The 141674-nt window shown below is 43.2% G+C and overlaps 7 protein-coding genes and 1 long non-coding RNA gene across 13 annotated transcripts; 6 read left to right on the forward strand and 2 right to left on the reverse strand.

Moving 5' to 3' along the window:
- Nucleotides 1-270: 270 nt before the first annotated feature.
- Nucleotides 271-23778, reverse strand: LOC311103045 (sodium-dependent multivitamin transporter-like). 4 transcript variants are annotated; one of them, XM_084144549.1, is made up of 18 exons: nucleotides 23484-23778; nucleotides 22563-22601; nucleotides 22452-22473; nucleotides 21802-21826; nucleotides 21525-21590; nucleotides 21378-21429; nucleotides 17438-17505; nucleotides 10689-10843; nucleotides 10388-10528; nucleotides 10054-10183; nucleotides 4745-4833; nucleotides 4470-4582; nucleotides 4077-4147; nucleotides 3822-3908; nucleotides 1954-2147; nucleotides 1658-1764; nucleotides 1346-1485; nucleotides 271-716 (listed from the first exon to the last, which is right to left on the reverse strand). In XM_084144549.1, exons 1-18 carry the CDS (start codon nucleotides 23554-23556, stop codon nucleotides 570-572), a joined length of 1719 nt encoding a protein of 572 aa, XP_084000675.1. In that variant the 5' UTR covers nucleotides 23557-23778; the 3' UTR covers nucleotides 271-569. The 4 variants fall into 4 exon arrangements, with proteins under 4 accessions (XP_084000675.1, XP_084000674.1, XP_084000672.1 ...); XM_084144548.1 differs by having other exon boundaries at nucleotides 21802-22254; nucleotides 23419-23566; XM_084144546.1 differs by having other exon boundaries at nucleotides 21802-22254; nucleotides 22452-22601; nucleotides 23419-23566.
- A 4723-nt stretch (nucleotides 23779-28501) lies between these two features.
- Nucleotides 28502-35745, forward strand: LOC311102804 (centromere protein O-like). Its single transcript, XM_084144220.1, has 6 exons — nucleotides 28502-28755; nucleotides 28871-29019; nucleotides 29281-29443; nucleotides 29562-29833; nucleotides 30269-30431; nucleotides 34887-35745. Exons 1-6 carry the CDS (start codon nucleotides 28737-28739, stop codon nucleotides 34994-34996), a joined length of 876 nt encoding a protein of 291 aa, XP_084000346.1. The 5' UTR covers nucleotides 28502-28736; the 3' UTR covers nucleotides 34997-35745.
- Nucleotides 35746-37081: 1336 nt separating this feature from the next.
- tp53i3 (tumor protein p53 inducible protein 3) lies at nucleotides 37082-42490 on the forward strand. 2 transcript variants are annotated; one of them, XM_084143615.1, is made up of 7 exons: nucleotides 37082-37543; nucleotides 37948-37997; nucleotides 38335-38475; nucleotides 38722-38989; nucleotides 40537-40749; nucleotides 40976-41172; nucleotides 41568-42490. In XM_084143615.1, the coding sequence occupies exons 2-7, from the start codon at nucleotides 37965-37967 to the stop codon at nucleotides 41760-41762; spliced, it is 1047 nt and encodes a 348-aa protein (XP_083999741.1). In that variant the 5' UTR covers nucleotides 37082-37543; nucleotides 37948-37964; the 3' UTR covers nucleotides 41763-42490. The 2 variants fall into 2 exon arrangements, with proteins under 2 accessions (XP_083999741.1, XP_083999740.1); XM_084143614.1 differs by having other exon boundaries at nucleotides 37117-37543; nucleotides 38366-38475.
- Nucleotides 42491-42713: 223 nt separating this feature from the next.
- LOC311102316 (dnaJ homolog subfamily C member 5-like) lies at nucleotides 42714-49301 on the forward strand. Its single transcript, XM_084143616.1, has 5 exons — nucleotides 42714-42910; nucleotides 43804-43928; nucleotides 44124-44337; nucleotides 44653-44806; nucleotides 48066-49301. The coding sequence occupies exons 2-5, from the start codon at nucleotides 43813-43815 to the stop codon at nucleotides 48182-48184; spliced, it is 603 nt and encodes a 200-aa protein (XP_083999742.1). The 5' UTR covers nucleotides 42714-42910; nucleotides 43804-43812; the 3' UTR covers nucleotides 48185-49301.
- A 1990-nt stretch (nucleotides 49302-51291) lies between these two features.
- On the forward strand, nucleotides 51292-54729 carry LOC311102363 (proton-coupled zinc antiporter SLC30A2-like). The gene is made up of 8 exons (XM_084143680.1): nucleotides 51292-51499; nucleotides 51888-52108; nucleotides 52303-52449; nucleotides 52958-53111; nucleotides 53351-53555; nucleotides 53791-53896; nucleotides 54110-54244; nucleotides 54443-54729. Exons 1-8 carry the CDS (start codon nucleotides 51435-51437, stop codon nucleotides 54586-54588), a joined length of 1179 nt encoding a protein of 392 aa, XP_083999806.1. The 5' UTR covers nucleotides 51292-51434; the 3' UTR covers nucleotides 54589-54729.
- A 94-nt stretch (nucleotides 54730-54823) lies between these two features.
- Nucleotides 54824-62631, reverse strand: LOC311102364. 2 transcript variants are annotated; one of them, XR_014610002.1, is made up of 4 exons: nucleotides 62507-62631; nucleotides 56811-56908; nucleotides 56335-56412; nucleotides 54824-56062 (listed from the first exon to the last, which is right to left on the reverse strand). It is a non-coding gene; the product is annotated as an uncharacterized lncRNA (long non-coding RNA). The 2 variants fall into 2 exon arrangements; XR_014610003.1 differs by having other exon boundaries at nucleotides 56335-56415.
- A 19615-nt stretch (nucleotides 62632-82246) lies between these two features.
- LOC311102545 (transcription factor HIVEP2-like) lies at nucleotides 82247-89722 on the forward strand (the record flags this gene model as incomplete). Its single annotated transcript, XM_084143917.1, has 8 exons — nucleotides 82247-86242; nucleotides 86458-86639; nucleotides 87121-87296; nucleotides 87494-87592; nucleotides 87740-88003; nucleotides 88127-88749; nucleotides 89042-89359; nucleotides 89534-89722. 8 exons carry the CDS (start codon nucleotides 82247-82249, stop codon nucleotides 89720-89722), a joined length of 5847 nt encoding a protein of 1948 aa, XP_084000043.1.
- Nucleotides 89723-99643: 9921 nt separating this feature from the next.
- On the forward strand, nucleotides 99644-122970 carry LOC311102465 (beta-taxilin-like; the record flags this gene model as incomplete). Its single annotated transcript, XM_084143823.1, has 9 exons — nucleotides 99644-99860; nucleotides 99974-100065; nucleotides 104305-104475; nucleotides 108392-108586; nucleotides 119304-119423; nucleotides 119703-119777; nucleotides 119989-120081; nucleotides 121878-121973; nucleotides 122278-122970. 9 exons carry the CDS (start codon nucleotides 99644-99646, stop codon nucleotides 122968-122970), a joined length of 1752 nt encoding a protein of 583 aa, XP_083999949.1.
- Between the last annotated feature and the right edge of the window lie 18704 nt (nucleotides 122971-141674).

A 141674-nucleotide genomic window follows, 5' to 3' on the forward strand; every position in this document is an offset into this window, starting at 1 on the left:
TACTACTCAGTTCCACAAATGATAGAAAGATATTTTCTCATTGACAGCTGCACAGCAGTATCAGACTAGCAGTACTCAAGTAGTTCTGTGTTTCCTCAGGGGTTCTGCCCCTTGATATGTCTTTATACCTTGCAGCAAAACAAATGGTCCATTCAAATCTGTCTCCGGAAGTATACAACAACATGACCTTGGGTTTATCTTTGATTTCAGAACATGAAATACTCTACGTTTCTTTGGTCTTGTTCAGGCATCATGCACAGTAGACGTGTACAGTATCAGTGCATTTTTTAATCCACAGTCACTTGGATTACAATAATAAAGATGTTTTATAGTCATACACCGGAAAGGTGCAGTGAAATGTGTTGTTTTACAGGGTCAGTCATAGTAGTACAGCAGCCCTGGAGCAAAATAAGAGTCACTCCCAACAACACTTCTCCTCTCAGAGCATCATCTCCTCAGAACAGAACATGTCCTCTGTGAAAAACACTCTTTGACATGATACAGTGTGTGGACCATTTAACTGCCCCGAGGACCATGATATAACGTGGTTATAGAAGTGTCTCTGTCCATCACAGAGTTGTCTCACGTTCCACAACAGGTGTGTGGGAGGTAAGTAGAAAGCTCTGCCTCTCCTCCTCTTCTACTGAGCCCTCCTCTGTGTGGACGGCCTGACCATTGCTCTCGTGTTGCACAGGTGGACATTCCTGGATGGTTGGCTACACATAAAAAATAAAATAAAAAAACTCACCTTGAGATAAGATAATGGACAATGTTTTGTAACCTTGATACAATAGCACATAGCTTTGTTAAAATGACCCTCACACAGACCCAAAACACTGTTGCTAGCCATAACGTGACAAAACAATATTACATATTTTTACTGAAGCCAGAGTTCAATCATTGAAGAAGGTGGGTTTTCCCACAATGCACTTTCAAAAGTGTGTGATTTACAAGCTGCTTTCCACACTTCCTGAAAGTGCAGTGTGGAATTCTTACTATCTGCAATCAATGATTGAATTTGATCCTGTGTATGTGAGCAGGGCCCCCTTTAGTGGTGTGTAATAGGAATGCATCATCGGCACATTTAGGAAGCAAACATTGTGGAATGTTGCCAATAGAAATGTCATGGATGGAACTGATTCCTTATTCTACATTTAAGAGAGATACATGTTTGTTCTACATAACATATTTATATCTGAACATTCCACAATGTTGTGCCCTGCTGAATGCAGCCCTGGAGACTATGGTGTCCAATAATAAATGCTTGTTTTTGTTGCAAAACGTTTTGCTGTGTTTTGCACAAATGAACACAACCCTGAACTGTGAGTGTGCTCTGTTGTCTTACCCTGTGCCCCAGTGGGGTGACGCAGCAAAGCTTCTGTTTGAGTTTATCTGGTACAATGAGTTTATCTGGTACAAAGAACAGCATGTTGCCCAACAGGGGATACAGAGTGCCTGGGGTCACCTCCTCCGCTTTCATTGGTCCTTAAATTAAAGATAAAAGCCAACCAATTAGATTCACTTCACTTGTTTCTGTAGGATCATCTGTGGAAGTTTGAGCGATCTGAGTGCATGTTTTGCTTTAGTTGAATGTATACTGATTGTAAGTTGCTCTGGGTAAGAGTGACTGCTAAATGACTAAAATGTAAATTTCTACCTGTGAGAAAGCTAACGATCAACCCTGTGATCACCACAGTGAAGGAGTTGAGAGCACTGTACCACATGAAGGACAAGGAGTAGAATCTCTGCAGACCCATTAGTCGGCTAAAGAAAAATTGAAAGACACCGTTATTGTAAAAATCACTAAATGTATTCACAAATTTGCATCTATGAGTAAACTAAGTGGAATATGTTCTGATTGGGAATTAAATACAAACAGACCTCAAAAATACAAATTTCAGTTTCGATGGATGAATAGTTACAGTATTGGCTCGGTTGTTCTTTGTTTCTTACCTGGGTGTAGCGGTGGGCATAGCAGTACTGATGAGTGCAGTCCCCATGGCTGTGGTGATGTTCCCTGAGAGTTGTACAACAGTACAGTTGAACTGAGACACAGCAGCAGGACCCCCAGAGGTACGGGTTACGATGCTCCCGATGCCCACCCAGAAGGCCATCACCAGGCCTGACCCCAACCCTACCAGGGCACCCTGGAGAAACGTCCAATCAAATGTATATAAACTCAGCAAAAAAAGAAACGTCTCACTGTCAACTGCGTTTATTTTCAGCAAACTTAACGTGTAAATATTTGTATGAACATAACAAGATTCAACAACTGAGACATAAACTGAACAAGTTCCACAGACATGTGACTAACAGAAATGGAATAATGTGTGCCTGAACAAAGGTGTGTGTGTGTGGGGGGGGGGGGTCAAAATCAAAAGTAACAGTCAGTATCTGGTGTGGCCACCAGCTGCATTAAGTACTGCAGTGCATCTCCTCCTCATGGACTGCACCAGATTTGCCAGTTCTTGCTGTGAGATTTTACCCCACTCTTCCACCAAGACACCTGCAAGTTCCCGGACATGTCTGGGGGGAATGGCCCCAGCCCTCACCCTCCGATCAAACAGGTCCCAGACGTGCTCAATGGGATTGAGATCCGGGCTCTTCGTTGGCCATGGCAGAACACTGACATTCCTGTCTTGCAGGAAATCACACACAGAACGAGCAGTATGGCTGGTGGCATTGTCATGCTGGAGGGTCATGTCAGGATGAGCCTGCAGGAAGGGTACCACATGAGGGAGGAGGATGTCTTCCCTGTAACGCACAGCGTTGAGATTGCCTGCAATGACAACAAGCTCAGTCCGATGACGCTGTGACACACCGCCTCAGACCATGACGGAACCTCCACCTCCAAATCGATCCCGCTCTAGAGTACAGGCCTTGGTGTATCCGACCATCACCCCGGTGAGACAAAACCGCGACTCATCAGTGAAGAGCACTTTTTGCCAGTCCTGTCTGGTCCAGCGACGGTGGGTTTGTGCCCATAGGCGACGTTGTTGCCGGTGATGTCTGGTGAGGACCTGCCTTACAACAGGCCTACAAGCCCTCAGTCCAGCCTCTCTCAGCCTATTGAGGACAGTCTGAGCACTGATGGAGGGATTGTGCGTTCCTGGTGTAACTCGGGCAGTTGTTGTTGCCATCCTGTACCTGTCCCGCAGGTGTGATGTTCAGATGTACCGATCCTGTGCAGGTGTTGTTACACGTGGTCTGCCACTGCGAGGACGATCAGCTTTCCGTCCTGTCTCCCTGTAGCGTTGTCTTAGGCGTCTCACAGTACGGACATTGCAATTTATTGCCCTAGCCACATCTGCAGTCCTCATGCCTCCTTGCAGCATGCCTAAGGCACGTTCACGCAGATGAGCAGGGACCTTGGGCATCTTTCTTTTGTTTTCATAACTGTGACCTTAATTGCCTACCGTCTGTAAGCTGTTAGTGTCTTAACGACCGTTCCACAGGTGCATGTTCATTAATTGTTTATGGTTCATTGAACAAGCATGGGAAACAGTGTTTAAACCCTTTACAATGAAGATCTGTGAAGTTATTTGGATTTTTACGAATTATCTTTGAAAGACAGGGTCCTGAAAAAGGGATGTTTCTTTTTTTGCTGAGTTTATTAAGCCCTTTTCACACCAGAAGTGTTCCCCAAGGGGTTTTACAGTAACCCGGCCTAGCAAGGAAAACAAACGCAGAGGCACAGAAATGCATTCTACTGGGTTCTGTGTGGTTCAGTTGGTAAGAGCGTGACGCTAGGTTTGATTCCCGCAGGAATCACATTCACATACTAAAAATGTATGCACTCCCTGTATACATTGAGTACTTACGGTAGAGTTAGCCCAAGGGAAGAACAACCCGAGACAGAAGACGCCCAGAAGAGGACCACCAACCATTCCAAATATTTTGAAAGCAGCCTTGAATTGAAATAAACACAAACATGTCAGAATCGGACAGAATATTTTAATTTGAACTATTTTAAAATGAACTCCGCAAACGGACGAGGCGGATGCGTCATCAATTATTTCCAAAATAATGTACAGAACGTCGAAGTTTAGCCCTTACATATCCAATTGTGTGCTTACCTGCAAAACGGAATCACTCATCAAGTGGGTTAGATAGGCCATAGCCAGGCACAGCAGTCCATATGAACATGCTAGTTCAGAAACAGAAAAAGTAAATGTTACTCTTTAGAATGATACGAGTGCTGTATTGTCTTAGAAAGCATGCTCTCACAGGTAAAGTGAGGAATGCATGATGTAGAACTTAAAAATAAGTTAAAAGATTCAGTAAACAGTAAGCAGGGCCCGTTCAGAAACAACCCATAGCCCCTACTTCCTAGGGCCTAACCCCTAGACTTGATCTGATCTACACAACCACTAGCCCCTAGCCACTCGATCTGATCTACATGAAGTGGCTAGGGCCCTAAGGGCTAGAGGGTAGGGGCTATGGACAGGGCACAGGATATTTCAACGTACCCAGTCCCTTGGAGAGCAGGGTGGACCTGGCCTCTGTCATGGAGGGGCAGTGTGGTTTGATCAGGTCCTCCATGGTCACTGTGGCCAGAGAGTTAAAGGCTGATGAGATGGTGCTGTGGAGACAGACATAAAACTCAGCCACAACACCAAACCACCCTTCTGATACTGTGATTCTGCTTGTTCTGGAGGGCTAGGCTGGGTTACTGTAAAGCCCTTTGTCACAAGTGTTGGAAAAAGAGTGTTAGAAATATTGATTGATTGACTGATTGACATGCCTGAGAGCTGCACTAAACAGGCAGCAGACAAACAGTCCAGACAGGCCAGGTAGACCCTGCAGCATGTCCATCACAAAGTATAACACCATCTGTGGAGAGAGAGCACATTCTGGTTGGTGTACTGTATGTCAGAGCATGGCAATAGCAACACCAGGGTTGTGGGTTCAATTCCCACTGGGGATCACATACATTTCATGACTTAACAGACGGTCATAAATAGTTTGCAGAAACTCTCCCTCTGGCTCGCTAGTATGGTAAGAAAGAAATATCTTCGTTACAGAGAGACTCTTGCCCCCTAAAAACTCTAACATCAAAAGATTGGACAGTGGAACATTGTTGTTGAGATCCAAATGTTTGGAATGGTCGGTGGGGATCTAAATAATAATTATTTTGTGATGTCATTAAGGATGGCATCAATAAATAACTAACTCGGAAAGTGTACATATTCTATCTATCAAGTTTACATCTAAATGTTGTATAAAATATATGATTAAGTACAAGAGTATTTTGATGAAGGTAGGAATGTGATTTTAGTCTTCTAATGAGAAAATCGTTTTTCATATAAACTATACACAGTGACTAGCCACGCCCCGAGTGACATCAGAGATAGTGTCATCACAATGGAACGCCTCTTTTACCCAGAGGGCATAAAAAGCCTTGAAAAACAAATCAACCTTCAGACCAGGACGCGTGAAGCTGTGGCTCCATGGCTTAAAATGGTTGGCACTCTACAGACCAGGACACGTGAAGCTGTGGCTCCATGGCTTAAAATGGTTGGCACTCTACAGACCAGGACGCGTGAAGCTGTGGCTCCATGGCTTAAAATGGTTGGCACTCCACAGACCAGGACGCGTGAAGCTGTGGCGCCATGTCTTAAAATGGTTGGCACTCTACAGACCAGGACGCGTGAAGCTGTGGCTCCATGGCTTAAAATGGTTGGCACTCTACAGACCAGGACGCGTGAAGCTGTGGCTCCATGGCTTAAAATGGTTGGCACTCTACAGACCAGGACGCGTGAAGCTGTGGCTCCATGGCTTAAAATGGTTGGCACTCTACAGACCAGGACGCGTGAAGCTGTGGCTCCATGGCTTAAAATGGTTGGCACTCTACAGACCAGGACGCGTGAAGCTGTGGCTCCATGGCTTAAAATGGTTGGCACTCTACAGACCAGGACGCGTGAAGCTGTGGCTCCATGGCTTAAAATGGTTGGCACTCTACAGACCAGGACGCGTGAAGCTGTGGCTCCATGGCTTAAAATGGTTGGCACTCCACAGACCAGGACGCGTGACGGTGGTGACTGAACGTTTAGAATGGTTCGAACTTTGAATCTAAGACCAGGAAGCGTGAAGCTATGGCTACAAGCTACAAATGGACAGTACCAAAACAAATGATCTAATGACTCTGTCTCTTCGCAGCAAAATCTGCAGAGCTGGGAAGATTGTACATACAGTGGGGGGAAAAAAGTATTTAGTCAGCCACCAATTGTGCAAGTTCTCCCACTTAAAAAGATGAGAGAGGCCTGTAATTTTCATCATAGGTACAGTGGGGAAAAAAAGTATTTAGTCAGCCACCAATTGTGCAAGTTCTCCCACTTAAAAAGATGAGAGAGGCCTGTAATTTTCATCATAGGTACACGTCAACTATGACAGACAAAATGAGAAAAAAAAATCCAGAAAATCACATTGTAGGATTTTTAATGAATTTATTTGCAAATTATGGTGGAAAATAAGTATTTGGTCAATAACAAAAGTTTCTCAATACTTTTTTATATACCCTTTGTTGGCAATGACACAGGTCAAACGTTTTCTGTAAGTCTTCACAAGGTTTTCACACACTGTTGCTGGTATTTTGGCCCATTCCTCCATGCAGATCTCCTCTAGAGCAGTGATGTTTTGGGGCTGTCGCTGGGCAACACAGACTTTCAACTCCCTCCAAAGATTTTCTATGGGGTTGAGATCTGGAGACTGGCTAGGCCACTCCAGGACCTTGAAATGCTTCTTACGAAGCCACTCCTTCGTTGCCCGGACGGTGTGTTTGGGATCATTGTCATGCTGAAAGACCCAGCCACATTTCATCTTCAATGCCCTTGCTGATGGAAGGAGGTTTTCACTCAAAATCTCACGATACATGGCCCCATTCATTCTTTCCTTTACACGGATCAGTCGTCCTGGTCCCTTTGCAGAAAAACAGCCCCAAAGCATGATGTTTCCACCCCCATGCTTCAGAGTAGGTATGGTGTTCTTTGGATGCAACTCAGCATTCTTTGTCCTCCAAACACGACGAGTTGAGTTTTTACCAAAAAGTTATATTTTGGTTTCATTTGACCATATGACATTCTCCCAATCCTCTTCTGGATCATCCAAATGCACTCTAGCAAACTTCAGACGGGCCTGGACATGTACTGGCTTAAGCAGGGGGACACGTCTGGCACTGCAGGATTTGAGTCCCTGGCGGCGTAGTGTGTTACTGATGGTAGGCTTTGTTACTTTGGTCCCAGCTCTCTGCAGGTCATTCACTAGGTCCCCCCGTGTGGTTCTGGGATTTTTGCTCACCGTTCTTGTGATCATTTTGACCCCACGGGGTGAGATCTTGCGTGGAGCCCCAGATCAAGGGAGATTATCAGTGGTCTTGTATGTCTTCCATTTCCTAATAATTGCTCCCACAGTTGATTTCTTCAAACCAAGCTGCTTACCTATTGCAGATTCAGTCTTCCCAGCCTGGTGCAGGTCTACAATTTTGTTTCTGGTGTCCTTTGGCAGCTCTTTGGTCTTGGCCATAGTGGAGTTTGGAGTGTGACTGTTTGAGGTTGTGGACAGGTGTCTTTTATACTGATAACAAGTTCAAACAGGTGCCATTAATACAGGTAACGAGTGGAGGACAGAGGAGCCTCTTAAAGAAGAAGTTACAGGTCTGTGAGAGCCAGAAATCTTGCTTGTTTGTAGGTGACCAAATACTTATTTTCCACCATAATTTGCAAATAAATTCATTAAAAATCCTACAATGTGATTTTTTGGATAAAAAAATTCTCAATTTGTCTGTCATAGTTGACGTGTACCTATGATGAAAATTACAGGCACCTCTCATCTTTTTAAGTGGGAGAACTTGCACAATTGGTGGCTGACTAAATACTTTTTCCCCCACTGTACATACCCCATATACATAACATTCTATTGGTAGCAAGAATTTTATATAATAATTTAAATTGAAAAATTCAACATTTTGAATCCGGCGTTGTTTTGCGTATCAGTTCATAAACACTATGCCATGGGATCAGTACGTCAAAAATCTCTTCCCAACTATTTTGCAATCTATATGGGACGGCTGTCAATCTTTTGGTCCTTAAATGAAACTGGTATACTTTTTTATTTATCACAGTTTTCTTTAACCAATTATGTTCTTTAATGCAGGGCCGACAGACAAGTTCCTTACTTTTACCCCCTTCCACTTTCCTCTTCCATTTTTGCGGTAATGCTGCAATTATTCGGTTGTAATTTTGGGTAGAGCAGATATTTCCATATGTTTTTGTTAGCTGCATGTGCGACATAACTCCACCAGTCCTACCGATGATATAATTTACAAAGTATATATATATATATAAAGGGTTTTTATTAATTAGTATATTTGGGTTTAACCACAATATTTGTTGCATTATTTGTTCTGTCGTTTCTGGAGGATTACATTGAAATTGCAACCAACTTTCTATGGCTTGTTTTAGAAATACTGATATTTGGGAGATTATTTCCTTTTCAAATAACTGAAAGTGAGAGGTTGTAATCTGAATAAAGGGAAAAAGGCCATTCTTGAACATTGGGTGAGACAATCTTACTAATTTGCTAGAGAACCAGTTCAGATTTAAGTATAACTTTTGTATGACTGAAGCTTTTAGTGATATGTCTAATGCTTTAATATTTAATAATTTCTGTCCTCCAAATTCATATTCATTATATAAATAGGCCCATTTAATTTTGTCTGGCTTGCCGTTCCAAATAAAAGAAATGTCTCATATAATTTAAAAAACTGTTCGCTAGGCGTAGGCAAGACCATAAGCAAATAGGTAAACTGGGATAATACTAAAGAGTTAATCAGGGTGATTTTTCCACAAATTGAAAGGTATTTACCTTTCCATGGTAGCAAGATCTTATCTATTTTTGCTAGCTTTCTATTAAAATGTATTGGAGTGAGATCATTTATTTCATTTGGGATATGTATTCCGAGTATATCCACATCACCATCAGACCATTTTATTGGTAAACTACATGGTAATGTAAAAAATGTATTTCTTAGTCATCGAATACGTAATATAGTACATTTATCATAATTTGGTTGTGATCCAGAGAGGTTAGAAAATGTATCTAGATCCTCTATGAGGCTGTGGAGGGATTCAAGTTGTGTATTTAAAAGAAAACATGAATCATCAGCATACAATGACACCTTTGTTTTTAAGCCCTGGATTTCTAATCCCTTGATATTATTGTTGGATCTGATTTTAATGGCTAACATCTCGATGGCCATAATAAATAGATATGCCGATAGTGGACAACCTTGTTTCACTCCTCTTGACAGTTTAAAACTTTCTGAGAAATAGCCATAATTTACTATTTTACTCCTAGGGTTACTACACATGATTTTAACCCAATTTATAAAAGAGATTCTCCACCAAAGTTAGGGTTCTTGCAGGTTCAAGGATTATGCGACGTTCAGAATGAGACTGATGAGGTAATATAATAATATAATAATAATATAATAATAATATAATATATAATAATAATATAATAATAATATAATATGCCATTTAGCAGACGCTTTTATCCAAAGCGACTTACAGTCATGCGTGCATACATTTTTTTGTGTATGGGTGGTCCCGGGGATCGAACCCACTACCTTGGCGTTACAAGCGCCGTGCTCTACCAGCTGAGCTACAGAGGACCAGGTAATGATTTAATAAGTGACTGTTATCGATATATAACACACATATATATATATATATATATATATATCTCTTCTAAGAGTTTAATTCGGGAGATGGTAACTCGTTAAACAACTTATTCTGTGGTGCCCCAAATTCCTAATGAGTTAATTGTTACATGATTAATTTAATCGAGTGACATTAAATATAGTTAGTTGATTCGATAAATAACAGTCATCACATGAATCCAAGTCACGTCACAACACTGTACTGTCCGCCATTTTGGATAAAAGCATCTGCTGCTGACTGCTAAGTGGCATATTACTTCATCCACAAACTATAATACTTTAATACTGTAATGATGCACTCCAGATGACCAAAACACACACACACACCTACTGACCTCATTTTTTGATAAGACACCTAGATTGTGGAAATTGTCCTCCCCACAGTAGCGTGCGAACATGACCAGCCCCATGACACAGCTCAGAGCTAGAGCTAACTGTAGAAAGGGAAACACCATGTAGCAAGACCTGTAGAAAACACAGAGGAATCACAATCCACCAGAGGAGGAAAATAACACTTCTTCTAATATACATTTTGTTTGAGCAGAGCTGTAAAGTAACTTGCATGCATAAAATAAAGTGCTAATAACATGGTAATAGTATATTAACAAGTTATAAGACATAATACATGGACCTTATCTCTCTCTAATTGATGTATCTCTATGGTCTTACATGACGGCATCCCTCTCGGTCTTGGCGCTGAGGTATCTCTGAACCTGGGCCTGGTTGACCCCGTACAGAGACAACATCAGGAAGACCCCCCCCACCCCCAGGGTCCAGAACGTGTACTCCATCGTAGGGTCAGGGTTCAGGCTGGCGAACAGACATGTCAAGAGGGTGAACATCTAATTGGAATATTAGAACTGGAACACTGGAATTGGAACATGGGATTTAAGATGTCCTTAAAACCCAACTTTAAACTAGATTGCCAGTCATCGCTTGAATACATGAAAATAGTGACCAGTCCACTCACTCTATGCCAGAGATGCGGTTCCCCTCTGAGACCTTCCTCCAGACCTCTGCCACCCCCCCAGTCTGCTGGACCCCCACCACGATGACCGCTAGCTGGCCTGCAAACATCACTAAGGTCTGGAAGACATCTGTCCAGATCACTGCCTTCAGGCCTCCCTGTCAGGACCAGGCACAACACACAGAGACACAATCACAGAGCCTATTATCATATAATCGATAATAGACAGTACTGTGCAGCCGTCTTCATCGACCTGGCCAAGGCTTTCGACTCTGTCAACCACCGCATTCTTATTGGCAGACTAAATAGCCTTGGTTTCTCAAATGACTGCCTCGCCTGGTTCACCAACTACTTCTCAGATAGAGTTCAATGTGTCAAATCGGAGGGCCTGTTGTCTGGACCTATGGCAGTCTCTATGGGGGTGCCACAGGGTTCAATTCTTGGGCCGACTCTTTTCTCCGTGTATATCAATGATGTCGTTTTTGCTGCTGGTGACTCTCAGATCCACCTCTACCCAGACGACACCATTTTGTATACATCTGGCCCTTCATTGGACACTGTGTTAACAAACCTCCAAACGAGCTTCAATGCCATACAACACTCCTTCAGTAGCCTCCAACTGCTCTTAAACACTAGTAAAACTAAATGCATGCTCTTCAATCGAACGCTGCTGGCACCCGCCCACCCGACTAGAATCACTACTCTCGACGGGTCTGACCTAGAGTATGTGGACAACTACAAATACCTAGGTGTCTGGTTAGACTGTAAACTCTCCTTCCAGACTCACATTAAGAATCTCCAATCCAAAGTTAAATCTAGAATCGGCTTCCTATTTCGCAACAAAGCCTCCTTCACTCATGCTGCCAAACATGCCCTCGTAAAACGGACTATCCTACCGATCCTCGACTTCGGCGATGTCATTTACAAAATAGCCTCCAACACTCTACTCAGCAAATTGGATGTAGTCTATCACAGTGCCATCCGTTTAGTCTCCAAAGCCCCATACACTACCGACCACTGTGACCTGTACGCTCTTGTTGGCTGGTCCTCACTACATGTTCGTCTTCAAACCCACTGGCTCCAGGCCATCTATAAATCACTGCTAGGCAAATCCCCGCCTTATCTTAGCTCATTGGTCACCCTAGCAGCACCCACCCGTAGTCTGCGCTCCAGCAGGTATATCTCACTGGTCATCCCCAAAGCCAACACCTCCTTTGGCCGCCATTCCTTCCAGTTCTCTGCTGCCAATGACTGGAACGAATTGCAAAAATCTCTGAAGCTGGAGACTTATCTCCCTCACTAACTTTAAGCATCAGTTGTCAGAGCACCTTACCGATCACTGCACCTGTACACAGCCCATTTGAAATTAGCCCACCCAACTACCTCATCCCTATATTGTTATTTATTTTGCACCCCAGTATCTCTATTTGCACATAATCTCTTGCACATCTAGCATTCCAGTGTTAATACTAATTGTAATTATTTTGCACTATAGCCTATTTATTGCCTTACCTCCATAACTTGCTACATTTGCACACACTGTATATATATTTTCTGTTGTATTTTTGACTTTATGTTTGTTTTACCCCATATGTAACTCTGTGTTGTTGTTTTTAATCGCACTGCTTTGCTTTATCTTGGCCAGGTCGCAGTTGTAAATGAGAACTTGTTCTCAACTGGCTTACCTGGTTAAATAAAGGTGAAATAAATAAAATAAAAAAATATGTGACCGACCGGCTCGATTCGGGATTATGTAGCAAAATTCGAAATTGTGTTTTTTACATTGGATAAAAGTAGAGTGACTCAGAGCTAGAAAATGGTATATCATACACTACAGATGAGGAACATTGAGAAAGTAATTCTGCTTTGAATGTTGATAATCTAGTAACTTCACTTTTGAGAAAATGGCCCTTTAATGTTTTGGTAAACCTACTGGAGACCTCTTCTTTGTCTACACCCGTTCAGCATCGTTCACACCCTCTTAAGCCTTAGCCCCACCCATCTCTTTAAGGATTCACATGTGAGGCAATGTACTAAACAACCAAAGATTTCAAGACTAAAGGCTGGTTTATACTACGGGTGTGTTCATACATTTGATCTGGAGTGCCAGAGTGCGCTCTGGGCGTTCATAAACTCAGTGCGTTCTCAGATTGTCCGTTTGTAAATTCAGAGCATTTTGCTCTCGGAGTGTTGAGCGCGCCCTGGACACTCTGGCCGAGGAGTAGGGTTCTGGAACGTTCTGACCTAACAACAGCAGTCAAGCACCCAAGCTAAATGAATAACGTTGGCTAGCTACTTCTAGACACAAATGAGAGAACAGCTCACTCTGACCATTTTACTCGCCCTAGCAGAGCTGGTTAGGCTGTTTTTATGTTATCTAGAGCATTGGGGACTTACTGTGCTGCTGGCAACAATTTAATTACGCTTTTTTGCCAACGTTTACTGACACCGGCCATATTCAACAGGTGTTGAGCGTTTGTAAATTCGTCAGTTATTCCAAGCGAATTTACCAGCTACATCTATCGACAGTTGTCGCAGTGACACCATGAACATTCTATTGAAATGGTTACTTGCATAGTGGAGTCTTTTGTTTAGACATGTAGCTAGCTAGCTAAACGATTAACCATAATCCGAACTCATAACGTTCCTACCCTGCATGAATCTGCAGGTAACTAACCAACCAAGTTCAATGTTAGCTAGCTAGCTAACATTAGGCTATAACTAGCAATGCAAATGGCCCTGAGATACGAATAATATTACTACACAGTCAGATCATACACGTAACGTTAGCTAGTGAGCCAGCCAGCTAACGTTAGCTAGCTAGTTAACATTATGCTTTAACTTGAAATGAAAACGACTTTGACAAAATTAGAAATGTGTAATATCTGAAAATGTAGCTAGCTAGACTATTTTACCCGTATACATGGATGGACACTTCTCCTTCTCTGTCACGGATACCATGGTTGCACTTAGTTTGAAAATGTAATGTTAATCCGGAGACAGATGTTTTATACAACAGCCTTCTGTGTGTTCTCTTTTCGACTCCCTCTGCATATTTGCAATCAAACAGCAGAATTTTCTCCATCTCTTTAGCTATCATACTCTAATTCCACCGGGCATTCCACTGATTTCAAAACTCGGTCCTCCAGAAAGTGGAGAGCAACACTTTTGCAGTTCTACTATGTGATATCTTTCCAAAAAAGCAGCGTTAGAAAGGATTACCTACACATACTGACCAGCTCATGTTATAGACAGAAGCGTGATACATGGCAGACCAATCCGAACTCATCTCTCGGCATGTGCAGCCCACCCATTATTTGTGCCAATCATGACTAGCGGGAAGGTTCCTGTCTTTCTTCCGTGGCTAAACCAACTAGGCTTGTAATTTAACCATTTTATTCGTATTTACAGATGGCATACAAGTTTGTTATTAAGGCACATGAAAGTTGCCATGTCCCAGAAGGCATTTATGCCCAAAAACCTTTTTTAAAACTGTTACTTTTTTTAAACCCATTTTATCATTCATTTTTATATTTATTTTATTTGTTTCCTTATTTAAACATTTTTTTATTTGTATTTTATTAACAACAAATCAATACAAAAAGTACCTGGGGGAACACAAGTATATATAAAGAATATACAGTGGGGGAAAAAAGTATTTAGTCAGCCACCAATTGTGCAAGTTCTCCCACTTAAAAAGATGAGAGAGGCCTGTAATTTTCATCATAGGTACAGTGGGGGAAAAAAGTATTTAGTCAGCCACCAATTGTGCAAGTTCTCCCACTTAAAAATATGAGAGAGGCCTGTAATTTTCATCATAGGTACACGTCAACTATGACAGACAAAATGAGAAAAAAAATCCAGAAAATCACATTGTAGGATTTTTTATGAATTTATTTGCAAATTATGGTGGAAAATAAGTATTTGGTCAATAACAAAAGTTTCTCAATACTTTGTTATATACCCTTTGTTGGCAATGACACAGGTCAAACGTTTTCTGTAAGTCTTCACAAGGTTTTCACACACTGTTGCTGGTATTTTGGCCCATTCCTCCATGCAGATCTCCTCTAGAGCAGTGATGTTTTGGGGCTGTCGCTGGGCAACACAGACTTTCAACTCCCTCCAAAGATTTTTTGTTGGCAAAGTATATAATTGTCTTAAAATATAGTGAAATTTATTTTTTTAAGGTAAGCAAATGTGGTGTTCTGTTTGTAACTTTACATTTGTGAATATGAAATTTGGCCGAAAGAATAATGAAATTAATTACATAAAATTGTTTCAACTTATTTCTATCGTAAGTAAAGAATCCAAGCAGTACATCTTTCCATAATAGTGTAAAATCTTCATAAATGCGTTCAATTATAAATCTACTGATGTCTTGCCACAGATTCCTTACATGAATACAATGTTTCTGGGTGGTCATTACAAAAGGTACAATTTGAATTTATGTTTTTATTAAACTTCTTCATATAGTGGTTGGCAGGATAATATTTATGAATATTTTTCAAATAAACTTCCTTAAATTGTGTTAATAAGTAGGTCTATGTGTGGCAACATCCAAACTTGTTTCCAACAGATATTATCAATAAAACCATTCCAATAAGGCATGACATAAGGTAGAGAGATACAACATCCTGTTGAAACAAGGCTCGTATTGCTCTATTGTTGTTGAATGGACTAAAAGAAAAACACATCTTTCCTACTGATGAGTCAACAGGGTTAATCGTAGGTGTGTTCTGAGGGTCTTGACACGTTCCTGAATAATAAAGCAACACCTGAGGGAATGGCATCTAAAACAATTGCAAAATCTTTAGGTGTTACAGGGATCTTGTAAAAATGATAATAATTCCTCATAATTAAGTAAAAGACCCTCTGCATTTACAAGTTGTCTCACCAATAGGATATTATTTTGGAAACCAATATTTTAAAAACGAAGTATTTTTGTAAAATATGTCCCGGTTATTCCATATATAATATCTGTGTGGAGAAAAACTATGCTTATAAATTAAGGACCATGAAAAGAAAACCTGCCGATGAAAAGCACAGTTTCACTGGAACTTTGTCAAAATTATAATTGCAAACCAAATTGAAGTTAAGGCCACCAAAAGTAGAGAAAAAAGTTTACATTCAAATGGCTCTCCTGTGAAGTAGTGACGTGTGACATAACGCCTAGTTTCCTAAAACGAGTCGAATGAACTGGCTTGCGAAATTATTCACCACCCTTGGCATTTTTCCTATTTTGCTGCCTTACAACCTGGAATTAAAATGGATTTTTTGGGGGTTTGTATCATTTGATTTAAACAACATGCCTACCACTTTGAAGATGCAAAATATTTTTTATTGTGAAACAAACAAGAAATAAGACAGAAAAACAGAAAACCTGAGCTTGCATAACTATTCATTCCCCCCCTCCCACCTCCGTCCCAGTCTCAAATATCTGGAAGACTGAAACAGGTTTCCCTCAAGAATTTCCCTGTATTTAGCGCCATCCATCATGCTTTTCAATTCTATACCCCCCGTGGGAAACGAACCCACAACCCTGGCGTTGCAAACGCCATGCTCTACGAACTGAGCTACATCCCCTGCCGGCCATTCCCTCCCCTACCCTAGACGACGCTGGGCCAATTTTGTGCTGCCCCATGGGTCTCCCGGTCGCGGCCGGCTGCGACAGAGCCTGGATTCGAACCAGGATCTCTAGTGGCACAGCTAGCACTGCGATGCAGTGCCTTAGACCACTGCGCCACTCGGGATGCTGCCACCACCATGCTTTACTGTGGGGATGGTGTTCTCGGGGTGATGAGAGGTGTTGAGTTTGCGCCAGACATAGCGTTTTCCTTGATGGCCATAAAGCTCAATTTTAGTCTCATCTGACCAGAGTACCTTCTTCCATATGTTTGGGGAGTCTCCCACATGACTTTTGGCGAACACCAAATGTGTTTGCTTATTTCTTTTTTTTAAGCAATGGCTTTTTTCTGGCCACTCTTCCGTAAAGCCCAGCTCTGTGGACTGTACGGCTTAAAGTGGTCCCATGGCCCTTAAATTGGTCCTGTGGAGCTTTGCAGCTCCTTCAGGGTTATCTTTGGTCTCTTTGTTGCCTCTCTGATTAATGCCCTCCTTGCCTGGTCCGTGAGTTTTGGTGTGCGGCCCTCTCTTGGCAGGTTTGTTGTGGTGCCACATTCTTTCCATTTTTTAATAATGGATTTAATAGTGCTCCGTGGGATGTTCAAAGTTTCAGATATTTATTTTATAACCAAATCCTAATCTGTACTTCTCCACAACTTTGTCCCTGACCTGTTTGGAGAGCTCCTTGGTCTTCATGGTGCCGCTTGCTTAGTGGTGCCCCTTGCTTAGTGGTGTTGCAGACTCTGGGGCCTTTGAAACCAGTTATTTTTTTCATTTCACTTCACCAATTTGGACTATTTTGTGTATGTCGATTACATGAAATCCAAATAAAAATCAATTTAAATTACAGGATGTAATGGAACAAAATAGGAAAAACGCCAAAGTGGATTAATACTTTTGCAAGGCACTGTATAGGCTTCAAGCTAATAATGGCTGATGTGATATCGAAAGATTTTAAGAAACATTTTACTTCGGGAATTACATTTCATAATGTCAACATTACACAAAACGTTTTTCATGGGTAAATGTTGTGTAAGTCTTTTAATTATGTAATATTTGCAGTTCTTTTTTTTACCCTTGTGTAGTAACAGCTTCATTTCAAACTCTGAAAATGACTATGAACAACTTACCAGAGTTGTATACAGTGTACACACCAGTCCAGTTGCCAGCACTGCTCCCCATAAATTAAAGCCAGTAACTATGGGGAAGCATGAAACAAAATTAAGCAACCTTTACTCCAACATATTGCACAATTCTAAATAACCTACTCAAGGCACAAAACACAGTACCATTTCTGGAGCTGAAATGGTGTAGTCCCAACACATTATTTCCTAGTTTTTTTGTCAAGAGTGTTAGACCCGTAGGGCCAGTTTCCCAGACACACATTAAGCCTAGTAGTCCTGAGCTGTGTTCAAATACCCATACTAACATACTGTATACTACATACGTAATAAGTATATACTACATACTATTAGTTAATTTTAGTATACTGTAAACGAACGGTATCCTTTCAGTTGTGCGTACTAGCGCTATGTCTGTCTACAGGAAGTTGATGCTCTTGCTAGCTTGTTAGCGTAACACAAAATCGATTTCGGTGTGTTGGTAAATTCAATCTGGAGTGCCAGAGTGCTAAGAATGACGTGAATAATCAAGTCAATAAACGTTGGGTAGTTAGTTAGATAGCATATAGTTAATATACTGGCAAGTTCGATGTATTAGTAGCCAACTAACGTTAGGTAGGTAGCTAGCTAACATACCGGTACATACTGCTGTAATGATATGCTATGCGGTTCGTAAGGATAGCGTAGCTAACAAATTGTCAGCCAACATAGCGTGTAACTTATTTGAAAAGTCATTACTTTATTACATTGCTCAATTTTTCTTAACATTTGTCATAATTAGTTAAAGCAATGAATTTGTATCCCCTCTCGTTGGACTTCGGCTGCATATTTTCCGATATTTTCTTCAAATCTGAAAACGTTGTGAAGCCACACACATTTTCAGAAGAATCGCATTATGGGCCCTAAAAGCACCGAAATAGTGTCCACTGCTTGTATACTTCGTATTTTGGCGAATGTAGTACGACATCCGGGAACGATTGGCATACTAACTATATCCATACTATGACCAATAAGCATACCAGGTATGCCTACCAGGTACAACCCTAAATCCGTAAACATGGGTACCCTCATAGATATCATCCTGACTAACTTACCCTCTAAATACACCTCCGCTGTCTTCAACCAGGATCTCAGCAATCACTGCCTTATTGCCTGCGTCCGTAACGGGTCCGCGGTCAAACGACCACCCCTCATCACTGTCAAACGCTCCCAAAAACACTTCAGCGAGCAGGCCTTCCTAATTGACCTGGCCCAGGTATCCTGGATGGATATAGATCTCATTCCGTCAGTAGAGGATGCCTGGTTGTTCTTTAAAAGTAATTTCCTCTCAATCTTAAATAAACATGCCCCATTCAAAAAATACAGAACTAAGAACAGATATAGCCCCTGGTTCTCCTCAGACTTGACTGCCCTTGACCAGCACAAAAACATCCTGTGGCGTACTGCATTAGCATCAAATAGCCCCCGCGATATGCAACTTTTCAGGGAAGTTAGGAACCAATATACACAAGCAGTTAGGAAAGCAAAGGCTAACTTTTTCAAACAGAAATTTGCATCCTGTAGCACGAACTCCAAAACGTTTTGGGACACTGTAAAGTCCATGGAAAATAAGAGCACTTCCTCCCAGCTGCCCACTGCACTGAGGCTAGGAAACACTATCACCACCGATAAATCTACAATAATCGAGAATTTCAACAAGCATTTTGCTACGGCTGGCCATGCTTTCCACCTGGCTACCACTACCCCGGCCACCAGCTCTGCACCCTCCGCTGCAACTTGCCCATGCCCCCCCCGCTTCTCCTTCACACAAATCCAGACAGCTGATGTTCTGAAAGAGCTGCAAAATCTGGACCCCTACAAATCATCTGGGCTAGACAATCTGGACCCTTTCTTTCTAAAACTAGCCGCCGAAATTGTCGCAACCCCTATTACTAGCCTGTTCAATCTCTCTTTCGTAACGTCTGAGATCCCCAGAGATTGGAAAGCTGCCGCGGTCATCCCCCTCTTCAAAGGGGGTGACACTCTAGATCCAAACTGTTACAGACCCATATCCATCCTGCCCTGCCTTTCAAAAGTTTTTGAAAGCCAAGTCAACAAACAGATCACCGACCATTTCGAATCCCACCGTACCTTCTCCGCTATGCAATCCGGTTTCCGAGCTGGTCATGGGTGCACCTCAGCCACGCTCAAGGTCCTAAACGATATTATAACCGCGATCGATAATAGACAGTACTGTGCAGCCATTTTCATTGACCTGGCCAAGGCTTTCGACTCTGTCAACCACCGCATTCTTATTGGCAGACTAAATAGCCTTGGTTTCTCAAATGACTGCCTCGCCTGGTTCACCAACTACTTCTCAGATAGAGTTCAATGTGTCAAATCGGAGGGCCTGTTGTCTGGACCTATGGCAGTCTCTATGGGGGTGCCACAGGGTTCAATTCTTGGGCCGACTCTTTTCTCTGTGTATATCAATGACGTCGCTCTTGCTGCTGGTGACTCTCAGATCCACCTCTACGCAGACGACACCATTTTGTATACATCTGGCCCTTCATTGGACACTGTGTTAACAAACCTCCAAACGAGCTTCAATGCCATACAACACTCCTTCAGTAGCCTCCAACTGCTCTTAAACACTAGTAAAACTAAATGCATGCTCTTCAACCGAACGCTGCTTGCACCCGCCCACCCGACTAGAATCACTACTCTCGACGGGTCTGACCTAGAGTATGTGGACAACTACAAATATCTAGGTGTCTGGTTAGACTGTAAACTCTCCTTCCAGACTCACATTAAGAATCTCCAATCCAAAGTTAAATCTAGAATCGGTTTCCTATTTCGCAACAAAGTCTCCTTCACTCATGCTGCCAAACATGCCCTCGTAAAGCTGACTATCCTACCGATCCTTGACTTCGGCGATGTCATTTACAAAATAGCCTCCAACACTCTACTCAGCAAATTGGATGTAGTCTATCACAGTGCCATCCGTTTAGTCTCCAAAGCCCCATATACTACCCACCACTGTGACCTGTACGCTCTTGTTGGCTGGTCCTCACTACATATTCGTCGCCAAACCCACTGGCTCCAGGCCATCTATAAATCACTGCTAGGCAAATCCCCGCCTTATCTTAGCTCATTGGTCACCATAGCAACACCCACCCGTAGTCTGCGCTCCAGCAGGTATATCTCACTGGTCATCCCCAAAGCCAACACCTCCTTTGGCCGCCATTCCTTCCAGTTCTCTGCTGCCAATGACTGGAACAAATTGCAAAAATCTCTGAAGCTGGAGACACTTATCTCCCTCACTAACTTTAAGCATCAGTTGTCAGAGCACCTTACCGATCACTGCACCTGTACACAGCCCATTTGAAATTAGCCCGCCCAACTACATCATCCCTATATCGTTATTTATTTTGCTCATTTGTACCCCAGTATCTCTATTTGCACATCATCTCTTGCACATCTATCATTCCAGTGTTAATACTAATTGTAATTATTTTGCACTATAGCCTATTTATTGCCTTACCTCCATAACTTGCTACATTTGCACACACTGTATATATATGTATTTCTGTTGTATTTTTTACTTTGTTTTGTTTTACCCCAAATGTAACTCTGTGTTGTTGTTTTTATCACACTGCTTTGCTTTATCTTGGCCAGGTCGCAGTTGTAAATGAGAACTTGTTCTCAACTGGTTTACCTGGTTAAATAAAGGTAAAATAAATAAAATAAATACAAAATTTACGTCACAAATAGTATGGTTAGTGCGTTTAGTCTGAGTATTCGAACACAGCTCTGGACTAAAAAGCTATTTTAACGGAGAATGTCCATTGAGAATGCTTTTTAGTTCTGTACTTCTTAATCTTTGTCTGGGAAACTGGCCATAAACCGCCCATAAAGTCTTATCACTGTCTGTAAATCCTAAAAGCATAAAAGAGCCTGAGTGACTGACCTGCATTGAGTGCTAGGGCTGGAGTGTACACACAAACAGCCATATAGATGACCTGCAAGAGATAGCAGTAGTCATCAGAGGAAAAACTGATAATCAACAATCTTCTCCTTGTTTTGGTCTTTATATTGCATCTGGTAAGGACCTTACCGTCTGAAAGATGAAGGTAACTGTTCCACAGATACGCACTGGTTTGCTGAACCGCAGTTCCAGATACTGAAAAGAAAAAGACCATCACTAAATGATGTGCACAGCAGTATATTCAGCACTTATTTCTCTGCAAGAAACCAAAACTATGGAAACGACTTAGCAGGGTTTAACAGCTGGGCCTATACATTTCAACTGGTATTACCCTACACATTCTAATTCCAAACATTTCTCTCCATCCGGAGCTAAGCTTGCAGAGAGAATAGCCTAGAGTACGTACCTGGTAAGCGCTGGTAAGATGCAGCCTGTAGAACACAGGAATGAAAATGTGTGCTGGAATGAATAGCCCCAGGATGTAAGCACAGCCTATGAACCAGTACTGAGTGCCATGGGTATAGATCTCTGCTGGCACACCCACTATAGCCACCGCTGATTGAAATGTAGCGATTAGTGACAGGGACACAGGGAGGCAGCTCATGCTCCGGTCCGCCAGCAGGAACTCCTGAGTGGTGCGCTGCCGACCCCCTGACAGGGCGTAGTACAGCCCTATGCCCATGGATGCCGCCAGCAAGAGGGCAAATATGACATAGTCGATAGTCGTGAAGTGCATTTGTGCCAAAGCATCCATCTTGGTGCCAGGGACCAGGATATGGCTACTATGGCTGAATGGGATGGAGGTAGAGGGACTCATCCGTAAGGAAATCCCAAGAGCTTTGCACAGACTTCAGACACACTAGAATTAAAATATGGGGGGGGGACGAAGACATGTTGATTAACTCGTAATGAAGCCTTTATTGGTACCTACCTACCTAACTACTCCCTCAAGAAAACGGAACATGGTTTGAGTATGATTAACTAGGTCTACATTGTTTGCCACAATAGATCTATATGACACAGTACACATAGTCAATGCAAGAAGCTTTCACATACCTCTCCTTCAGGCCCAGACATCCTTCAGGAAAAGAAAATACACTCAATTTGACAAGCAGGCAAAGTTGCCTCCACAAGAGTTCAGAAGTGATTTTCCATTACTGCTATTACCCTTGTCATCTTCATATCTCGGTGCCCATGAGTGAAATTCTGAAACAAAGCGCATGTCATGACTCCCACTGAAAATATGTTTGACCTTCAAGGTTAAAACAAGGGGGCGACAGAGAAAACATTAATCAATGGCCTTTGACAATGTTCTCAAAATGACTTTCAAGTGAACAATGGTGAATCAAAATACAGACAATGCATTCTTCTTCGTAAACCTTTCCTGCAGTCAAATGACCTAGTGGCCTCATTGTCGGAAAAGTATTAATATTTTTCATAATTTCATTATTAATTACCATTTTAAAAAATTAACTGCAGAAAATCGGGTGATTCTATGTCAAACGGTTTTGTTATATTTCAGTCTTCTGTGATGTAAATAAATGTAAATGTAGATGCAAACTCAAAATTCTATACATTTCAACTCTATATCTGAGATGGTACAGGTGTTTTCTTTTTTTAAAGCCCATAATCGTGTGTGAGGTGTATACTTTTGTTTGAAAGTAGATTAGTTTAAGACTACCAAGAAACACTGTGTGGCCCTGATTTAGCCCACTGCAGTAAAAGGATAACCGATAAAGCCTACTGTCGTGAGTCCGATAACATGCTGAGCGCAGAACAACCTCTCTGTCAACTTTACCCTGCATACCAGTTTGGTGAAATCCAAACATATATAGCCCCACAGTCCTTGCCTACGCATACAGTAGAACAACATGCACAATTGTCACTATTCTTACCTAGAAATAAGAAATAGCCACAGTAATGACAAATTCAATACATGTTACTGTCTTTTTGATAAAACAAATTATATTTAAGTTGGTTTTAGTTCAAATTACACATATACCCACTGACTGTACACCCTTACCTGGATAAGGTGTGGTGTAGAGTAGTTCCACTTCCAACCCAACACTTATTTATCTGTGTCTTTACCTGGATAAGGTGTGGTGCAGAGTAGTCCAACTTCCAATCCAACACTTTTATTTGTCTGTCTTGCATCATCCATGGCGACAGTGGTTGCTTCATTTAGTTATGCGTTCAAAACGTGGTTTGCTTTAGACCAGGCATCATCTCTGAATCTGATGATACTTGCCCCATAGGTGATCAGCGAAAATCAAAAGCCTGTCTCAAGCTTCTGATACTCAAGCTTTGTTTATGAAGTTATAGCTAATAAAGACGATTGTCTGAAAGACTACACATGGGGATGACTTCTACTACTTATTCTTCTTCGGAATCCATGACGTTCACACATTTTGTTTGTGCATGCCGCCACCTACTGTGCGGTAGTGTGTGTTAATAATATAATAATAATATGCCATTTATGCCATTTAGCATGACTTACAGTCATGCGTGCATACATTTTTGTGTATGGGTGGTCCCGGGGATCGAACCCACTACCTTGGCGTTACAAGCGCCGTGCTCTACCAGCTGAGCTACAGAAAAATAGAAAGGGGGGGGGGGGGATAAGAAAATTGCATCACCATACATTTTACATTTACATTTTAGTCATTTAGCAGACGCTCTTATCACCAACCAACATTACATCTATATACCACCATTTTAAAGATATACTACATCTCAAAACATCTTATATCTCTTCTGCAGTAAAATCTCGTACAACCAGGTACTTCTTTGCAGCCGCCACCTACACTCATTAAAAAGCCCACTACTCCATTCCACTACTTTGACCCTATTTGCTCCTGCACCATGCCAACGGCCTGGGAGGACGGGAAACCACCACTCAACACACCCTGTAACTCTTCTGACGTCAAATCTCGTATACCCAAATACTTATATCTGCAGCTGCCACCACAACATCTATTTTCGATGATTTACATTCCATTTCTGCGGTACAGTTGATAACCCTTGCTATGAACGCTAAGAAGCCAACGCTAAGAAGCCAACCTTACCGAAGCATAAATCACTCATCGGCCTATCCCTCTGTGCCGGCACAGATCTACTACTCACAGCAAAATGGGCACCCCTACAGTTGACACACACAACTTTATCCACCAAAACGACAGTCTTCTAGCCCATGCCCTCCTGCACACTTCCCACATCTTGGAATCTCCTTCCTACACACTGCTATGACATGACCATAAACGTTGCACCTGAAACAGCGCAGTGGATTCAGCACAAAAGCTCTAACAGGATAACTGATATATCCTAACATGACTTTGTCTGGTAGAGACTGACTCAAAACTCAAAAAGACTGACAGTCCAGTGTTGCCAACTCCTCAGTAAGGAAAGTAGCTATTGGCTGTCCTAAAAAATCAAATCAAATCAAATTTTATTGGTCACATGCGCCGAATACAACAGGTGCAGACATCACAGTGAAATGCTTACTTACAGCCCTTAACCAACAGTGCATTTATTTTTAACAAAAAAGTACAAATAAAACAACAACAAAAAAAGTGTTGAGAAAAAAAAGAGCAGAAGTAAAATAAAATAACAGTAGGGAGGCTATATATACAGGGGGGTACCGGTGCAGAGTCAATGTGCGGGGGCACCGGCTAGTTGAGGTAATATGTACATGTGGGTAGAGTTAAAGTGACTATGCATAAATAATTAACAGAGTAGCAGCAGCGTAAAAAGGATGGGGTGGGGGGGCAGTGCAAATAGTCCGGGTAGCCATGATTAGCTGTTCAGGAGTCTTATGGCTTGGGGGTAGAAGCTGTTGAGAAGTCTTTTGGACCTAGACTTGGCACTCCGGTACCGCTTGCCGTGCGGTAGCAGAGAGAACAGTCTATGACTAGGGTGGCTGGAGTCTTTTACAATTTTGAGGGCCTTCCTCTGACACCGCCTGGTATAGAGGTCCTGGGTGGCAGGAAGCTTGGCCCCAGTGATGTACTGGGCCGTACGCACTACCCTCTGTAGTGCCTTGCGGTCGGAGGCCAAGCAGTTGCCATACCAGGCGGTGATGCAACCAGTCAGGATGCTCTCGATGGTGCAGCTGTAGAATTTTTTGAGGATCTGAGGACCCATGCCAAATCTTTTCAGTCTCCTGAGGGGGAATAGGCTTTGTCGTGCCCTCTTCACGACTGTCTTGGTGTGTTTGGACCATGATAGTTTGTTGGTGATGTGGACACCAAGGAACTTGAAGCTCTCAACCTGTTCCACTACAGCCCCGTCGATGAGAATGGGGGTGTGCTCAGTCCTCTTTTTTTTCCTGTAGTCCACAATCATCTCCTTTGTCTTGGTCACGTTGAGGGAGAGATTGTTGTCGCTAGAAGTCACTAAATGACTACATCACCTAACTTTCATAATTGGCCATGTGCATGTAATTGTGATGGACGCTGTAGGAGAGAGGAATAACGTTGTGGGAGAGACAAAAAGTGAGTAAAAAACACCCTACATTTACATCCCTCCCTGAATGTAAGCCAGGGCGGGATCAGCCAGTGGCGGCTTCCCGCATGCGCAATTCATTTGCAGTCTGGACACGGAGGGGTGAACATCTCCTGTTCTGACTGCAGCTGGGAGGGACTGCTGTGCGAGGACTGTGCTTTGGGACGGGAGTGGGACAGGGGTGGTGACCCACGGCAGCACCCACTGCTCGTTGAGAAGAGTAAGAACGATACGTGCCAGTCTCCAAAAGTCTCCAATAAATCAAATCAAATCATTTATTGGCCACATGCGCCGAATACAACAGGTGTAGACATTACAGTGAAATGCTTACTTACAGCCCTTAACCAACAATGCATTAATTTTTTTATTAAAAATGTAAAATAAAACAACAACAAAAAAGTGTTGAGAAAAAAAGAGCAGAAGTAAAATAAAATAACAGTAGGGAGGCTATATATACAGTGGGGTACCGGTGCAGAGTCAATGTGCGGGGGCACCGGCTAGTTGAGGTAGTTGAGGTAATATGTACATGCTACTCTGTTAATAAATAATTAACAGAGTAGCAGCAGCGTAAAAAGATGGGATGGGGTGGGGGTGGGGGGGTGGGGGCAGTGCAACTAGTTCGGGTAGCCATGATTAGCTGTTCAGGAGTCTTATGGCTTGGGGGTAGAAGCTGTTGAGAAGTCTTTTGGACCTAGACTTGGCACTCCGGTACCGCTTGTCGTGCGATAGCAGAGAGAACAGTCTATGACTAGGGTGGCTGGAGTCTTTGACAATTTTGAGGGCCTTCCTCTCACACCGCCTGGTATAGAGGTCCTGGATGGCACGAAGCTTGGCCCCAGTGATGTACTGGGCCGTACGCACTACCCTCTGTAGTGCCTTGCGGTCGGAGGCCGAGCAGTTGCCATACCAGGCGGTGATGCAACCAGTCAGGATGCTCTCGAAGGTGCAGCTGTATAATTTTTTGAGGATCTGAGGACCCATGCCAAATCTTTTCAGTCTCCTGATGGGGAATAGGTTTTGTCGTGCCCTCTTCACGAATGTCTTGGTGTGTTTGGACCATGATAGTTTGTTGGTGATGTGGACACCAATGAACTTGAAGCTCTCAACCTGTTCCACTACAGCCCTGTCGATGAGAATGGGGGCGTGCTTAGTCCTCTTTTTTTTCCTGTAGTCCACAATCATCTCCTTTGTCTTGGTCACGTTGAGGGAGTGGTTGTTATCCTGGCACCACATGGCCAGGTCTATGACCTCCACCAAAAACAAATCGCTAGATTTGTCGCTAGTCGCTTTTTTTTGAAAATGTGTCGCTAGAGGGGTCTGAATACTCGCTAAGTTGGCAACACTGTGACAGTCACTCCTCTGTTTCACCACACTCCCCCACTGGGTATGTATCGCACCAAACGGCGGGCGTCACAAACACCAGGAATTTTCAACTTCAATTGCTCCATCTCCACACTTAACGCTACCCCAGAAATCTCTCCTTTCAATGGTGCCCTGTTCCTAAGAGCAAAGCAAGAAACAGATCTTGACACAAGTTACGTGACACGGAGCACCTGCACCCTCTGGTCAGAAGAAACACAAACAAACATCACAAATCCACTACAGGTTACCTTCACTGATTCAACTGCACCCAACTCCTTTCTCACCCACCCTGAAACCACAAATGGATCTGCCAAAAGGCAAGAGTCCACTTGCTCCCAAAAATGTCACTCCTACTGATTCAGATTCTTTGGAAGTTATAGAAATGCATTTACTATTGTCTACATTTGATTTTGCCATGTTTATTTTATTATAGAAACCTTAATGCATAATATACTAAATTATATTATATGAGCTAAACATACAAATAAAAAATGAAAAATATATATAAAAACATTTTCCTTACAGTATAGTTTTTAGAAAGTGCTAATCTTACGGTCCCCACTACAACAACACAAATACTTAAAGACGTCATTTTGTCCTTAAAACATTTAAATGAAATACTGTAGAATTCCATTCAGTCCTATGGAGGACTGCTTTTCTGAGGAGTGACGATATGGTGTGGAGCGTAATGAGAAGGCCGATGTGGTGGCTAAGAGTGCTGTGAGGAGAGAGGGGGTAGATATTCAGGTCCCGCTGGGCTGCAGGGAAGTCAAGTCCGGGCAAAAGGGCTCGATCTTTGGCAAAGGGAGTGGGTTGCTAGTAGTAAGGGGAGGCAATTTTATCGCGTGCACTGGTCAGTAAAGGAAGAGGTGGGGAGTATGGGATGTAGGAGAGAGGAAGTTGTGTGGAGTAGACTACAGTGGAGCATTTATTGATATTTTGTGAACTGTATGATGTAGATAGGGAGAGATTGTGTGAAAGGCTTAGAGAGGCTGGTCGGGGTTGAGGTTTGGGTGATGTAGTGGGGGGAGGAAAGAGGTGGAGGAAGTGGTGTCTAGGGCTCTATTTCACGTTTTAAGAGGAACAGGACTAATGAAGAGAATGGAATGTATGTAGGCCGTGACTGGCCTCACACTCCAGTACAGTAGGTGGCGGTGTATAAAGTTAAAAAGTTGGATGCGATCCGCCAACCCAATCCCAAAGAAGAAGAAGAAGAACGAAAGAAAGAAAGAAAGAAAACAGACAGTTTGTTTTGATTTTCTTCCGGGTTGGAAATCTAGCCGCCAAATTGAAGTGACCCAATGGGCATGTGTTATTAAGAGTTAAATATATCTAATGTACTTAATAACTTAATGCACGCGTCATTAGTGTTTTATTTTGGCATTCACTTACGCGTATCCAACATTGTTCAGTCTTTGCTGACAACTTTCAAAACGACCCTAGTTAGCTAAAGTTAGCTAGCTCACACGGGAGGGCGCAATGGAAGAGGCGAGAAAAGGTAAGAGTTAGATAACGTTATAACTGTGTTTGCATTATCAAGAGTTTGTACAAATGTGTATAATTTACCTTGCTGGTTGGTTATAATTCATTATCCAAACTTTTTATATCCCCAGATGTTTTGGGGCACTTGAACATGTTGGAAATGGAGGCGAACAACTTGGCATTGAAGCAGCAGAGTAGTCGCGAGGATGAGCTGAATGCAACACTGCAGGCACTCCTCAATAAAAGAGACCAGTTAAAAGTTGAAATAAAGGCAAATACGGTAAGCTAGCTAGATCGTTTCTGAGATCACTTATACTGATATCATATTACCTGGCAGTAGCTATCATTTATTATCTGAATAAATGGAAGCTTACTAATAGGTGGAGGTGTTGTTATAGAATGTTTAAAAATGTACATAACTGTTTGATACTATTTAAAACCAAGGTTAACACAGGTTGCAGGTGAATATGATAAGTCAATGTCTGGTCGTAGGCTGCTGCTCAGAGCTTACAGTAGTTCAACATGATGCATTGTTTTCTAGTCTCTCCAGAAGATGAGATCTCTACTGGACCAAACAGGTGTTCCACGTGAGAGGGACGAGGATGTTGATGACCTGGAAGATGGCTCAGAGAACTCAGAACTTCTACTGTTGATGGCCAGACACACACAACTGAAGGACCTGCTTCATGCTCACCATCTTATAGGTAGGTACCTATAACCCAAACATGTTCAACAATCTCTGTGTCGCTCTGTGTGTGTTTTATATCAACTCTTTAGATAATATCACTAACCATCCATCCATTCCTTTGTTGCCTTTCTCAGGTGGGTATGATGTCCTCCAGACTCGTAAAGGTAAAGGAGTGTGTGTCTCGTTGGCCACTGCATACGAAGGCGTCTACCTTGAGACATATAACCTGGAGATGGACCTGGGGTCTAACCTGAGGATCTGTCGGCATAACATCCCTCCGTTCATCCCCCTGGAGATGCTGGTGGCGCAGGGCAACATGCAGACAGACATCAGGGCTTTCCTGGACACCCTCAGCCAGTATCTCAATGCCTACGCTGGCCGCAAGCAGCAGCTACTCCTCACCAAGGTACGAGCGTATCAGAGTACTAGGGCACCAGCCATCCACTTTGAAATCTGAAATTGAATATTCAGCCATTTTCATATATTATACATGCAGATCTAAAAATACGCTGGTCCTCTGTAGCTCAGCTGGTAGAGCACGGCGCTTGTAACGCCAATGTAGTGGGTTCGATCCCCGGGACCACCCATACACAAAAAAATAAATAAATGTATGCACGCATGACTGTAAGTCGCTTTGGATAAAAGCGTCTGCTAAATGGCATATTATATTATTATTGTCTGCTCAAAGTAAAGAGTGGTGTAAGAACATAGTATCAGAAACCTTTGTTGTCATAGCTGTACACCGCATGTTAGATGGCTACATTATGCTTTGCTCTGAAGGTTCATACTATAGACGAAATGTCTAGACCAGTGTTGTGCCCTGTTCTCTGTCTGCTTCCAGGAGATCCATAGCTCTGTTCAGGTGGCGGAGAGTAATGCTCTCTGTACCATACTGGTGCTGATGTTCACTATAGCAGGAGAGAAGGCCGGGGCTGCACTGTGTACACTGCAGTATGCTGACCACACACAATGCCTGCCCACCCGGGTCAACATAGAGTCTGAAGGTAGAACCCATAAACACCAACTGGATACATAATATGAACCTTTGAGTGTACCGGAGCGTCGATAATATTAACCTTTTGAGTGTAAAGGAGTGTACCGGAGCGCCCATAATATTAACCTTTTGAGTGTAAAGGAGTGTACCGGAGCGTCGATAATATTAAAGCTGCAATATGTAACTTTTTGGGCGACCCGTCCAAAATCGCATAGAAATGTGTGTTATAGATCTGCCATTCTCATTGAAAGCAAGTCTAAGAAACGGTAGATCTGTTCTATGTGTGTTATTTCGATGCTTCACGTTCTTAAGTTTAGTTTTTGCCTCTTACTTCAGGTTTTGTACACTACCTTCAAACAGCTGAAAATACAACATTTTTGGTTATGGAAAATGTTTTTATTTTACAGCAGTTTAGATTGTACAATGATTCTCAACACTACACTTGCTTGTTTTGTCACGTAAACTGAAATTAGGCGAACTATTAGAATTTTTGCAACCAGGAAATGGCAGAGCGATTTCTGTATAGTGTATCTTTAACCTTTGAGTACCGGAGTGTCGATAATATTAACCTTTGACCGTACCGAGCAATACTTATCTTTTCTAATCTATGGCTCTTGTTAAAGGATGTAAAAAAATATATATACACTACCGGTAAAAAGTTTTTAACTCCTACTCATTCAAGGGTTTTTCTTTATTTTTACTATTTTCTACATTGTAGAATAATAGTTAAGACATCAAAACTATGAAATAACACATGGAATCATGTAGTAACCCCAAAAAATATTTGAGATTCTTTCAAGTAGCCACCATTTGCCTTGATGACAGCTTTGCACACGCTTGGCATTCTCTCAACCAGCTTCACCTGGAATGCTTTTCTAACAGTCTTGAAGGAGTTCCCACATATGCTGAGCACTTGTTGGCTGCTTTTCCTTCACTCTGCGGTCCGACTCATCCCAAACCATCTAAATTGGGTTGAGTTCGGGGGATTGTGGAGGCCAGGTCATCTGATGCAGTATTCCATCACTCTCCTTCTTGGTAAAATAGCCCTTACACAGCCTGGAGGTGTGTTGGGTCATTGTCCTGTTTAAAAAAAAATGATAGTCCCACTAAGAGCAAACCAGATGGGATGGTGTATCGCTGCAGAATGCTGTGGTAGCCATGCTGGTTAAGTGTGCCTTGAATTCTAAATAAATCACAGACAGTGTCACCAGCAAAGCACCCCCACACCATAATACCTCCTCCTCCGTGCTTCACGGTGGGAAATACACATGCGGAGATCATCCGTTCACCCACACCACGTCTCACAAAGACACAGCGGTTGGAACCAAAAGTCTCCAATTTGGACTTAAGACCAAAGGACAAATTTCCACCGGTCTAATGTCCATTGCTCGTGTTTCTTGGCCCAAGCAGGCCTCTTCTTCCTATTGGTGTCCTTTAGTAGTGGTTTATTTGCAGCAATTCGACCATGAAGGCCTGATTCACTCAGTCTCCTCTGAACAGTTGATGTTGAGATGTGTTTGTTACTTGAACTCTGTGAAGCATTTCTTTGGGCTGCAATTTCTGAAGCTGGTAACTCTAATGAACTTATCCTCTGCAGCAGAGGTAACTCTGGGTCTTCCATTCCTGTGGCGGTCCTCATGAGAGCCAGTTTCATCATAGCGCTTGATGGTTTTTGCGACTGAACTTGAAGAAACTTTCAAAGTTCTTGAAACGTTCCGTATTGACTGACCTTCATGTCTTAAAGTATTGATGGACTGTCGTTTCTCTTTGCTTATTTGAGCTATTCTTGCCGTAATATGGACTTGAAATGCATGAAGCTGGTTGAATGCCAAGAGTGTGCAAAGCTGTCATCAAGGCAAAGGGTGGCTATTTGAAGAATCTCACATATAAAATATATTTTGATTTGTTGAACACTTTTTTGGGTTACTACATGATTCCATATGTGTTATTTCATAGTTTTGATGTCTTCACTATTATTCTACAATGTAGAAAATAGTAAAAATAAAGAAAAACTCTTGAATGAGTAGGTGTTCTAAATCTTTTGACCGGTAGTGTGTATATATACAGTGCCTTCAGAAAGTATTCATACCCCTTGACTTATTCTACATTTTGTTCTGTTCCAGCCTGAATTCAAAATGAAATTGATTTTTTTTTTTATCTCACCCATGCACACACAATACGCCATAATGACAAAGTTGCCCATTTATTCTTTTCAAAATTCTTCAAGCTCTGTCAAATTGGTTGTTGATCATTGCTTGACAACCTTTTTCAGGTCTTGCCATAGATTTTCAAGGAGATTTAAGTCAAAACTGTAACTCGGCCACTATCTTCTTGGTAAGCAGGCAACTTATTATGTGACTTTTTAAACAAAAATTTCTCCTGAACTTATTTAAGCCATAACAAAGGGATTGAATACTTATTAACTCAAGACATTTCAGCTTTTCATTTTTAAATAATTTGTAACAATTTCTAAAAACATAATTCCACTTTGACATTATGGGGTATTGTGTGTAGGCTAGTAACAAAAATGTAATCCATTTTAAATGCAGGCTGTAACACCAAAATTGAGAAAGTCAAGGGGTGTGAATACTTTCTGAAGGTACTGTCTATACAGTGCATTTGGAAAGTATTCAGACCCCTTGACTTTTTCCAAATTTTGTTATGTTACGGCCTTATTCTGAAATGGATTAAATTGTATTTTTCCCCTCGTCAATCTACACACAATACCCCATAATAACAAAGCAAAAACAGGTTTGTATACATTTTTGCAAATTTAAAAAAAAAAAATGGAGCTGAAATATCACATTTACATAAGTATTCAGACCCTTTACTCATTACTTTTTTGAAGCACCTTTGGCAGCGATTACAGCCTCGTCTTCTTGGGTATGACGCTACAAGCATGGCACACCTGTATTTGGGAAGTTTCTCCCATTCTTCTCTGCAGATCCTCTCAAGCTCTGTCAGGTTGGATTGGGAGCGTCACTGCACAGCTATTTTCAGTTCTCTCCAGAGATGTTCGATCGGGTTCAAGTCCGGGCTCTGGCTGGGCCGCTCTTTGCTCTGTTCATCTTTCCCTCGATCCTGACTAGTCTCCCAGTCCCTGCCGCTGAAAAACATCCACACAGCATGATGCTGCCACCACCATGCTTCACCATAGGGATGGTGCAATGTTTCCTCCAGACGTGACGCTTGGCATTCAGGCCAAAGAGTTCAATCTTGGTTTCATCAGACCAGGGAATCTTCTTTATCATGGTCTGAGAGTCCTTTAGGTGCCTTTTGGCAAACTCCAAGCGGCTGCCATGTGCCTTTTACTGAGGAGTGGCTTCCGTCTGGCAACTCTACCATAAAGACCTGATTGGTGGAGTGCTACAGAGATGGTTGTCCTTCTGGAAGGTTCTCCCATCTCCACAGAGGAACTCTTGAACTCTGTCAGAGTGACCATTGGGTTCTTGGCCCTTCTCCCCCGATTGCTCAGTTTGGCCGGACGGCCAGCTCTAGGAAGATGGTTGGTGGTTCCAAACTTATTCCAGTTAAGAATGGAGGCAGCTGTGTTCTTGAGGACCTTCAATGCTGCAGACATTTTTTTGGTACCCTTCCCCAGGTCTGTGCTTCGACACAATCCTGTCTCGGAGCTCTACGGACACTTCCTTTGACCTCATGGCTTGGTTTTTGCTCTGACATTGTCAACTGTGGGACCTTATATAGGCAGGTGTGTGCCTTTCCAAATCATGTCCAATCAATTGTATTTACCACAGGTGGACTCAATCAAGTTGTAGGAACATCTTAAGAATGATCAATGGAAACCGGATGCACCTGAGCTCAATTTCGAGTCTCATAGCAAAGGGTCTGAATACTTATGTAAATAAGGTATTTGTTTTTTTATGTTTTATACATTTGCAAAAAAAAATCTAAAAACCTGTTTTTGCTTTGTCATTATGGGGTATTGTGTGTAGATTGATGAGGACACATTTTTATTTAATCAATTTTAGAATAAGGCTGTAACGTAACAAAATGTGGAAAAAGTCGAGGGGTCTGAATACTTTCCGAATGCACTGTGTATGTGTATATATATATATATATATATATATATATATATATATATATATATATATATATATATATATATATATATATATATATATATATATATATATATATACATACACACACACACACACACACACACACACACACACACAGTGAGGGAAACAAGTATTTGATCCCCTGCTGATTTTGTGTGTATATATATATATATATATATATATATATATATATATATATATATATATATATATATATATATATATATATATATATATATATATATATATATATATATATATATATATATATATATATATATATATATATATATATATATATATATATATATAATGCATGAGGATGTTATTTTTATCCATGCACAAGTCAGTTTCTTCGGTAACATGTGTTTGTGTGTGTATAGACGCTGCGCTGGCCGGTTCTCCACAATGGAAGAAGAACCACGCCCTACTCCTGGAGACTCCATTACACACAGCCTTGGTGACCATGAAGAAGACTGGCAGTATTGCTTAGTCTGAACACAGTATGCTGTAAATACACTCAAGACTGAACAGTTGTTTATGTCAATGTATTACGTTTCTTTTTATACTAATTTCATTGTCAGTCACTATCTACCCCCCCCCCCGCCCCCCCCCCCCCCAACAATTTGTCGGGGCATGGACTGTACAAGGTATTGAAAGTGTTCCACAGGGATGCTGGCCCATGTTGACTCCAATGCTTCCCACAGTTGTGTCAAGTTGTCTGGATGTCCTTTGGGTGGTGGACCATTCTTGATACACATGGGAAACTGTTGTGTGAAAAACCCAGCAGTGTTGCAGTTCTTGACACAAACTGGTGTGCCTGTCACCTACTACCATACCCCATTCAAAGACACTTAAATATTTTGTCTTGCCCATTCACCCTCTGAATGGCACACATACACAATCCATGTCTCAATTGTCTTAAGGCTTAAAAAATCATCTTTAACTTGTCTCCTCCCCTTTATTTACACTGATTGAAGTGGATTTAACAAGTGACTTCAATAAGGGATCATAGCTTTCACCTGGTCAGTCTATGTCATGGAAAGAGCAGGTGTTATTAATGTTTTGTACACTCAGTGTATATATTTTTGAGTTAATGTACTTGCCATTCCCTTACGCTTATTCAACATTGTTTGCACATGTATATATTTTTGTTAATAAAAAAGAAAAGTACCCATTTTACTCTAGTTTGACAACCCTGTTTGCAATATAATGACAATAATACAGTATGTTGCTAAGCTGAATTGGTATTGTCTTGATTTATTTGACTGCATCAGTTAACTAAAAGCAGTGGTACTATTCCCCTGATGGTCTACATTTACAGTCCTTCAAAAGTGGATAATTACTTCACAAAGGTTACTAGGAAACCAAATAGTCTACATGAAACACGATATGAAGATCAGGTTTCTCAAGAAAATTGTATACCGTCTTTTCATCTGACCTGTGAAAGCAAGACTTCTGTCATAGGGTTGTTTTGGTTTCCATTTGCTCACTACAAGTGTTGTCAAGTGTTTTCAGAAAGGTGTTTATTTTCTGGCTTAGCATATCCCGCTGACATTGTTTGAGTCTCTCCTTCTCTCCTCTAGCATATTGCTGTTGGCTGGCCAGCTCCTTTTCTGAGATGCAGTCGATAGTGGACATTTGCCTCAGCTGCATGAAAGAAAACACCCCAGCCCCTGCCTGTGTCTCTCTGTGCTTGGCAGAGTGCACCACCCCTGCCTGTGTCTCTCTGTGCTTGGCAGAGTGCACCACCCCTGCCTGTGTCTCTCTGTGCTTGGCAGAGTGCACCACCCCTGCCTGTGTCTCTCTGTGCTTGGCAGAGTGCACCACCCCTGCCTGTGTCTCTCTGTGCTTGGCAGAGTGTACGGTTTTGGGCTGTGCTGACTGAGATCTCCTCGAGCTCAGCGTTGGTGTTCCTCTAGCCTCAACCCCAGCCATTCTAGGTTTCTCTACAATGAGATTACTGTGTGGTGTCTGCCAACATGAGACTAGTTTTCCTCTGTCGATGGAAAGAGATTTACCGGAGTACAACCTTCTGTTGTCAGAGGCAGAGACGGCATGAGCCATCCTTGCCTTTTTAGTTTCGGATATCTCTATCATGGTTTTGTTGATAGTGGCGCGAGGTTCGCATACTTTGAGAAGTAGTAGTTTCCTGTGTTCCATCATCAGTGAGTTTCTATCCTGACACAGAACTCTGAGGGTGTACCTGTGCCTCATGTCTAACAGGGTCAGTTTGTGTTGAAGAATAATGTCCTCCTGGTGATTCAGAAATCTCACATCCAGAACAGACTTCGGTCTCTTACGGTTGACCACCTCGGTCATATCCAGATCATGCCTTATCATGGTGCTTGGAAATAAAAGGAATACATTAGTTTTGATTTTTCTCTATTTGTTAAATTTTCATCACATTGACTATGCTTACCTAAACATGACCATAACTAAATCTATTCTTATTCGTTGTATCCATGAAGTTTCACTTGCAAATCAGGGTTTTATCAAATTGTCCTACCTGGTCAATGAACGAGGACCTGTATCACAAGCATGTGCCTACAGTTTTCCCACGGTGTTGCTCTGTTACCTTTCGAGGTGTGGATGCAAGCAGATCAGTAGGCTACTCTGGATAGGCTGCATGTGGGAGTGTTGGCTGCTATGACATCTAAGCAAGCATTGTTGTAGGGTTATTGTATTTCTCCCAGGGGTGGTAGGTCATTGAATGAGTGTGTTTATTGTTCTTCTCTAATTATAATGTGTTGATCATTGTCACCGTTTTTTTTCTTCTCCAAAGTGTTGTTTAACAACTCAGTCCTTACATGGTTATTAGTCTGTTGGTTGTCACAATTTCATTAAATTGGCGTATTTCAGAGTGTAGCCTATAATCTTTGGTTTATGTTTGTTCTTGAAACGGTTTTGAGAGGTAATTCTTTAGCTTGCTTGTGTTCCCTCACTACAAATATGAAGTGGGGGACAGGGGGTGGGAGGAATTACAATCAGGCAACTCATAAACCCACTAAAAGTACATGGAATTGTTGAGCCTCTTTTGGTAAGTAGCCTAAAAACAAGCTTTCAAGATTACTATAATGCTTTATTTGCAGCACCTCTTGTTGTGCAATCTAATTTTTTCATACCTTGCATAACATATTTTCGTAATTCAAGAAGTTCATTGCCCTCTCCTGTTTTGTGGCAGAATGAGCTCGAGAGATGTTCGATAGTTCTGGCAACAATCTGCTCACATTGGCGATGTGATAGGACATTTAAACAATGTAGCCAATACTCGCAACAAAATATCTGTAATAAAAGCTACATTGGCGATTGTACTAATTTGTCAATGGCTACATTGTTACACTACCTAAATCAACACTGCGTAAACTTTGCGCAACGGCATTTCTTGGATCAACGGGCTACAGATGTTTTGTTTGTAAATCAGTTCTGAACTTATTTTTTCAGTCAAGGTTCTTTAAGACATGTCACAACATCAGAGACCATCAGAAAACAAGGCAAGTATCTTATTAACAAAGTCTTTATTACGCTTTTATTACGCAATATTTCCATAAAGGAACATTACGTTTTTGACTATTGTCGACATGCAGAAGTGTGCTAAAATGTGCTTGTCATACAGCACATGCAGAGCAAAGCTTTGTCGTAGAGAACTTAACTTATATTAGGTTATGTATTGCATCACTATTGAATGATTGATTTTGTTCCTCTGTGGAATAAAATTGATTTTAACCTGCACTTGATTTTATGTACTCTTAACCTCATAACCTCTTTGAGTGTCCTGAAAGGCGTCTGCCAAATATAATTATTTATTTATTATTTATTAATGGTTATCAGATGATGATGGCAGTGTGTGTTGACACACCAGGGGGACCAGAGAGTATGCTGTTGAGGAATGTCCCCAGACCTCAACCTGAACATGGAGAAGTCCTCATCAGAGTCCATGCAACCGCTCTCAACAGGGCTGACACATTGCAGGTATACCCCTATAGACCATATGAATATTCATCTATGGCTCTACGATCAACAACAAAGTCTTTGTCACTTCTTTCACCTCATATTGGACAGTTACGGGATCACTGTTGGCCTATGCCTATATAGCGTCGCCTATAGCAAGCTCATATAGAGGTGAATGTTCAGCAGGCTCAATTGCTAAAGTGAATTGCAAATATTATGTTAACTATTGTTATGCTAAGATAATAAAGTTGTTTCTATTTTTGACAGAGGAAAGGACTGTACCCCGCTCCACCTGGTGAGAGTGAGGTCCTGGGTTTGGAGGCGGCTGGTACGGTGGTCAGCGTTGGCCCAGGGGTTAGGAAGTGCTGGGGGCCCGGGGACCGGGTCATGACCCTACTCTCTGGAGGGGGGTATGCCGAGTATGTGGCTGTTCCAGAGGAGCTTCTCATGTCTATCCCCCCTCATCTCACTGTCTGCCAGGCTGCTGCCATACCTGAGGCCTGGCTCACTGCATTTCAGCTCCTGCACTTCGTAGGTAGGCCCATATAGCCACTTTTCTTTTTCTTTAACCTTTCTTTAACCAGGAAGTCCCATTGAGGTCAGAATACCTCTTTTCCAAGGGAGACCTGCTTGGCCAAGAAAGGCTACTTCATATTTGCATTGAAGCATTCAATCAAAGCACCGATCAGGAAACCCAGACTTGTAGATGTATGATGTACAGTGGCTTGCGAAAGTATTCACCCCCCTTGGCATTTTCCCTATTTTGTTGCCTTACAACCTGGAATTAAAATGGATTTTTTTGGGGTTTGTATTATTTGATTTACCACTTTGAAGATGCAAAATATTTTTGTGTGTGAAACAAACAAGAAATAAGACAAAAAAACGGAAAACTTAAGCATGTATAACTATTCACAGCTGCAAGTCTCTTGGGGTATGTCTCTATAAGCTTGGCACATCTAGCCACTGGGATTTTTGCCCTTTCTTCAAGGCAAAACTGCTCCAGCTCCTTCAAGTTGGATGGGTTCCGCTGGTGTACAGCAATCTTTAAGTCATACCACAGATTCTCAATTGGATTGAGATCTGGGCTTTGACTAGGCCATTCCAAGACATTTAAATGTTTCCCCTTAAACCACTTGAGTGTTGCTTTAGCAGTATGCTTAGGGTCATTGTCCTGCTGGAAGGTGAACCTCCGTCCCAGTCTCAAATCTGTGGAAGACTGAAACAGGTTTCCCTCAAGAATTTCCCTGTATTTAGCGCCATCCATCATTTCTTCAATTCTGACCAGATTCCCAGTCCCTGCCGATGAAAAACATCCCCACAGCATGATGCTGCCACCACCATGCTTCACTGTGGGGATGGTGTTCTCGGGGGGATGAGAGGTGTTGGGTTTGCGCCAGACATAGCGTTTTCCTTGATGGCCGTAAAGCTCAATTTTAGTCTCATCTGACCAGAGTTTTTTTTTCTTTAAGCAATGGCGTTTTTCTGGCCACTCTTACGTAAAGCCCAGCTCTGTGGAGTGTACGGCTTAAAGTGGTCCTATGGACAGATACTCCAATCTCCGCTGTGGAGCTTTGCAGCTACTTCAGGGTTATCTTTGGTCACTTTGTTGCCTCTCTGATTAATGCCCTCCTTGCCTGGTCTGTGAGAATTGGTGGGCGGCCCTCTCTTGGCATTTTTTTAAATAATGGATTTAATGGTGCTCCGTGGGATGTTCAAAGTTTCTGATATTTTTTTTATAACCCAACCCTGATCTGTACTTCTCCACAACTTTGTCCCTGACTTGTTTGGAGAGTTCCTTGGTCTTCATGGTGCCACTTGCTTGGTGGTGCCCCTTGCTTAGTTGCGTTGCAGACTCTGGGCCCTTTCAGAACAGGTGTATATATACTGAGATCATGTGACAGTTACACCAGATCTTATTTAGGGGCTTCATTTCACTTCATCAATTTGGACTATTTTGTGTATGTCCATTACATGAAATCCAAATAAAAATCCATTTAAATTACAGGTTGTAATGCAACAAAATAGGAAAAACACCAAGGGGGATGAATACTTTTGCAAGGCACTGTATCTCTTCTTTCATAGCTCAGGTGAAGGAGGGAGAGATAGTGTTGGTGCACGCTGGGGCCAGTGGGGTTGGGACTGCCGCTGTCCAGCTGGTCCGATTGGCTGGGGCTATTCCCATAGTTACTGCAGGAAGCTCTGAGAAACTACAGATGGCAGAGACACTGGGAGCCGCTGCTGGTTTCAACTACAAACAGGAGGACTTTGCAGAGAAAGTTAATGATTTTACAGCAGGTGAGTTAATAATCAGATCAATGAGAACATAAATGCCACTTCACATAATAATGAATCTAGGGTGGTGTGAACTGCTTACAACATTGAGTTAGTGCATTTGATAATTGTCTGTATCATATGCATACAAACCATTGTGTGTAAATACAAATCTTAGACATATGGAGAGAGATGTGTATCCAGTGAAACCATTGGATCAAACTAGACTAAACAGGCAAGCTTTGTGCAGGCAGAGGAGCAAACGTCATCCTGGACTGCATTGGTGGGTCCAACTGGGAGAGGAACGTGGCCTGTCTGGCCACAGATGGACGATGGGTGCTGTATGGCTGCATGGGAGGAAAGGCCGTGGCGGGAGACATACTGGGCAAGCTGCTGTCCAAACGAGGACAGCTCCTCTGTAGTCTCCTCAGGTCACGCAGTCTGCAGGTGAAGTATTGACGATTGATTGATTGATCAATTGATTTATTGTCCTTTGACAGGAAATTCTTTCCACAGTAGAAACTAATAGTATAAGGTAAATAAAAAAGGTTAAAATATGATGTCTGTGAAAGGCAGCGCTGACAACACAGATTTTCTGTGTCAATGATGCCCAAAGTTATACTTACCGTACAATATGTATGAAAAATGTATGCACTCACTAACTGTAAGTCGCTCTGGATAAGAGCGTCTGCTAAATGACTAAAATGTAAATGTGTTGGACATGGACCTCTAACTCAAACACCATGGAATTAAATACTGAAGCCGTACCCCCAGCCTAGAACACTGTCTCTGTTACCACTTTCTAAATGTGAAGTGTGTGATCCTGTATTTTCTCCTGTTAGTATAAAGCAGATCTGGTGAGAGCCTTCTCAGAAAGGGCCCTACCTCACTTCTCAGACCCCACCAGCTCCCCCTGCCGCCTGAGGCCTGTGATCGACAGCACGTTCAGTCTGGAACAGGTAGCTGATGCTCACAGACACATGGAAGCCAATAGAAACATGGGAAAGATTGTCATTAATGTCATGAACCCGCAATGATGGGACCACCGGTGACTTGTCATCACTCCGTCTACTTCCAAACTCAACATTTGGTTGAGCAACTTGGTTGATGACCATTCACCTCTATAACGTATATCAAAATAAAATAAGATGTTATTTGTCACATGTGCCGAATACAACAGGTGTAGACTTTACCATGAAATGCTTATTTACGAGCCCTTTCCCAACAATGCAGAGTTAGAAAGTAAAAAAAAATTAATAATAAGAAGAAAAAAAGGGAAATAGTACCACAATAAAATAACAATAAGGAGGATATATACAAGGAGTACTGGTACCGACTCAATGTGCAGGGGTACGAGGTAGTAATGAGGCTATATACAAGGAGTACCGGTACCGAGTCAATGTGTGAGGTAGTTGAATGCATATGTCCTGAATGTTATGTGATTCTTATTATGTTTGATTTGTATTTGTGGGAGTAGTTACATGTCCCCCTCTGTAGGAGGGTGCAAGGAGACCGAGTTGATAAATACTGTGTTAAAAGCTAGATATAAAGATTTCATGTTTCCTACTAACTGTGGTGTCAGTGTCTCCTCACTCTCCTCAACTTAACAGTATTTGTATCACCTTCTGTTTATTGTTCAATCAAATTATGCATATTATTTTTTACTTAGTCTGAAACAAAAACTGTTACTGGTAATAGTAAAATTTGTTTGGCCCATCTGTGATTTCATTATAGACAAGAATAAACAACATTGTTTGTAATCATTTATTTGCTGTTCATAACTAATCATTACCACACATTAAATCAGTATAGTAGACATGTTTTATAGCCTATGTAATACTATGTGTTGATTTTCTATATTCAGTCGGGCCACAAAGATTGTCTCTGGTAGAAACGTATGGCAAATATTCTATGTACATGACCACAGGTACCCCGAGAGCGCGTGGGTGGTTTTATGCGCACACCCACCACAAGCTAACCCGTGACTAGAACCCGGAATTGGCAGGCTAAAATGGAATGACTTCCTGAACTCACCGTCAAGTTTTGTTTTGGGAGGGAGATAATTTTATGTGAGCCTACACTTTGTTTGTTTTTATACTGGCTAATGCGTAAAAATAAGTGTGCCGTCGTGGACAAAGATTCTAGGGACACCAAAAAAAAGAACGTCGTCCCCCGTCGAAACGAAGTGGGTAGAATGTGGCGGTGTGATCTTTCGCCTTATGCACTTTACCTTCTTTTCATGCTTAGTTTATCTAAGGGTAACTTTGACGGTGCCTTAACCAATCATCTGTTTCAGGCTAAGTCTTTTTAAAGGCGAATTATTTCTGTACTTTTCTTCTCATTTAATGTTTTTATTGCCGCAAATTAATAAACTACAGAGGTTCATTCAAGGTCCGGAGCATGTATGATTGAGTGTGAATGGTTTTGTGGGGTATGCAGTGGTCGAAAAAGAAGCCAATTGCCATACTTGAGTAAAAGTAAAGATACCTTAACAGAAAATTACTCAAGTAAAAGTCTAAAAGTATTTGGTTTTAAATATACGTATCAAAAGTAAATGTACTTGCTAAAATACTGTATACTTAAGTATAAAAGGTTAAAGTATAAATCATTTCACATTCCTTATATTAAGCAAACCAGACGGTACTATTTTCTTGTCTTTCTTTTTCTTTACGGATATCCAGGGGCACACAACACAGACATAATTTACAAACGAAACAGTTGTGTTTAGTGAGTCTGCCAGATCAGAGGCAGTAGGGATGAGCAAGGATGTTCTCTTGATAAGTGCTTGAATTGGACCATTTTCCTGTCCTGCTAATAGTACTTTTGGGAGTCAGGGAAAATATATGGAGTAAAAGGTACATTATTTTCTTTAGGAATGTAGTGGAGTATAAGTTGTCAAAAATATAAATAGTAAAGTACAGATACCCCAAAAAAACTAGGATGGATACATACAGTAACATAATGTAGCAACATTTTAGCATCCTTGTCTCATAAGCTAAAACTCAAAATACTAACAAAATATTTCACAATGTCCTCATAGCATACCTGTCATAACTGTTGTATTTATCACTGTTGCAGATCTAAAACATGGCGGAACCAAACCAAAGGCCTCAACGTAAGATGTCCACCGCAGGAGACAGTCTATACAAGGTACTAGGACTGGAGAAAGGGGCGTCCGCAGAAGAAATAAAGAAGGCATACAGGTATAAAGCTCTCAACCACAGACAGAAGCTTAGCGAAAGACTACAGAACAGTTCAAAACCTGTCAGCTTTCTTCATAAAAGCACCGTGAACTAAAACTAGTATAGGCTGACCTGACGTTGCTGTTCTTTCCTATTTAAAAAAAAAAGAAAAAAAGATTTATAGTAAATCTCTACGTATTTGCCTTCTTCTCACAGGAAACTAGCACTGAGGCATCACCCTGACAAGAACCCAGACAACCCCGAGGCAGCTGAGAAGTTTAAGGAGATCAACAATGCCAACTCCATCCTCAACGACGAGACAAAGCGGAAGGTCTATGACGAGTACGGTTCCATGGGTCTTTATGTCGCAGAGCAGTTTGGAGAGGAGAGCGTTAAATATTACTTCCTCATGCACAAGTGCTGGTTCAAGGTAAGAAGTCTTTAAGATCTATACACATTTTCATACGTATACACTTTTCAGACGCCTACACCCAAAAGAGACTTATTGTACCAGTGTACCACTTAATGAGTGCATACTGTACATTTTTTTGGTGAGCATTTGATTCCTGTTGGAAATGAACTCACGACCTTGGCGTTGCTAAATTGTACTGTATGTTAATCATTAGAGTCATTATTAGGGTTAAAAGAAAACAAAACTCTGTATTATAGTTTTTGTAACACTTTTAGAAGTGTATGCATGAAAACCTATGCCCTGTGTGACAAAAATCCCCTGTGTATTTCTCAGACCCTGATGGTGTGCTGTGGGATCTTCACATGCTGCTGCTGCTGCTGTTTCTGCTGCTTCTGCTGTGGGAAGTGCAAGCCACCGGGGGAAGAGGAGCACGGATACGTAGACCCAGATGACCTTGAGGCCCAGATCAGAGCTGAGCAGGACAGGGGTGAGTAGGGCGAGGTTTGTGGGGGAAGGGGCAGCAGGCAGTGGTGTAGTGGAGGGTGTACGCAGGTATTGCGTATACTCACTTCTTAATCCCCACTGATGTGTACCGAAGTAGTGTAGTGGAGGTATACGCCGTTTTAAATTAATGAGGCTGATGGAACAGATTAGAATGTTTAGCTTAAAATGTTGTTAAACCAGTTATTTCTTCACAGGCGCAGCGATGTACTGATGGCGGTAGGCCTTTGCATGAATGTTCCAAAATGCAATTTGCGGGAATGCAGTTCTAAAATGTGCACTGCACATGCGAGCGGTTTCATGGACAGAGATGGAAACATCCATTAGAAATGTAGAAAGGGGGGATTTAAATATACAAAAAATGTAATGGGTTGCTAATATGACTAGGATAATGCCTTTGGTTGCTAGACAATTAAAGAAAGTTTAAAGAAAATCAATAGAACAGGAGAAAGCATATGAGTAAGTCCCGTGTAGCTCAGTTGGTAGAGCATGGCGCTTGCAACGCCAGGGTTGTGGTTTCGATTCCCACGGGGGGCCAGTATTATTTATTTGTATTTTTTATGAATAAATAAATGTATGCACTCACTAACTGTAAGTCGCTCTGGATAAGAGCGTCTGCTAAATGACTAAATTGTAAATGTAAGTCTATATAAAAATAATTGCCTCCACGTTTCTATGGTGGGATTTTGGCTACAGGCTACTTTCAAGTAAGGTAAGACATGCCTCATAATATGAAGTAAAACGTCCAGGTTTCAAACAATTAACGAATCGAAAAAATATGGCGCCGCTAATGCTAGGCCTAACCATCTTCTGGAAGATGGAAAGGCTTTCCCAAAAACCTTCTCCATTAAATGTTAACTACAGTAGCTACAAAGTAGTCTACCTGTCAGAATTATATCAGGATTATTTGCATCAATCCAGTAGCCGTATTCTTTTGCAAACTCCAACTCGTGCTACGGAAACACTGCTAACCAAACAACAGTGCTAGGTGCCTGCACACTTGAATGAAAGGGTAACTACACTAGACCTAAAAAATTGTCTCCTAATGTGGTTTAAGCATTGTTATGGACTTCGGAAAGTGTTCAGACCCTTTCACTTCTTCCACATTTTGTTACGTTACAGCCTTATTCTAAAATGGATTAAATAAAATACAAATCCTCATCAATCTACACACAATACCCCATAATGACAAAGCGAAAACAGGTTTTTAGAAATATTTGCAAATGTATAAAAAATAAAAAAGATACCTTATTTACACAACTATTCAGACCCTTTGCTATGAGACTTTTCATTTCACAACCAGTGGTGAGACTATAATAATTATGTCTCAGCCAGGCCCAAGTTCAGCCTCTGGCAACTCAGGTGAAACTCCAAACTGGGTCGGCTTGAACTCATTTTGTTCATGTGCTTACAGCTAATGATTTGTGCTGCTGTGGGCTATGTACTGTAGCAGCTTAGTGACCCATATGCTTTTGGTTTGTCCTCTTTTAGCAATTGGCAATTTAGCTCTGAATGTGCTAGCTTAGCAAATGCCATCACTTTCCCCCAATTCAAGCCTGCTTGTTTGATTGTGATGATAATGACATGATTAAGGCAATGCTTTCGTTTTGTTACTGCCTGTTAATCTACATATAAAACATGGTTTGAATTGTGGATGATGATGACGATCAATACTAATAGGAGGGGTTGGGTAAACAATAGCAGAGCACAAACTTCCATCTCATATGGACTAATGTACAGTACCAGTCAAAAGTTTGGACACACCTCCTCATTCAAGGGTTTTTCTTTATTTTTACTATTTTCTACATTGTAGAATAATAGTGAAGACATCAAAACTATGAATTGACACGTATGGAATCATGTAGTAAACAAATCAAAATATATTTTGACTTTTAGTAGCCACCCTTTGCCTTGATGACAGCGTTGCACACTCTTGGCATTCTCTCAGTCAGCTTCATGAAATAGTCACCCGGAGTGCTTTTCCAACAGTGATTGTGGAGGCCAGGTCATCTGATGCAGCACTCCATCACTCTCCTTCTTGGTCAAATAGCTCTTACACAGCCTGGAGGTGTGTTTTGGGTCATTGTTCTGTTGAAAAACAAATGATAGTCCCACTAAGTGCAAACCAGTTGGGATGGCATATCGCTGCAGAATGCTGTGGGAGCCATGCTGGTTAAGTGTGCCTTGAATTCTAAATAATTCACTGACATTGTCACCAGCAAAGCACCATCACACCACCTCCTCCATGCTTCACGGTGGGAACCACACATGCGGAGATCATCCGTTCACCTACAAAAAACTCAAATTTAGACTCATCATACCAAAGGACAGATTTCCACCGGTCTAATGTCCATTGCTCGTGTTTCTTGGCCCAAGCAAGTCTCTTCTTCTTATTCGTGTCCTTTAGTAGTGGTGTCTTTGCAGCAATTTGACCATAAAGGCCTGATTCACGCAGTCTCCTCTGAACAGTTGATGTTGAGATGTGTCTGTTACTTGAACTCTGTGAAGCATTTATTTGGGCTGCAATCTGAGGTGCAGTTAATTGGCAATTTCTGAGGCTGGTAACTCTAATGAACTTATCCTCTGCAGAAGAGGTAACTCTGGGTCTTCCTTTCCTGTGGCGGTCCTCATGAGAGCCAGTTACATCAAAGCACTTGATGGTTTTTGCGACTGCACTTGAATAAACTTTTTAAAAGTTATTGAAATGTTCTGTATTGACTGACCTTCATGTCTTAAAGTAATGATGGACTGTTGTTTCTCTTTGCTTATTTGAGCTGTTCTTGCCATAATATGGACTTGGTCTTTTACCAAATACGGCTATCTTCTGTATACCAACCCTACCTTGTCACAACACAACTGATTGGCTCAAACGCGTTAAGAAGGAAAGAAATTCCACAAATTAACTTTGAACAAGGCACACCTGTTAATTGAATTGCATTTCAGGTGACTACCTCATGAAGCTGGTTGAGAGAATGCCAAGAGTGTGCAAAGCTGTCATCAAGGCAAAGGGTGGCTACTTTGAAGAATCTCACATTTGTTTAACACATTTTGGTTACTACATAATTCCATGTGTTATTTCATAGTTTTGATGCCTTCATTATTATTCTACAATGTAGAAAATAGTCAAAATAAAGAAAAACCCTTGAATGAGTTGGTGTGTCCAAACTTTTGACTGGTACTTTAAGTGCTGCCTGCTCAAGAGAAGAGCTCAGTGAATTAACAGTACATCTCTGTTCTCATTGCAGGTGAACAGCAACCCATTGTGGTCCAACCTCATACTGCAGCTGATGAGAAGGCAGAGTCCGACCACGACCAGTCTGCATCCAACCACTCAAACCCTATATTCACCCCAATGGACCAGTAAGAACCTGTCTTCCCATAGCCTGGTCCCAGATCTGTTAGTGCTGTCTTGCCAACTCCTGTGGTCATAAGGACTTGGCAAGACCGAACAGACAGACATGGGACCAGTCTAGTCTTCCCAGTCTGCTACTGACAACCAAGATGGTCCACTCCACTGACAATACTGTGATCAGTTTCTGGGGTTCAGTGGCAGGTGCTTAAATGCTACAGTCGACCCTCCGTACTATGGCCAAAGCCATATACAGTGCCTTCAGAAAGTATTTATACCCCTTTACTTATTGTGCATTTTGTTGTGTTACAGCCCGAATTCAAAATGGCTTAAATATATTTTTTTTATTACCGATCTACATACAATACCCCATAATGACAATGTGAAAACCTGTTTTTTAGAAATGTTTGCAGATTTATTGAAAATTAAATACAGAAATATTTTATTTACATAAGTATTGACACCCCGGAGTCAATACTTGTTCGAATCACCTTTGGCAGCGATTACAGCTGATAGTCGTTTTGGGTGAGTCTCTAAGAGCGTTGAACACATGGATTGTACAATATTTTCACATTATTATCTTTAAAATCTTCAAGCTCTGTCAAGTTGGTTGTTGATCATTGCTAGACAGCCATTTTCAAGTATTGCCGTAGATTTCCAAGCCGATTTAAGTCAAAACTGTAACTAGGCCACCCAGGAACATTCAATGTCTTCTTGGTAAGCCACTCCATTGTATATTTGGCCTTGTGTTTTAGGTTATTGTCCTGCTGAAAGGTGAATTAATCTCCCAGTGTCTGTTGGAAAGCAGACTGAACCAGGTTTTCCTCCAGGATTTTGCCTGTGCTTATAGCTGTATTCCATTTCTTTTCATCAACAACAAAAACACTCTGTAGTCCTTGACGATGACAAGCATACCCAGGACATAAAGTTCATTTCTTTGCCACATTTTTTTGCAGTTTTACTTTAGTGGCTTAATGCAAACAGGATGCATGATTTGGAATATTCTGTACAGACTTCCTTCTTTTCACTTTGTCATTTAGGTTAGTATCGTTGAGTAACTACAATGTTGTTGATCCATCCTCAGTTTTCTCCCATCACAGCTATTAAACTCTGTAACTGTTTTAAAATTACCATTGGCCTCATGGTGAAATCCCTGAGCAGTTTCCTTCCTCTTCAGCAACTAAGTTAGGAAGGGTGCCTGCATCTTTGTAGTGACTGGGTGTATTGATACACCATCCAAAGTGTAATTAATAACTTCACCATGCTCAATGTCTGCTTTTATTAATTATTTTTTGTATCTACCAATAGGTGCCCATTCACTCCCCCTTGTGCCCAGTCCATGCAACTTATGTGACTTGTTAAGCAAATTGTTACTCCTGAACTTATTTAGGCTTGCCATAACAAAGGGGTTGAATACTTATTGACTCAAGACATTTCAGCTTTTCATTTTTAATTAATTAGTAAAAATGTCTAAAAACATAATTCCACTTTGACATTATGGGGTATTGTGTGTAGGCCAGTGACACAAAATCTCAATGTAATCCATTTAAAATTCAGGCTGTAACACAACAAAATGTGGAAAAAGTGAGGTAATGTGAATACTTTCTGAAGGCGCTGTATGTGGATGTATATTTCTATATCTTCATATAAGACTGTATATGTCTCATTTTAATTGCCAGTTGTGGTCCATGTTTACAAGAATCTTACATTCTTATGATTGTGTGAACTGCCAAGTTTACCTTAATGCTGAGGGGTTCTTTTGTAGATTTTCAAAATGAGAATTTTTAAATAGTACGAAACCGTATTTACAGGGTAACGGCTTCTATGTATGCTTAATGGACCGTGTAGAGCGGGTGATTGAATAGAAACTGATGTGCCTCCCAAATGGCTCCTAATCTAGTGCTACTACTTTTGACCTCAGCTACGTAGTGCACTACTTTTCACCAGGGCCCATAAGTGTCTGGTCAAAAGTAGTGCACTATATAGGGAATAGGGTGCCATTTGAGACGTAGCCTGAGTCTGAAGTTGGAAATATATGTGCACTTTAAGCGCCTTCTAAGCATAATGAACCGCTGTCATAGGAAGGGCTGCTGTGGACTGCCACTCCCCCTTGTGTGGGAGCCAATAACTGCAACTTTAACCTGTGAACAAATGTGAAGAAATGCCTAAAGTTTAAATGTGTTGTTTATATGTTTGTTTGTAGGCTACAGAGCAATATTTGTTCAGGCTTTATTTTCAGTTTTCCAAAGCTTATCATTCCAATTGTCGGATTCTGTACTCCAACCCCAGTCCTGTACTCACATATGCTCACTCGTCATTCATGTCTCTCAGTTTTCTCTCTGTGTGTAATAATATTGGAGATCTTGTCATTTAAAACTCTGTATTCCTGACCCATATTATTTTCTATTTCTTCTGATGATGTCATCTTGTGTGATCTAGATTCATTGTCAAATTCCCTTTCTGTACAGTAATATTTTTTTATATTGAGCGCATCTTACGCACGCCTGCTAGACTTCTTGGACACCAAGTAATGCCAGTTGTTGAAAGCCATTGTCTCACACACCAGCAATCCTCAGATTTTAAAGTGCCTTTCTGTTGTAGTTCACCTGTTTCAATACTGCCGAAATTCCAATGCAGGTAAAACATATTTCTGTAATTGTTCACCCAACCTAATATGGATAGAACAAAGGCCTTCCTTTAATAAGAACAGTGATATTTGTTTTTTGTTTGTTTTTATATACTGTTTATACTGTAAAATATATTTATATGTGTGTATATGATCAAATAAATTGGGGATTATATGATAAATTCTTTGCCTATTGATGTCTTCTGCATAACTTATTTTTCATGACGATACCATACTTCTACAGGAAATAAATGTGAGTAAAGGTGCTTGTAGTACAGAAAAACACGAGACTTGATACCTAATTTATTTACAGTCAATGCTTGATACACAATGGGTAGCATTAGCCACAATAGACAACTGACTTGGAGTGAGTTGGCCTGTTATGATAGGTTGATTGTGTAATCATGGCCCCCAGTCAGTTAGCTCCCAGTGTCCATACAAACACCACACCTGATTAACAGGTGTCAGGTTTTCAGCAGACGCAGGCATGAACCAGATCAATGTTGAGAGGCTGACGGAGTTAAATTGGAGAGGCAGCGATGTCATAAGGACAGTGGCGTTTCCTTTTGGTTTCATAGCCACTGTTTAAGCCTATGTTTGATTCTTACTAAACTTTCAGGTGCTGTTTTGAAGGAGATTATGGATTCTGAGAAACACCATCTCATCGAGGATGATACTACAACACACTCAATGTCATTACTAGGGTATGTAGCCTATTTTATTTGCAACCTTTAAGGCCTATGTTAGGAAATGTTACTGTTTAATGTTGCATTATCTTTCTTAATCTCAGTTAACAGCTGTTCAGTCCAAATTGCAGTAATCGATAAATGGACAGCTCCATTATCAGTTTATAGTTGATAGAATTATGTGTGGTTCTGTGTGAAAGAAATACAGCCTAGGCATGACATGTATACAAAGTGCTTAGTTATCATTAAATGTACCCAAGTTGCTGATTGTCATACATATTTCTATGTTTTGTCCCGAACTTTCTTGCTGTTTTTAATGCAAGAGAGTAAGATTTCCATTGTATTTATTATTACATGACCTACTGTATATGACAAATCAACTTGATCTTGGGACGTTTTCTCTCAGGCCATTCCCTGGGTCTGAGGAAGACAAATGTCCCAGTTCAACAGCAGAGACTGGAGACAGACCTGCTGCAGCTGACGGGTGGCAACCTGTTACTGCTACTGGTCACTGCCATGAGAACAACAGGGTTTCGTGGACAGAGAGTCGTGAGAAGCAGCTGGCCAAGAGGAAACTCATCATCGCCTCTGTTGTCAGCCTGGTCTTCATGGTTGGAGAGGTAGTCGGTAAGATTATGATAAATAATGACACACGGAGAAGATAATGGAGCCATATAACAGAAAGAGACTAATAGATTTTGTAGCTTTTCCTATTTACTGAAGTTGTAAAGTATTACATCTGGTGGATAAATTATATTTAGCCTCAGAACACTTTTGTGAAACGTGTGTGCGTGTGTATTTCATTTTCTCTATCCCAACAGGTGGCTACGCGGCACACAGTCTGGCTATCATGACCGACGCAGCTCATCTCCTCACAGACTTCGGTAGCATCATGGTCAGCCTCTTCTCTCTATGGGTCTCCTCCAGACCTCCCACCAAAGCGATGAACTTTGGCTGGCATCGCTCAGGTTGGTTTGACTTTATAAGAACTCAGACTGGCACCATTTGTCAATATGCCTTGTGTTAATCAGGTGAACTTTCCTGAGCATGTTTCAGTGAGCTTCAGTACATTCAGAAGATACACACTCTGTGTGTATTTGGATAGGGAAGCAAATAAATTATCCTTTGTATTTGAACAGCAGCCTATTTATTCAGTGTGAGAGAGTTTACTCATGTAGATTTTGATGCGGTTTTTGTACAGGGGGTGTGAATAGTGAGTAAATTAATTGACACCTTAAGTAAACGTTTCTCTAATTTCCTGGGAACATCAATGTGTCAACATTGATATGACCAGATATCATTCTCAATAAGTCCTTCATGGTCACGTGTGTTCTGAAAGTGGTCATTGTGATTAAAAGACACTATGGAAGTTAAGTTGCTAATTGTGTACTTCCAATGTGGCTTGAATGTTGGCTGTATCACGTATAAATGATATAATATCAATCCACTTCTTATTGTCCCTATAATGTTCTGCAGAAATCCTGGGTGCCTGTCTGTCAGTGCTGTCCATCTGGGCTGTGGCAGGAGTGCTGGTGTTCATCGCTATCCAGAGGATCCTTAACGATGACTATGAGATCCACAGCCAGATCATGCTCATTACCTCTGGCTGTGCTGTGGGGGTCAATGTCTTGTGAGTAAAGCTTTATTTGTCAATTGTTTTATTTTTTGGCATTCGTGATTGGTTGTGAAGGTGTGAGAGACATAGACTAGTCCCAGATCTGTTTGTGCTCTCTTGCCCACTACTATGGTAATTGCCAAACTATAGGACTTGTCAATACAGCATGAACAGATCTGGATGAGACCTGGTCAGTTGTAGGTAATTGGCTGCTCTTCTAACAATAGGCTTTGTTTGTTTGTTTGTTTGTGAAGAATGGCCCTAATCCTCCATCAGTCCAGTCACGGCCCCTCCTACCACCGACCCCATGACGATACAGTCAACCTATCACACGGCCACTCTCACGGACTCCCTGGTGGCCATGGCAACACCAGCGTGAGAGCAGCTTTTATCCATGTAGTAGGGGACCTGTTGCAGAGTCTGGGGGTACTGCTGGCTGCTACCATTATACACTTCTGGGTCAGTGATGCTGTCAACTTGACTTGCCTTATTCCTTTTAGCTCATAGTGGAGCAAAATGCCTTAGCGGTTATTCTTCAGCAAACCCTGCCATCAACAGACAAACGGTAGGATGAGATATTCATGCAGCAGAATACGATAACCATACTTACTGTAGGCTATACCTGCAACTCTGGCTAAGATTTAGAGGAAAACAACAGCCAATTTGAATGTGTCATCTCTTTTATACCCAACAGCCTGAGTATAAAATAGCAGATCCCATTTGTACCTTCATGTTCTCTGTGTTTGTGCTGGGAACAACTGTCACTATCCTGAAGGACATCTTCAGGATACTCATGGAAGGTGAGTACACAGGTTATCATCCAAACCTTGAAGTAAATACTGTTGCCTATGTATCTATCATTCTGGCTATGGACCTTGAAAATGTGTAACGAAGTTAAACAAAATAAATCCTTAAAGGCTACATCATAAAAGGTTATTGCATGTAATAGTTTCACTGTATAGAATGTTATCATATGCCTCCTTAGTGTTTTTTTTCTGTGTGACTTTATACAGGGGTTCCTAAAGGTATCGACTTCAACACTGTGAGAGAAATGCTGCTGTCGCTGAGAGGAGTCAAGGCCACACACAACCTCCACATGTGGGCCCTCACCTTGAGCCAGTCACAGCTCTCTGTACATGTGGCTATAGGTACGCACATGCCTACACGGACTAACACTACAATACTGTGTCTGTACAACATTCGGACAAGCACGCACACACACACACACCCATCTGAATATTCTGTCAGTTGTCAATCAGGAACACGTCAGTATTGGTGGTTTGTCTTTTGCATTGATGTGACTAAATATCTCACCAAAAATAATAGAATCCTATTTTGTTCTGAAGAGGAAGATGCCAGTCCCCAGCTGGTACTCATGGAGGCCACCAAGCTGCTGCAGTCAGAGTTTGGTTTCTCCAGCATCACCATCCAGGTAGAGCAGTATTCAGTAGAGATGGTCTACTGCATGCAGTGCCAGGACCCCACGGACTGACACCACTACCACCATGGGGGTTGAGACTGAACTATAGGGACCACTATGGGAGATTGACTGACTGAATCCATGATGGGGTTATTTGAGAACCCTGTACTAAATCTAGCATGTGCTGGCTAGCTACTCAATTGAGATTTATGTTAAGTTTGTCATGACAGACCACTATGGGGCCAAAGACTCTGCGGACGAGAGGGCCTTCTCTATCCTATGAGAGTGAAGAGTTCTTCAAAGCCAATGTCTGTACTGTATGCCTGTTACAGTATGCTGTGCGAGGTCACACAACTTTATTTCAACAGGGTGTACTGTACATTATACACCAGGAACATGAGGTGCTATCACTTCATGTTCCTCATATAGCACTTCTGTGGGAAAGCTCCTGTTTCGATCAATATTGGTTTTTCTAGTAAGATAACAGACAGAAAGACAAGGTCAACAGAAAGTATCGTTGTCACAAATAATTAACATGTAACACAAGGAATGTTTTATGTAAAATATCTGATCATATTAAATAATTACATGTATCATATTTATTTAGTTTATTTTATATAACAGGTGTTGAAGATTAACATAAATACTGAAACATTTCAATCTCAAACGTTGTTTTTTTAAGCTCAACTCAGAGGCTTACGCTGAGAGCCGAAAGCAGCTCTAAGTTGAAAGTTTTCCTAAATGCTCTTCAGTTTGTAGACCTTTCAGTTTGTAGACCTTTCAGTTTGTAGACCTTTCAGTTGGTAGACCTTTCAGTTGGTAGACCTTTCAGTTGGTAGACCGATCAGTTTGTAGACCTTTCAGTTTGTAGACCTTTCAGTTTGTAGACCTTTCAGTTGGTAGACCTTTCAGCTGGTAGACCTTTCAGTTGGTAGACCGATCAGTTTGTAGACCTTTCAGTTTGTAGACCTTTCAGTTTGTAGACCTTTCAGTTGGTAGACCTTTCAGTTGGTAGACCTTTCAGTTGGTAGACCTTTCAGTTTGTAGACCTTTCAGTTTGTAGACCTTTCAGTTTGTAGACCTTTCAGTTGGTAGACCTTTCAGTTGGTAGACCGTTCAGTTGCCTTATTTCCCTCTACATTCTTTCTGATTTACTACCAAGGTGAGACCGTGGTGATTTTGTGGGACATCACCGAGAGGGTGAGATTCAATCCAAGGCATTTAAAAGACCAGCACACTGGAAAGCCGACAATTCGGCTTTGAAAGGAAATTTCCGTGACGTCCGCGGAGATCACATAGTCACTGTAGACATTGCGCATGTAGACATCAAGCATGAATTACCTTTAAAAGTCAAGAGCCATGCGCTGCTCTAGAACGTTCCTTGAATCCAGGACTTGGCTGTTCAGGCTCTGAGTAATGTGTTAAGCCTGGGGAACAGGCGCAGGGCGTTCTGTGTTCTCACCTCCATCACCGTCTCCAAGGGAACCCCTTTTATCCTACTGATGCACTCAGCACAGACACAGATGTTCTTCCACTCATTTCTCACCTACAGTATGTTTAAGACACAAATCAGAGAGAAGAGTAGTGTTAGTAATACCATCTCTATAAAATATTCTTAGATGTATAAATCACTTTCCAAAATTATTTGATCTACGACCACTTTCAAACCAGGATAAAGTCAATTGTTTATGGATTTCAATCTATGCTGTTGCTTTGTTTTTCTCTGACGGTGTGTTGGACTTTGTTTTTCTCTGACGGTGTGTTGGACTTTGTTTTTATTGTGTGTCAATAAATAAATGAACACGTAAACACCCCTACCTGTTTCTCTGGCCCCAAGGCAGGTAAAGCAGTTTCTAGACACATGCTCTCCAACGGCAGCTGTTTCACTAGCTTCTGCTTCTTGTGGGAAAACCCATTCAAAAAAGAAAGAGAGATATAGGCCTAAGTTATAATCAGCACATCAAGTGACGGACAGTACAAGCCTCACTAAAATATACACTTCATCTGTTCAGATCAAATGCATCAAACAGTTATTATTTTTTAAACAATAAGTGAACAAGTGCTGTAGTGTTAGAACTACTTGGTGTGAGAAAACAAATCAAATCACAATTTATTTAAAGTGTACTTAACAGAAGCCTCGATACAGGAAATCATAACAATTAATCATTTTTGAAAAAGAAAACAGTGTGCATTATGCTCGGAATACATTGCTGGTGTAAAGTACAATACTAGTTCCCTTTTGAAGGGAACAATAGTGTTCTCTATCAGTCATTCAACAAGGCATTGTTATTTACCTGCTTCTCACTATAGATGGAGGAATGGAGAAGTACTCAGCTCTCACGCCCTCCATGGCAACCGTCAATGACACTCCGAGCAATTTCAGTGTCATTTACTAGAATACAATATGTAAACATTATTGAAGTGACTAGTGTTCCATTATTAAAGTGACCAGTGATTCCATGTCTATGTACATAGGGCAGCAGCATCTAAGGTGCAGGGTTGAGTAACCGGGTGGTAGCCAGCTAGTGACCGTGACTATGTTCAGGGCAGGGTACTGGGTGGAGGCCGGCTAGTGATGGCTATTTAACAGTGATGGACTTGAGATAGAAGCCGTGGCTCGGGTTATTGATGTCCTTGATGACCTTCCTGTGAGATCGGGTGCTGTAGGTGTCCTGGAGGGCAGACAGTGCCCCCGGTGATGCGTTGGGCAGACCGCACCACCCTCTGGAGAGCCCTGCAGTTGCGGGTGGTGCAGTTGCCGTACCAGGCGGTGATACAGCCCGACAGGATGCTCTCAATTGTACATTTGTAAAAGTTTGTGAGGGTCTTAATGGCCAAGCCGAATTCTTCAGCATCTGGAGGTTGAAGAGATGCTGTCTGTGTGGGTGGACCATTTCAGATTGTCAATGATGTGTACACCGAGGAACCTGAAGCTTTTCACCTTCTCCAATGTCGTCCCGTCAATGTGGATGGGGGCATGCTCCCTCTGCTGTCTCCTGAAGTCCATGATCAGCTCCTTCGTTTTGTTGACGTTCAGGGAGAGGTTATTTTTCTGGCACCACTCCGCAAGGGCCCTCACCTCCTCCCTGTAGGCTCTCGTCATTGTTGGTAATCGGGCCTACTACTGTTGTGTCGTCTGCAAAGCTGATGATTGAGTTAATCCCATGCAGTTGTGGGTGAACAGGGAGTACAGGAGGGGGCTGAGCATGCACCCTTGTGGGGCCCCTGTGTTGAGGATCAGCGTAGTGGAGGTGTTGTTTCCTACTTTCACCACCTGGGGGCGGCCCGTCAGGATGTCCAGGACCCAGTTGCACAGGGTGGGGTTCAGACCCAGGGCGCCGAGCTTAATGATGAGCTTGGAGGGTACTATAGTGTTGAAGGCTGGGCTGTAGTCAATAAACAGCATTCTTACATAGGTATTCCTCTTGTCCACCTGTGATAACCGCTACCAGCCCGGACACCTGCTCAAACACAAATGGGAGAATTGCATGACGATAGACAAAGGTTCCTGGGGCTACAGGAGAAACGCCCAGCTCAAAGACTACTTCACCATCAAGCAGCTTGTGGTGGTCAGTTTCAAATGGTTCTGATAGCACTTTGTTTTACGGTAACCAGGAGATACCGAAACAGTTACTAACACCACAAAACTTCATCCACGACCATAACAAAAAGTAGCTGAATCAGTCCTAATCATGTGTGTAACAGCATCATTTTCCGGTAAAGTGCAGTCAAAGTCTAAAGTATTTTCACCTGGTTTTGAAATCACTGCTGGTCCCGTGTGTTTCTTGAATAGCACTTTAAAACTGTGTTCTTTCTTCTCTCCTAGACTGAATAATTGTAGGGATGTAATCTATTAGGAAAGTATTCACACCCATTTACTTTTTCCACGTTTTGTTACGTTCCAGCCTTTTATTCTAAAATGGATTTAAAAACAACAAAAAAATCCTCATGAATCTACACACAATACCCCATAATGACAAAGCGAAAACTGGTGTTTAGAAATGTTTGCAAATTTATATATACCTTTATTTACATAAGTATTCAGACCCTTTGCTATGAGACTCGAAATTGAGTTCATGTGCATCCTGTTTCCACTGATCCTCCTTGAGATGTTTCTACAACTTTATTGGAATCCACCTGTGGTAAATTCAATTGATTGGACATGATTTGGAAAGGCACACGCCTGTCTATAAAAGGTCCCACAGTTGACAGTGCATGTCAGAGCAAATACCCAGCCATGAGGTCGAAGGAATTGTCCGTAGAGCTCTGAGACAGGATTGTGTTGAGGCACAGTTCTGGGGAAGGGTACCAAAACATTTCTCCAGCATTGAAGGTCCCCAAGAACACAGTGGCCTCCATCATTCTTAAATGGAAAAAGTTTGGAACCACCAAGACTCTTCCTAGAGCTGGCCGCCCTGCCAAACTGAGCAATCGGGGGAGAAGGGCCTTGGTCAGGGAGGTGACCAAGAACCTGATGGTCACTCTGACAGAGCTCCAGGGTTCCTCTGGGGAGATGGGATAACCTTCCAGAAGGACAACCATCTCTGCAGCACTCCACCAATCAGGCCTTTATGGTAGAGTGGCAAGACGGAAGCCACTCCTCAGTTAAAGGCACATGACAGGCTGCTTGGAGTTTGCCAAAAGGCACCTAAAGACTCTCAGACCATGAGAAACAAGATTCTCTGGTCTGATGAAACCAAGATTGAACTCTTTGGCCTGAATGCCAAGCGTCACGTCTGGAGGAAAACTGGCACCATCCCTAAGGTGAAGCATGGTGGTGGCAGCATCATGCTGTGGGGATGTTTTTCAGCGGCAGGGACTGGGAGACTAGTCGGGTTCGAAAAGATGAACGGAGCAAAGTACAGAGAGATCCTTGATGAAAACCTGCTCCAGAGCATTCAGGACCTCAGACTGGGGCGAAGGTTCACTTTCCAACAGGACAACAACCCTAAACACAGCTAGGACAACGCAGGAGTGGCTTCGGGACAAGTCTCTGAATGTTCTTGAGTGGCCCACCCAGAGCCCAGACTTGAACCCGATCTAACATCTCTGGAGAGACCTGGAAATAGCTGTGCAGCGACGCTCCCCATCCAAACTGATAGAGCTTGAGAGGATCTGCATAGAAGAATGGGAGAAACTCCCCAAATACAGGTGTTCCAAGCTTGTAGCATCATACCCAAGAATACTAGAGGCTGTAATCGCTGCCAAAGGTGCTTCAACAAAGTACTGAGTAAAGGGTCTGAAAACGTATGTAAATGTGATATTTCAGTGGTTTGTTTTTAATAAATTAGCAAAAATGTATTCTGATTGGCTGGGTCTGGCTCCCAAGTGGGTGGCCCTATTCCCTCCCTGGTCCACCAATGGCTGAGCCCCTGCCCAGTCATGTGAAATCTATAGATTAGGGCCTAATGAATTTATTTCAATAGACTGATTTCCCTATATGAACTGTAACTCAGTAAAATCGTTGAAATTGTTGCATGTTGCGTTTATATTTTTGTTCAGTATATTTACAACCTACTGTTTACAAAAAATGTGATAGGCCAGAGCTCCAGAACGTTAGAGATATGAGGAAATGAAGGTTAAATTACAAGCGAGGTAGATTCCCACCGCAGTATCTGCTAGGCTACCTTCCATGCGGTAGCCAGCAGGGTTTGTGGAGCTTGTGATGATGATGCTTATAGCCACACTTAATTTGACAATACCCCGAGCCACCAACAAAAACGTTAAAGGGAGAAAAAAAATCATGAAACTCCTGTTAATTTGGTGAAAGCCTATGTTCTATCAGTGGGTAAAATAAAATGTTTCCCCATGATTTAACTTGGTCCGTTTGTGAAATCAGGAAATCGTGTAGGAATGAGTCATAGCTGGGGATGGCACACTATCACATTTAATAACGATTTTAAAACAATTACCTACACTCAGAGCTCTACAATTTGGTTGCATATGCGATGAAATATTTTGCTGTGCGGACAGGAATTTTATTTTGGAAGCTGTGTGTGACAACAACAAAAAAAATCTCCCACATTATAATTGTTGTAATGAAAAGGCTTCACTGTATCGTTGTTTCCATGTGCCCTAGAGAAACAAACAAGTGAGTGCAGATTCGTTAGCGTCATGGTTGAACCATTACTACGGCGAAAACAGCTTTTCTTCTTCTTCGTCAAAAGATCTGACCAATATTACCGGCACAACATTTGTATCTTCCTCTATAGCCTATCGCCGGGACCGCATTTTACATTAATAAACCATGTAGTGGGCCTTTCAAAAACTACGTGCCCACCGTTAACCATTTGTTTACGCTTTGTTCAGTCATGTATATCCAAACATTTAGGGGTACAGAAAGAAAGGAAAAGGTTTAGCTTCCTCAGGAGATCAATGATCATAGCAATAAATGAATGACAGCTCTATTGCATGTCATCGTCACAAACCTGACTTTTTAAAGTGACAGTGTACAATTTTCAATGTAATGAACCTCAGTAGGTAAACAGTGCTTTTACACAATTTACAGTGTTACATATTAGTTTCTAGGGCACATCGTGCTTCAAAAGTAGCTATAATTCATACAGGCCCAATATAGGCTGTATCTCAATCAATTAAACTAATCTTATTTTCTGGTGCTCCTAACTTTCATGTGGTTCTCCCAAATTTTTAAAGATGTTTTATTTATTTAAAGCCCTACCTGCACTCCAGATCACCAAATCAGTATTTAAATGGTATGGGTATACTTGTCTATAAAACATCCATTTGTTTATATAGTCGTGACAAAGTATATATTTCCCTTAGATGTGCTCAATCTAAACAGTGTACCAAATTATTCAACTCAGTTTCTCCTTCAAGTATCATCTAGCAATGCAGTGTGTCTGTGGGAAAGGGCCTTTGTTCCCTTAGCAATGTACTCTGCACTTGCTCTGGGCAGAGATTATCTGGAAATTGAATTCTGTGAGATAGACTCCTAAATTGATACTGCAGTTTGTTTAGGCAATTTTTTACAGTTAGCTAGCTAACTACTTCACATGCTGATATTGACATTGGTATTTTTGTGTGTAGCTACGTTTGCTCGCTAGCTACCTAGGATTTTATCAGATTACTTTTTTTATTTTCTGTTTTCTGCATTGTGACGGACCTTCACAGCAACTTGACAAATATTAGGGTAATAAGAGGTATATGGATGAAGGTCATGCTTAGGCGAATAAACTATAAAGGGAACTAAATGGTTACACTTTTTTGGTTATTTCATGAAATGTTGTTTTGAGAAAAGGGGCATTTTTTTGAAGTACCGGGGTAACAGGGTTTCACACCAGTGTGTTAAAATCCATTTCATCAGTGTTATTTAGAAATTCTTTAGTAAGTAATACTTAAAAACTAAGTCTAGTTGTCTTATTTTAATTATTTAAATACAATATGGGGGGGGTGGAATGGTGTTGGCCATGTCACCATTAATATCCGCACTATGAGGAGATTTGATGTAAAGTCCCTCTTTTTAACTCGCACATTAATTCACTTTGTTCTTTCTTTGTTGTTCCTTTTCCATACAATCCATTATGTACAATTGCACTAAATATTATTTGAATAATGCAAGATTTTTAATCCCAGCGGTCTTTAAAATGACATTCAGGAGCAAAAGGTTTTCAATAGTTGTTTTTAATTCATAAAAAAATAAATATTCATTGGTATATAATATTGGAATGGAATATAACTAATAACATTGGAATATACCATTTAATAACAATAACTTAACAAATTAACTCAGTGCAACTCTTTATGCTCTGCTATTGCACGATTCTAATTTGTACATAGGTCACAAATAAAGGCGAGTTGCCCCCAATACACTCATCCAACATATTACTACTTTACTCAAAAATTATCTAAACAAGTGGATTATGAATCTTAAGGCTTTCCTACTTATATAATTAAAAAACAATTATACATCTAACTTCATTGGAATATATCTACTACTTTTTTTAAATGTCAAAGAATTAGATCAACTTACCATAAAATCGTTTTGTTGAAATATCTCCCAAAGTTGTGATGACAGGGAAAGTGTTGGGGAAATAATTAGGTGAGATCTTGTATTCTTTATATGAATAACGGGGGGCAGTTACCCAGGGGGCTAGTTACCCCCTAGTACCCTACATCTGGATTGGAGTGCCCTCTAAGCTCATCACTAAGCTAAGGATCCTGGGACTAAACACCTCCCTCTGCAACTGGATCCTGGACTTCCTGACGGGTCGCCCCCAGGTGGTAAGGGTAGGTAACAACACATCTGCCACACTGATCCTCAACACGGGGGCCCCTCAGGGGTGCGTGCTCAGTCCCCTCCTGTACTCTCTGTTCACCCATGACTGCATGGCCAGGCACGACTCCAACACCATCATTAAGTTTGCCGACGACACAACAGTGGTAGGCCTGATCAACGACAACGATGAGACAGCCTATAGGGAGGAGGTCAGAGAGCTGGCCGTGTGGTGCCAGGACAACAACCTCTCCCTCAACGTGACCAAGACAAAGGAGATGATTGTGGACTACAGGGAAAAAAAGAGGACTGAGCACGCCCCCATTCTCATCGACGGGAATGTAGTGGAACAGGTTGAGAGCTTCAAGTTCCTTGGTGTCCACATCACCAACGAACTATCATGGTCCAAACACACCAAGACAGTCGTGAAGAGGGCACGACAAAGCCTATTCCCCCTCAGGAGACTGAAAAGATTTGGCATGGGTCCTCAGATCCTCAAACAATTCAACAGCTGCACCATCGAGAGCATCCTGACTGGTTGCATCACCGCCTGGTATGGCAACTGCTTGGCCTCCGACGCAAGGCACTACAGAGGGTAGTGCGTACGGCCCAGTACATCACTGGGGCCAAGCTTCCTGCCATCCAGGACCTCTATACCAGGCGGTGTCAGAGGAAGGCCCTCAAAATTGTCAAAGACTCCAGCCACCCTAGTCATAGACTGTTCTCTCTGCTACCGCACGGCAAGCGGTACCGGAGTGCCAAGTCTAGGTCCAAAAGACTTCTCAACAGCTTCTACCCCCAAGCCATAAGACTCCTGAACAGCTAATCATGGCTACCCGGACTATTTGCACTGCCCCCCCACCCCATCCCTTTTACGCTGCTGCTACTCTGTTAATTATTTATGCATAGTCACTTTAACTCTACCCACATGTACATATTACCTCAACTACCTCAACTAGCCGGTGCCCCCGCACATTGACTCTGCAACGGTACCCCCCTGTATATATAGCCTCCCTACTGTTATTTTATTTTACTTCTGCTCTTTTTTTTCTCAACACTTTTTTTGTTGTTGTTTTATTTTTACTTTTAAAAAAATAAATAAATGCACTGTTGGTTAAGGGCTGTAAGTAAGCATTTCACTGTGATGTCTGCACCTGTTGTATTCGGCGCATGTGACCAATAACATTTGATTTGATTTGATTTGATACGTTGTCAATTTTGTGGTATGAATTTACAAATTACATAAATAAAATCACTTCCAATTTCATTTCACTATCATTTAACTGTTATAAAATATTTTGTCCAACATAATTATATCCTTAACTGCCATATGGGCATGTAAAACTGTAATGACACATCATCTTTGTTCTCATCTGAAACGAACTATCATCTGATCTGTCAAATGCTTGGCCGATCAGCGGTACGCGAGCCCCCTCTGCTGCCTGGCTGCAGCCAACCAGTGACATGCCGGAAGATTTCAACGAACGGGATTCAATCGTGTGAACGTTTGACAGACAATAAGCGCGTGCAGCTATAGAGGAAGGAGGCGAATATTGAGTGTATTGCTCTTTGACTGTAAACTCAACCTTGAAAGGATGCAATAAGATTAACGCTACAGTGAATCAAGCACACATAATTCCAATGCACGGGTCGTATATTCCGATGTCTTTTTTTTATTGGGGAAGTCTACATGCGCGTAATTTAAAAGGTCAGTCGTTTGTTAATTTATATTTTAATAGCAAACCCGATTATTTATATATTCTAAACAAACATTAGAAGCCTTCATATTTGTCCAGTCAGTGTGAGCATTGCAACATGTATGTCTACCCCTATCTGTAAATGCAGGCGTTTGCGCCTTGTGGAGAGATGGGAGGTTCTCTGGATTGTTCCGCAAATGTTCCATGACGTGAAAAATAAGGGGTTCGCAAGGGTTTCTCATATTCTATCTATCAATTTCTCAGGATATGATATCCCAGTTCCACAAGATAATGCACATTACTAATATAGATTAGACTGGTAATATCTGTTCTTTATCTCTTGTCACCAAGGTGTGGGAAGAGAGAGAAGTATGACATTTTTTCCAGCCAGGATGCCAAGACAGGAAAACGAGCCATCTTGGAATGTAGGGTGCAATTTCATGTGGTTTTCTCTGATCAAGCCATATCTTGGAAGAGGACATACAGATTCATTCTTAGAAAAAAATGTTTCTTTGGGCATGTTTCTGTTGAAGCACCCTTATGGTTCTATATAGAAGCCACAAAGAACCATTTTAGAAGCCTTTTTATCCAGAGAAGGTTCCAAATAACCCATTTAGAAGCCCTTAGGATGAAAAGGGTTCCATGTACCTGTACCTGGAGAATATATCCTCAGTGCCAGGCTGATAGTGCTCTCTTGCCAACTCCTACGGGCGTGCGACAGGCAACAGATCACAAACAACCTGGCACCCAGGCTAGGAGAATAGAGTCAAGATGAAGAACCTTAGCAGAGATGAGCATTTGTTGCCATGGGAACTCTGAAGAATTATCCCTCATCCTTGTGAGAATCACACTGATAATAGCCTAGTGCAACAGCTGAACATGGTTGCACACAATGAAACCAATAAAGCTTGATAGATTCGCCTTTATGTCCAGTTTTCATAATAATCTGTTTAATTTTAAATAGATATTATGTTAATCACAAACAATCGCATTCAGAGTTATGTAGAGAAACACTTTTAAAAATGAGATTTGAGGTAAAAGTCAATAAGTAACACCTAATGTATGTTATGATGATGTGTTATGTCTGATGTATGTTATGATGTCTGATGTATGTTATGATGTCTGATGTATGTTATGATGTGTTATGTCTGATGGATGTTATGATGTGTTATGTCTGATGGATGTTATGATGTGTTATGTCTGATGGATGTTATGTGTTATGATGTCTGATGTATGTTATGATGTCTGATGTATGTTATGTCTGATGTATGTTATGATGTGTTATGTCTGATGTATGTTATGTGTTATGATGTCTGATGTATGTTATGATGTCTGATGTATGTTATGTCTAATGTATATTATGATGTCTGATGTATGTTATGATGTCTAATGTATATTATGATGTCTGATGTATGTTATGATGTCTAATGTATATTATGATGTCTGATGTATGTTATGATGTCTGATGTATGTTATGTCTGATGTATGTTATGATGTGTTATGATGTCTGATGGATGTTATGATGTCTAAGGTATGTTATGATGTCTGATATATGTTATGATGTGTTATGATGTCTGATGTGTTATGTTGTCTGATGGATGTTATGATGTCTGATATATGTTATGATGCCTGATGTATGTTATGATGTGTTATTTGGTATTTTATTAGGATCCCCATTAGCTGTTGCAAAAGCAGAAGCTATTCTTCCTGAGGTCCACACAAAACATGAAACATTACATAATACAGAACATTAACAGACAAGAACAGCTCAAGGACAGAACTACATAAAACATGTTTTAAAGACCCCTGGTGGCATGTCTGGTGGGGTAAGTTATGATGTCTGATAAATGTTATGATGTGTAATGATGTCTGATGTATGTTATGATGTCTGTTGTATGTTATGATAGGCTGCTGTTACTACAACACAGAGGGGTCGTTTCATTCATAAATGAGAATACCTCCCCCCCTTCTCTCTGTCTTACGTTCTGTCTCCCCCCCCCCCCCCCCCCCCCCCCCCTCTCTCTCTCAGTTTCTTTCTGTCATTCCCATCTGTTCTAGTAATAATATAATTAGTGCCTCACTGCTAAAGGGTGGTGCTGTACAGCATGTTATGGTATTCAATCACATGTACATTTGTTTAGGATTTGATCCGGTCAGCAGAGCTGTGTGGGTGTGAGAGCATTTGGGTGGCTGTGGGTAGGTGTGTGAGCATGTGGGTGGGTGTGTGAGCGTGTGGTGTGTGGTTTGTGAGCGTGTGGGTGTGTGTGTGGGTGTGTGAGCTTGTGGGTGTGGTGTGTGGGTGTGTTGTGTAAGCGTGTGGGTGTGGTGTGTGGTTTGTGAGCGTGTGGGTGTGTGTGTGGGTGTGTGAGCTTGTGGGTGTGGTGTGTGAGCGTGTGGGTGTGTTGTGTAAGCGTGTGGGTGTGTGAGTGTGTGGGTGTGTTGTGTGGGTGTGTGAGCGTGTGGGTGTGTTGTGTGGGTGTGTGAGCGTGTGGTGTGTGGTTTGTGAGCGTGTGTGTGGGTGTGTGAGCTTGTGGGTGTGGTGTGTGAGCGTGTGGGTGTGTTGTGTAAGCGTGTGGGTGTGTTGTGTGGGTGTGTGAGCGTGTGGTGTGTGGTTTGTGAGCCTAGGGGTGTGTGTGTGGGTGTGTGAGCTTGTGGGTGTGGTGTGTGAGCGTGTGGGTGTGTTGTGTAAGCGTGTGGGTGTGTGAGCATGTGGGTGTGTTGTGTAAGCGTGTGGGTGTGTGAGCGTCTGGGTGTGTTGTGTGGGTGTGTGAGCATGTGTGTGTGGGTGTGGTGTGTGGTGGGTGTGTGCGCAGAGCACAGCTCAGATACTGGGAATGCCAAGCAGTGTGTGTGGAACATCCAAGGGAACAGAACACGGTTGCGTTCCAAATGGCACCATATTCCCTATATTGGCCCTGGTCAAAAGTAGTGCACTATATAGGGAGCAGGGTGTCATTTGGGACGGAGCATTATATTTATAGACTGGCGACTTGACCTTCACTGCACATTGAGTATCAGCCATTTTAGTGCCGGTCCTCCAGATAGTGAATACAGACAGGCAGCATAATGAATCACTGCTGCAATGCAATACACTCATATATTTATATTTTTGTATTGTTGTTACTATTATTATTATTATTATTATTGTTGTTATTACTATCCCCATCTGTAATAGTAATAGACTTACTAAAGAAGTCCCATATCTATCAGAGCTTTTTCATCTTGATATGTTGCATTTTGATTCATTACATTTAGGTATAGTTTTGTGGCTATGTTAAGAGGAATTGAAATGCAAACACTGCAGGCCTAATATCTGTACAGAATTTTAAAGCTAGAATTCTTAGTTGCTATATCAATTTTTTGACTTATAAATGTAATGACACATACCCATTGATTCTTAAAGAATATAACTTATACATTACTTATAAGCTTAGTTCAACTGTCATACCCTGTCAGAACCCCAAATATAAGCTTGTTTTACTCCAATGTTAGTAAAAAAAGTAAACAAACACTGTATGGCCTCAAAACATGGTTAAGACTATCATTTTGATATCATTGATGGTAACTCCTTGCATCCACAGCTCTGTCTATGAATTTGACAGTGTTTACATTTCTCCAGGCCCATTCAGCTTTTTACCAAAACAGAGGCGGGGTGACCTCTTTTTTTTTATTGTTTCAACTAAAGATTCTAGTTTTAAAGTTTACTATGATGTATATAAATAAGTCAATGTGTTTTATTTTCATAAAAAGCTGTTACAGAAACTGAGTATGCAAACGTCTGTTGTGCTGTGTAGGTTTTATATTACAAATAAGCCTCTCCTAAAATGTCCTTAACTGCAGTACATAGCTGGTGCAAACCCCCTACCAAGGACTCCTATTCATAGCAGCATCCAGTTGTTCTCACCCAATAGCACTTACTGAAACTGAAGAGGGGGGTCACAGCAGGTCAGGTATTTATAGTTGTGATAATTGTATTGTATTAAAAGGGTAAAGGTTCACACAAATGACAGAGGTGCACATTGCATCCATACAATTAAGGAACACGTGATGATTTTGATGAACGCTACTTTGGTGATGTTAATACAGTAGTTCAAGTAGATCAAATTAATTTTTAAGTAGAAGATACCACTTCTTTAAAAGACTAAATAAATAATTGTGATTATGTGAGTATGTGCATAAACAATTAATTTGTCCCAATTAGTGCTGTCAGTAACAGCAGAGAGTTGATTGGGATATTATTGGGGGTGCAGACACAACTGCAGTAGTACATAGGCTGCATAGTACACAGCCAGCTCAGACTGAACAGAACAGAACAGAGCAGAACAGAACGGAACAGAACAGAACGGAACAGAACGGAACAGAACGGAACGGAACAGAACGGAACAGAACAGAACGGAACAGAACAGAACGGAACAGAACAGAACAGAACAGAACAGAACGGAACAGAACAGAGCAGAACAGAACGGAACAGAACGGAACAGAACGGAACAGAACGGAACGGAACAGAACAGAACGGAACAGAACAGAGCAGAACAGAACAGAACGGAACAGAACAGAACGGAACAGAACAGAACGGAACAGAACAGAACGGAACAGAACAGAACAGAACGGAACAGAACAGAACGGAACAGAACAGAACAGAGCAGAACAGAAGGGAACAGAACAGAACAGAGCAGAACATAACAGAGCAGAACAGAAGGGAACGGAACAGAGCAGAACAGAACAGTCCCCTGTAGCTCAGTTGGTAGAGCATGACGCTTGCAACGCCAGTGTTGTGGGTTCGTTTCCCACGGGGGGCCAGCATGAAAATGTATGCACTCACTAACTGTAAGTCGCTTTGGATAAGAGCGTCTGCTAAATGACGTAAAATGGAAACAGAACGGAACAGAGCAGAACAGAACGGAACAGAGCAGAACAGAAGGGAACAGAGCATAACAGAAGGGAACAGAGCAGAACAGAAGGGAACAGAGCAGAACAGAAGGGAACAGAGCAGAACAGAAGGGAACAGAGCAGAACAGAAGGGAACAGAACAGAAGGGATAAGAGCAGAACAGAAGGGAACAGAGCAGAACAGAAGGGAACAGAGCAGAACTTTATTGTCCATCCAAGGATAGAACATTTTATTTGGCATCGCCTTACAAACTGCCTGCTGCACGTCTATATAATAAGATAGTTTGCTCTCCTGAGGTTGGTGTCCTAATTTTTGCCAACAAATTTGCTTTGGGAAATGTTCACCACATCATTGGTCCATTGGTCCACTTCTGAATTCACACAGTTTAACTACCTGGGCTGTGTTTCCCAAAAGCAGCATAGCACTAAGAGCATCTTATTTCCATTGAAACTAAATGGACAAAATATGATCTTAGTGCTACGATGCTTTTGGGAAACCCAGCCCAGGTCAGGAAGAGAGAGAGAGCATGATTTGTTCCTCTTTGTGCTGTATGGTGAGGAAGAATGTCTTTGTAGTTGTCAGTGATCACAGTGACATGTTCCCCATCTCCAAAAGGTGTTCAAAGTAAGTGTCTGCTGTGTTTTGGCCCACTGTGAGAGTTTAAATCCCCAAATAGCAAACCCTGGTTTCATCCGGGTCCCTCAGTGTATGTGGGTCATCCCAGGTTATCAGACTCTAGTATAATCAGGGATCCCAGACCTGCTAAAATAATTTTTGATGTATAGAGAACCTGGTCTACCCACACTGAGAAAGTCTAGTTTAATATTCTATTCTGTCCTGGACCCGCTGAGAAAGTTGAAGTTGTCTGCTGTGTTTTGAACCTCTAGCTGAGATGCTGCTGTCTGTTGTGGGCCAAACCCTGGTAAAAGCAGAGATTTGACTACGGTGTCGTCGTCGTCGTCGTCGTCCCCCGCCCCCCCCCCGCACTGAGACAGTGTATGTGTCTGCTGTGCTTGAGAAAGTGTCCTAAACCGTGGGCTGTTGTGTAATCCCTCACTGGGCCCCTTTGCTATTTCTGTGCCTGGGTCTCGCGTCACGCTTGGGTATTTTCTCTGGTGACTAGCTCACATCAATAGATCTCCTAATGCACGATCAGTCAGCCAGCATCAGCGGCGGCAACGTCTGATTGATAAGATTTTACCCTCGCTAAATCTGATCATTATTGCTTATGTTATTACTATAACCCAGGGACGTGGAGAATGGACAGCTGGAATTTGCGATATGAGGAGTGTGACGTGACTGGCGATATGGGACAAGAAGAGAGTAGACTAATGTCAGGTTTGTCTGAAGATTATATCCGATATCTGCATGTCCGTCTGTCTGCTGTTTGTGGAGAGGCTATTTGCTAACCACAGACAGACCTTGTGGTAGAAAAGTCTCTCATCTTAACATCGATGTTCATTTTGCATGTTGTGTTCTGTGTGTGCTGTCATGCCATGGGCTTTCTGCCTCAGTGTCCCTGACACTATGTGTTTTCCTTATAAAATGTATGGATGAGGGGCTAGTGTTAGACTACATGACTGTCATATCCCAGTTATGGGATACGTTCTGTACAGCTTGAACATGATGCAGTGGCATTGTAATGACGTTTTCCATAACCTATATACAGTATGCATCCCATTGTCTCAATGCAACATGCTTCAGCAGTGTTGCTGTACCATGTCTTATCAGCATGTAAATGTATAAGCATACGGTATCTTGAATATAAAGAGACCTTTTCTAATAGTAACCCTTCCTCCTCTCATCCACTCAAGCATGCTCAATCACACACATGCAAGCAGCACATTCACATGCCAATCGCCAACCCACAATCATTCAAAAACACCCTGACTTACCTTACCACCCAACTACCTCCTACAGTAGTACTCACTCCCCCATATTCCTGTGAACTGTTTTGATATACCATGAACGATCTATACTACTGTAACGCGTGACACGACCATTGGCTTTACCTAAATGAGGAATAGATGGATAGTTTACTGAAAGAGAGGTTTGTGTCCATGGATCTGTATAGAGTGCATCTGCTGAGGGAACTTGTAAATATGACTTAGCAGAGGTTGGGAAGTGTAGTCTACAAACAGAACAGGCTGTGTCCTTCCCTCTCTATATCTGTGGTGTAGTTCAGAAGAGAGGTATGCATTGTTTCAGTGAGGCAGGCTTATCTCCCTGACACCCTGCACTCGTAGTTCCCTCCTCTTATTGCTTTAGGATGGAAACATACCCAGCTATGAGGTCAGAACGACCTTGAGGAGAGAGAGAGAGATCCCCTGTCCCCTCCCTCTCGAGGCTTACAATGTTGTCACCCCTGCCCTGAGTGACACCCCACTTTGGTTACCTCTGGAAACCTTCTCTTGTAGAATGTATCAAGAAGTCACCTTTTACAGTGTACAGTATATACTGGATTCTCCTCTTTGGTCTGTCTGTCTATGAGAGGAATACAAACCCTATCAGATAGCTGTAGTGTTTAAACCTGTGTCAAGTGGGAGGATAAAGTACTTCCCATTTAAATATTAGTTGGACATTCTTGCAGTAGAAGCATAACCTCTTTGATTTAATGTATTTTGTTAAATCTCTGCATCTTAAGAGTCACCTTGGATTTGTATAATCTCTCCGGTCTGTCTGACAAATGTGTATGATGTGTGTGTGGTGTGTGTGTTTGTAACAAAGAGAGAATGAACAGTAGGATGGAACACTAACAAAGAGAGAAGGAACAGTAGGATGGAACACTCTAACAAAGAGAGAAGGAACAGTAGGATGGAACACTAACGAAGAGAGAAGGAACAGTAGGATGGAACACTCTAACAAAGAGAGAAGGAACAGTAGGATGGAACACTCTAACAAAGAGAGAAGGAACAGTAGGATGGAACACTAACAAAGAGAGAAGGAACAGTAGGATGGAACACTCTAACAAAGAGAGAAGGAACAGTAGGATGGAACACTAACAAAGAGAGAAGGAACAGTAGGATGGAACACTAACAAAGAGAGAAGGAACAGTAGGATGGAACACTCTAACAAAGAGAGAAGGAACAGTAGGATGGAACACTCTAACAAAGAGAGAAGGAACAGTAGGATGGAACACTAACAAAGAGAGAAGGAACAGTAGGATGGAACACTCTAACAAAGAGAGAAGGAACAGTAGGATGGAACACTCTAACAAAGAGAGAAGGAACAGTAGGATGGAACACTAACAAAGAGAGAAGGAACAGTAGGATGGAACACTCTAACAAAGAGAGAAGGAACAGTAGGATGGAACACTAACAAAGAGAGAAGGAACAGTAGGATGGAACACTCTAACAAAGAGAGAAGGAACAGTAGGATGGAACACTCTAACAAAGAGAGAAGGAACAGTAGGATGGAACACTCTAACAAAGAGAGAAGGAACAGGAGGATGGAACACTCTAACAAAGAGAGAAGGAACAGTAGGATGGAACACTCTAACAAAGAGAGAAGGAAAAGTAGGATGGAACACTAACAAAGAGAGAAGGAACAGTAGGATGGAACACTAACAAAGAGAGAAGGAACAGTAGGATGGAACACTCTAACAAAGAGAGAAGGAACAGTAGGATGGAACACTCTAACAAAGAGAGAAGGAACAGTAAGATGGAACACTCTAACAAAGAGAGAAGGAACAGTAGGATGGAACACTCTAACAAAGAGAGAAGGAACAGTAGGATGGAACACTCTAACAAAGAGAGAAGGAACAGTAGGATGGAACACTAACAAAGAGAGAAGGAACAGTAGGATGGAACACTCTAACAAAGAGAGAAGGAACAGTAGGATGGAACACTAACAAAGAGAGAAGGAACAGTAGGATGGAACACTAACAAAGAGAGAAGGAACAGTAGGATGGAACACTCTAACAAAGAGAGAAGGAACAGTAGGATGGAACACTCTAACAAAGAGAGAAGGAACAGTAGGATGGAACACTAACAAAGAGAGAATGAACAGTAGGATGGAACACTAACAAAGAGAGAATGAACAGTAGGATGGAACACTCTAACAAAGAGAGAATGGACAGTAGGATGGAACACTAACAAAGAGAGAAGGAACAGTAGGATGGAACACTCTAACAAAGAGAGAAGGAACAGTAGGATGGAACACTAACAAAGAGAGAAAGAACAGTAGGATGGAACACTCTAACAAAGAGAGAAGGAACAGTAGGATGGAACACTAACAAAGAGAGAAGGAACAGTAGGATGGAACACTAACAAAGAGAGAAGGAACAGTAGGATGGAACACTCTAACAAAGAGAGAAGGAACAGTAGGATGGAACACTCTAACAAAGAGAGAAGGAACAGTAGGATGGAACACTCTAACAAAGAGAGAAGGAACAGTAGGATGGAACACTCTAACAAAGAGAGAAGGAACAGTAGGATGGAACATTCTAACAGAGAGAAGGAACAGTAGGATGGAACACTCTAACAAAGAGAGAAGGAACAGTATGATGGAACACTCTAACAAAGAGAGAAGGAACAGTAGGATGGAACACTCTAACAAAGAGAGAAGGAACAGTAGGATTGAACACTCTAACAAAGAGAGAAGGAACAGTAGGATGGAACACTAACAAAGAGAGAAGGAACAGTAGGATGGGACACTAACAAAGAGAGAATGAACAGTAGGATGGAACACTAACAAAGAGAGAAGGAACAGTAGGATGGAACACTCTAACAAAGAGAGAAGGAACAGTAGGATGGAACACTCTACCAAAGAGAGAAGGAACAGTAGGATGGAACACTAACAAAGAGAGAAGGAACAGTAGGATGGAACACTAACAAAGAGAGAAGGAACAGTAGGATGGAACACTAACAAAGAGAGAAGGAACAGTAGGATGGAACACTAACAAAGAGAGAAGGAACAGTAGGATGGAACACTAACAAAGAGAGAGGAACAGTAGGATGGAACACTAAAAAAGAGAGAAGGAACAGTAGGATGGAACACTAACAAAGAGAGAAGGAACAGTAGGATGGAACACTAATAAAGAGAGAAGGAACAGTAGGATGGAACACTAACAAAGAGAGAAGGAACAGTAGGATGGAACACTAACAAAGAGAGAAGGAACAGTAGGATGTAACACTAACAAAGAGATAAGAAACAGTAGGATGGAACACTAACAAAGAGAGAAGGAACAGTAGGATGGAACACTAACAAAGAGAGAAGGAACAGTAGGATGTAACACTAACAAAGAGAGAAGAAACAGTAGGATGGAACACTAACAAAGAGAGAAGGAACAGTAGGATGGAACACTAACAAAGAGAGAAGGAACAGTAGGATGGAACACTAACAAAGAGAGAAGGAACAGTAGGATGTAACACTCTAACAAAGAGAGAAGGAACAGTAGGATGGTACACTAACAAAGAGAGAAGGAACAGTAGGATGGAACACTCTAACAAAGAGAAAAGGAACAGTAGGATGGAACACTAACAAAGAGAGAAGGAACAGTAGGATGGAACACTCTAACAAAGAGAGAAGGAACAGTAGGATGGAACACTAACAACGAGAGAAGGAACAGTAGGATGGAACACTCTAACAAAGAGAGAAGGAACAGTAGGATGGAACACTAACAAAGAGAGAAGGAACAGTAGGATGGAACACTCTAACAAAGAGAGAAGGAACAGTAGGATGGAACACTAACAAAGAGAGAAGGAACAGTAGGATGGAACACTAACAAAGAGAGAAGGAACAGTATGATGGAACACTAACAAAGAGAGAAGGAACAGTAGGATGTAACACTCTAACAAAGAGAGAAGGAACAGTAGGATGGAACACTAACAAAGAGAGAAGGAACAGTAGGATGGAACACTCTAACAAAGAGAGAAGGAACAGTAGGATGGAACACTCTAACAAAGAGAGAAGGAACAGTAGGATGGGACACTAACAAAGAGAGAATGAACAGTAGGATGGAACACTAACAAAGAGAGAAGGAACAGTAGGATGGAACACTCTAACAAAGAGAGAAGGAACAGTAGGATGGAACACTCTACCAAAGAGAGAAGGAACAGTAGGATGGAACACTAACAAAGAGAGAATGAACAGTAGGATGGAACACTAACAAAGAGAGAATGAACAGTATGATGGAACACTAACAAAGAGAGAAGGAACAGTAGGATAGAACACTAACAAAGAGAGAAGGAACAGTAGGATGGAACACTAACAAAGAGAGAGGAACAGTAGGATGGAACACTAAAAAAGAGAGAAGGGACAGTAGGATGGAACACTAACAAATAGAGAAGGAACAGTAGGATGGAACACTAATAAAGAGAGAAGGAACAGTAGGATGGAACACTCTAACAAAGAGAGAATGAACAGTAGGATGGAACACTAACAAAGAGAGAAGGAACAGTAGGATGTAACACTAACAAAGAGAGAAGAAACAGTAGGATGGAACACTCTAACAAAGAGAGAAGGAACAGTAGGATGGAACACTAACAAAGAGAGAAGGAACAGTAGGATGTAACACTAACAAAGAGATAAGAAACAGTAGGATGGAACACTAACAAAGAGAGAAGGAACAGTAGGATGGAACACTAACAAAGAGAGAAGGAACAGTAGGATGGAACACTAACAAAGAGAGAAGGAACAGTAGGATGTAACACTCTAACAAAGAGAGAAGGAACAGTAGGATGGTACACTAACAAAGAGAGAATGAACAGTAGGATGGAACACTCTAACAAAGAGAAAAGGAACAGTAGGATGGAACACTAACAAAGAGAGAAGGAACAGTAGGATGGAACACTAACAAAGAGAGAAGGAACAGTAGGATGGAACACTAACAACGAGAGAAGGAACAGTACGATGGAACACTCTAACAAAGAGAGAGATGGAACAGTAGGATGGAACACTAACAAAGAGAGAAGGAACAGTAGGATGGAACACTCTAACAAAGAGAGAAGGAACAGTAGGATGGAACACTAACAAAGAGAGAAGGAACAGTAGGATGGAACACTAACAAAGAGAGAAGGAACAATAGGATTGAACACTCTAACAAAGAGAGAAGGAACAGTAGGATGTAACACTCTAACAAAGAGAGAAGGAACAGTAGGATGGAACACTAACAAAGAGAGAAGGAACAGTACGATGTAACACTAACAAAGAGAGAAGGAACAGTAGGATGGAACACTAACAAAGAGAGAAGGAACAGTAGGATGGAACACTAACAAAGAGAGAAGGAACAGTAGGATGTAACACTAACAAAGAGAGAAGGAACAGTAGGATGTAACACTCTAACAAAGAGAGAAGGAACAGTAGTATGGAACACTAATAAAGAGAGAAGGAACAGTAGGATGGAACACTAACAAAGAGAGAAGGAACAGTATAATGGAACACTAACAAAGAGAGAAGGAACAGTAGGATGTAACACTAACAAAGAGAGAAGGAACAGTAGGATGGAACACTAACAAAGAGAGAAGGAACAGTAGGATGGAACACTCTAACAAAGAGAGAAGGAACAGTAGGATGGAACACTAACAAAGAGAGAAGGAACAGTAGGATGGAACACAAACAAAGAGAGAAGGAACAGTAGGATGGAAAACACTAACAAAGAGAGAAGGAACAGTAGGATTGAACACTAACAAAGAGAGAAGGAACAGTAGGATGGAACACTAACAAATAGAGAAGGAACAGTAGGATGGAACACTCTAACAAAGAGAGAAGGAACAGTAGGATGGAACACTAACAAAGAGAGAAGGAACAGTAGGATGGAACACTAACAAAGAGAGAAGGAACAGTAGGATGGAACACTCTAACAAAGAGAGAAGGAACAGTAGGATGGAACACTCTAACAAAGAGAGAAGGAACAGTAGGATGGAACACTCTAACAAAGAGAGAAGGAACAGTAGGATGGAACACTAACAAAGAGAGAAGGAACAGTAGGATGGAACAATCTAACAAAGAGAGAAGGAACAGTAGGATGGAACACTAACAAAGAGAGAAGGAACAGTTGGATGGAACACTAACAAAGAGAGAAGGAACAGTAGGATGTAACACTATCAAAGAGAGAAGGAACAGTAGGATGGAACACTCTAACAAAGAGAGAAGGAACAGTAGGATGGAACACTAACAAAGAGAGAAGGAACAGTAGGATGGAACACTCTAACAAAGAGAGAAGGAACAGTAGGATGTAACACTAACAAAGAGAGAAGGAACAGTAGGATGGAACACTAACAAAGAGAGAAGGAACAGTAGGATGGAACACTAACAAAGAGAGAAGGAACAGTAGGATGGAACACTCTAACAAAGAGAGAAGGAACAGTAGGATGGAACACTCTAACAAAGAGAGAAGGAACAGTAGGATGGAACACTAACAAAGAGAGAAGGAATAGTAGGATGGAACACTCTAACAAAGAGATAAGGAACAGTAGGATGTAACACTCTAACAAAGAGAGAAGGAACAGTAGGATGGAACACTAACAAAGAGAGAAGGAACAGTAGGATGGAACACTAACAAAGAGAGAAGGAACAGTAGGATGGAACACTAACAAAGAGAGAAGGAACAGTAGGATGGAAAACTCTAACAAAGAGAGAATGAACAGTAGGATGGAACACTCTAACAAAGAGAGAGGGAACAGTAGGATGGAACACTCTAACAAAGAGAGAAGGTACAGTAGGATGGAACACTCTAACAAAGAGAGAAGGAACAGTAGGATGGAACACTAACAAAGAGAGAATGAACAGTAGGATGGAACACTCTAACAAAGAGAGAAGGAACATTAGGATGGAACACTAACAAAGAGAGAAGGAACAGTAGGATGGAACACTAACAAAGAGAGAAGGAACAGTAGGATGGAACACTAACAAAGAGAGAAGGAACAGTAGGATGGAACACTCTAACAAAGAGAGAAGGAACAGTAGGATGGAACACTAACAAATAGAGAAGGAACAGTAGGATGGACCACTCTAACAAAGAGAGAAGGAACAGTAGGATGGAACACTAAAAAGAGAGAAGGAACAGTAGGATGGAACACTAACAAAGAGAGAAGGAACAGTAGGATGGAACACTCTAACAAAGAGAGAAGGAACAGTAGGATGGAACACTAACAAAGAGAGAAGGAACAGTAGGATGGAACACTCTAACAAAGAGAGAAGGAACAGTAGGATGGAACACTAACAAAGAGAGAAGGAACAGTATGATGGAACACTAACAAAGAAAGAAGGAACAGTAGGATGGAACACTCTAACAAAGAGAGAAGGAACAGTAGGATGGAACACTCTAACAAAGAGAGAAGGAACAGTAGGATGGAACACTAACAAAGAGGGAAGGAACAGTAGGATAAAACACTCTAACAAAGAGAGAAGGAACAGTAGGATGGAACACTAACAAATAGAGAAGGAACAGTAGGATGGACCACTCTAACAAAGAGAGAAGGAACAGTAGGATGGACCACTCTAACAAAGAGAGAAGGAACAGTAGGATGGAACACTAACAAAGAGAGAAGGAACAGTAGGATGGAAAACTAACAAAGAGAGAACGAACAGTAGGATGGAACACTCTAACAAAGAGAGAAGGAACAGTAGGATGGAACACTAACAAAGAGAGAAGGAACAGTAGGATGGAACACTCTAACAAAGAGAGAAGGAACAGTAGGATGGAACACTAACAAAGAGAGAAGGAACAGTATGATGGAACACTAACAAAGAGAGAATGAACAGTAGGATGGAACATTCTAACAAAGAGAGAAGGAACAGTAGGATGGAACACTCTAACAAAGAGAGAAGGAACAGTAGGATGGAACACTAACAAAGAGGGAAGGAACAGTAGGATGGAACACTAACAAAGAGAGAAGGAACAGTAGGATGGAACACTCTAACAAAGAGAGAAGGAACAGTAGGATGGAACACTAACAAAGAGAGATGGAACAGTAGGATGGAACACTCTAACAAAGAGAGAAGGTACAGTAGGATGGAACACTAACAAAGAGAGAAGGAACAGTAGGATGGAACACTATAACAAATAGAGAAGGATCAGTAGGATGGAACACTAACAAAGAGAGAAGGAACAGTAGGATGGAACACTCTAACAAAGAGAGATATCACTGGTTGTAACAAATAGAGAAAGAGAGAGCAGTAGGGTGAAACAGAAAGAGAGAGCAGTAGGATGGAACAGAAAGAGAGAGCAGTAGGGTGAAAAAGGAAAGAGAGAGCAGTAGGGTGAAACATCAAGAGAGAGCAGTAGGGTTAACAGAAAGAGAGAGCAGTAGGGTGAAACAGAAAGAGAGAGCAGTAGGATGGAACAGAAAGAGAGAGCAGTATGGTGAAACAGAAAGAGAGAGCAGTAGGGTGAAACAGAAAGAGAGAGCAGTAGGGTGAAACAGAAAGAGAGAGCAGTAGGGTGAAACAGAAAGAGAGAGCAGTAGGGTGAAACAGAAAGAGAGAGCAGTAGGGTGAAACAGAAAGAGAGAGCATTAGGGTGAAACAGAAAGAGAGAGCAGTAGGGTGAAACAGAAAGAGAGAGCAGTAGGATGGAACAGAAAGAGAGAGCAGTAGGATGGAACAGAAAGAGAGAGCAGTAGGGTGAAACAGAAAGAGAGAGCAGTAGGATGGAACAGAAAGAGAGAGCAGTAGGATGGAACAGAAAGAGAGAGCAGTAGGGTGAAACAGAAAGAGAGAGCAGTATGGTGAAACAGAAAGAGAAAGCAGTAGGGTGAAACAGAAAGAGAGAGCAGTAGGGTGAAACAGAAAGAGAGAGCAGTAGGATGGAACAGAAAGAGAGAGCAGTAGGGTGAAACAGAAAGAGAGAGCAGTAGGATGGAACAGAAAGAGAGAGCAGTAGGATGGAACAGAAAGATAGAGCAGTAGGGTGAAACAGAAAGAGAGAGCAGTAGGGTGAAACAGAAAGAGAGAGCAGTAGGGTGAAACAGAAAGAGATAGCAGTAGGGTGAAACAGAAAGAGAGAGCAGTAGGATGGAACAGAAAGAGAGAGCAGTAGAATGGAACAGAAAGAGAGAGCAGTAGGGTGAAACAGAAAGAGAGAGCAGTAGGATGGAACAGAAAGAGAGAGCAGTAGGATGGAACAGAAAGAGAGAGCAGTAGGATGGAACAGAAAGAGAGAGCAGTAGGGTTAAACAGAAAGAGAGAGCAGTAGGGTGAAACAGAAAGAGAGAGCTGTAGGGTGAAACAGAAAGAGAGAGCAGTAGGATGGAACAGAAAGAGAGAGCAGTAGGATGGAACAGAAAGAGAGAGCAGTAGAATGGAACAGAAAGAGAGAGCAGTAGGGTGAAACAGAAAGAGAGAGCGTAGCTTATAGGCTGTCCTAATTAAGAGTAGCTCGGAGGGTTTGAACCAGATAATCTTACATAACCTCGTTAAAGAGCACACAGCCTTTGATACTGAGAAGATGAGAATGATGTTCCCACTGGGACCCAGCATACCATGAAGCCCCACGGTGTAGAGCTGAGGTATAGGACAAGATTACATACCCAGCCCCACGGCGTAGAGCTAAGGTATAGGACAAGATTACATACCCTGCCCCACGGTGTAGAGCTGAGGTATAGGACAAGATTACATACCCTGCCCCACGGTGTAGAGCTAAGGTATAGGACAAGATTACATACCCTGCCCCACGGTGTAGAGCTGAGGTATAGGACAAGATTACATACCCAGCCCCACGGCGTAGAGCTAAGGTATAGGACAAGATTACATACCCTGCCCCACGGTGTAGAGCTGAGGTATAGGACAAGATTACATACCCTGCCCCACGGTGTAGAGCTAAGGTATAGGACAAGATTACATACCCTGCCCCACGGTGTAGAGCTGAGGTATAGGACAAGATTACATACCCTGCCCCAAGGTGTAGAGCTGAGGTATAGGACAAGATTACATACCCTGCCCCACGGTGTAGAGCTAAGGTATAGGACAAGATTACATACCCTGCCCCAAGGTGTAGAGCTGAGGTATAGGACAAGATTACATACCCTGCCCCACGGCGTACAGCTAAGGTATAGGACAAGATTACTTACCCAGCCCCACGGCGTACAGCTGAGGTATAGGACAAGATTACATACCCAGCTATGGAGCTATAGTGTGCATCCCAAATGGCATCCCTTTATAGTGCACTACTGTTGACCAGATCCCTATGGGCCCTGTGCAAAAGTAGTGCACTATGTAGGGGATAGGGTACCATTTGGGATGCAGGCATAGTGTAATGATGAGACACAGGTAGCCCCGTGATATGTATCTGAGGTAAAGGATGAGATAATAATCAGTACAAGTAGACAGTAGACATATCCAGTGTCTTAGATGAGTTTAGCATCTAAGTGCACACATACTGTATACACACACACACACACACACACACACACACACACACACACACACACACACACACACACATTGTGATTGTAGTGCACCGGCCAGGGGTTAGATGAGGTACAGTTATTTGAGAGTCTAGTAAAGAGCCTGGTTATTATTTTCGTTCCTGCTGTGATCACTGGTCATTATGCACCAAGTTTATTTGAAGGAGGAACTATTTTGGAAAAGGATTTTGCCAGTGAGGTTATAAAGGTCCGGAAAGAAATCATTAGCGAAGTGTTTGTATTACCTGTTGTATGTTTCTTGTTGAGAGAAACAGGAAGTGGGTTGCACATAAATTACAGTATTTTTGTAAGTAAGTAGTTGTGCTATTTTTGCATCTACTGATTAGTCTTGTATTATGTATTTAGTAGGGACAATGCATGGGTGTCCTTAATGTAATAAGTATGTAATTTCACTAAAAATAATTATTCTGTTTCTGTTTTCTTTCAGATGACCCTTTCCTGCAACCAGTTTACGTCTGCTAATATTACTACTACAGTAACATAACAGACTTTATCGTTTGTTGGAAATCAACCCTGAAGAGGAAGGTGACATTGGAATCGTCATGGAGTCACTAGAAACTACTGCAGAGGCCAAATGCTCTAAAGAGGCTCTGGAAAAGACAGTTCCCCAGAGGAAGTCAGCAGCACCAGAACCTACGACTGCCCAAACTAAAATACCCCTCTCGGCTGATTCGGAGGGGGAGGGGTGGCATCAAGGCCCAGAACCTGAGGAGGACCAGAGTAGAACCACATGTTGTCCAACAGATAAGTCTGACTCAGGGAAGCTAAGACAATTAGAAGGGAAACCACTGCGCCAATTACTGGATCAACCCTGCAGTCATCCTCATTACAATGTATTAACCTCATACCCACCACAGGAGAGACAGACAGTTCCCTTTGCTAGACAGAAAACGGCAGATCACTTGGTTTCTGCACTGCCACTTCCACATGTCAGCTGTGGAGGGCCCTCTCCTCAGAGGAGCTCCCCCAGTTTACCCGCTTCTCTCCAACACTGTTCCCAGTCAGGGACAGAGGAGCTATCCAAGGACGTGTGTAGTAAGATGGAGCAGAAACAGCAGCAGAGGCCTGGGAAGTATGTTTGTGATTATTGTGGGAGGGCATGTGCCAAACCCAGCGTACTTACGAAGCATATCCGCTCACATACTGGGGAGCGACCCTACCCCTGCGTGCCCTGCGGTTTCTCCTTCAAAACAAAGAGCAATTTATACAAACACAGAAAATCTCATGCTCATTCCGTCAAAGCTGGGACAGTGCCATTTTCAGAACTGGGTTCTTACAATGCCAACATGGAGGACCAGAGATCTTTAGAGGGAGAAGGAGAGTTATACTCTGACGCTGAGCAGAGCTCGGACACAGACGAGGATGATTCATCGCTCTTGGACTCTGTTTCAGCGGAGGAACCAGATAGCACCACTGCTGTTAAAGTACCGAATCTCATTGCCCAGAGACAGGCAGTTACATTAGCATCAACATTATCTGAGGATGGTTCATCCAGGCTCTCGGAGATCAATGCTGCTCAACCTCCAGCTGTTTCTCAGGTCAGTCGTGCGATCCAATCTAACGCTATCAAGCAGAGGCTGGCACTACGGCTCTCAGAGAAAAGGAGCAGTGACACTGACACGTCTCTCTCCCTGCCTAGCCACGGAAGCAAATGTAGCACAGACTCAGGCTACTTCTCATGCTCTGAGAGCATTGAACACCAAACCGGTGGTCCTCCCAACACAAATGCCAAGTCCTATCAAGAGATAATGTTTGGGAAGTGTTACAAGCCGAACCCGAAACAAAAAGCCATAACTGTTGTGACTTGCAGGACAGACTTAATGAGCGATCGTAAGATTTCGGAGCGTGGTGTTTCCCGTGTATTCACACAAGAAAAGGAATCAATGGTTGAATCGATCAGAATAAACACACATTCATTTACAAGGGAGGACATTAAGGAGGCTCAACTAGAGGTCTCTGATTCTGGACAGCTGGTCCGGAGCAACTCGATGCCCACGTCCTCGGTGGTATGTCAGGACACGTCACAAGGCCTGCGAGGTAGCCACTCCTTTGATGAAAGGGCGTCCCCTGGAGGCATTAGGAGACTTACGAGACAGGCTGCCTTTGAACACTCTGCACACGATGGACCTCCTGACCACTGCGGAAACATCTCTGATATTTCCAACCTTGGAGTGGAGATGGAAAGTTTCACCATCCAACAAAAGCAAGCGATGGAATTTGCGACGAGAAAACGACGGAAGGAAAAATGTGTTGTGGAGGAGGAGGATGTAGGAGGCCAGTATGACACAGACTATGACCACTCTGAAGAGATGAGGGACTATGATTCAAAGCAAGCCTCTCAAGGTGCTCTAACCACTATATCCTCAGTGAAAGGACATGCCCAAAGCGTGCATACACAGGAAATGTGGGAAAAGAGAGAGAGAGAAGAGAGAAGATCTTTAGGTAACGTCATCTCTGTGATTCAACACACTAACTCCCTAACCAGGTCTCTCTCTGAACAGTCAGACTCTTACAACTACCAGAGACAGGATAAGCCTTCCTCAATGGATGTGGAGGAGCAAACCGAAACTCGAGAGATGCATAAAAGGACTGAGATCTTTGCACACCAGCTGAGTGACAGTAGATTATTAGATAAATCGTATCAAATGACACCTAAGCTAGTCCGTCAGTCCAACATACCGGTCCCAGAGATCAGGGTGACTGTAGAACCAGACAGTCCAGAGAAAGATAAAGCAGCTGAAGTGAAACAGGTGAAGGTGAAGGAACCTGATAGACATATAGAGGAGTTCCAATGGCCTCAGAGGAGTGAAACCCTGTCTCAGTTCCCCCCAGAGAAACTCCCTCCAAAAAAGAAGAGACTGCGCTTAGCTGACTTGGAGCACTCCTCTGGCGAGTCTAGCTTCGAGTCGGCCTGTACAAGCCTCTCCCGGAGCCCCAGTCAAGACAGCAACTTATCCTACTGCTCCAGCTTCTCGTTTGACCGAGAGGAGAGAGAGAGAGAGGTTATCCCCAAGCCAGCTTCCCCGGCGGCTAGACAGGATGAGTTTGGCAAAGCGTTGGAGTTCTTAGCGGTGCCAGGAAGCGGCCACTCCCTCTCTGTCCTGAACCAGCGTCAACAACATGAAATGAGACGTTCCTCTTCAGAACAGGCACCGTGCCACTCCCAGTGCAGAGAGCTCCCAGAGGTCCGCAGCGTATCGTTTGACTACGGCAGTCTCTCTCCAACGGCCAAAGTTAGACATGCGGAACTCAGCGCCAGCTACTCAGAGCCCAGACGGGGTAACTTGGTAAGACAGGAGTCCTTGAATGTTGACCTTGAATTTGCACATCCAGTCCTTCCGCTAAATATTCTTCCTCAGTACCTCAGCAATGCCCTGTCGTTCTCAGCCACTGCTCTGCTCTCTCATTCTCTGCCAATGTTCGCCCCTCAGCCGTCACACTCTGGTCTCCTAGTTCCTGTTAGAATCCAGACTCACGTACCCTCCTACGGTAGCATCACATATACCACTGTGTCGCAAATTGTAGATGATCCATACAAAAGCGTTAGCTCCACCAGAACCTCTTCTCTCACTTCTCACTTTGCAAATGTAGCAACGAATTTGGATACACCTAATCTATTATTAGGACACCCCCGAGGACTGTTGACCAACCCAGTCCAGGTTCAAGTTCTAGATCTGCCCCCAGCTAAGCTTAAGACAGGCATCCCTCTCTCCCTGACCTCCAGGACGATCTCCACCACTAACTGTGGGTCCAGTGGTGGGTCCAACAAGCGCATGTTGTCTCCAGCCAGCAGCTCGGACCTGTTCATGGAGGTCAAACAGCAGAAACGGGTCAAAGAGGAGAAAATGTACGGTGAGATAGTGGAGGAGTTGGGTGCTGTGGAGTTAGGGAATTATAATGTGACTGAAGAGAACAAGCAGAGTTTAAAGTCAGAGTTTAAAAGTGACACCAACCAGCTAGCATCAGCTGGCTTTCCTTCAAAATCCTCTTTGTCGGCGTCATCCTCACTTCCTTCTCACAACGAGCCAGCAAGTGGAAGCTTCATCTCACCTCAGCAACAATGGTCAGAAAGTCCTGATTCCCCTATGGATAACTCCCCAACGGAAGCAAGCCTACATCCACACGCTCTGCTTTCTCTAAAGGATTTCAATGAGTCTGGCATGGACAGCAAGGCACAGATGGATGTGCTGGTGCAGTTAGTCAAAGGTCAGGGCATCCTCATCTCTGACGGGGAAAACACCAAACTGATATCTCCGTTTCCAAGTCTACGCACAGTGACAGGTGTGAGTTGGTGCTATCTGAACTACACCAAGCCAAACAGCACTCACAGCAGCTCTCCCCTGTCCTCTGTGTACGCTTCGTGGTACGTCAGTTCCCATAACCCCAACCCTCCTAACCTCAACACCAGTGCCACCCTGGCTCTGCTCCGCTCCAAACAGACGACTAACAGATGGGTGGACACCATGGCTGCCATGGACCAACCTGGGACTGGGAAGCTGGTCTCCTCCTCACTCTTATGGAGGAAGCGGCTCGGGCTGGTGAGAACCTTGATTGTTCATTATTTATTTGGTCCAAATCTCCCATAAATGTCTATATTGAATGTATGTTTGCAATCCTGGAATCGAGTTACATCATAAACATATAATCTAATTGTAACCATATTATACTTATTCCTATATACCTAAACTGCATGTTCACAGAATGTTTATTTATTCATTCTTTATATTCATGTTTATTTATCTGTCTCATTTAGCTGCAGAGCAAACCGGTGCTCAAAGAGCTGGACGTGATCTCCTATGGAAGGAAACTGAAGGATGCCAGCTACAGGGTAAAAGCAGGGAAGGAGGACTGGAAAGATAGGGAGGTGTCCTCGAAACAGACAGCAGTGCCAACACCAACACCAACACCAACCCGGATCAAAATCTTTGAAGGAGGGTCAGTTATGATAATATCACATCAATCAATAAGCGATAAAATATGACTTATAATGTTAGTTTGTAATGTGTACATGTTCTGTAAAGGGGTTACGCCTGTTGGTACAAATTATTATTAACCTTTATTTAACCTGGTAGTCCCATTGAAGTCAGAAGACCTATTTAAAAGGGAGACCTGGAATTAGATTGAATAGCTGTTTTCACTTACCTTGCATGTCTATAGCTTCTTATAATATAGAACACTTGTCAAACTTATTCCACGGAGGGCCAAGTGTCTGTGGGTTTTTTGCTCCTCCTTTGTACTTGATTGATCAATTCAGGTCATTGATTAGTTAGGAACTCCCCTCACCTGGTTGTTTAGGTCTTAATTTGGACCCAAATCGAAAGGAAATAACAAAAATGAACACACACTCGGCCCTTCGTGGAATGAGTTTGACACCCCGATATAGAACATCACATTAAGGATGGTTTTCCTCCCTCAGGTTCAAGTCCAATGAGGACTATGTGTACGTGAGGGGCCGAGGCCGGGGGAAGTATATCTGTGAGGAGTGTGGCATCCGCTGTAAGAAACCTAGTATGCTGAAAAAACATATACGCACCCACACTGACGTCAGACCCTACGTCTGCAGGGTCTGCAACTTCGCTTTCAAAACTAAAGGTGGGTTTCGCTTCTTCTTCCATTGAAATGAATGAGAGAAGAGCTGAACAAGCACCTTGTGACAACTGCTGATTTAAAAAGGGATTGATCAAATAAACTAGATTGAATGACGATTGAATTGATGACACCGGTAACATCGATTGAGAATGATGATAAGATAATCAGCTAAATGAATCTTTAACATGTTTGTCCTACAGGAAACCTGACCAAGCATATGAAGTCAAAGGCTCACATGAAGAAGTGTCTTGAGCTTGGGGTGTCAGTCACAGTGGATGATACAGAGACACTGGAATCTGGTAAGATATCGACCAATGACCAGGGAATTTTTCAGATATTTAGAACTGATTGTGTAACCCATGGTAACTGTACCGTAGAAAGAATGACAGGAACACATTTTTTTGATGTATCCTTTGTCTTTATTTGTGTTCTTTCAAACAATGCAGATGACATCCAGCAAGACTCGAAGACCGGGGTCTTGAGCACAGCCAAACACCAGTTCTCAGATGCAGACGACTCTGATGGCATGGATGAAGAGATCGACGATATCGACGAAGATGACGATGACGATGATGACTACGACGGTGACTCTACTCCCAAGATCCTTTCCCGGAGCACCAGCCCTCAGCTCTGCGGCGGAGCCTCTCTGTCGGTCACAGCTACCGCCGTCATCCAGGGTGTGTCGTCAGACCTCCATGGCTGTCCCCTCAGTACCGTCATCCAGGGTGTGTCGTCAGACCTTCATGGCTGTCCCCTCAGTACCGTCATCCAGGGTGTGTCGTCAGACCTCCATGGCTGTCCCCTCAGTACCGTCATCCAGGGTGTGTCGTCAGACCTCCATGGCTGTCCCCTCAGTCCCTTTCATCCCCTCCCCAGCTGCCTCTCAACCTACACCCTGTCTGGCATCGATGTCCACTCCCATCCCACCTCCACCCTGCCTAGCATCGATGTCCACCCCCATCCCCATCCCACCTCCATGGGCAGGAGGACAGGGCCAGACCGGAGGACTGTCTTGGCCTCCAGCCTGGACAAGGAGGACTGTTGCCTGGCCATGCTGTCTCCTGACCAGGGCTGTCTGTTCTTCGACCCCTACCCCACCTGTCTGCTGTCCCCCGGCTGGGAGTCCCCTCTGAGGGAACCGCCTCCCTCCCGCCTCCGCTACCCCTCACCCCGGAGAGACCACTCCCCACGGGGGCGCTCCTCACCTCGATGGGACACCTCCCCGCTGAGGCCCAGCTCCCCCAACCTCACTCCCATCCAGCACCTCTCCCCGGCCTGTATGGAGAGGCCCCTGTCCCCAGGTGGAGTGGACCTGGCTGGGAGGAGACAGAGGGTGGTGCTCAGGGCTGTGTCTCCACGTAGAGGGGGCTCACTACATAGAGACTCTGGGGATAAAACCAGGCAGCAAGCCAAGGCTGAACTGGTCCAGCAGGGAGGAGCCATTGAAATGGATATGGTATGTAATATAGTAGTTTACAGTATGTTTTCATTGATTAGTATATGCTTGTCCATGCAAAACTAGTTACACTGACTTAATTTCAACTGACTTCATTTCAACTGACTTCATTTGAACTCAGTTCAACAACTGGATTGTTAGTGTTCTTGATGTAAAACCTTTATTAATCACAATGTTTTTTTTACACCATTGGTGTCCATGCATTTTTTCTTGATTGTCATATAAAACTTGTTTCAAGCAAGAAACTGTAGAAAAGTGTATTCTGATAGTCACTATAACTTGTTGTCTTTAGGATCAGAGGAGAAGTGTGCCTCCTGGTTCCTCCTGCTCCAGCTGTCCCCATCAGAACCTCTTCAGCCACCTTCCCCTACACTCTCAGCAGCAGGCTGGGACTCTCCTCCCCATGGTCCCTATCGGAGGGATCCAGGTACTGCACTCCCTGCCCTCCTGCAGCTCTGACCGGACCCATCTGTCAGCCCTGTCCCCTCAGAAGACGGAGCTCCACCAGGACAGCACTAAGGGGGGATCTGTCCGCCTGGCGGCCCTAGGTGCAGAGGACTCAGGAGCCCAGCAGCAGGGGAGGGGGATGGAGAGGGAGAGGGGGTTGGAGATGGAAAGGGAGATGGAGAGGGGGATGGAGATGGAGAGTGAGGGGGGGATGGAGAGGGAAAGGGAGATGGAGAGTGAGGGGGGGAGGGAGAGGGGGATGGAGATGGAGAGGGAGAGGGGGATGGAGCGGGAGAGGGGGATGGAGATGGAGAGTGAGAGGGGGATGGAGAGGGAGAGGGGGATGGAGCGGGAGAGGGGGATGGAGCGGGAGAAGCCGTCCCCCCACCAGACACCCCGGGACTCAGAGGAGGAGAACCCACCTGTCTCTGTCCTAACGGTCAGGAACCCTAAGCAGGAAGAGGTTCTTCAGACCTGCACCAAGGCCATCGCCTCCCTCAGGATCACCTCTGAAGAGCATCTATAGACTGGGGTTGCGTCCCAAATGGCACCCTATTCGCTATACAAAGCACTACTTTTGACCAGAGGGCTCTCGTCAAAAGTAGTGCACTATATAAGGAATAGGGTACCATTTGGGACGTACGTCATTTGGGATTTACCTTGGAGCTTCCTCCAGGAGCAGCTGAGCCCCCCCCATCCATCGTCCAGTCCTCAGCTAGCATGGTTCTAGATCAATTTGTGCTGTATTGACAACTGATATGGTCACACCAACTTCTCTGGTCACATATGAGTTGACAAGACAGCACAAACAAATCTGGACCCAGGCTACGTCCACAGTCCCTCTCAACTTCATTCCTCTAGACAGACAGACAGACAGACAGACAGACAGACAGACAGACAGACAGACAGACAGACAGACAGACAGACAGACAGACAGACAGACAGACAGACAGACAGACAGACAGACAGACAGACAGACAGACAGACAGACAGACAGACAGACAGACAGACAGACAGACAGACAGACAGACAGACAGACAGACAGACAGACAGACAGACAGACAGACAGACAGACAGACAGACAGACAGACAGACAGACAGACAGACAGACAGACAGACAGACAGACAGACAGACAGACAGACAGACAGACAGACAGACAGACAGACAGACAGACAGACAGACAGACAGACAGACAGACAGACAGACAGACAGACAGACAGACAGACAGACAGACAGACAGACAGACAGACAGACAGACAGACAGACAGACAGACAGACAGACAGACAGACAGACAGACAGACAGACAGACAGACAGACAGACAGACAGACAGACAGACAGACAGACAGACAGACAGACAGACAGACAGACAGACAGACAGACAGACAGACAGACAGACAGACAGACAGACAGACAGACAGACAGACAGACAGACAGACAGACAGACAGACAGACAGACAGACAGACAGACAGACAGACAGACAGACAGACAGACAGACAGACAGACAGACAGACAGACAGACAGACAGACAGACAGACAGACAGACAGACAGACAGACAGACAGACAGACAGACAGACAGACAGACAGACAGACAGACAGACAGACAGACAGACAGACAGACAGACAGACAGACAGACAGACAGACAGACAGACAGACAGACAGACAGACAGACAGACAGACAGACAGACAGACAGACAGACAGACAGACAGACAGACAGACAGACAGACAGACAGACAGACAGACAGACAGACAGACAGACAGACAGACAGACAGACAGACAGACAGACAGACAGACAGACAGACAGACAGACAGACAGACAGACAGACAGACAGACAGACAGACAGACAGACAGACAGACAGACAGACAGACAGACAGACAGACAGACAGACAGACAGACAGACAGACAGACAGACAGACAGACAGACAGACAGACAGACAGACAGACAGACAGACAGACAGACAGACAGACAGACAGACAGACAGACAGACAGACAGACAGACAGACAGACAGACAGACAGACAGACAGACAGACAGACAGACAGACAGACAGACAGACAGACAGACAGACAGACAGACAGACAGACAGACAGACAGACAGACAGACAGACAGACAGACAGACAGACAGACAGACAGACAGACAGACAGACAGACAGACAGACAGACAGACAGACAGACAGACAGACAGACAGACAGACAGACAGACAGACAGACAGACAGACAGACAGACAGACAGACAGACAGACAGACAGACAGACAGACAGACAGACAGACAGACAGACAGACAGACAGACAGACAGACAGACAGACAGACAGACAGACAGACAGACAGACAGACAGACAGACAGACAGACAGACAGACAGACAGACAGACAGACAGACAGACAGACAGACAGACAGACAGACAGACAGACAGACAGACAGACAGACAGACAGACAGATAGATAGATAGATAGATAGATAGATAGATAGATAGATAGATAGATAGATAGATAGATAGATAGATAGACAACATGACTTCATCCAGAATCCATTGTTTGGGTGTTGGGGGACTCTTTTCTCAGTCTCATCTACTTCAGGTTTCTTCATGTTAGTAGTGCAAAGGTCATGTGTCTAACATGCCCCTCACCCCACCATACTATGATCTATATCTGAGAGGAAAACAAACCTTTAAATACATAAACAACACAGACTTTATACTCTCTATGAATTCTCTATGAATTAAGAGTGTTTTTGAACTTTTAGGTCAGTTGATTTCTCGCAGCAAGGGACAAGCAAGATGACAGTTGAAGTGGTGGACACAGGTGCAATACATGGGATTTGAAGAGAATGCTTCTACGTTAATTATCCTTGCGTACACTTCCACACAAACAGAATAATTTATATTTATTATACCCCATAACCCACTCTTAACACGTATGTGTACTATTTTCTAAATAGGCTTGTTGTTTAAATTGTATTCATATCGAATTATGATAGTTAAGGATTTGATTCTTGGAGAAATTGGAAAGGAAATAAAGGGGAAGTATCTAAAATATGAAAGTATTTGAAAACCGAATCTGACCAAATTTAGCGTAGACTTGCTTCTTGTCCAGTTTGGTGCTTTTGATTTAAGAGCAAAGGTCTGTCCCTTTTCTTTGCTTTCTACGTGTGTTTTAAATCATGTTATTAAGCAAGGAAAAAGTGAATGTCATGTTTAAGGAACTTTGAATCAGAATTGTCTGACGTGACAGTGTTATTATCAAAAGAAATTGCACAAAAAAATTGCTTTTACTTTGTGGGAAATAAATTGCCGGTTTGTATAGCTACGTTTTATGTAAAATGTATCTATTTGAAATATCTGTTATGTTGCAAATTCTCAATGTTGTTGTTTTAGCTTTTTGAGCAAAATGCATGAGTTCTTGCTATTGCACAAATAGAGAAGTGAATACTGTAAGATGTCTTTATATATTAGAAAAGTATGCTTTTATTGATGATGGTAAATATTTGACTACTATTTATATGGCGTATATGATCTACACTTTATGCAACAGTGTGTCCCACTGACCCATGCTTATGAGATGCTTATGAAGTCATGTCATTGCTTTATAACTTATGGCTTAATCAATTGTTGTTCGTTATTCTGGCCTTTGAACCTTTATGAATTGAAATAAGCACTTTCATCCTATCTTTGATAACTGACTGAGATGGTTATTGAGGAGAAATAAAAACAATCATGTGTTCTAGTGTGACTTCAAACATTCCACTACTTTTAAATGATTTGTTATCTCAGTGTCCATGTACAGGGCACATAAGTTTAACTTCTCTTTCATTTCAAGTGTGAATTAATTTTGCTTAACATTTTTGGTAAAGAAGTTGAGTGGTTTGTAACGACGTACATTGAAATTCTAATTTCCTTTATGTCCGTGTGCAATTTTATGATTTAAACTATTTATTCAGTGTTGAATTTGCGGTGTTGAATTCACATAACTTTTTATGTGGATTGTAGATACAGAGATAAAAGACTAAGATGATATTTTCAGAAGTAAAAAATACCGGCTGCATTTAACACGATGTTAGGAAATTGACTTGACATTTACAGGTTCACCATTGAGACATGAGTTTGTGGATTGATTTGAAACACACAACTCAACATGTTTACATTACGGTGTTATAATCAGCTTTACCTCTCACAAGGATGTCTGGGGTAGCTATCGCTGTACCCACTCAATGTACATGCTGTCTCGGATCATATTGTACGGTATGTAGCACATAGCTACAGGGTTGTGTTATGTGTTTATATAGGTGGGGAAGGGATATTCTTGCAACCGATGGATACTACTTTCTGTTGGATTTCATTTGACTGCAGATGATCAGTTTGTTTCATCTCTCCCTCTCCTGCTACTGAACATAACTACACTGAGTATACCAATCATTAGGAACACATTTCCTAATATTGAGTTGCACCACCCCTTTTTGCCCTCAGAACATCCTCAATTCGTCGGGGCATGGACTCTACAAGGTGTCGAAAGCGTTCCACAGGGATGCTGGCCCATTTTGACTCCAATGCTTCCCACAGTTGTGTCAAGTTGGCTGGATGTCCTTTGGGTGGTGGACCATTCTTGATACACACAGGAAACTGTTGAGCGAGAAAAACCCAGCAGCCTTGCAGTTCTTGACACACCAGTGCACCTGGCATCTACTACAATACCCCGTTGAAAGGCACTTAAATATTTTGTCTTGCCCATTCACCCTCTGAACACATACACAATCCATGTCTCAATTGTCTCAAGGCTTAAAAATCCTTCTTTAACTTGTCTCCTCCACTTCATCTACACGGATTGAAGTGGATTTAACAAGTGACATCAATAAGGGATCATAGCTTTCACCTGGATTCCCCTGGTTAATCTATGTCATGTTCTTAATGTTTTGTATACTCAGTGTATAGTATTTTCTGTTGCAGAGTATCGTCTGTGTTTTATTCCGCTGTGTCATATCTATTGAACTGCCTTGTGCTTCTCATGTTTATTAAAGTCTGTGTTAAATCACAGATCCTTTACCTCTCAGCTCAGATATTGAAGCAGAAGCTATGTGGCTAATTACATTTACATTTGAGTCATTTAGCAGAGTCTCTTATCAGTGCGACTTACAGTCAGTGCATTCATCTTAAGATAGCTAGGTGATACAACCAACCACATATCACATGTAAGATAATTCCCTTGTTTAGTTATTCACATCATTACAGGGCAGTCTTCTTCTTCTATTTGTGTCTTTATGTTGTTTGTTATTGTTTGGTGCTCTACTTTTGACAAATTAATTTTGTATTGTTTTTAAATGAATATACAGTACCAGTCAAAAGTTTAGACACACCTACTCATTCCAGGGTTTTCCTTTATTTTTACTATTTTCTACATTGTAGAATAATAGTGAAGACATCACAACTATGAAATAACACATATGGAATCATGTAGTAACCAAAAAAGTGTTAAACAAATGAACATTTATTTTATATTTTATATTTTCAAAGTAGCCACACTTTGCCTTGATGACAGTTTTGCACACTATTGGCATTCTCTCAACTTCTTCATGAGGTAGTCACCTGGAATGCATTTCAATTAACAGGTGTGCCTTGTTAAAAGTTAATTTGTGGAATTTATTTCCTTCTTAATGCGTTTGAGCCAATCAGTTGTGCTGTGACAGGGTAGGGGTGGTATACAGAAGATAGCCCTATTTGGTAAAAGACCAAGTCCATATTAGGGCAAGAACAGCTCAACTAAGCAAAGAGAAATGACAGTCCATCATTAGTTTAAGACATGAAGGTCAGTCAATCCGGAACATTTCAAGACCTTTCTTCAAGTGCAGTCACAAAAACCATCAAGCGCTATGATGAAACTGGCTCTCATGAGGACCGCCACAGGAATGGAAGACCCAGAGGATAAGTTCATTAGAGTTAACTGCACCTCAGATTGCAGCCCAAATAAATGCTTCACAGAGTTCAAGTAACAGACACTTCTCAACATCAACTGTTCAGAGGAGACTGCGTGAATCAGGCCTTCATGGTCGATTGCTGCAAAGAAACCAATAATAAGAAGAGACTTGCTTGGGCCAAGAAACATGAGAAATAGACATTAGACCGGAGGAAATCTGTCCTTTGATCTGATGAGTCCAAATTTGAGTTTTTTGTTCCAACCGCCGTGTCTTTGTGAGACACAGAGTAGGTGAACGGATGATCTCCGCATGTGTGGTTCTCACCATGAAGCATGGAGGAGGAGGTGTGATGGTGTGGGCATGCTTTGCTGGTGACACTGTCAGTGATTTATTTAGAATTCAAGGCACACTTAACCAGCATGGCTACCACAGCATTCTGCAGCGATACGCCATCCCATCTGGTTTGGGCTTAGTGGGACTATCATTTGTTTTTCAACAGGACAATGACCCAACACACCTCCAGGCTGTGTAAGGGCTATTTGACCAAGAAGGAGAGTGATGGAGTGCTGCATCAGATGACCTGGCCTCCACAATCACCCAACCTCAACCCAATTGAGATGGTTTGGGATGTGTTGGACCGCAGAGTGAAGGTAAAGCAGCTAACAAGTGCTCAGCATATGTGGGAACTCCTTCAAGACGGTTGGAAAATCATTCCAGGTGAAGCTGGTTGAGAGAATGCCAAGAGTGTGCAAAGCTGTCATCAAGGAAAAGGATGGCTACTTTGAAGAATCAAAAATCAAAAATATATTTTGATTTGTTTAACGCTTTTTTGGTTACTACATGATTCCATATGTGTTATTTTATAGTTTTGATGTCTTCGCTATTATTTTACAATGTAGAAAATAGTAAAAATAAAGAAAAACCCTTGAATTTGTAGGTGTGTCCAAACGTTTGACTGGTAGTGTACTTCGTCTGAATGTATATTGCAGCTTATTTTGAACAGGTACTACCAAGTATTAATAATATTATCAGCAATTTATCTCCTTAAAACTTTACCTTCGTGCTTGTTGATAATGAATGTCCATAACTATCCGCGTAGCCTATGGCGTAATCTACAGTTTAGAATTAGAGCAAAGCCAGTGAGGTTTCAGATGATATCATACTCCTCTGGGAGGGATAACTGTAGAACAGAGTGATATAGAGATTAATATTCTAATGACATCCTCTGGTGAGGGATAGTCACTACATTCAGCTCTTACTCTGAGAAAGGGGCGGACTTGCACCTAAATACAATCATTTCTAATCCAGCCACTGTTACTAAGCACACCCTGATCAATTATACAATGGATTTCATGTGTATATTAGTCATAAAATGTCTTAGCTGTCTATGAATTCAGTTGAAATATGCTGCAGAGTGAGTAAAAGATGGTTGCTGGTTGTCTAGTAGATCTACATAGTTTAGATCTACATAGTACTGTTGCAAAGTCCTTAAAGTGTCTTGGTCAATATAAATCTAACTCTTGTCTTTAGGTCATTACACGCTTGGAATCATAAGGTTTGTGTGGTTTCATTGTGGGACGTCCTGATCAAGGAAAGACATTTATACGTTGTCCTGTCTCTCTGCCTTTCTATCTCTATGACTTTTTCTCTCTCTCTCTATTGGTGTCAGTATGTTCCCCTGTCTCTCTCTGTCTATTGGTGTCAGTATGTTCCCCTGTTTCTCTCTCTCTATTGGTGTCAGTATGTTCCCCTGTCTCTCTCTCTCTATTGGTGTCAGTATGTTCCCCTGTCTCTCTCTGTCTATTGGTGTCAGTATGTTCCCCTGTCTCTCTCTCTCTATTGGTGTCAGTATGTTCCCCTGTCTCTCTCTCTCTATTGGTGTCAGTATGTTCCCCTGTCTCTCTCTGTCTATTGGTGTCAGTATGTTCCCCTGTTTCTCTCTCTCTATTGGTGTCAGTATGTTCCCCTGTCTCTCTCTCTATTGGTGTCAGTAGGTTCCCCTATCTCTCTCTCTCTATTGGTGTCAGTATGTTCCCCTGTCTCTCTCTCTCTATTGGTGTCAGTATGTTCCCCTGTCTCTCTCTCTCTATTGGTGTCAGTAGGTTCCCCTGTTTCTCTCTCTCTATTGGTGTCAGTATGTTCCCCTGTTTCTCTCTCTATTGGTGTCAGTATGTTCCCCTGTCTCTCTCTCTCTCTATTGGTGTCAGTAGGTTCCCCTGTTTCTCTCTCTCTATTGGTGTCAGTATGTTCCCCTGTCTCTCTCTCTATTGGTGTCAGTATGTTCCCCTGTCTCTCTCTCTCTCTATTGGTGTCAGTATGTTCCCCTGTTTCTCTCTCTCTATTGGTGTCAGTATGTTCCCCTGTCTCTCTCTCTCTATTGGTGTCAGTATGTTCCCCTGTCTCTCTCTCTCTATTGGTGTCAGTATGTTCCCCTGTCTCTCTCTCTGTGTTGGTGTCAGTATGTTCTCCTGTTTCTCTCTGTGTTGTTGTCAGTTGTGTCCCTGTGGTTTATTTTGAGGTCTTATCACAGCTGTTCTATATGTGGGGCAAGAGCCCCCCCCCCCAGTCCCCCCCTTCCCCTCCACCCTCTGTCTCTCTCTCTCTTTCCCTCCTTCTCACGTCTACTTTTCTTTCTCATAGACCCAGGACCTTCTGGTAAGAATCAGTTCAATATCTCGTATGCGTTTTGGGTGATGTAGACTGAAATATTTTCGTGGATATATTTTTCCTGTTGTCTTGTGGAATTGTAGGGATTGTTTGAAAGTATTCTGGATAAGCTATTTCTTTGGAATGGGTGATAGACTCGTCATATTTGTGAAGTAGTGTACTATTTGTATCACGGAGGACCACTTGGTCTTTGGCATTTTATGAGAATTTGTCAAGTACAATATAGGCCAACTGTTTTTCCTGTTGTCATGTTGTATCAAATTAGTGTTCCGTTCCAAAAGTTTTTATTGGAATGGATTAGGCAGGCTGCTTGGAGGTTGATGTCCTACCACACTGCTCTATCTGAAAGAATAATTAGAAATATATACAAATGCAAAAGTGTCCCATTTTTAGACAAGAAGCTGTTGAATCTAGTATTACAATAGAAATAGATGTGTTAATTTCTTCTGGGTAAAATGAAACTAACTCTGTTGTGTAGTCACTCTTCTGGGTATTTCAAGTGCTGTTGTTAGTGCCATCAATCCATATACTTCTACAATTTACACCAACAAAAGTGAGGTTTTGAAATAAATAAATAACATGACCATATTAAGAAGTTTCTAAAATAGCATGTGGGCCCAGAACAGGTGGCAAGTGCTCTGACTAATCAGCTCTGTCTGTGAAAGCACTGAGCAGGGGGAAGCATAGACTGAGTGGAGGCTTTGCACCCTGGCAGCAGACTAATTATATGCACACAAACAGGCCACAGTCAAGAGCTACCACCAGACTTCAATACACAAACAGACAGTGGAAGTTAATATATTATAAGTTGTGAATCTGATTGACTATGTCATTTAGGGTAATTAAATACATAGAAATCAAGAGAAAACTGTTTTAATAATATTGGAAAAGATTATGTTAAAGATTGGATTGACCTTGGCTTGATTGTTTTCCACTTATACAGTAGTATAATAGTAGAAGTATATTACTATACACTGAGTGGACAAAACATTAGGAACGGATCTGAGCGGTAAAATATCTGTGATTTAACACAGACTTTAATAAACATGAGAAGCACAAGGCAGTTCAATAGATATGACACAGCGGAATAAAACACAGACGATACTCTGCAACAGATAATACTATGCACTGAGTATACAAAACATTAAGAACACCTGTTCTTTCCATGACATAGACTGAACAGGTGAATCCAGGTAAAAGCTATGATCCCTTATTGATGTCACTTGTTAAATCCACTTCAATCAGTGTAGACGAAGGAGAGGAGACAGGTTAAAGAAGGACTTTTAAGCCTTGAGACAATTGAGAGATGGATTGTGTATGTGTTCAGAGGGTGAATGGGCAAGACAAAAGATTTAAGTGCCTTTGAACGGGGTATGGTAGTAGGTGCCAGGCACACTGATTTGAGTTTGTCAAGAACTGCAATGCTGCTGGGTTTTTCACGCTCAACAGTTTCCCATGTGTATCAAGAATGGTCCACCACCCAAAGGACATCCAGCCAACTTAACTCAACTGTGGGAAGCATTGGAGTCAACGTTGGCCAGCATCCCTGTGGAACACTTTCAACACCTTATAGAGTCCATGCCCAACGATTTAAGGCTGTTCTGAGGGAAAAGGGGGAGTGCAACTCAATATTAGGAAGGTGTTCCTAATGTTTTGTACACTCAGTGTAAAGCACTGCTTTTATTTCCAAGCATGAGAAACCAATCAAGGGATTTGCATTGTGAGTGTGTGTAATAGGGCATAGTCTCTAGGTTTTGTCTCATTAACTACCATCCTTCATGGAAACGTTGAACTAGAATATAACCATAATAGTTTTAGTCATTCTAATTCTATGCTGTTTCATTCTCGCTCAGTGCTAGCCTATCAGAATGGAGACTTGTCAGATGAGTGGCCAGGGGGAGGGTCAGATGGACCTGACAGAGGACCTGAGCAAGCAGCTAGAGGACATCATCAGTACCTACCAGGAGGCCAGTGAGGAGCCCGCCGAGCAGGAGGAGGTGGAAGAGGAGGTGCTGAAGGAGCAGGTCACTAAGAAGAGCTCCGCCAAGGACCAGAAACTGGAGAAGAAGATGCTGAAAAGCCTTGGTGGGTTGTTGTCTTCTTCTTCTTTGGTTCTATTCATCATCAATAGTTATAGTGTTACAGTGTATCAACAGTTTTAGTGTTATTACCTGTACTGTAACATGATCTCTATTTAGGTAAAGAGGCCATGCTATTGATGCAAAGTTTGAACAAGCTCGGCACTCCAGAGCAGAAACTGGAGGCCATCATCAAGAAACATGCTGAGCTGGTGAGCGAGCGTGCTGATCCATGAGGTAGTGTTGATCCATGCACCAGAGGCAGTGGTGGAAAAAGTACCCAATTGTCATACTTGAGTAAAAGTAAAGATACCTTAATAGAAAATGACTCAAGTAAATGTGAAAAGTCACCCAGTAAAATCCTACTTGAGTAAAAGTCTAGAAGTATTTGGTTTTAAATATACTTAAGTATCAAAAGTAAATGTAATTGCTAAAATATACTTAAATACCAAAAGTAAAAGTATAAATAATTTATAATTCCTTATATTAAGCAAACCAGACAGCACCATTCTTGTTTTTTTTTTAATGTAAGGATAGCCAGGGGCACGTTCCAACACTCAGACATCATTTACAAATGAAGCATGGGTTTAGTGAGTCCGCCAGATCAGAGGCAGTAGGGATGACCAGGGATGTTCTCTTGATAAGTGTGTGAATTTGACCATTTCCCTGTCCTGCTAATCATTCAAAATGTAACGAGTACTTTTGGGTGTCAGGGTAAATGTATGGAGAAAAAAGTACATAATTTTCTTTAGGAAGTTAGTGAAGTAAAAGTAAAAGTAGCCAAAAATATAAATAGTAAAGTAAAGTACAGATACCCCATCAAACTACTTAAGTAGTACTTTCAGGTATTTTTACTTAAGTACTTTACACCACTGCCCAGAGGTAGTGTTGATCCATGCCCCAGAGGTAGTGTTGATCCATGCCCCAGAGGGAGTGTTGATCCATGCCCCAGAGGTAGTGTTGATCCATGCCCCAGAGGTAGTGTTGATCCATGCCCCAGAGGGGGTGTTGATCCATGCCCCAGAGGTAGTGTTGATCCATGCCCCAGAGGTAGTGTTGATCCATGCCCCAGAGGTAGTGTTGATCCATGCCCCAGAGGTAGTGTTGATCCATGCCCCAGAGGTAGTGTTGATCCATGCCCCAGAGGTAGTGTTGATCCATGCCCCAGAGGTAGTGTTGATCCATGCCCCAGAGGTAGTGTTGATCCATGCCCCAGAGGTAGTGTTGATCCATGCCCCAGAGGTAGTGTTGATCCATGCCCCAGAGGTAGTGTTGATCCATGCCCCAGAGGTAGTGTTGATCCATGCCCCAGAGGTAGTGTGCTGTGGTGTGTAGAAGGGAACTAGACGTGGTCTTTGCCCATGTACTTTTCCATGACCCTTTCCAAGGCTAATATTTCATATTATTCGTAGTGTAGCATAGATACATGTATCTAACAGGCTGCTAACCAGTTCCATATCGTTGGTCTAGAACAGGGATGGGCAACTTTGATGGGGGTGGGGGCCACAAAAAGTCTGAACTCAGGTTCAACTGCGGCAGGTAGCTTAGTGGGTAAGAGCGTTGTGCCAGTAACCGAAAGGTCGCTGGTTCTAATCCCCGAGCCGACTAGGTGAAAAATCTGTCTGTGCCCTTAAGCAAGGCACTTAACCCTAATTGCTCCTGTAAGTCGCTCTGGATAAGAGTGTCTGCTAAATGACAAAAAAAATCATGAAGGGCCGCAGTTGCTTGCGGGTCTGTGTACCCACATGTAGAGTTTATATCGTACAATTCTACAAAATTTTCCATGGGGCATAGAGAAAATGTTGCCGTTTTAAAGCAAGTTTGTTGAAATTCTACACATTTTGCCATGGGGCAGAGAGAAGATTTAGCAATTTTATAACTCATTTTATGCAATTCTACTTATTTTTACCATGGAGCGGAGAGGAACATCTGCTGTTTTACAACACAGTTCCTGCAATTCTGCACATTTTGCAGTAGGGTGGAGAGAAATGTTTGAAGTTTTTAATGTGATACCTGAATGAGTGACTAACAAAATCAATCAGATTTAGATAGCTTGCCGCTAGACTAACGTACCAATCTAAAAATTGTGAGCTGACATTGGGGAATTGAGTGACTATCAGTGACTGACATAACAAGAGAAAACTGCTGATGCACAACCACATTTCGAAATTGCACATTGTGCATTCTACTATTCTATTAAAACCTACCCTAGCCAGAAACCATGGATAGATGGCAGCATTCGCGCAAAACTGAAAGCGCAAACCATTTAACCATGGCAAGGTGACTGGGAATATGGCAGAATACAAACAGTGTAGCTACTCACTCCGCAAGGCAATTAAACTGGCAAAACATCAGTATAGAGACAAAGTGGAGTCGCAATTCAACGGCTCAGACACGAGACGTATGTGGCAGGGTCTGCAGACAATCATAGACTACAAAAGGAAAACCAGCCACGTCGCCGACACCGACGTCTCGCTTCCAGACAAGCTAAACACCTTCTTCGCCCGCTTTGAGGATAACACAGTGCCACCGATGCGGCCCACTACCAAGGACTGTGGGCTCTCCTTCTCCGTGGCCGACGTGAGTAAGACATTTAAGCATGTTAACCCCCGCAAGGCTGCGGGCCCAGATGGCATCCCTAGCCGCGTCCTTAGAGCATGCACAGACCAGCTGGCTGGTGTGTTTACGGACATATTCAATCTCTCCCTATCCCAGCCTGCTGTCCCCACATGCTTCAATATGGCCACCATTGTTCCTGTACCTAAGAAAGCAAAGGTAACTGAACTAAATGACTATCGCCCCGTAGCACTCAACTCTGTCATCATGAAGTGCTTTGAGAGGCTAATCAAGGATCATATCACCTCTACCTTACCTATCACCCTAGACCCACTTCAATTTGCTTACCGCCCCAATAGATCCACAGACGATGCAATCGCCATCACACTGCACACTGCCCTATCCCATCTGGACAAGAGGAATACCTATGTAAGAATGCTGTTCATTGACTATAGCGCAGCATTCAACACCATAGTACCCTTCAAGCTCATCACTAAGCTCAGTTCCCTGGGTCTGAACCCAGCCCTGTGCAACTGGGTCCTGGACTTCCTGACGGGCCGACCCCAGGTGGTGAAGGTAGGCAACAACACCTCCACTTCGCTGATCCTCAACACTGGGGCCCCACAAGGGTGCGTGCTCAGCCCCCTCCTGTACTCCCTGTTCACCCATGACTGCGTGGCCAAGCACGCCTCCAACTCAATCATCAAGTTTGCAGACGACACAACAGTAGTAGGCTTGATTACCAACAATGACGAGACAGCCTACAGGGAGGAGGTGAGGGCTCTGGGAGTGTGGTGCCAGGAAAATAAAATCTCACTTAACATCAACAAAACAAAGGAGATGATCGTGACTTCAGGAAACAGCAGAGGGTGCACCCCCCTATCCACATCGACGGGACCGCAGTGGAGAAGGTGGAAAGCTTCAAGTTCCTTGGCGTACACATCACTGACAAACTGAAAAGGTCCACCCACACAGACAGTGTGGTGAAGAAGGCGCAACAGAGCCTCTTCAACCTCAGGAGCCTGAAGAAATTTGACTTGGCACCTAAAACCCTCACAAACTTTTACAGATGCATAATTGAGAGCATCCTGTCGGGCTGTATCACCGCCTGGTACGGCAACTGCACAGCCCGCAACCGCAGGACTCTCCATAGGGTGGTGCGGTCTGCCGAACACATTACTGGGGGCAAACTACCCGCCCTCCAGGACACCTACAGCACCCGATGTCACAGGAAGGCCAAAAAGATCATCAAGGACATCAACCATCCGAGCCACTGCCTGTTCACCCCGCTATCATCCAGAAGGCGAGGTCAGTACAGGTGCATCAAAGCTGGGACCGAGAGAATGAAAAACAGCTTCTATCTCAAGGTCATCAGACTATTAAATAGCCATCACTAGCACATTAGAGGCTGCTGCTGCCGTTTGAAATCACTGGCCACTTTAAGAAATGGAACACAACTCACTTTAATAATGTTTACATATCTTGCACTACTCATCTCATAGGTATATACTGTATTCTATAATATTCTCCTGTATCTTAGTCCATGCCGCTCTGTCATTGCTTGTCCATATATGTATATATTCTTAAATTCCATTCCTTACTTAGATTTGTGTGTATTGGGTATATGTTGTGAAATTGTTAGATATTACTTGTTAGATGTTAGTGCACTGTCGGAGCTAGAAGCACAAACATTTCGCTACACCCGCAATAACATCTGTTAAACACGTGTATGTGACAAACGACTGAGTTCCAAATAAATAAAACATTTAATCCGAGGGCTTTCAAAAGGGGGGGGCCATTCCTGGTCTATACATATACAGCAGTATTCACTTATTCTACATGGATTTGTGTGTTTGTGTGTGTGTGTGTGTGTGTGTGCGCGTGTGCGTGTGTAGCTGGATGAGCACCGGGGCGACCAGAAGCAGCTGAAGGTTCTGCAAAAGAAGCTTCTCCAGGTGATGAAGGAGAAGGACCAGCTCCAGAGTGAACACAGCAGGGCTGTTCTGGCCCGCAGCAAGCTGGAGTCCCTGTGTAGGGAACTGCAGAGACACAATAAGACCCTCAAGGTGAGCCTTTCATTGTAGCATGATATACACCACATGACCAAAAGTATGTGGACACCTGCTCGTCGAACATCTCATTCCAAAATCATGGGCATTAATATGGAGTTTGTCCCCCCTTTTCTTCTATGACAGCCTCCACTCTTCTGTGAAGGATTTGCACTAGATGTTGGAACATTGCTGCAGGGACTTGCTTCCATTCAGCCACAAGAGCATTAGTGAGGTCGGGCACTGATGTTGGGCGATTAGGCCTGGCTCGCAGTCGGCGTTCCAATTTATCCCAAAGGTGTTCAATGGGGTTGAGGACAGGGCTCTGTGCAGGCCAGTCAAGTTCTTCCACACTGATCTCGACAAACCATTTCTGTATGGACCTCGCTTTGTGCATGGGGGCATTGTCATGCTGAAACAGGAAAGGGCCTTCCCCAAACTGTTGCCACAAAGTTGGAAGCACAGAATCATCTAGAATGTCATTGTATGCTGTAGCGTTAAAATTTCCCGTCACTGGAACTAAGGGGCCATGAAAAACAGCCCCAGACCTTTATTCCTCCTCCACCAAACTTTACAGTTGGCACTATGCATTCGGGCAAGTAGCATTCTCCGGGCATACAATACCAGTCAAAAGTTTGGACACACCTACTCATTCAAGGGTTTTTCTTTATTTTTACTATTTTTTATATTGTAGAATAATAGTGAAGACATCAAAACTATTAAATAACACATATGGAATCATGTAGTAACCAAAAAAGTGTTAAACAAATCAAAATATATTGGAGATTTGAGATTCTTCAAATTGCCACCCTTTGCCTTGATGACAGCTTTGCACACTCTTGGCATTCTCTCAACCAGCTTCATGAGATAGTCTCCTGGAATGCATTTCAATTAACAGGTGTGCCTTCTTAAAAGTTAATTTGTGGAATTTCTTTCCTTCTTAATGCGTTTGAGCCAATCAGTTGTGTTGTGACAAGGTAGGGGGAGTATACAGAAGATAGCACTATTTGGTAAAATACCAAGTCCATATTATGGCAAGAACAGCTCAAATAAGCAAAGAGAAACAGCAGTCCATCATTACTTTAAGACATGAAGGTTAGTCAATACGGAAAACTTCAAGAACTTTGAACGTTTCTTCAAGTGCAGTCGCAAAAACCATCAAGCGCTATGATGAAACTGGCTCTCATGAGGACCGCTACAGGAATGGAAGACCCAGAGTTACCTCTGCTGCAGAGAATAAGTTCATTAGAGTTACCAACCTCAGCAATTGCAGCCCAAATAAATGCTTCACAGAGTTCAAGTAACAGACACATCTCAACATCAACTGTTCAGAGGAGACTGCGTGAATCAGGCCTTCATGGTCGAATTGCTGCAAAGAAACCACTACTAAAGGACACCAATAAGAAGAAGAGACTTGCTTGGGCCAACAAACACGAGCAATGGACATTAGACATGTGGAAATCTGTCCTTTGGTCTGGTGAGTCCAAATTTGAGATTTTTGGTTCCAACAAAAAAACGCGGTGTGGGTGAACGGATGATCTTCGCATGTGTATTTCCCACCGTAAAGCATGGAGGAGGTGGTGTTATGGTGTGGGGATGCTTTGCTGGTGACACTGTCTGTGATTTATTTAGAATTCAAGGCACGCTTAACCAACATGGCTACCACAGCATTCTGCTGTTTGGGTTTAGTAGGAGTATCATTTGTTTTTCAACAGGACAATGACCCAACACACCTCAAGGCTGTGTAAGGGCTATTTGACCAAGAAGGAGAGTGATGGAGTTCTACATCAGATGACCTGGCCTCCACAATCTCCCGACCTCAACCCAATTGAGATGGTTTGGGATGAGTCGGACCGCATAGTGAATGAAAAACAGCCAACAAGTTGCTCAGCATATGTGGGAACTCCTTCAAGACTGTTGGAAAAGCATTCCAGGTGAAGCTGGTTGAGAGAATGCCAAGAGTGTGCAACGCTGTCATCAAGGCAAAAGGTGGCAATTTAGAAAATTGTAGAAAATAGTAAAAATAAAGAAAAACCCTTGAATGAGTAGGTGTGTCCAAACATTTGACTGGTACTGTACGCCAAACCCAGTTTGTCCGTCGGACTGCCAGATTGTGAAGCGTGATTCATCACTCCAGTGAACGCATTTCCACTGCTCCAGAGTCCAATGGCGGCGAGCTTTACACCACTCCAGCCGATGCTTGGCATTGCGCATGGTGATCTGATGTGCGGCTGCTTGTGTGCGGCTGCTCGGTAATGGAAATCCATTTCATGAAGCTCCCGACAAACAGTTATTTTGCTGACGTTGCTTCCAGAGGCAGTTTGGAACTTGGTAGTGAGTGTTGCAACCGAGGACAGACAATTTTTATGCGCTTCAGCACTCGCCGGTCCTGTTCTGTGAGCTTGTGTGGCCTACCACTTCGCGGCTGAGCCGTTGTTACTCCTATACGTTTCCACTTCACAATAACAGCACTTACAGTTGACCTGGGCATCTCTAGCAGGAATTACATTTGACGAACTGACATCCTATGATGGTGCTATGTTGAAAGTCTCTGAGCTCTTCAGTAAGTCCATTCTACTGCCAATGTTTGTCTATGGAGATTGAATGGCTGTGTGCTCGGTTTGTTATCCTGTTGGAAGGTGAACCTTCGCCCCAGTCTGAGGTCACGAGCGCTCTGGAGCAGGCTTTCATCAAGGATCTCTCTGTACTTTGCTCCGTTCATCTTACCCTGGATCCTGACTAGAATCCCAGTCCCTGCCGCTGAAAAACATCCCCACAGCATGATGCTGCTACCACCATGCTTCACCGTAGAGATGATGCCAGATTTCCTCCAGACGTAACGCTTGACATTCAGGCCAAAGAGTTCAATCTTGTTCTTGGTCACCTCCCTGACCAAGGCCCTTCTCCCCCGATTGCTCACTTCTTCCATTTAAGAATGATGGCCACTATGTTCTTGGGGATCTTCAATGCTGCAGATATTTTTTGGTACCCTTCCCCAGATCTGTGCCTCGACACAATCCTGTCTCGGAGCTCTAAGGACAATTCCTTAGACCACATGGCTTGGTTTTTGCTCTGACATGCACTGTCAACTGTAGGACCTTATATAGACAGATGTGTGCCTTTCCAAATCATATCCAATCAATTGTATTTACCACAAGTGGACTCCAATCAAGTTGTAGAAACATCTCAAGGATGATCAATGGAAACAGGATGCACCTGAACTCAATTTCGAGTCTCATAGCAAAGGGTCTGAATACTTATGTAAATAAGGTATTTCTGTTTTTTTTATATTCTAAAAACCTATTTTCGCTTTGTCATTATGGGGTATTGTGTGTAGATTGCTGAGGATTTTTATTTCATTTAATACATTTTAGAATAAGGCTGTAACATAACAAAAAGTGGAAAATGTCAAGGGGTCTGAATACTTTCCGAATGCACTGTATAGTGTGCCTCAGTACCCATAATTCTCTGTGGTACATGTCCAAGGTGAGACTCTCCTGTCACTGACTAGTACTGCCAACCAGAATGGTATCAAATACGACTTTTAAATACCTGAACAGCTATTGATTTACTTTGCCCTTTACAATGGAAACAATGGAATAGTCTTGAAACTCCAAGCTAAATCAAGCGCACCTCAAACACTTTGACATATTTATTTGACCCAGGTCTGATGCAACAACCAGTGGCCCTCACTAAGTTAAAATTATATGGCAGGTGTATGGTTAGTATGTGAATACACTGTCTTTGTATTCACACCTTATATGAGTTTGTCTGCGAGTGTAACTATGGCTTTGTTCCAAATGGCACCCTTTTCCCTATGTAGTGCACTACTATTGACCAGAGCCTGGTCAAAGGTAGTGCACTACATAGGGAATAGGGTGCCATTGGGGACAAACCCTAACGGTGCATCATCCTGTATTCTGTGATTGTTCAGGAGGAGACCCTCCAGAGGTGCAGGGAGGACGACCTGAAGAGGAAGGATATCACCACTCACTTCCAGAGCACGCTGACGGACATCCAAGCCCAGATCGAGGAACACAGTACCCGCAACACCAAGCTGTGTCAGGAGAACAGCGACCTGGCGGAGAAACTGAAGAGCCTCATCTCCCAGTACGACGCAAGAGAGGCGGTATGGGGCCCTGTTACAGACGTGCTGGAGCTTTTAGGGCACTGTAAACTGAATGTGTTTACTTATATTAACACATGTATTTTATATAGCGTTTTTCATTACAATGATAATCTCAAGGAAGCTTTAAAACAAAACAAATGTTACGATGTTAGTATTAACTAATCTCTTTCTAACATCCGTTGCACACATTTCACATCACGCACAATTCACATCACACACATTTCACAATCACGCACCCTTCACATCACGCACACTTCATATCACACACATTTCACATCACACACACTTCACATCACGCACACTTCACATCACGCACATTTCACATCACACACATTTCACATCATGCACACTTCACATCACACACACTTCACACATTTATATTCAATTCAATAGTCAAATGAGATAGAAACCTGTCATTATTGAACACAACAAGCCCATGCAACAATAGGGGTCACTGTGTGACAATCTAAGCTTGCTCCTCCTTGAGTCAAGGGCATGCTCAGTTGTTAATTCGTCTCGTTTCTCAGTATTGTTAATGTCTGATGATTTTTGGCTCTGTTACGGATGTCAAAGTTCACCTTTCAAGTAAACATGTTACCACTAGGAATATACAGTGGCTTGCGAAAGTATTCACCCCCCTTGGCATTTTTCCTATTTTGTTGCCTTACAACCTGGAATTAAAATGGATTTTTGGGGGGTTTGTATCATTTGATTTACACAACATGCCTACCACTTTGAAGAAGCAAAATATTTTTTGGGGTGAAACAAAAAACTGAAAACTTGAGCGTGCATAACTATTCACCCCCCCAAAGCCAATACTTTGTAGAGCCACCTTTTGCAGCAATTACAGCTGCAAGTCTCTTGGGGTATGTCTCTATAAGCTTGGCACATCTAGCCACTGGGATTTTTGCCCATTCTTCAAGGCAAAACTGCTCCAGCTTCTTCAAGTTGGATGGGTTCCACTGGTGTACAGCAATCTTTAAGTCATACCACAGATAATTGGAATGAGGTCTGGGCTTTGATTAGGCCATTCCAAGACATTTAAATGTTTCCCCTTAAACCACTCAAATGTTGCTTTAGCAGTATGCTTAGGGTCATTGTCCTGCTGGAAGGTAAACCTCTGTCCCAGTCTCAAATCTCTGGAAGACTGAAACAGGTTTCCCTCAAGAATTTCCCTGTATTTAGCGCCATCCATCATTCCTTTAATTCTGACCAGTTTCCCAGTCCCTGCCGATGAAAAACATCCCCACAGCATAATGCTGCCACCACCATGCTTCACTGTGGGGATGGTGTTCTCGGGGTGATGAGAGGTGTTGGGTTTGCGCCAGACATTGCGTTTTCCTTGATGGCCAAAAAGCTCAATTTTAGTCTCATCTGACCAGAGTACCTTCTTCCATATGTTTGGGGAGTCTCAAATCAAATCAAATCAAATTTTATTGACCACATGCGCCAAATACAACAGGTGCAGACATTACAGTGAAATGCTTACTTACAGCCCTTAACCAACAGTGCATTTATTTTTTATAAAAAAAGTAAAATAAAACAAACAACAAAAAAGTGTTGAGAAAAAAAGAGCAGAAGTCAAATAAAATAACAGTAGGGAGGCTATATATACAGGGCGGCACCGGCTAGTTGAGGTAGTTGAAATAATATGTACATGTGGGTAGAGTTAAAGTGACTATGCATAAATAATTAACAGAGTAGCAGCAACGTAAAAAGATGGGGTGGGGGGGCAGTGCAAATAGTCCGGGTAGCCATGATTAGCTGTTCAGGAGTCTTATGGCTTGGGGGTAGAAGCTGTTGAGAAGTCTTTTGGACCTAGACTTGGCACTCCGGTACCACTTGCTGTGCGGTAGCAGAGAGAACAGTCTATGACTAGGGTGGCTGGAGTCTTTGACAATTTTGAGGGCCTTCCTCTGACACCGCCTGGTATAGAGGTCCTGGATGGCAGTCAGGATGCAACCAGTCAGGATGCTCTCGATGGTGCAGCTGTATAATTTTTTGAGGATCTGAGGACCCATGCCGAATCTTTTCAGTCTCCTGAGGGGGAATAGGCTTTGTTGTGCCCTCTTCACGACTGTCTTGGTGTGTTTGGACCATGATAGTTCGTTGGGGATGTGGACACCAAGGAACTTGAAGCTCTCAACCTGTTCCACTACAGCCCCGTCGATGAGAATGGGGGCGTGCTCAGTCCTCTTTTTTTTCCTGTAGTCCACAATCATCTCCTTTGTCTTGGTCACGTTGAGGGAGAGGTTGTTATCCTGGCACCACACGGCCAGGTCTCTGACCTCCTCCCTATAGGCTGTCTCATCGTTGTCTGTGATCAGGCCTACCACTGTTGTGTCGTCGGCAAACGTAATGATGGTGTTGGAGTCGTGCCTGGCCATGCAGTCATGGGTGAACAGGGAGTACAGGAGGGGACTGAGCACGTACCCCTGAGGGGCCCCCGTGTTGAGGATCAGTGTGGCAGATGTGTTGTTACCTACCCTTACCACCCGGAGGCGGCCTGTCAGGAAGTCCAGGATCCAGTTGCAGAGGGAGGTGTTTAGTCCCAGGATCCTTAGCTCAGTGATGAGCTTTGAGGGCACTATGGTGTTGAATGCTGAGCTGTAGTCAATGAATAGCATTCTCACGTAGGTGTTCCTCTTGTCCAGGTGGGAAATGGCAGTGTGGAGTGCAATAGAGATTGCATCATCTGTGGATCTGTTGGAGCGGTATGCAAATTGGAGTGGGACTAGGGTTTCTGGGATAATGGTGTTGATGTGAGCCATGACCAGCCTTTCAAAGCACTTCATGGCTACAGACGTCAGTGCTACGGGTCGGTAGTCATTTAGGCAGGTTATCTTAGTGTCCTTGGGCACGGGGACTATGGTGGTCTGCTTGAAACATGTTGGTATTACAGACTCAGTCAGGGACATGTTGAAAATGTCAGTGAAGACACTTGCCAGTTGGTCAGCACATGCTCGGAGTACACGTCCTGGTATTCCATCTGGCCCTGCGGCCTTGTGAATGTTGACCTGCTTAAAAGTCTTACTCACATCGGCTACGGAGAGCGTGATCACATAGTCATCCGGAACAGCTGGTGCTCTCATGCATGCTTCAGTGTTGCTTGCCTCGAAGCGAGCATAGAAGTGGTTTAGCTCGTCTGGTAGGCTTGTGTCACTGGGAAGCTCGCGGCTGTGCTTCCCTTTGTAGTCTGTAATAGTTTTCAAGCCCTGCCACATCCGACAAGCGTCAGAGCCGGTGTAGTACGATTCAATCTTAGTCCTGTATTGACTCTTTGCCTGTTTGATGGTTCGTCGGAGGGCATAGCGGGATTTCTTATAAGCGTCCGGGTTAGAGTCCCGCTCCTTGAAAGCGGCAGCTCTACCCTTTAGCTCAGTGCGGATGTTTCCTGTAATCCATGGCTTCTGGTTGGGGTATGTACGTACGGTCACTGTGGGGACGACATCATCGATGCACTTATTGATGAAGCCAGTGACTGATGTGGTGTACTCCTCAATGCTATCTGAAGAATCCCGGAACATGTTCCAGTCTGTGCTAGCAAAACAGTACTGTAGCTTAGCATCTGCGTCATCTGACCACTTTTTTATTAACAGAGTCACTGGTGCTTCCTGCTTTAGTTTTTGCTTATAAGCAGGAATCAGGAGGATAGAGTTATGGTCAGATTTACCAAATGGAGGGCGAGGGAGAGCTTTGTATGCGTCTCTGTGTGTGGAGTAAAGGTGGTCTAGAGTTTTTTTTCCTCTGGTTGCACATTTAACATGCTGGTAGAAATTAGGTAGAACGGATTTAAGTTTCCCTGCATTAAAGTCCCCGGCCACTAGGAGCGCTGCCTCTGGATGAGCGTTTTCCTGTTGACTTATGGCCTTATACAGCTCATTCAGTGCGATCTTAATGCCAGCATTGGTTTGTGGTGGTAAATAGACAGCTATGAAAAATATAGATGAAAACTCTCTTGGTAAATAGTGTGGTCTACAGCTTATCATAAGATACTCTACCTCAGGCGAGCAAAACCTCGAGACTTCCTTAGTATTTGATTTTGTGCACCAGCTGTTGTTTACAAATATACACAGACCGCCACCCCTTGTCTTACCGGAGTCAGCCGTTCTATCCTGCCGTTGTAGCGTATAGCCCGCTAGCTGTATGTTATCCATGTAGTCGTTCAGCCACGACTCGGTGAAACATAAGATATTACAGTTTTTAATGTCCCGTTGGTAGGATAACCGTAATCTTAGGTCATCCAATTTATTTTCCAATGATTGAAGATTGGCTAATAGGATTGATGGAAGAGGCAGTTTACTCGCTCGCCGTCGGATCCTTACAAGGCACCCCGACCTACGTCCACGATATCTCCGTCTCTTCCTCATGCGAATGACGGGGATTTGGGCCTTGTCGGGTGTCTGTAGGATATCCTTCGCGGCCGCCTCGTTAAAGAAAAATTATTAGTCCAATACGAGGTAAGTAATCGCTGTCCTGATATCCAGAAGCTCTTTTTGGTTATAAGAGACGATGGCAGAAACATTATGTACAAAATAAATTACAAATAACGCGGAAAAACACACATAATAGTACAATTGGTTAGAGGGCTGTAAAACGGCAGCCATCTTCTCCGGCGCCATTTCGTCACATGCCTTTTGGCGAACACCAAACGTGTTTGCTTATTTTTATCTTTAAGCAATGGCTTTTTTCTGGCCACTCTTCCGTAAAGCCCAGCTCTGTGGAGTGTACGGCTTAAAGTGGTGGGCGGCCCTCTCTTGGCAGGTTTGTTGTGGTGCCATATTCTTTAAAAAATTTCATAATGGATTTAATGGTGCTCCGTGGGATGTTCAAAGTTTCTGATATTTTTTTATAACCCAATCCTGATCTGTACTTCTCCACAACTTTGTCCCTGACCTGTTTGGAGAGCTCCTTGGTCTTCATGGTGCCGCTTGCTTGGTGGTGTCCCTTGCTTAGTGGTGTTGCAGACTCTGGGGCCTTTCAGAACAGGTGTATACAGTATATACTGAGATCATGTGACAGATCATGTGACACTTAGATTGCACACAGGTGAACTTTATTTAACTAATTATGTGACTTCTGAAGGTAATTGTTTGCACCTGTCACGGTTTCGGCCGAGGCTGCCTCTCTCCCTTGTTCGGGCAGGTTTCGGCGTTCGTCGTCTCCGGAATTCTAGCTGCCACCGATGTATGTTTCATGTTCGTTTGCTTTTGTCTGTTTGTTTCCACACCTGTTTCTGTTTTGGTGTGATTAGTGTCCTATAAGTTTCTCGTTGTGTTTGTCTAGTGTTGTGTGTATTATTTTTCCGTCAGTTGTGTGTATTGCTCGGTTGAGCTTCTCTCCACTGCGCTGGAGTATTATCGCACCTGTTTGTGCGCGGTTACATTTTGTCGCACCTGTTTGTGCGCGGTTACATTTTGTCGCACCTGTTTGTGCGCTGTTTCTTTTCGCCGTTGTGCGTAATTTTCGCCTTCGGGCCAAGTTGTCCTTTGTGCCTATGTATGGGCAGTAATACAAGCTATTGGAATATCGTTCTGAGTCCTGCGTTTGATTCCACCATTGCACCTACAGCACGCCCTGACAGAATTACACACCATCTATGGAATCAGCAGGAGCCGAAGCAGCCCAGACGAGACTGGAGGCCCAGGTTCGGGACCAACAAGATCAGATCCTGCAGATGGGGACCGCCCTGCAGGAGGTGATTTCCACCCTCCGAGGCTGGGGTACGCCTCCACCGCCTCCCGCCCTGCCAGCACCATCGGCCAGCCCGCCCATTCCAGCGCCGGAACCTCGAGGAGTCCGACTATCTCTCCCGAGGGCCTACGACGGAACCGCGGCTGGGTGTCAGGGATTCCTACTCCAGGTGGAGCTATACCTGGCCACAGTGCACCCGGCACCTTCAGGGCATGAGAGCGTGTCCGCCCTGATCTCCTGCCTGGCCGGAAAAGCGTTGGAGTGGGCCAACGCGGAGTGGAGGAAGATCGACGCCACAGCGATTACTTACAACGAGTTCTCCCGCCGCTTCAGGGCGGTGTTTGACCATCCCCCGGAGGGGAAAGCGGCGGGGGAGCGTCTGGTCTTCCTCCGGCAGGGGAGGAGAAGTGCCCAGGAATTCGCGCTCGAATTCCGTACTCTAGCGGCAGATGCAGGGTGGAATGATCGGGCCCTCATCGATCTATACAGATGTAGCCTACGAGAGGACGTCCGTCGGGAGCTGGCTTGTAGGGACACCAGCCTCTCTTTCGACCAGCTGGTCGACATGTCCATCAGGCTGGATAACCTACTGGCTACCCGCGGACGTCCTGCGGAGGGTCCGTCCATTTCACCCTCCAGCGCCTCCGAGCCGTGTCCTATGAAGCTCGGGGGCGCTGGCGCTAGAGAGAGGAGGAGTCGGCAGGCTAGGGGGTCCATCCACTGCACCAACTGTGGTCGGGGAGGACACACCGCGGCTAGGTGCTGGGGATGGCCTCCTAGGGGAGATGACGACAGGTCCCGCACTGGGGATTCCCTCCAGGTGAGTAGGCGCCCCACTCACCCAGAGCTCACTGTTGCCCATTTTTGTATGCCTGTAAGTTTTCCACAGGTAGCACCTCATTCCCAGCATAAGGCGCTGGTAGATTCAGGCGCGGCTGGGAATTTTATTGATAAAAAGTTTTGTTTAGCGTTAGGGATTCCCCTCATTCCTGTTGATGTTCCTTTTCCCGTTCACGCCCTAGATAGTCGTCCGTTGGGTACGGGCTTAATCAGGGAGGTCACGGCGCCACTTAGGATGTGTGCGCAGGGGGATCATCAGGAGATGATTCAGCTGTTCCTGATTGACTCTCCTGCGTATCCGGTGGTGCTGGGCATGCCCTGGTTGAGTACCCATAACCCAGCTATTTCGTGGCAGGAGAGGGCTCTGATGGAGTGGTCTGCTCAGTGTGTGGGTAGATGTTTGGGCGTTTCCGTAGGGGCTACCTCGGTGGAGAGTCCAAACCAGGTGCCCGCATTGCACGTTCCACCTGAGTATGGGGATTTGGCTATTGCGTTTAGTAAGGCGAGGGCGACGCGGTTGCCACCCCATAGGCAGGGAGATTGTGCGATAGACCTCCAGGCAGGAGCTGCGCTCCCACGGAGCCATGTGTATCCTCTGTCTCAGGAGGAGAAGAAAGCTATGGAGATTTACATAGACGAATCTCTGAGACAAGGATACATACGGCCTTCCACTTCCCCTGCGTCCTCGAGTTTCTTTTTTGTGAAGAAAAAGGATGGTGGTTTGCGCCCGTGCATCGATTACCGTGGTCTCAATCAGATTACGGTGAAGTATAGTTATCCACTCCCGCTGATTGCGACCATGACTGAGTCGTTGCATGGGGCGCGTTTCTTCACGAAATTAGATCTCAGGAGCGCGTACAACTTGGTGCGCATCAGGGAGGGTGATGAATGGAAAACAGCCTTTAGTACCACCTCGGGCCATTACGAGTATCCGGTCATGCCATACGGGTTGATGAACGCTCCGTCAGTTTTCCAATCATTCGTGGATGAGATCTTCAGGGACATGCAGGGGCAGGGGGTGGTGGTGTACATTGATGACATTCTCGTGTACTCACCTACCCGTGTCGAGCATGTGGCCCTGGTGCGTAGAGTGTTGCGGAGGCTGGTGGAGCACGACCTGTATGTGAAGGCAGAGAAGTGTCTGTTTTTCCAGGAGTCGGTCTCCTTTTTGGGTTATCAGTTGTCTGCGTCAGGGGTGAAGATGGAGGTAGACCGGGTGTCGGCCGTGCGTAATTGGCAAACACCAACCACTGTGAAGGAGGTGCAGCAGTTTTTGGGGTTTGCAAATTACTACAGGAGGTTTATCCGGGGTTTTGGACAGGTGGCAGCTCCCATCACGTCTCTGTTGAAGGGGGGTCCGGTGCGTCTGCAGTGGTCGGCCGAGGCGGACAGGGCGTTTGGGAGGCTGAAGGACCTGTTTACCTCGGCCCCGGTGCTGGCGCATCCGGATCCCTCTTTGCCGTTCCAGGTAGAGGTGGACGCGTCGGAGGCCGGTTTAGGAGCCGTGCTTTCACAACGGTCTGGCGCGCCACCTAAACTCCGCCCCTGTGCTTTTTATTCTAAGAAGCTCAGTCCGGCGGAGCGGAACTATGACGTAGGGGACAGGGAGCTGTTAGCCGTGGTACAGGCTCTAAAGGTGTGGAGGCACTGGCTTGAGGGGGCTCAACACCCTTTCCTCATTTTGACGGACCACCGTAACCTGGAGTACATCCGGGCGGCGAGGAGGCTGAACCCTCGCCAGGCAAGATGGAGTATGTTCTTGACCAGGTTTACTTTTAAGATCACGTACATCCCTGGGTCACAGAATGGCAAGGCAGATGCGCTGTCTCGGCGGTATGACACGGAGGAGAGGTCCGTGGAGCCCACTCCCATACTGCCTGAGTCGTGTCTGGTGGCACCGGTAGTGTGGGAGGTCGATGCTGAACTCGAGCGGGCGTTACGCACCGACCCTAGTCCACCACAGTGCCCGGAGGGTCGGAAGTACGTTCCGCTCGAGGTTCGGGATCGATTGATCTATTGGGCTCACACGTCACCCTCCTCTGGACATCCGGGTATCGGCCGGACAGTGCACTGTCTTAGTGCCAAGTACTGGTGGCCCACGTTGGCAAGGGATGTGAGGGTTTATGTTTCCTCCTGCTCGGTGTGCGCCCAGTGTAAGGCGCCTAGACATCTACCTAGGGGTAAGTTGCTACCCCTGCCCGTTCCACAACGACCATGGTCCCACCTCTCTGTGGACTTTATAACAGACCTTCCCCTCTCCCAAGGGAATACTACCATCCTGGTCGTTGTGGACCGGTTCTCTAAGGCCTGTCGTTTGCTCCCCATGCCGGGTCTTCCTACTGCCCTACAAACTGCCGAGGCACTGTTTACCCATGTGTTCCGGCACTACGGGGTACCCGAGGACATTGTGGCTGATCGGGGTCCCCAATTCACCTCCAGAGTCTGGAGAGCGTTTATGGAGCGGTTGGGGGTCTCGGTGAGTCTCACCTCGGGTTACCACCCGGAGAGTAATGGGCAGGTGGAACGCGTAAACCAGGATGTGGGTAGGTTTCTCAGAACATACTGCCAGGACCGGCCGGAGGAGTGGTCAAGGTACGTACCCTGGGCCGAGATGGCCCAGAATTCCCTACGCCATTCCTCCACTAACCTAACTCCATTTCAGTGTGTGTTGGGTTACCAGCCGGTTCTGGCACCCTGGCAGCAGAGCCAGATCGAGGCTCCTGCGGTGGATGAGTGGGCGCGGCGCTCGGAGGAGACGTGGAACGCTGCACACGTCCACCTGCAGCGGGCCCTCCGACGTCAGAAGGCGAGCGCTGATCTCCACCGCAGTGAGGGACCGGTGTACGCACCTGGTGATCAAGTCTGGCTCTCTACCAGAAACCTGCCCCTCCGCCTGCCCTGTCGGAAACTGGGTCGGCGGTTTGTGGGGCCGTTTAAAGTCCTGAGAAGGTTGAACGAGGTATGTTATAGATTACAGCTACCTGTGGAGTATAAGTGTATTAACCCCTCGTTCCATGTGTCCCTTCTCAGGCCGGTGGTAGCGGGCCCACTCCAAGAAAATGAGATCTTGGAGACTCCTCCGCCCCCATTGGACATCGAGGGGGTACCGGCGTACTCCGTGAGGTCCATTTTGGATTCGAGACGTCGGATGGGGGGTCTCCAGTATCTAGTGGAGTGGGAGGGGTACGGTCCGGAGGAGCGGTGCTGGGTGCCGAGGAGAGACATCTTGGACCCGTCGCTCCTGACGGAATTCCATCGGGGGCATCCGACGCGCCCTGCTCCGCGTCCTCCTGGTCGTCCCCGAGGCCGGAGTCGGCGCACGTCTGGAGCCGCGCGTCAAGGGGGGGGTACTGTCACGGTTTCGGCCGAGGCTGCCTCTCTCCCTTGTTCGGGCAGGTTTCGGCGTTCGTCGTCTCCGGAATTCTAGCTGCCACCGATGTATGTTTCATGTTCGTTTGCTTTTGTCTGTTTGTTTCCACACCTGTTTCTGTTTTGGTGTGATTAGTGTCCTATAAGTTTCTCGTTGTGTTTGTCTAGTGTTGTGTGTATTATTTTTCCGTCAGTTGTGTGTATTGCTCGGTTGAGCTTCTCTCTACTGCGCTGGAGTATTATCGCACCTGTTTGTGCGCGGTTACATTTTGTCGCACCTGTTTGTGCGCGGTTACATTTTGTCGCACCTGTTTGTGTGCTGTTTCTTTTCGCCGTTGTGCGTAATTTTTGCCTTCGGGCCAAGTTGTCCTTTGTGCCTATGTATGGGCAGTAATACAAGCTATTGGAATATCGTTCTGAGTCCTGCGTTTGATTCCACCATTGCACCTACAGCACGCCCTGACAGCACCAGATCTTATTTAGGGGCTTCATAGCAAAGGGGGTGAATACATATGCACGCACCACTTTTCCGTTATTTATTTTATATAATTATTTGAAACAAGTCTTTTGTTTCATTTCACTTCTCCAATTTGGACTATTTTGTGTATGTCCATTACAAAAAGCCATTTAAATTACAGGTTGTAATGCAACAAAATAGGAAAAACGGTAAGGGGGCTGAATACTTTTGCAAGGCACTGTACCAATGATACAAACTAGCCCTTGCCATTCTTTTACTGTGTTTTTTACGTTGTGTAAAGATGCGTAATGTGTGTCTCAGTGAAAGTGATCCAATCTCCCTCTTGTTACCTCACAGAACCTGGAAAAGGTGTTCAAACATAGAGACCTGCAGCAGAAGTTGTTGGAAACCAAACTGGAACAGGCCAACATGATCATTACAGAGGGAGCTGAGAAGCACAAGAGAGAGAAAGACCACGTAAATTAGCATCTTACAGCACTTGACTGACTTCATAGATTTGACACAATTTAAGATATTTTATTCATACATAATCGTTTAGTATATTTTCAGGTCATATTGACCGTGAGAAGAGTTTAATCACATACAGTATGTTCAGTGTATTCACATACTGCATATTATTAAAGATCAGTGCATGGAATAAGCTACACACATGAAAAAACACCATGGAAAAAATGTTATTCAGTGACAAAGCAAAGAATTCTCAACTGATATATTTTCATTTTACATTTTTTAAAGTTGATAAATAAGGCTGCACAGTCGCAGGTGAAGGTGCAGATTCTGAAAGAACAAGAGGAAGGGATGCAGGCCCAGGTAAATGAAGACTGTCTCTCTATCTCTGTCTGTCTTCCCTCTCTCTCTCTCTCTCTCTCTCTCTCTCTCTCTCTCTCTCTCTCTCTCTCTCCTACTCTGTCTCCCCCTCTATCTCTCTCTCTCATTCTCTTGCTCTCGCTGTCTGTCTCCCCTACCCTCTCTCTCTCTCTTTTACATAGTGCTGCGCAAAAGTTCTAATTTCTCCCTCCAGATTTCCATGTACTCCGAAAAGTTTGATGAAATCCAGGGGACTGTGTCAAAGAGCAACGGAGTGTATGCCAGCTTCAGACAGGACATGGAGAAGGTAACCTAAGTCTTACTCTCAGTATATTACTATCTCCTGTAGTGATTACCTTATTTATAATCTTATATGAGACCAATGTTGTTGCCATGGCACAAATACATTCTATTTATTTATACCATGGCATTGTTGAATACTCATTTCTGATTGGCTTGAAGGGCATTCTAGAGCGTGCATTATTTAAGTGATAATGCCAGAGAAGCCGGTGTTTGGATGAAATATTGGCATGGGTGTTGTTAGGCCCAAGACAAAGTGTAGGGCCAGCAAACCGTGCCAATATATCCTCCAAACACCGGGTTACCAACATATTCAAATAATGATTGACATATTTTCATAAACAACATTATTTTGATGAATTTATTCATACCATTTCATCCTTCCACAAGATATAGTCCCGACACAAATCTAGGGTTGCTACCCAAGCCGGCTGGTCGTTTGTTCTATCGGTTCGGTTGCCAGAGACGCGACCCAGTCGTTCAGTCTTTTTGTTCTGTATCTATGGACGCGACCCAGTCATTCGCTGGCAACGTTCTTATCCCTTGCTTGCTAGCTAGCCAACTACGGCTAACTTAGAAAATATGCTCACTCATCAGGACACTGTTGTTCAGAGGAGCTAGCCAACAACACCGCTAACACAATCACTTCAAACTGAAGCTGGAAAGATGCAAACTAGCAGCACTTACCTTTTTTCAATTGACATTTCTTTGTATATATCCATAAAAGGGCGGCAGGTATCTTAGTGGGTAAGAGCGTTGTGCCAGTAACCGAAAGTTCACTGGTTCTAATCCCCGAGCCGACTAGGTGAAAAATCTGTCGATGTGCCCTTAAGCAAGGCACTTAACCCTAATTGTTCCTGTAAGTTGCTCTGGATAAGAGCGTCTGCTAAATGACTAAAATGTCAAATGTAAAAATGATGCCAGCTGATTCATGATTTCGGCTGGCTGAGAAACGCTGCCTGCCTGTCTGTCTTGTCCCGAGTCCCGACACGTTCATTACTATGGGACAGCTGGAAATCGAATTTGAATATTGAAACAATGTTGCAAATGTCGGAGAGACAGACAGCAAAGTTTATACAAATCTCAGCTGTTTTTACCTAAATGTTAGTCTAAAATAAATGTGACATGATGTCTAGATGCTTTTTATAGTGGAGATAAAGTTTATAAATTGCTTGGCTGGGCTGATGAGACAGTGGATTGTGCAGTCAGATGGAACAGAGTAAATAGGCATTTTAACGTCATAGATTTAGCCGGTGGTAACTTGTGGTATAGACACCGGCTGGAATGCGGTTTTAACCAATCAGCATTCAGGATTAGACCCACCCATTGTATAATACCCTATAAAGCACGGTAGATGCACGGTAGGTGGCTATAGTTCATTCTTACATGTTCTATGTTTGAGCTCCTTTTGAAAGCAAAAGTCCCGAATTGAAACATTATTGGCATTGTTGAATTCGATTTTCATAATAGCAAGCTAGGACAGATGGTTTGGTTAGCTAAACTAGCAAGTCTGTTTGTTTGGTAACCAAGGCAACTACTGTAGTATCTAGTGAACTTGCTAGCTATTTCAGTGGATGTTTAACACATTTCTACCTGCAAATGAACACATTTCGAGCAGCAAATGTGTTCAATTAGAGCCATGGTATAAAAGGGATAATCAACTCGGGGATCTTTGCGTTCTCTGGAAATAATGCAACTCCGTGGAAGGTTAGTTCAACTCAACACACCTTCCACATCGCATAGCCCCTTGTTGATTATCCCTTACTTTTCAATTGAACTGGCATTTTATTTAATGTCTTGTAGATGTCAAAGAAGATGAGGAAGCTGGAGAAAGAGTCTATTCAATGGAAAAGCCGTTTCGAGGGTTGCAACAAGGCTCTTATTGATATGCTCACAGACGTAAGATACCATACACATTTCACCCATTTTTTGTTAAACTCAGTGCACTTTTACGTTCACCCTCTATCAAAGACTTGAAAGACAAACAAGCAACAAAGACTTAAATATGACTGTAGCTCTTCTTTGACTCATACTGGAGATAGTGGCTGCATTCCAAATGGCACCCTATTCCCTGGTGCAGTGCAGTACTCTTGACCATAGCCCTATTGGCTATAGACACCATATAGGGAATAGGATGACATTTTGGATGAAGGCTATGATTTATCTTGACGAATCTCACCACGTATCTTTTTACCCCATTCAGAAAACCTTGAAGGAGAAGGAGTTTGAGCTGTTCACCCTGAAGACTCAGAAGCTGGAGAAACTGTGCCGGGCGCTGCAGGAGGAGAGGAACAGTCTCTCTCATAAGCTCCAGGAGGCCAATCCAGCGGCTGCCACCAGTGTAGCGGTGACAAAAGAGAAGGAGAATCCAGAACTACCTGCTGCTGAAAAGCCCAGTGAGACACCCTCTGAAAAGCCCAGTGAGACACCCTCTGAAAAGCCCAGTGAGACACCCTCTGAAAAGCCCAGTGAGACACCCTCTGAAAAACCCAGGGCTCCTGAAATCCCTGTTCTTATAGAGACCCCCGCAGTCGTAACTCCTGCTCCTGAAAAGCCAGCTCCTGCAACCCCCCTGACCAGAGAGCTGGCCGACTTGAAGGCCCAGAAGGCGCGTCTGCAGGAGATTCAAATGTCCTTCACCCTTTCCAACGTCGTGCCGCCTGAGTTCTTTGACAACGAGGAAGAGGAGGAGACCTCCACAGAGCCACATGGACACACTGAGGCCCCAGAAGCCAGTAGCGAGGCCACCAATGCCCCAGAGAAGAATCACATAGAGGGGTGCAATGGAGACAAGACGACAGAGGAGACCACCAGCCCATCTTCTTTTTCTGCCACAGCAGCTGAAGAAGACGAAGCCCAGGAGCAGAGAGATAGGGATATGGAGTCAGTTGACTAGGCTAGGGTCAGTGTAGCTACAGTAGGTTACAATCAGAGATGGAGACCATGTGATCATAACTTATTTGAATGGGATTTTTAAGAATAAACAATACAAACGTACTCTTTGTCCTCTTTCAATGACTCAATGATAGAAGAGGAGCTGAGGAGTTGTATCAATGGGAAGCCTAACACTGTATTGATTAGGAGTTGTATATCTTGTATTTCTACTAGTAGTTAATCATTATCCATATGACATGACCCAGGAGACCGAAGCGCTATCTTATGCAAAAGCTTTGACAACTTTTGTTGAAAATGGAAAAGCTCTATTGGAACTCGCTGAGCGGGAGATCACAGAGGGTAGGTTGCATAATCGGGCTACAACATGGACTATAAAATCTACAAATAAAAATACAAGATGAATGATTCATTCCTGTTTAATGTGGACTATGAGTAGAAGGCTATTGAGTTGGCAAATGGCAACAGTAGGTTGAAGTCTAAAGTGCTACAAAAGAGGTTATGACAGTTATTGAAATAAACACACATATCACAGCTGCATGTATTTCATTGATAGGATCTCTACAAGACTACATCAGGAGGGATATCCATATTGAACTGGACCAATCACTAATGGGACTGATTCCAGCAGGGGCAAAGTTATTCACATGGTTCTGTTTTTCATTAGTTAGCAAGTTATGAATCCTTTATAAATAATTTATAATCACTTGTGTGCTGATACCAAATTAAAGACCAGTCTTTCAGGCACTCAAAATACACCTGGAGATCATGATGCAGCTTCTAGCCTACATAGATTCACTGATTATTATTGTACATGAATCATGATTACCAAATATGTTTACAAACGATGAAATCCACTGATTATTATTCACCACCAGCCTGTCTGTGAAGAGGAAAAGGGAAGCTGAGGAACTATGGACGAGAAACTACCATTAAGACATACAGTGCAATGGAAAAGTATTCAGACCCCTTGACCTTCTCCACATTTTGTTACATTACAGCCTTATTCTAAAATGGATTAAGTAAAAAACATTTCCTCATCAATCTACACACAATAATGACAAGGTGAAAACAGGTTTTTAGAAATTTGTGGAAATGTATTACAAAATATATTTTTTAAATACCTTATTTACATAAGTATTCAGACCCTTTGCTATAAGACTCGAAATTGAGCTCAGGTGCATCCTGTTTCCATTGATCCTCCTTGAGATGTTTCTACAACTTGATTGGAGTCCACATGTGGTAAATTCAATCGATTGGACATGATTTGGAAAGGCACACACCTGTTTATAGAAGGTCCCACAGTTGACAGTGCATGTCAGAGCAAAAACCAAGCCATGAGGTCGAAGGAATTGTCCGTAGAGCTCCGAGACAGGATTGTGTCGAGGCACAGATCTGAGGAAGGGTACCAAAAAATATCTGCAGCATTGAAGGTCCCCAAGAACACAGTGGTCTCCATCATTCTTAAATGGAAGAAGTTCAGAACCACCAAGACTCTTCCTAGAGTTGGCCGCCCGGCCAAACTGACCAATCAGGGGAGAAGGGCCTTGGAGTTTGCCAAAAGGCGCCTAAAGGACTCTCAGACCATGAGAAACAAGATTCTCTGGTCTGATGAAACCAAGATTGAAATCTTTGGCCTGAATGCCAAGCGTCACGTCTGGAGGAAACCTGGCACCGTCCCTACGGTGAAGCATGGTGGTGGCAGCATCACGCTGTGGGGATGTTTTTTAGCGGCAGGGACTGGGAGACTAGTCAGGATTGAGAGAAAGATGAACGGAGCAAAGTACAGAGAGATCCTTGATGAAAACCTGCTCCAGATCGCTCAGGACCTCAGACTGGGGTGAAGGTTCACCTTCCAACAGGACAACAACCCTAAGCACACAGCCAAGACAACTCAGGAGGGGCTTCGGGACAAGTCTCTGAATGTCCTTGAGTGGCCCAGTCAGAGTCCGGACTTGAACCCGATCGAACATCTCTGGAGAGACCTGAAAATAGCTGTGCAGCGACGCTCCCCATCCAACCTGACAGAGCTTGAGAGGATCTGCAGAGAAGAATGGGAGAAACTCCTCAAATACAGGTGTGCCAAGCTTGTAGCATCATACTCAAGAAGACTTGAGGCTGTAATCGCTGCCAAAGGTGCTTCAACAAAGTACTGAGTAAAAGGTCTGAACACTTATGTAAATGTGATATTTCAGTTTTTTATTTTTTTATGTATTTGCAAAAATGTCAAAAAACATGTTTTTGCTTTGTCATTATGGAGTATTGTGTGTAGATTGATGAGAAAAAAAACAATTTAATCAATTTTAAAATAAGGCTGTAATGCAACAACATTTTGAAAAAGTCAAGGGGTCTGAATACTTTCCGAAGGCACTGTATGCACTATGTATCTTATACATACTATATAGTACTATTTCTACTATAAGGAGTCATGTTATGTTGGGGGATTGCATATATACAGCACTGTTGGCTTGAGAGCATCTCCGTAGAAAGTGTTGAGCTTCAACAACATGCTAGCCTATGCTGAATATGCTGTGGCAAATCTGGAGTTCCCTAGATGTCTTCCGTTTATAGAAGATGTTATGTTTCAGGTAACATTACCAGTACATCAAAGCCATCACCGTAAATGTATTTGCTGCAATATTTTACATGCACACCGAAAATATACATTCCTAGTTACAGACATTTTTCAATCAGCTGAAATAGTTGTGTTATGTCATGTACCTTTCTAGTTCTGTTTTCACTTGGCATTTTAGTTCCTTCTGTTTTTACATGTATTTTTCATAGCATTTTTTTTTTTACATATCATTTTGGTTCATTCTGTTTTCCATGTGTTTCTCAGTTGGGAGGAGACTTTGTCCTGGATGGCCAGGGGAGGGTGCTGTTCTCTCACTACTGTTACAGCCCTATAGACCAACCTGCTGTACATACTGACAGCCCTATGGACAGACATGCTGTACATACTGACAGCCCTATAGACAGACCTGCTGTACATACTGACAGCCCTATAGACCAACCTGCTGTACATACTGATAGCCCTATAGACCAACCTGCTGTACATACTGACAGCCCTATAGACAGACCTGCAGTACATACTGACAGCCCTATAGACAGACCTGCAGTACATACTGACAGCCCTATAGACAGACCTGCAGTACATACTGACAGCCCTATAGACAGACCTGCAGTACATACTGACAGCCCTATAGACAGACCTGCAGTACATACTGACAGCCCTATAGACAGACCTGCAGTACATACTGACAGCCCTATAGACAGACCTGCAGTACATACTGACAGCCCTATAGACAGACCTGCTGTACATACTGACAGCCCTATAGACAGACCTGCAGTACATACTGACAGCCCTATAGACAGACCTGCAGTACATACTGACAGCCCTATAGACAGACCTGCAGTACATACTGACAGCCCTATAGACAGACCTGCAGTACATACTGACAGCCCTATAGACAGACCTGCAGTACATACTGACAGCCCTATAGACAGACCTGCAGTACATACTGACAGCCCTATAGACAGACCTGCAGTACATACTGACAGCCCTATAGACAGACCTGCAGTACATACTGACAGCCCTATAGACAGACCTGCAGTACATACTGACAGCCCTATAGACAGACCTGCAGTACATACTGACAGCCCTATAGACAGACCTGCAGTACATACTGACAGCCCTATAGACAGACCTGCAGTACATACTGACAGCCCTATAGACAGACCTGCAGTACATACTGACAGCCCTATAGACAGACCTGCAGTACATACTGACAGCCCTATAGACAGACCTGCAGTACATACAGACAGCCCTATAGACAGACCTGCTGTACATACTGACAGCCCTATAGACAGACCTGCAGTACATACTGACAGCCCTATAGACATACCTGCTGTACATACTGACAGCCCTATAGACAGACCTGCTGTACATACTGACAGCCCTATAGACCTTCAGTACATACTGACAGCCCTATAGACAGACCTGCTGTACATACTGACAGCCCTATAGACAGACCTGCAGTACATACTGACAGCCCTATAGACAGACCTGCAGTAGAGGACGTACTGACAGCCCTATAGACAGACCTGCTGTACATACTGACAGCCATATAGACAGACCTGCAGTACATACTGATAGCCCTATAGACAGACCTGCAGTACATACTGACAGCCCTATAGACAGACCTGCAGTAGAGGACGTACTGACAGCCCTATAGACAGACCTGCTGTACATACTGACAGCCCTATAGACAGACCTGCAGTACATACTGACAGCCATATAGACAGACCTGCAGTACATACTGATAGCCCTATAGACAGACCTGCAGTACATACTGACAGCCCTATAGACAGACCTGCAGTAGAGGACGTACTGACAGCCCTATAGACAGACCTGCTGTACATACTGACAGCCCTATAGACATACCTGCTGTACATACTGACAGCCCTATAGACAGACCTGCAGTACATACTGACAGCCCTATAGACAGACCTGCAGTACATACTGACAGCCCTATAGACAGACCTGCAGTAGAGGATGTACTGACAGCCCTATAGACAGACCTGCTGTACATACTGATAGCCCTATAGACCAACCTGCTGTACATACTGACAGCCCTATAGACAGACCTGCTGTACATACTGACAGCCCTATAGACAGACCTGCTGTACATACTGACAGCCCTATAGACATACCTGCTGTACATACTGACAGCCCTATAGACAGACCTGCAGTACATACTGACAGCCCTATAGACAGACCTGCAGTACATATTGACAGCCCTATAGACAGACCTGCAGTAGAGGATGTACTGACAGCCCTATAGACAGACCTGCAGTACATACTGACAGCCCTATAGACAGACCTGCAGTACATACTGACAGCCCTATAGACAGACCTGCAGTACATACTGACAGCCCTATAGACAGACCTGCAGTACATACTGATAGCCCTATAGACCAACCTGCTGTACATACTGACAGCCCTATAGACAGACCTGCAGTACATACTGACAGCCCTATAGACAGACCTGCAGTACATACGGACAGCCCTATAGACAGACCTGCAGTACATACTGACAGCCCTATAGACATACCTGCAGTACATACTGATAGCCCTATAGACCAACCTGCTGTACATACTGACAGCCCTATAGACCAACCTGCTGTACATACTGATAGCCCTATAGACCAACCTGCTGTACATACTGACAGCCCTATAGACAGACCTGCTGTACATACTGACAGCCCTATAGACCTTCAGTACATACTGACAGCCCTATAGACAGACCTGCAGTACATACTGACAGCCCTATAGACAGACCTGCAGTAGAGGACGTACTGACAGCCCTATAGACAGACCTGCTGTACATACTGATAGCCCTATAGACAGACCTGCAGTACATACTGACAGCCCTATAGACAGACCTGCAGTAGAGGACGTACTGACAGCCCTATAGACCAACCTGCTGTACATACTGACAGCCCTATAGACCAACCTGCTGTACATACTGATAGCCCTATAGACCAACCTGCTGTACATACTGACAGCCCTATAGACAGACCTGCTGTACATACTGACAGCCCTATAGACCTTCAGTACATACTGACAGCCCTATAGACAGACCTGCTGTACATACTGACAGCCCTATAGACCAACCTGCTGTACATACTGACAGCCCTATAGACAGACCTGCAGTACATACTGACAGCCCTATGGACAGACATGCAGTACATACTGACAGCCCTATAGACAGACCTGCTGTACATACTGACAGCCCTATAGACAGACCTGCAGTACATACTGACAGCCCTATGGACAGACCTGCAGTACATACTGACAGCCCTATAGACAGACCTGCTGTACATACTGACAGCCCTATGGACAGACATGCAGTACATACTGACAGCCCTATAGACAGACCTGCTGTACATACTGACAGCCCTATAGACAGACCTGCTGTACATACTGACAGCCCTATGGACAGACCTGCAGTACATACTGACAGCCCTATGGACAGACATGCAGTACATACTGACAGCCCTATAGACAGACCTGCTGTACATACTGACAGCCCTATAGACAGACCTGCAGTACATACTGACAGCCCTATGGACAGACCTGCAGTACATACTGACAGCCCTATAGACAGACCTGCTGTACATACTGACAGCCCTATGGACAGACATGCAGTACATACTGACAGCCCTATAGACAGACCTGCTGTACATACTGACAGCCCTATAGACAGACCTGCTGTACATACTGACAGCCCTATAGACAGACCTGCTGTACATACTGACAGCCCTATAGACCAACCTGCTGTACATACTGATAGCCCTATAGACCAACCTGCTGTACATACTGACAGCCCTATAGACAGACCTGCTGTACATACTGACAGTCCTATAGACCTTCAGTACATACTGACAGCCCTATAGACAGACCTGCTGTACATACTGACAGCCCTATAGACAAACCTGCTGTACATACTGACAGCCCTATAGACAGACCTGCAGTACATACTGACAGCCCTATAGACAGACCTGCAGTACATACTGACAGCCCTATAGACAGACCTGCAGTAGAGGATGTACTGACAGCCCTATAGACAGACCTGCAGTACATACTGACAGCCCTATAGACAGACCTGCAGTACATACTGACAGCCCTATAGACAGACCTGCAGTACATACTGACAGCCCTATAGACAGACCTGCAGTACATACTGATAGCCCTATAGACCAACCTGCTGTACATACTGACAGCCCTATAGACAGACCTGCAGTACATACTGACAGCCCTATAGACAGACCTGCAGTACATACTGACAGCCCTATAGACAGACCTGCAGTACATACTGACAGCCCTATAGACATACCTGCAGTACATACTGATAGCCCTATAGACCAACCTGCTGTACATACTGACAGCCCTATAGACCAACCTGCTGTACATACTGATAGCCCTATAGACCAACCTGCTGTACATACTGACAGCCCTATAGACAGACCTGCTGTACATACTGACAGCCCTATAGACCTTCAGTACATACTGACAGCCCTATAGACAGACCTGCTGTACATACTGACAGCCCTATAGACCAACCTGCTGTACATACTGACAGCCCTATAGACAGACCTGCAGTACATACTGACAGCCCTATAGACAGACCTGCAGTAGAGGACGTACTGACAGCCCTATAGACAGACCTGCTGTACATACTGATAGCCCTATAGACAGACCTGCAGTACATACTGACAGCCCTATAGACAGACCTGCAGTAGAGGACGTACTGACAGCCCTATAGACCAACCTGCTGTACATACTGACAGCCCTATAGACCAACCTGCTGTACATACTGATATCCCTATAGACCAACCTGCTGTACATACTGACAGCCCTATAGACAGACCTGCTGTACATACTGACAGCCCTATAGACCTTCAGTACATACTGACAGCCCTATAGACAGACCTGCTGTACATACTGACAGCCCTATAGACCAACCTGCTGTACATACTGACAGCCCTATAGACAGACCTGCAGTACATACTGACAGCCCTATGGACAGACATGCAGTACATACTGACAGCCCTATAGACAGACCTGCTGTACATACTGACAGCCCTATAGACAGACCTGCAGTACATACTGACAGCCCTATGGACAGACCTGCAGTACATACTGACAGCCCTATAGACAGACCTGCTGTACATACTGACAGCCCTATAGACAGACCTTCTGTACATACTGACAGCCCTATAGACAGACCTGCAGTACATACTGACAGCCCTATAGACCAACCTGCTGTACATACTGACAGCCCTATAGACAGACCTGCTGTACATACTGACAGCCCTATAGACCAACCTGCTGTACATACTGATAGCCCTATAGACCAACCTGCTGTACATACTGACAGCCCTATAGACAGACCTGCTGTACATACTGACAGTCCTATAGACCTTCAGTACATACTGACAGCCCTATAGACAGACCTGCAGTACATACTGACAGCCCTATAGACAGACCTGCTGTACATACTGACAGCCCTATAGACAGACCTGCAGTACATACTGACAGCCCTATAGACAGACCTGCTGTACATACTGACAGCCCTATAGACCAACCTGCTGTACATACTGACAGCCCTATAGACAGACCTGCAGTACATACTGACAGCCCTATGGACAGACATGCAGTACATACTGACAGCCCTATAGACAGACCTGCTGTACATACTGACAGCCCTATAGACAGACCTGCAGTACATACTGACAGCCCTATGGACAGACCTGCAGTACATACTGACAGCCCTATAGACAGACCTGCTGTACATACTGACAGCCCTATGGACAGACATGCAGTACATACTGACAGCCCTATAGACAGACCTGCTGTACATACTGACAGCCCTATAGACAGACCTGCTGTACATACTGACAGCCCTATAGACAGACCTGCTGTACATACTGACAGCCCTATAGACCAACCTGCTGTACATACTGATAGCCCTATAGACCAACCTGCTGTACATACTGACAGCCCTATAGACCTTCAGTACATACTGACAGCCCTATAGACAGACCTGCAGTACATACTGACAGCCCTATAGACAGACCTGCAGTACATACTGACAGCCCTATGGACAGACCTGCTGTACATACTGACAGCCCTATAGACAGACCTGCAGTACATACTGACAGCCCTATAGACCAACCTGCTGTACATACTGACAGCCCTATAGACAGACCTGCAGTACATACTGACAGCCCTATAGACAGACCTGCTGTACATACTGACAGCCCTATAGACAGACCTGCTGTACATACTGACAGCCCTATGGACAGACCTGCAGTACAGGACATAGTCAGTGCCATTCAGGGAGACCCAGACCCATTAGGTTAATGTTAAAAATAAATTAGCAGATTTCATCTGACATAGAAATGGCTGTATCACAGGGAGAAGTCAGCTATAGACTACCCAGCAAACAGATGATGTCCTGAAGACATTCGGCGACATTCCCATTAGGTGCCTTAAGGGTTTCCGGCGCGACATTATCCCACTGATGTTCTGAGAATGTTCTAAGAAAGTTGCGTGATGGTCCAAGGGAACGTTCTCTGGAGGACCTTTTTATAGTTCCATGTTTGACACAGGGATGTTTTTAGGATGTTCTTGGGACGTTGTGTTATCCTTCCCTGAAGGTCACCTGAACGTTCTTGGGACGTTGTGTCATGGTCCACTGGAGGTTTTTGTCATGTGATGGTACCAGGTGTCCCAAACAATTATAAGTAAAGTCAAATCAAATCACATTTGATTTGTCACATGCTTGGTAAACAACAGGTGTAGACTAACAGTGAAATGCTTACATACGGGACCTTCCCAACAATGCAGAGTGAAAAAATTGAAATAATAGAAAATAGAAAAATAATAACACGAGGAATACATACACAATGAGTAATGATAACTTGGCTATATACACAGGGTAGCAGTACCGAGTCGATGTGCAGGGGAACCAGGTAATTGAGGTAGATATGTACATCTAGGTAGTAATGATATGGGGGTTTTAAGGTAAGTGGTATGCTGTTCGGCTAAAATAGTGTAAAGTCTTTAGTCAATGACAATATGATTACATTTGACATGTTCACTACTGACTTTTCAATATGACCCCACCTGGAATTTGAACTTGCAACCTCTGGGCTATGCTGATTTTTCTGCTGTGCCACAAAGTCTGTAGAAGTCCCCTACACATTCATTATCTATAATATATCTCTGCACTTTGCAAAAGAGTGCCATCTGCACTGCTATCTTAGTTATCAGTTAACCTGACTATTCGCTCATTGATTGAATTTACTTATTTCAGCTATTTGAGTTTGGGTTTTCAGTATAGTTGTCTAATGCTGGTGGGGTATATTATTCTGTTTTAATCTTACTCCTGAATCGCTACGGTAAATATAATAGGTTTTCTTCAGTGTATTTAAAAAAAAAAAGCTGATATTTACGTTAAAGTGCAGGGATAGGCCTACAGGTGAAATCAGTCTTAAATACAGACAAGTTGACGTAGCAGGAAGATCGGAATGCCATGAACCAAGAGGTTGTGAGTTCAAATACCAGGTGAGGACATAATGAATAATAATTACTTTATGAATAAACATACACAATGTAGTCAAGGTTTGTCCATACACACCACCGTTCAAAAGTTTGGGGTCACTTAGAAATGTCCTTGTTTTCAATGAAAACATACATGAAATGAGTTTGAATAGGAAATATAGTAAAATGCATAGGAAATGTAGTCATTGACAAGGTTAGAAGTAATGGTTTTTAATTGAAATAATAATTGTGTCCTTCAAACTTTGCTTTTGTCAAAGAATCCTCCATTTGCAGCAATTACAGCCTTGCAGACCTTTGGCATTGTAGTTGTCAATTTGTTGAGGTAATCTGAAGAGATTTCACCCCATGCTTCCTGAAGCACCTCCCACAAGTTGGATTGGCTTGATGGGCACTTCTTACGTACCATACGGTCAAGCTGCTCCCACAACAGCTCAATAGGGTTGAGATCCGGTGACTGTGCTGGCCACTCCATTATAGACAGAATACCAGCTGACTGCTTCTTCCCTAAATAGTTATTGCATAGTTTGGAGCTGTGGTTTGGGTCATTGTCCTGTTGTAGGAAGAAATTGGCTCCAATCAAACAGGGTATTGGTGTTGCAAACATGGTGTTGCAAAATGGAGTGATAGCGTTCCTTCTTCAAGATCCCTTTTACCCTGTACAAATCTCCCACGTTGCCACCACCAAAGCACCGCCAGACCATCACATTGCCTCCACCATGCTTGACAGATGGCATTAAGCACTCCTCCAGCATCTTTTCATTTGGTCTGTGTCTCACAAATGTTCTTCTTTGTGATCCGAACACTTTTTTTCAATCTTCCTCTGTCCAGTGTCTGTGTTCTTTTGCCCATCTTTTATTTATATTGACCTGTCTGAGATATGGCTTTTTCTTTGCAACTCTGCCTAGAAGGTCAGCATTCTGGAGTCGCCTCTTCACTGTTGACGTTGAGACTGGTGTTTTGCGGGTACTATTTAATGAAGCTGCCAGTTGAGGACCTGTGAGGCGTCTGTTTCTCAAACTAGACACTGTAATGTATTTGTCCTCTTTCTCAGTTTGTGCACCGGGGCCTCCCACTCCTCTTTCTCTTCTGGTTAGAGCCAGTTTGCGCTGCTCTGTAAAGGGAGTAGTACACAGCGTTGTTTTTCTCGCATGGAATAGCCTTCATTTCTCAGAACAAGAATAGACTGAGGAGTTTCATAAGAAGGTTATTTGTTTCTGGCCATTTTGAGCCTGTAATCAAACCCACAATTGCTGATGCTTCAGATACTCAACTAATCTCAAGAAGGCCAGTTTTATTGCTTCTTTAATCACCACAACAGTGTTCAGCTGTGCTAACATATTGCAAAAGGGTTTTCTAATGATCAATTAGCCTTTTAAAATGATAGACTTGGATTAGCAAACACAACGTGCCATTGGAACACAGGACAGATGGTTGCTGATAATGGGCCTCTGTACACCTATGTAGATATTCCATTAAAAATCAGCCATTTCCAGCTACAATAGCCATTTACAACATTAACAATGTCTACACCGTATTTCTGATCAATTTGATGTTATTTTAATGGACAAAAAAATTGCTTTTCTTTCGAAAACAAGGACATTTCTAAGTGACCCCAAACTTTTGAACAATAGTGTATGTAAATTGCAAACACTATATTAAAAGCACTGTGTGTGTCCCCCTAGTGTTGCCAAAAGACAAAGAGCTGTGATTGGATCAGTGGTTCACCAATCAGGGCCTTGATGGTCTTGGCAACAGTAACAAGGCGTGATGTGTAATGAAACTAGGGTGTGCGTGTCCTGGGTAAATATTTTTTTTGTGGGGGGGAATATTTTTTTGCAACCATCGGGTGACGTCCCCGGAACAAACCGGGACCTAGACAAAATACCTCCAGGGGCCCATTACACAAGGTCCCAAGAACCTTCAGGGGGCCTTTAGGGGACCATGACCCAACATCCCAAGAAAGTCCTAAAAACTGGGACCTAGACAAAACCTCCAGAGGACCATGACACAACATCCGAAGAACGTGCTAAAAACGTCCCCAGGACTAACCGGGATCTAGGCAAAACCTCCAGGGGACCATGAGACAACATCCCAAGAATGTCCTAAAAACTTCCTTGGGGACATCCCCGGGAACAACTGGGAACCAGACAAAACCTCCAGGGGACCATGACACATTGTCCTGACGACTTTAGGCGACCATTTCATGATGTCCCAGGGACGTTGAAGCCAGTTCACTGCTTTTTTTCATTCTTCCCCTCGAATAAGGGACTGATTTAGACCTGGGATACCAGGTGGGCGCAATTAATTATCAGGTAGAACAGAAAACCAGCAGCACTCCAGACCTCGTAGAGTAAGATTTGAATACCCCTGGACCATAGTCTCCAGTGTCAGAGAATAACAGCAGCTGTTAGGAGACTACAGTATCTCGCTAAACTAATCTCAGAATCAAGATCCAAATCTCACATGCTCTAACAGTCTATTACAGTGCCTTCAGAAAGTATTCACACCCAATGACTTTTTCCAAATTCTGTTGTGTTACAGCTTGAATTTAAAATGGATTACATTGAGATTTTTTGTCACTGGCCTACACACAATACCCCATAATGTCAAAGTGGGATTATGTTTTTTGAAACTTTTACAAATGAATTAAAAATGAAAAGCTGAAATGTCTTGAGTCACAGATTCAACCACTAAGACGAGGGAGGTTTTCCAATGCCTCGCAAAGAAGAGCACCTATTGGTAGATGGGTAAAAAAAAAAGCAGACATTGAATATCCCTTTGAGCATGGTGAAGTTATTGATAACTTTGGATGGTGTATCAATACACCCAGTCACTACAAAGATACAGGGTCCTCCTAGTTGCCGGAGAGGAAGGAAACTGCTCAGGGATTGGTGACTTTAAAACAGTTACACAGTTTAATGGCTGTGATAGGAGAAAACTGAGGACGGATCAAAAACCTTGTAGTTATTACACAATACTAACCTAATTGACAGAGTGAAAATAAGGAAGCCTGTACAGAATAAAAATATTCCAAAACATGTATCCTGTTTGCAACAAGGCACTAAAGTAATACTGCAAAAAATGTGGCAATGCAATTAACGTTTTGTCCTGAATACAAAATGTTATGTTTGGGGCAAATCCAATACAACACATTACTGAGTACCACTCTCCATATTTAGCATAGTGGTGGCTGCATCATGCTGTGGGTATGCTTGTAATCGTTAAGGACTGGGGAGTTTTTCCAGAATAAAAAATAAACGGAATGGAGCTAGGCACAGGCAAAATCCTAGAGGAAAACCTTGTTCAGTGTGCTTTCCACCAGACACTGGGGGATGAATTCACCTTTTAGCAGGACAATAACCTAAAACACAAGGCCAAATCTACACTGGAGTTGCTTACCAAGAAGACAGTGAATGTTCCTGAGTGGCCGAGTTACAGTTTTGACTTAAATCTGCTTGAAAGTCTATGGTATGACTTGATAATGGCTGTCTAGCAACAACCAACTTGACAGAGCTTGAATATTTTTTTAAAGAATAATGGGCAAATATTGTACAATCCAGGTGTGCAAAGCTTTTAAGAGACTTACCCAGAAAGTCTCACAGCTGTAATCGCTGCCAAAGGTGATTCTAACATGTATTGACTCAGGGGTGTGAATACTTATGTAAATTAGATATTTCTGTATTTCATTTTCAATAAATTAGCAACATTTTCTAAAAACATGTATTATGTGTAGATGGGGTATTGTGTGTAGATGGGTGAGAAATAGATTTAATCTATTTTGAATTCAGGCTGTAACACAACAAAATGTGGAATAATTAAAGGGGTATGAATACTTTCTGAAGGCACTGTACAAGACACTAGCAAGACCCATTACAAAACGAACATGTAGTAGCTGATCAGTCGAGAAATACATTATGTGATACAGTGGGGAAAAAAAGTATTTAGTCAGCCACCAATTGTGCAAGTTCTCCCACTTAAAAAGATGAGAGAGGCCTGTAATTTTCATCATAGGTACACGTCAACTATGACAGACAAAATGAGATTTTTTTTTCCAGAAAATCACATTGTAGGAATTTTTATGAATTTATTTGCAAATTATGGTGGAAAATAAGTATTTGGTCAATAACAAAAGTTTCTCAATACTTTGTTATATACCCTTTGTTGGCAATGACACAGGTCAAACGTTTTCTGTAAGTCTTCACAAGGTTTTCACACACTGTTGCTGGTATTTTGGCCCATTCCTCCATGCAGATCTCCTCTAGAGCAGTGATGTTTTGGGGCTGTCGCTGGGCAACACGGACTTTCAACTCCCTCCAAAGATTTTCTATGGGGTTGAGATCTGGAGACTGGCTAGGCCACTCCAGGACCTTGAAATGCTTCTTACGAAGCCACTCCTTCGTTGCCCGGGCGGTGTGTTTGGGATCATTGTCATGCTGAAAGACCCAGCCACGTTTCATCTTCAATGCCCTTGCTGATGGAAGGAGGTTTTCACTCAAAATCTCACGATACATGGCCCCATTCATTCTTTCCTTTACACGGATCTGTCGTCCTGGTCCCTTTGCAGAAAAACAGCCCCAAAGCATGATGTTTCCACCCCCATGCTTCACAGTAGGTATGGTGTTCTTTGGATGCAACTCAGCATTCTTTGTCTTCCAAACACGACGAGTTGAGTTTTTACCAAAAAGTTATATTTTGGTTTCATCTGACCATATGACATTCTCCCAATCCTCTTCTGGATCATCCAAATGCACTCTAGCAAACTTCAGACGGGCCTGGACATGTACTGGCTTAAACAGGGGGACACGTCTGGCACTGCAGGATTTGAGTCCCTGGCGGCATAGTGTGTTACTGATGGTAGGCTTTGTTACTTTGGTCCCAGCTCTCTGCAGGTCATTCACTAGGTCCCCCCGTGTAGTTCTGGGATTTTTGCTCACCGTTCTTGTGATCATTTTGACCCCACGGGGTGAGATCTTGCGTGGAGCCCCAGATCGAGGGAGATTATCAGTGGTCTTGTATGTCTTCCATTTCCTAATAATTGCTCCCACAGTTGATTTCTTCAAACCAAGCTGCTTACCTGTTGCAGATTCAGTCTTCCCAGCCTGGTGCAGGTCTACAATTTTGTTTCTGGTGTCCTTTGGCAGCTCTTTGGTCTTGGCCATAGTGGAGTTTGGAGTGTGACTGTTTGAGGTTGTGGACAGGTGTCTTTTATACTGATAACAAGTTCAAACAGGTGCCATTAATACAGGTAACGAGTGGAGGACAGAGGAGCCTCTTAAAGAAGAAGTTACAGGTCTGTGAGAGCCAGAAATCTTGCTTGTTTGTAGGTGACCAAATACTTATTTTCCACCATAATTTGCAAATAAATTCATAAAAAATCCTACAATGTGATTTTCTGGATTTTTTCCCCTCAATTTGTCTGTCATAGTTGACGTGTACCTATGATGAAAATTACAGGCCTCTCTCATCTTTTTAAGTGGGAGAACTTGCACAATTGGTGGCTGACTAAATACTTTTTTTCCCCACTGTATTCCCTAATTTCTTATCAGATACCCTTGTGAATTTTTTTCTTTTTTTTTGTATTGCTTACAGATTTGAATACCACAACTTTGCCTCAATTTATAAACTCCTCAAAAGAAATTGATGAAGTCTTGGTGAATTACATGTGTTATTATTACTTGTGTACACATGCTCAAATTTTGATCTTGGTTCTTCTACAGATAACCCGAGTCGATTATTTCTAGGTAGTTCTTAGTATCTTTTTTTAGACTAGTGGTCATTATGTAAACAAACAACAACAACAAAAACGTTTGTGTTACGAGGAGCCTAGTAGGATACCTAGTCACGTTATATTAACACCTTATTCTTTAAGGTATTTTCAAGACAGCTGTATCTTAGAGAATGGGAATTCAGTGAATCTGAAAATATGTCAAAGCACACAAACTTTCAAAATGAGTCCTTGGATCTTTTATTACCTTCAATGTAAAGAAGATCAAGAAGTTATAAAAACGTAGACTTTAATAACAGCTTCGACCATTAAAGCCAGATGTAAAAGGGCAGCTCTGGTGAAGAGCAGTGACCCATGCATTGTCTGCCATCCAGAATGGAGAGTCCTGTTTATTACATCCAGATGGGTGACTAATAGTTTCACATGAGGACACAGTCTCCTTTGAATGTCCATGTTATAGACAGGGGCTGTCACAAATGGCACCCTATTCCCTATAGCCTATAGTGCACTAGATTTGACCAGGGCCTTTAGGAAAATGGCACCTTATTATCGATTTAGTGTGGGAATAGGGTGCCATTTGGGACATATCCAGGGACTAGAGGAGAGTGTGTGGATGAGATGAGGGTTTGTCGAATAAAGAAATGTAATATAGTCCTGGAATACTGTTCCCCGTTTTGTCTCAGTACCACGATAATGCAGTGTGTATGAAAGACAAAAAGGAAATGAATACGTTGCACTTCAAGGGGCATTTTTTTGTGCATTTACTGTATTTAATCTGACATTCTGTACAAATCCTCAAAACAGTTATGTAATGACTTGTGGTTGTCTTATTATTATTACTGTGTTATTATGTCCCTTGGCCCGGAACTCAAGGCCAAGTTAGGAAAATAAACAAGCTGTCAGTATCTCTCTTGAAATGTTGCACAGCTGGACTGACGAGATAGATTTCCTATTGAAACAGCCTTTGAATGCTTTGAATGGACTCTTGTGAATTATATTGTTATGCATTATATATTGTATATGTATGAAATAACACATATGGAATCATGTAGTAACCAAAAAGTGTTAAACAAATCAAAATATATAGTAGCCACCCTTTGCCTTGATGACAGCTTCGCACACTCTTGGCATTCTCTCAACCAGCTTCATGAGGTAGTCACTTGGAATGCATTTCAATTAACAGCTGTGCCTTGTTAAAAGGTAATTAAAAGTTGTGGAATTTCTTTCCTTCTTAATGCATTTGAGCCAATCAGTTGTGTTGTGACAAGGTAGGGATGGTATACAGAATATAGCCCTATTGGGTAAAAGACAAAGTACATATTAAGGCAAGAACAGCTCAAATAAGCAAAGAGAAACGACAGTCCATCATTACTTTAACACATGAAGGTCAATCAATCTGGAAAATGTCAAGAACTTTGAAAGTTTCTTCAAGTGCAGTCAAGCGCTATGATGAAACTGGCTCTCATGAGGACAGCCACAGGAAAGGAAGACCCAGAGTTACCTCTGCTACAGAGGATCAATTCATTAGAGTTACCAGCCTCAGAAATTGCAGCCCAAATAAATGCTTCACAGAGTTCAAGTAACAGACACATCTCAACATCAACTGTTCAGAAGAGACTGCGTGAATCAGGCCTTCATGGTTGAATTGCTGCAATGAAACCACTACTAAAGGACACCAATAATAAGAAGAGACTTGCTTGGGCCAAGAAACACAAGCAATGGACATTAGACCGGTGGAAATCTGTCCTTTGGTCTGATGAGTCCAAATTTGAGTTTTTTGTTCCAACCGCCGTGTCTTTGTGAGATGCAGAGTAGGTGAACGGATGATCTCCGCATGTATGGTTCCCACCGTGAAGCACTGAGGAGGAGGTGTGATGGTGTGGGGGTGCTTTGCTGATGACACTGTCTGTGATTTATTTAGAATTCAAGGCACACTTAACCAGCATGGCTACCACAGCATTCTGCAGCGATACACCATCCCATCTGGTTTGCTCTTAGTGGGACTATCATTTGTTTTTCAAAAGGACAATGACCCAAAACACACCTCCAGGCTGTGTAAGGGCTATTTGACCAAGAAGGAGAGTGATGGAGTGCTGCATCAGATGACCTGGCCTCAACAATCACCCGACCTCAACCCAATTGAGATGATTTGGGATGAGTTGGACCGCAGAGTGAAGGAAAAGCAGCCAACAAGTGCTCAGAATATGTGGGAACTCCTTCAAGGCTGTTGGAAAAGCATTCCAGGTGAAGCTGGTTGAGTGAATGCCAAGAGTGTGCAAAGCTGTCATCAAGGCAAGGGATGGGTACTTTAACACTTTTTTGGTTACTACATGATTCCATATGTGTTATTTCATAGGTTTGATGTCTTCACTATTATTCTACAATGTAGAAAATAGTAAAAATAAAGAAAAACCCTTGAATGAATAGGTGTGTCCAAACTTTTGACTGGTACTGTATGTTACAAACTGTACAGTGTATGGGCAGAGCACCTGCAAAAGACCTCTCCCTTGAAGTCAACTACAGGCAGAAAATTATTCTGAATGTCAACCTATACAGATTTAGGATCTTAATTTGAGCCAGATTGCTACAGCAGGAAAATAATCATGCAGCAACAGGACATTTGAATTATTATGTGGATTGTAATTAATGGACATTTTTGTAGGGGTTCATACATTTTTATAAGGGAAAATCAAGTCTGAAATTTCAAAGTGGAAATTACAACCTTCAGAATCCTTTTAAAACCTCAAATACACTACGAGTTTTACATTTCCTGCACTGCAGAACAATTCTGTAACAGGGTGATCAAATTAAGATCATACATCTGTACACATGGCGTTATATCAAGTTCAAT

This window comes from Coregonus lavaretus (assembly GCF_964263955.1).
Source record: "Coregonus lavaretus genome assembly, chromosome: 27".
NCBI lineage: Eukaryota > Metazoa > Chordata > Actinopteri > Salmoniformes > Salmonidae > Coregonus > Coregonus lavaretus.

Bases quoted from the DNA above. Each gene is read 5' to 3' on its own strand.
- LOC311102363 (XM_084143680.1), top strand. From the start codon at position 51,435: ATGGATTCTGAGAAACACCATCTCATCGAGGATGATACTACAACACAC. The intron at 53,556-53,790 runs GTCAGTGATGCT...TATACCCAACAG, and splicing joins CTACCATTATACACTTCTGG to CCTGAGTATAAAATAGCAGA. The intron at 53,897-54,109 runs GTGAGTACACAG...GACTTTATACAG, and splicing joins CTTCAGGATACTCATGGAAG to GGGTTCCTAAAGGTATCGAC.
- tp53i3 (XM_084143614.1), top strand. From the start codon at position 37,521: ATGGAATTGTTGAGCCTCTTTTG. The intron at 40,750-40,975 runs GTGAGTTAATAA...AGCTTTGTGCAG, and splicing joins AGTTAATGATTTTACAGCAG to GCAGAGGAGCAAACGTCATC. The intron at 41,173-41,567 runs GTGAAGTATTGA...TTCTCCTGTTAG, and splicing joins TCAGGTCACGCAGTCTGCAG to TATAAAGCAGATCTGGTGAG.
- LOC311102316 (XM_084143616.1), top strand. From the start codon at position 43,813: ATGGCGGAACCAAACCAAAGGCCTCAACGTAAGATGTCCACCGCAGGA. The intron at 43,929-44,123 runs GTATAAAGCTCT...TTCTTCTCACAG, and splicing joins GAAATAAAGAAGGCATACAG to GAAACTAGCACTGAGGCATC. The intron at 44,807-48,065 runs GTGAGTAGGGCG...TTCTCATTGCAG, and splicing joins CAGAGCTGAGCAGGACAGGG to GTGAACAGCAACCCATTGTG.
- LOC311102804 (XM_084144220.1), top strand. The intron at 29,020-29,280 runs GTAAGCTAGCTA...ATTGTTTTCTAG, and splicing joins TTGAAATAAAGGCAAATACG to TCTCTCCAGAAGATGAGATC. The intron at 29,444-29,561 runs GTAGGTACCTAT...TGCCTTTCTCAG, and splicing joins TCATGCTCACCATCTTATAG to GTGGGTATGATGTCCTCCAG.
- LOC311103045 (XM_084144548.1), bottom strand. From the start codon at position 22,212: ATGAGTCCCTCTACCTCCATCCCATTCAGCCATAGTAGCCATATCCTG. The intron at 4,583-4,744 runs GCATGTCAATCA...CTGTCTCCACAG, and splicing joins CTGTTTAGTGCAGCTCTCAG to CACCATCTCATCAGCCTTTA. The intron at 4,148-4,469 runs GTACGTTGAAAT...TTTCTGAACTAG, and splicing joins CCTGCTCTCCAAGGGACTGG to CATGTTCATATGGACTGCTG.